Source organism: Bufo gargarizans, chromosome 11, assembly GCF_014858855.1.
Source record: "Bufo gargarizans isolate SCDJY-AF-19 chromosome 11, ASM1485885v1, whole genome shotgun sequence".
NCBI classification, from domain to species: Eukaryota; Metazoa; Chordata; class Amphibia; order Anura; family Bufonidae; genus Bufo; species Bufo gargarizans.
This window is the reverse complement of record NC_058090.1, coordinates 20,904,791-21,048,969: the sequence shown is the minus strand read 5'-3', so window position 1 is coordinate 21,048,969 and position 144,179 is coordinate 20,904,791. Positions and strand designations below refer to the sequence as shown.

Below are 144,179 nucleotides of genomic sequence, written 5' to 3'. Positions count from 1 at the left end.
TGTAATCACCAATGATTCCTGATGGATACGGCGGCGTCTTCAGCGTCTCCGGTGAACGAGGCGCTCGACACCTGAGCCCCGCACCCAGGGTCACACAGGCGCTCCCAAAACTCAAGGCCGTCTCATTGTCAAGGTCATTGATGGAATTCCCTCGGCCTCCTGCAGATTTCTCGCCAGTTAATGGATGCTAATGAAGGGCAGGGGGCACATCACAGATTGGGCATCATCTTGGCAGGGGGCGCAGGTCGGGGCTCCCCTTTCCCACATCCCATGCCGCGCCTTATCAGCAGTCTGCCTGTTGTCACACGCACTCGGTCGGCCATTTATCACCAGAGCTGTGTCTGGGGCAAATTGTCCCTCCGTGCCCTCGCGTCCCGGTCTATTGTTTGCCGTGACCCAAAGGGGGGAGCGGTCCCAGACGTGGGCACAGGACGAGGACAAAGCAGACTGTGGGAAGACACCATTAGACAAGAGAGAGTGACAGGGCAGCCTCTTCCCCCTGGCAGGAGAATGACTGATGACTGAAGCATCCCCCCCCCCCCCCCACGGCCGCAGCCACAGCTTTACTCTGTCCACGTCGCATGGAAGCCAATGAGGACCTGGGCCAGACATCCTCAAGGGGCACTACCTGGCAGCGTATATGCCTGGCACTTGTCCATCCGCGGTATAACCAGCACGGCGGCAGAAATAAGGTCATGTCCCGGGACAAATTGTGCCCAAAGTGTCATGTTTGCAGTCACACGAGGCTGTAAATACATAAGAGACGGCGGCTCTTAATACAGACAAGTGAGGATTATTTTCTAAATTAGATTGCAAGCTCCTAGGTTCAGCTGTCCGGCGCCTCACATGGTGCTCTCGATGCTACTGCTGCCCCCCCCCAATGTCTGGAAAAGTGCCTATTTATAAATTTGGGGAAAGTCAATGAGAATGGAAATATAAATTCATCTCCGAGGGCAGAGATTTTAGGGATTTCCATTCATTTTCGAGAGACCAGGCTTGGGTCAGGGTCACCTCCTCCCAGACAATTATGTCTTAAGGAAACGTCTTAAAAGGGGGATCTATAAAAATTTTTAAAAATTAAATACATTTATATGGTGAAACAGCGCCACCCTCGTGCAGTGGTTGTGCCTGGTATTGCAGCTCAGCCTCATTGACTGGAATAGGGTGGGGCAGCAGTAGACACAACCCGAGATGCTGTAGGATGGGTGCACACCTTTTTTATTTTATTTTTTTCTAATTCTATTCAATTGCTTTCATTGGGAAAAAACCTTTTAAAGGGGTTTTCTAAATGTTTTATACTGAGGATAGGTCATCAATATACGATCGTGGGGGTCTGACTCCAGGCACCCCGACAATCAGCTGTAGCCTTCTCACAGCTCACTAAGCACAGTGCCATCCACTGGATAGTGGCCGTGTTTGGTATTGCAGTCCAGGTCCATTCACTTGAACAGGACTGAGGGACGTCACTGGTCTAGGAAGCGACCACGGTGCTCACCGGAGCATATTCAAACGATGACCAGTGGGGCGGAGGTGCTGGGGTCGGAGCCCCACCGATCAGATGCTGATGACAGGTCATCCCCTATGGAAGCAAATGGCCTTCTAGTCCCCAATGCAAAATCTGTTGCAGGGCCCCATGTGCCATATATGAGACTGGTGTCTTCTTTTGGGGCAGACGGGTCTTTGGGACCCTTCAGGCACCAGGAACTGCGCCCCCTATGGCTATGCTCCTATAAATACTACCATTTCACTAAAAGCTTAGGCGGCATGCTTCAATGACACACAGCCTGGCACAGACCTGACCAACATGGGGCATCCATGGGTAGCTCTGCTGGCTTATAGCACTGGGGTCCAGGGTTCAAATCCACCCATGGGCAATGTCTGTATGGGGTACCTTGAGGTCAGGGATTTATGTTTTCAGCCCCCCCTGGGGGGCAACAAGTGGTGGAAGTGCCACATAATGAAATGGAATCATGCATCAATCTGAGAATAATTATCTTATGGAATTGGGTTTTAAGCGATTGCCAAATATTTGATGAACAGTAAATCCACAACAGAACAAGATTTACAACATTTCACAGAAAAAGAATGTTAAAAAAACCCAACTATTCCCAACCCTCTTTCATCTTCTAGCCATTTGACAGTAAATCTACTCCAGTCACCTCCAAAGCTTCTTCTGATATCCTGTTTCAAATATCAAGCCCATTGTTGGAGTTCAAACGACGGTGAGAGTCAAAGGATTTGTACGAGATGAGAAAAACATGGCTTCCCGCTAACAAAAATAACCTGGTTCTGAGCTGCAGTACCCGACACAGCCTGTGGACAAGAGTGGCGCTGTTTATAAAAAATAAAGCAGACTTTTGTTTTACTCTCATAAAATCCGTTTAAATGAGCCTTTCATGTTTCATGTCCGCCCACGAAGCGTATAGAGCAGTGGTCTGTTTTTAAGCAGATTTTTGAAAGGTGATTTGGATGTGACTAGTGTATAAGATATTATATGACTGAAGAATATAGTTCTAAAAATTTGCAGTGAAGTTTTGTAATAAGTGGAAAAAAATCCACATTGGCTGATTTCTTTACTATGCACGACTCAGGGGCAGACTGAGCGTCACTTGGGCCCCTGGGTATTAAGCCTCAGGGGCCCCTTTCGGACCACTTATAGGCATGGTATACTGGTACTGGCTTAACACAGTTGCATTTTTGCAGGGCCCGCTGCTCTCTGACCATGGGCCCCGGGCCCCTGTCATTGTGAGGCTCCTCTCGGCAGCTGGAGGGTTAACGCTGGGCCCTGACCCTGACCATATGTATTTATGTTCGTTCCTCGGAGCCCTGATAATTAGGGGTGACATTCTAAACTCTGGTAGTCACACACAGGAAACCTGTCACACGCCGCGGCCCCTTCCTTAATTTGGAAATTTGCATTTTTCAAAAAAAAATCTCAAACAGAGTTGTTTAAGGTGGAAAGAAAAAAAAACTGAAAATTGCACATGAAAATAAACCTTCCAAAAAGTGGCTGGCGAGCCGAGAAGGTGACGCTCATTTATCAAATCTAATAGAACAACAAGGCCCAGATGTTCCACGCCCCGGAATGTGAAGAATCTGAAGATTTACTCTCCAGCCAGAGGCCGGGCTGCAGGATCAAGCGGGTATCGCCCGCTCCATGGCCCTATACTGGGGGTGCTGCCTGGGGGCCTACGCTGGACCCCATCTGCAGTCATATCTCAAATCTCTGCTTCTTCCTTCACCCCCCTCCCATGAAACTGGACAGAGAGGCTGAGTAGGTCAGGAAAATGCCTTTTCGGGAGCTAAATTTTGCAGCAGCAGCAAAAAAAAAAAGCAAAAAGATTCCTGTCCTTAAACCAGGGCTTTGGGAAGGATTAATTCATGTGGCCTGGATCAGGTCACTGCAGATCCTGTCACATCTATGATGTAAAGGGGAACTCTACTTCCAAACGACATTTTAAATCGACCTAAATACGGCATCAAATACTCCATTCACTTCCAGAGCTGCCTCTAAAATGCTGTTGCTTTCCTGATACCAGAGTGCAATGCATTATGGCAGTAGCTGTCAGGTCAAGCGACTGATCACAGCAAGCTGACGTCTGAGCAGAACTTTGAAAGCAGCTCTGGGTGTGAATGGAGACACAGACATAATATAAGTGAAAGTCAAAAGAAAGCTGACATTAAATGAAAGTCACAGATATATACTAGTAAAGGTGGAGCGGCACCATACAGAATAAGGGCTCATGCACACGACCATTGGGTGTTTTGTGGCCTGCAAACTGCAGATCCGAAAAACACAGATACTGGCCGCATGCATTTCGCATTTTACACACTGAGCCATTTACGGTTTTTCTGCAACCCCATTAAAGTGAATGGTTCTGCATACGGGCCGGGAAAAAAATAAGAACGGACACGGAAAAATAATATGTTCGTGTGCTTGGGCCCCAAAGCTGTTGCGTCCAGAATGCTGTTGATTCATGGAGTCGAGGGAGAAAAACCTGCAGCATTTTACAGAGGCAGGAAAATAGATGATCTCATCCCTGCACTGTGTAAGAAATCTGTGCAGATACCGACCTGTGGGGCACACTTTAGTGTACAGGACCAGAGAGAGGAAAAGCTGCAGAGAGAAAACAACACCTGATAAAGCTGCAGCAAGAATAAAGCACCTGATAAAGCTGCTGCATGAATAGCTATAGAGAGAATACAGCACCTGATAAAGATGCAGCGAAAATGCGTCTAATAAAGCTGCAGCGAGACTCCTGATAAAGCTGCAGCGAGACTTCTGATAAAGCTGCAGCGAGACTCCTGATAAAGCTGCAGCGAGACTTCTGATAAAGCTGCAGCCAGACTCCTGATAAAGCTGCAGCGAGACTCCTGATAAAGCTGCAGTGAGACTCCTGATAAAGCTGTACTATCTGACATCAGAGAGGAGCTGAAAAGGTTTTAAAGGGGTTTTCTGGGTGTTTAATATTGATGACTTGTGTTGATCGAGCATGCTCGGCACATTGCAGTGTTCAGCCGAATACCGCGTGTGCTCGAGCGTGATGCTCGAATCTCCTCCCTGCACGTTTGCCACTCACTGTAATGCCATAGCCATCATACTGGCATTATAGTAATTGGCTGGCCGGAACGCATCATCGGGTGCTATAAAGCACCCGATGACACGTGGTTCGGCTCAGTCTTAGGCCCCATGCACACTGCCGTGTTTCACAGCCGTGTGCGGGCCGTGGAACCGCGGCCTGGATCCCTCCTGAGAGCAGGAGCGCACGGCGTCACTGGTTGCTATGACGCCGTGCGCCCCCTGCTGCCGGCACAGTACAGTAATACACTGGTATAGATCATACCAGTGTATTACTGTATTGCGGCGGCAGCAGGGAGCGCACGGCGTCATAGCAACCAGTGACGCCGTGCGCTCCTGCTCTCAGGAGGGATCCAGGCCGCGGTTCCACGGCCCGCACACGGCTGTGAAACACGGCCGTGTGCATGGGGCCTTAGTCAGGGAGAGCTGTGCTGTAGAAGGGAGAGATAGTGTAGGGAATTGAAATTTATTTTTTTGTTAGGCGGGGTTTTGTTAGGCGGGGGACCCAAAAGTCCTTTTAATGACTATTGTTGTATCTGGCAGCAATATATATTTTTTGCGCAACCTGCGCTAAATAGCGTGAAATTGTTTGGCCGCTGCAGGCAGCAACATTATCTGCGTTACATCTCCTGTGTAACGTGTGCGCAGCCTAAAAATATCTGTGACATCCAGTGTACTTTTTCCGTAGACGGTGTCCACTGCGGACAGTGACATTACCTGCGCTACATCTCCTGTATAACGTTTGCGCATCCTAAATATCAGTGACATTCAGTTTACTTATTTTGCACATACACCTACAAAACCTGCGCTACTGTACGTGTGACAGACTTGCAAGCATATATACCATTTCATATGCAGACGGCGAGCAGTAAGCGACGGGGAAGTGGCACGACGGGGAAGCACGCTGATGGTGCACGCAGAGGCCGTGGCCCTGGGCGCAGTGAAACTGTGTCTGCTGCCAGAGCACAAGAAACACGCTCATCCACGACACCTAGATTCATGTCCCAGTTTGCAGGGCGGCGCAGGACAACGCTCTCGAAGTCAGACCAGTGCGACCAGGTGGTCGGTTGGATTGCAGCAGATAATGCTTCCAGTCGGTTAAGCGCCACTGTGTCTTCCACAAAGTCCAGCCTCAGTAGCCAAGAGTCTGGTCAACAGAATCTTCACCCTGATACTCCTTCCTCCCACCATGGAGAGTCTTGCCAAACAAGTGATCCCACACTCGGATATTCAGAGGAGCTCTTTTCATTGCCATTCCCGCCTGAAGAGGGACATGAGGAGATTGTGTGCACTGATGTCCAAACTCTTGAGCATTCACAGTCACAAGAAGATGAAGGTGGGGAATGACAATTAGTGTTTCACGAGGTGGGTGATGATGATGAGACACAGTTGTCAATAAGTGAGGTTGTTGTTAGGTCAACAAGTCAGGAGGATGACCAGAGTGAGGAAGTGGAAGAGGAGGTGGTGGACGATGAAATCACTGACCCAACCTGGGAAGGTGGCAAGCCGAGCGAGGACAGCAGTACAGAGGGGGAGGGATCCGCAGCACCGCAACAGGCCGGAAGAGGCAGTGGGGTGGCAAAAGGGAGAAGGCGGGCCACACCAAACAGGCCCACAACTGTTCCCCGGAGCACCCCCTTGCGGAAATCTCCCTTGCCAAGGGGTAGGTGTTCCGCAGTCTGGCGCTTTTTTGAGGACGAAAAAGAATTGTCATTTGCAACCTGTGCCGTACCAAAATGAGCCGGGGCGTGAACACTAGCAACCTCACCACCACCAGCATGATCCGCCACATGGCATCAAAGCACCCTAATAGGTGGGCCGAACGGCTGGGTCCACAACCAGTGTCTGCGGGTCACACCACTGCCTCCTCTTCCCCTGTGTTACGTGCTGGCCAATTCCCTGTCCAAGATGCCTCCCGCCCTGCATCTGGACCATTGCAAGCCCCATTAGCTAGCACATCCACTTCTTTGTCACAGCGCAGCGTACAGATGTCTATACCCCAGGCCTTTGAACGAAAGCGCAAATACCCAGCCACCCAACCACAGGCCATAGCACTAAATGCGCATCTTTCCAAATTGCTGGAAATGTTGCCATTTAGGCTTGTGGACACTGAGGCCTTCTGCAGCCTGATGGCGGCGGCGGTCCCTCGTTACTCAGTCCCCAGCCGCCAATATTTTTACCGGTGTGTCGACCCCGCCTTACACCAGCATGTGTCCCGTAAAATCACCCGTGCCCTGAGCCAAATGGTGCAATACCAGAAGAACCTTGTGGAAAAATTGCTCCAAAAATTTCCATCTGACAACGCTGGCGTAGTTCCTTGGCCAACCAAGGAGGGGAGACGAGGGGAACACACAGCAGTTCCAGCAGAGGCAGGGCAACACTCTCCAAAGCCTGGGACAGTCTCATGACACCCCGCCAGCACCCTCACCCTGATGCGCGGCCTAGTGTCACAAGGAGGGAAAATGATGGAAGATGGTGAAGGAGTACGTAGCAGACCGTGTCAGCGTCCTCAGTGATCCCTCAGTGCCTTACAACTACTGGGTGTCCAAGCTGGACACGTGGCACTAACTGGTGCTCTACGCCTCGGAGGTGCTGGCCTGCCCTGCCGCCAGCGTTTTGTCAGAGCGGGTATTTAGTGCTGCTGGGGGCATAATAACTGATAAGCGCATCCGCCTGTCAACTGAAAATGCTGATAGTTTGACTCTTATCAAAATGAACAAGGCCTGGATTGCCCCCGACTTCTCTACTGCATCAGAGGAAAGCGGCTGAACATAAAGGCTCTTTACATGTGTTGTTTATAATGTACTTAATACACTGTATTTCCATGCACCCCTTCCACTACAAACGGGGATATGGTTCAATCTTCCTTTTCTCGTCCTCCACCTCCATCATATCAACATGCTTCTCAGGCTGCCCCCGCTCCTTATGTTTTAGAGGGTCAGCGCAGCAGCAGGCCCTCGCCCATAATTTTTTCCATGGTCAGATCAGCAGCAGGCCCTCGGCCCTAATGTTTTAGATGCTCAGCTCAGCAGCAGGCCCTAATGTTTTAGAGGGTCACCAGAATGCCATCAATCATACATTTTCAAGGCTGTGTATGATCTTCTCCTTTATGTGTAATAAAGGGTGTATTGTAGTGTCGGTTCCTTGTAATTTTTGGCAGCCCTTTCCCTTAGTGCATAGGCTTCATGAGTGTAGGAGTCGCACTTCCTGAACAATTGTACCACAATGTGAATGAGGCCCTCCTCTATGTGATATACAGGTTGTATCGGAGCCTCTTCCTTGTAATTTTTGCCAGCACTTGCACTTTACATACAAGTAAATATAAAAACTGAAACAAATTTTCCTCTAAAATTGATTTGATCTTCGGTTTTGTGTGTATTATTGTCAGTCTGTAAAAGTGGCGTACTACTCGGACAACATGGTTCCCAGCAGCGACCTGGGAGTCCAATATGCAGCCAGACGTCCTCCCCATGCTGTTCCCGAACCATTTCAGTGGTGTTTCCATCAATTTCTGACCTTTTCCTATGAACCGGACGCCCTCCCCTCTTCAGAGCAGGGGAGGCCTGGTGTAATGCTCGGGTTCTCCCATTGACTTCCATTGTGCTCGGTAGAGCCCCCGAGCATCCCAATGTGTTCAGCTCGAGCACCTGAGCAGTTCTATTCGATCACCCCAGCACTTTGGTGCTCGATGAACACTATTGATGACCTATCGTCAGGCCCCCCTGATGATCCGCTCTGCTTGGGCCTCCTTAACGGCAGCACAGCGCTGTCTATTGCATAGTGGCTGTACTCAGTACTGCAGCCCAGACCGGTTCAGCTGAATGAATGTGACATCACGGGCCGAGGAGGAGGGCGCAGAACTCCCCGGAACGACGCAGCCTCTTCAAACATCTGATCAGCAGAGTCAGACCTCCTCCAGTGTGATAATGATGACCTGTCCTGAGGATAGACCATCAATATATGAATTCTAGCACCATGTAAGATTTTTTAGCCTATTACCCACTCAATTAAATTAAGCACCCCCCACCTGAAAGCATTAGAATCAACAGTAGTCCCGGATCCGGTAGGACAGTCCTGGATTTTCGCTGAGACAGCATTACTATGTGGGAGCACTAAAGGGGCAGCACTACTGTGATGTGTGGGGGCACTAAGGGGGCAGCATTACTATGTGGGAGCACAAAAGGGGAAGCTCTACTGTGTAGGGGAACTAAGGTAGCAGCACTACTGTGTGATGGGCACTAAGGTGGCAGCACTACTGTGTGAGGAGCACTAAGGGGGCAGCATTACTGTGTGAGGGGCACTAAGGGGGCAGCACTACTGTGTGAGGGGCACTAAGAGGGCAGCACTACTATGTGGGGGCACTAAGGTAGCAGCACTTCTGTGTGAGTGAGGGCACTAAGAGGGCAGCACTACTGTGTGGGGGCACTAATAGGGCAGTACCACAGACCTAATTCAGACTCAGAACAGGCCCCCTAAACTAACTACCTACATCAGGGCCAGAATGAAGGGAGGGCACAGGGACCGCTCTGGAGTATAATACAGGATGTAACTCAGGATCAGTACAGGATAAGTAATGTATGTACACAGTGACTGCACCAGCAGAATAGTGAGTGCAGCTCTGGAGTATAATACAGGATGTAACTCAGGATCAGCACAGGATAAGTAATGTATGTACACAGTGACTGCACCAGCAGAATAGTGAGTGCAGCTCTGGAGTATAATACAGGATGTAACTCAGGATCAGCACAGGATAAGTAATGTATGTACACAGTGACTGCACCAGCAGAATAGTGAGTGCAGCTCTGGAGTATAATACAGGATGTAACTCAGGATCAGTACAGGATAAGTAATGTATGTACACAGTGACTGTACCAGCAGAATAGTGAGTGCAGCTCTGGGGTATAATACAGAATGTAACTCAGGATCAGTACAGGATAAGTAATGTATGTACACAGTGACTGCACCAGCAGAATAGTGAGTGCAGCTCTGGAGTATAATACAGGATGTAACTCAGGATCAGTACAGGATAAGTAATGTATGTACACAGTGACCGCACCAGCAGAATAGTGAGTGCAGCTCTGGAGTATAATACAGGATGTAACTCAGGATCAGTACAGGATAAGTAATGTGTGTACACAGTGACTCCACCAGCAGAATAGTGAGTGCAGCTCTGGAGTATAATACAGGATGTAACTCAGGATCAGTACAGGATAAGTAATGTATGTACACAGTGACTGCACCAGCAGAATAGTGAGTGCAGCTCTGGGGTATAATACAGGATGTAACTCAGGATCAGTACAGGATAAGTAATGTATGTACACAGTGACTGCACCAGCAGAATAGAGAGTGCAGCTCTGGAGTATAATACAGGATGTAACTCAGGATCAGTACAGGATAAGTAATGTATGTACACAGTGACTGCACCAGCAGAATAGTGAGTGCAGCTCTGGGGTATAATACAGGATGTAACTCAGGATCAGTACAGGATAAGTAATGTATGTACACAGTGACTGCACCAGCAGAATAGTGAGTGCAGCTCTGGGGTATAATACAGGATGTAACTCAGGATCAGTACAGGATAAGTAATGTATGTACACAGTGACTGCACCAGCAGAATAGTGAGTGCAGCCCTGGAGTATAATACAGTATGTAACTCTGGATCAGTACAGGATAAGTAATGTATGTACACAGTGACTGCACCAGCAGAATAGTGAGTGCAGCTCTGGAGTATAATACAGGATGTAACTCAGGATCAGTACAGGATAAGTAATGTGTGTACACAGTGACTGCACCAGCAGAATAGAGAGTGCAGCTCTGGAGTATAATACAGGATGTAACTCAGGATCAGTACAGGATAAGTAATGTATGTACACAGTGACTGCACCAGCAGAATAGTGAGTGCAGCTCTGGAGTATAATACAGGATGTAACTCAGGATCAGTACAGGATAAGTAATGTGTGTACACAGTGACTGCACCAGCAGAATAGAGAGTGCAGCTCTGGAGTATAATACAGGATGTAACTCAGGATCAGTACAGGATAAGTAATGTATGTACACAGTGACTGCACCAGCAGAATAGAGAGTGCAGCTGTGGAGTATAATACAGGATGTAACTCAGGATCAGTACAGGATAAGTAATTTATGTACACAGTGACTGCACCAGCAGAATAGTGAGCGCAGCTCTGGAGTATAATACAGAATGTAACTCAGGATCAGTACAGGATAAGTAATGCATGTACACAGAGACTGCACCAGCAGAATAGTGAGTGCAGCTCTGGAGTATAATACAGGATGTAACTAAATGATTTTCCTATTTCATGACGTAAAGTCATAGTTTTATTAAAGACACGGAGGCGAGTATTGCTTTCTCCTTCTTTACTGTCCACCAATAGCAGCAAAGAGAAAAAATTTACATACAGGAAGTAACCAATGTCCCTCCCCTCTGGCCCCTATAATAGGCCGCTCTTCCTCTGGGACTTCCTCTTTCTTTGATCCTGGTGCCCACATCACGAACACCTCAACGAAACTCCGCACTGTAACTGGAACGAATAAGCCCAACGCCAACGAAGCGTATCCAACTAGCCAACCTGGCCAAACTGTGGTAGAGACCTCAACCGAAAGCACGGCATCCTAGAATGGATAGACCTTCAACCTGAAAAAGAGAACAGACCATAGGTCCAGGTGAAACAAAACACGTGACGAGCAATCACGTCCGGAACCCCTCTACTGAAAACGACACATTAGGGATTAAAGGACTGAAAACAACATAAATCTTAAAAAATAACCATAAATAACGATAAATCACAACAATAATGACAATGATAATAATAATCTTAAACAGATCTATAATACAATAAGGCAAATAATAAATACCCCTGTAACAAAAAACCCGTGAGGAAACCCAAGGGCGGGAACAGGGCGGGCAATACTCGCCTCCGTGTCTTTAATAAAACTATGACTTTACGTCATGAAATAGGAAAATCATTTAGTTTTACAGCAAGACACGGAGGCTTCGTATTGCAAGTTCAAAGCTGATCTATAATAGAAACAAGCAAATTAGCCTGAGGACGGAAATAAAATTCTCTGAACGTGGTAACATTAGACCAATCAGCCAAACGCATCACGTCCTCCAATCTGGCTCCTGAAACCGCAAAGGAGGGCAGTGAAGACAGAAGTGTCAATACCCGCTAGCGATATGACCCACTTAAGCCAACGCGCCAACGTTGGACTAGACACCCCGGTCCAAACGGATGTCGGATAGAGAGGAACAACTGAGATGTGTCGGGAGATCGATGGGCTCTAGTCCTGGATTCGTACTCCCTTAAGGCAAGCCACAGGACACAAAATTGGAGAAGAAGTGAAACTGGGATAGGAGACAAACCGGATGCTAGTCCTGGTGCGACGCGAAATGTTAAAAGTAACCCCAACCGGGGTGAAAGAACGAGCGTCAAAATCAAGGGCCCGAACAACCGAGACCCTCATGCAAGAAATAAGACAAAACAATGCTAAAAATTTAGCAGACAATTGCCTAAGAGAAAGGGCAGAATTCCCCGGCCAAGAAGATAAAAAAGGAAAGGACCAGGGAGACGTCCCATCTAGTGGAAAAACGAGGTCGAGGAGGACGTGCCAACCGAGACCCACGCAACAGACGAGAGACCGAAGGACGTTGACCTGCAGGAACACCCTCGTAACCTAAATGGGTAGACGAAATAGCGGACCTGAAAAGGTTAATGGTCCGATACGCCTTACCCGCCTCAAACAGTGATGTGAGAAACTGCAACAGGTGAGCTACAGGTGCCGAAACGGGATCCAAGTCCCGTCCCACGCACCAGTTAGCCCAAGTTCTCCAGGCAGCCCGGTAAGACTTTCTGGTGCCGGGAGCCCATGCGCTATCCAGTAACTGTCGAGGTGCCTCCGAAACGCCATCGAAATCTCCAGGCGTCCGGAGATCCGGCACGCCAGCAGCCGTAGGGATCCGTTGAGGAGAAGTGGGTCGTGCAGACCCAGAGGGTTGCGCAGGAGATCCGGATGGGTCGGGAGAAAGAGAGCTATCTCCACAAGGATCCTCAGCAACGAAGGGAACCAGACCTGAGACCCCCAGAACGGAACCACCAACACCTGGTCCGCCAGAAGCCATGGAAAAGGGAGGAAAAGCATAAAGGCGGGATACCGACCAATCCTGGAGAAACGCATCCACCGCCACTGCTTCCGGATCTGGACGCCAGCTGAAAAACCAGGTGAGTGGCCCGTTGAGCCGAGGGGCAAAGAGATCGACAGCCATCGGTCCCCACCTGTCCGAAATTGCTGAGAACACTTCCGGGTTCAGCTGCCAATCGCTGCCGTCCGACAGGTAGAGCGAGTTCCAATCCGCACGAACGTTGCTCAGCCCCGGTAAGTATTCCGCCTGCACCATGATGTCCCTGGACAGGCACAACGACCAAAATTCCTTGGCCAACCGAGCCAAGGTAACCGAGTGAGTACCCCCCAATCGGTTGACATACCGGACCGCCGAGACATTGTCCATCCGCAGCCTGATGTACGCGTTGGCGATCCCGTTGGAGAAGCTCCTCACTGCAAACAAGCCGGCTAGGAGTTCCAAAGCATTGATGTGGAGGAGGGATTCCTCCTCCGACCAGGCTCCCCCCGTGGAAGCTCCATTGCAATGGGCGCCCCAGCCCTGGAGACTCGCATCTGACTTGATGGTCAGTTCCGGCAGAAATCCGAAGATCGCTCTGCCGTTCCAAGCCTCCAGATTGGCAATCCACCAGCCCAACTCCTCTCGGGCTTCCGAGTCCAAAAACCACCGTGTCCGCAAAGGAGGCACCGGTCCGAAGATGGGCGATCTTCAATCGCTGGAGAGCACGGTAGTGCAACGGAGCCGGAAACACTGCCTGGATCGATGAAGCTAACAGCCCGAAGATGCGAGCCAGGAGACGTAACGAGAGGTGGGGAATGGTGAGGGCATGTTTCAACCCCTTGCGAATCATACGCAAATTCTTCATCGGAAGACTGAGGGACTCTGAAAGCGAATCCACCGTGAAGCCCAAGAACTCCATCCGCTGAGATGGGATGAGGCATGACTTCTCCTTGTTGAGGAGGAAACCGAGATCTGACAGCAGGTCCGCTGTCCACTGGAGATGTTCCAACAAACCCACCCTGGACTCCTGTATCAGGAGGATGTCCTCCAGGTAAATGATGAGGCGTACGCCCCGAGTCCTCAACCATGACACGACTGGTCGTAGCAGCTTGGTGAACCACCAAGGAGCTGAAGACAGCCCGAATGGGAGACAAGTGAACCACCAGATCTCTCCTCTCCACCAGAACCGGAGCAGATCCCTGGAACAAGTGGCCACTGGGACCATCAGATAAGCATCTTTTAGATCCAGCTTTACCATCCAGTCCCCAGGAACTAACAGGTCCCGAAGGAGGTGGGTCCCCTCCATCCTAAAATGACGGTAGCGTACCACCGTATTCAGAGCGCGAAAGTTGATGACCGGTTTCATCTGACCCCCATTTTTCTGGACGAGGAAAATATTGCTGATCACACCCCACTCCGAAGGAGGGACAAATTCCATCGCCTGTTTTTGCCTGAGAGAGCATAGCTCCGCGTCCACCAGAGAGCAATCTGGACGTGATAGCGGGAGGGGCGGGGGGCAAGGAACCAGGTCTGGGGACCCCGTGAGTTCTATGTGAAAGCCCCTGACCGTGGTCAATACCCATGGATCTGAGGTGATGAGACTCCAAACATGAGAAAAAAGTTGGAGTCTGCCCCCTACACAAGGTACCATAGAATCCCCCAATTGGGGGAGACTTACCCAAGGGTCTGCGATAGCTGGGGTTGCCCTCGCGCCACGGGCCTGAAAGCTTGCACGGCCGGACAGGCGGTCTCTACTACTGCCGACCCGACGAGAGACCCGTCCGTGGAATACCCTGCGCATAGAGGCCTGCGCCTTGTCAAGCGCGGTAAGGGTACCCACGAATCGGCCCATATCCTCAATAAAGGAGTCGCCGAAAAGGAGACCCTGGGCGTCCTTACCCGCCTCTGTAAGTGCCAAATTTGCCCATTTGGGGACTATTTTAAACAAGATGGCCTTGCGCCTCTCAATTGCCAAGGAAGTATTGGCGTTACCGGCAATACAGATTGCCCTTTGGGTCCAGCCTCATAATTCTTCGGGGTCCATAGAGGAGCCCTCATTTCTAGCCGATTCGGCTAATACAAAAATCTTGGCTAGCGGGCCAAAGATATCTAGAACCTTATCTTGGCAGCTGCGTAGCGCTGAATCCAGGTCCTTTTTTGGGTTCCAGCCAGTCTTGGCCAGGAATTGTGACATTTTGGGATCTACAGGTGACGCACCCAGTGCTCTAAATAAGCCCCCACGTGGTCGGTGGGAAGCCATTCCGCCGATCGAGGGTGGTGCAAAGACTCAGGGTCGAACCTTGGTTCGCCTGCAGAATCCAGCGGAGCCTCTGATCTGTTAAGATTAGATGAGGACGCTACGTCCTCGGCAGCGGAGGCCGCAGTAGCGGATACTGAGGGGCCCTGAACTGGGGGAGCAAAATCCTTCTCTGACACGTAGTCAAAATCCGCAATAGCACCCTCGTCTGATGCTCTATCCGAGTCAGACATATCAGGTGATTGTGCTCTAGCGCACTTCCATGTTCGCGCCCGTTCTGCCTGGCGTGAACAGGCCCTTTTTCGTGAACTATGCACGATCTCTTGGGTGGCAGGATGCGCACCAGTCAAAGTCTCCTGTGGCACAGGAGGTTCATTAAAGGTAGGCTGCGGTATAGCAATAGGGTCTTGCAAGGACATTCTGGCAGGCTGGGCGGATAGTGCCCGGGTAATGCTATGCGACAATACAGTCAACATGGAGCCCGTGGCTGCCATGATGGCATCAGACACAGAGTGCTGCAGGGCAAGCGCCTGTGTGTCCACATCATTGCTGTTCTGACCCTCAGGGGAGGAGGGGAGAACATTTGTGTGAGGATTAGGCAGAGGGATAGACATGATACCCCAAATATAACCGGGCAATAGAAGGAACACAGGGGCTAGCACAAAATGCACCCGACAAATCGCAGAGTAAATAGCCTAACTACGCATTAGGAGCGCCTGAGCAGCCGACCGGAGCAGAGCGCAGGCGCCGGAATGACACACAGTGGCCGGAAGCGCAGAGGGAACCGGACGCCAAACAAAAAGCCCTCGAATCGCGGTACAAACGACACCAAAATGGCCGCCGAGATCTCGCGGCCGGCAGAGCTACTGAAGGCGCTCACAGGAATGGCGCCGCAGAAGCGAGGGGAAGAGGCCTCGCCCCCGAATGCTGGGGGAGCGCAAGGACCGAGCAGGTAAAACGGAGGTAACACCGCAATGAGCAGTCCCCCCCCCCCCCGCGAATCGGGAACAACGCAGCAGAAAGTAATATGGAACGCAGCGAAGCGCTATATAGAAATACTAAACTAAACTCAAAGGGGAATAGAACAACCTGTAAAGACAATAAGAGGGCAGAAGCCCCCAAGGGAGCACTGCTAGTAAGGGTTAGTCACCCTAGGTTGGAGCAGCGCACAGGATAAACATAAACACAAACCATATAGAACACACAAAAGAATCTATAGGTGTACTTAGCTGTTGGCAGCAGCAAAGAAAGAGGAAGTCCCAGAGGAAGAGCGGCCTATTATAGGGGCCAGAGGGGAGGGACATTGGTTACTTCCTGTATGTAAATTTTTTCTCTTTGCTGCTATTGGTGGACAGTAAAGAAGGAGAAAGCAATATGAGCCTCCGTGTCTGGCTGTAAAACTCAGGATCAGCACAGGATAAGTAATGTATGTACAGAGTGACTGCACCAGCAGAATAGTGAGTGCAGCTCTGGAGTATAATACAGGATGTAACTCAGGATCAGTACAGGATAAGTAATGTATGTACACAGTGACTGCACCAGCAGAATAGTGAGTGCAGCTCTGGAGTATAATACAGGATGTAACTCAGGATCAGTACAGGATAAGTAATGTATGTACACAGTGACTGCACCAGCAGAATAGTGAGTGCAGCTCTGGAGTATAATACAGGATGTAACTCAGGATCAGTACAGGATAAGTAATGTATGTATACAGTGACTGCACCAGCAGAATAGTCCAAAGAAAGAAGATGGAGGCAGCATGACCGGTAAAACATCCCTTTATTAGGGGAACCGCCAAGTGAACAGCGTGCAGGGGTTGTGACGTTTCGGCTGCTTCACAGCCTTTATCAAACACTGTGAAGCAGCCGAAACGTCACAACCCCTGCACGCTGTTCACTTGGCGGTTCCCCTAATAAAGGGATGTTTTACCGGTCATGCTGCCTCCATCTTCTTTCTTTGGACTGTTCATGAAGGAGCCCTGATGAATCTTGGACTCCAGGTAGGCTGCTGCATACCGGATGACCTCAAGCTCTGGTGAGTGCGATTCCAATACTAATTTTTCTGTTACTGCACCAGCAGAATAGTGAGTGCAGCTCTGGAGTATAATACAGGATGTAACTCAGGATCAGTACAGGATAAGTAATGTATGTACACAGTGACTGCACCAGCAGAATAGTGAGTGCAGCTCTGGAGTATAATACAGGATGTAACTCAGGATCAGTACAGGATAAGTAATGTATGTACACAGTGACTGCATCAGCAGAATAGTGAGTGCAGCTCTGGAGTATAATACAGGATGTAACTGAGGATCAGTACAGGATAAGTAATGTATGTACACAGTGACTGCACCAGCAGAATAGTGAGTGCAGCTCTGGAGTATAATACAGGATGTAACTCAGGATCAATACAGGATAAGTAATATATGTACACAGTGACTGCACCAGCAGAATAGTGAGTGCAGCTCTGGAGTATAATACAGGATGTAACTCAGGATCAGTACAGGATAAGTAATGTATGTACACAGTGACTGCACCAGCAGAATAGTGAGTGCAGCTCTGGAGTATAATACAGGATGTAACTCAGGATCAGTACAGGATAAGTAATGTATGTACACAGTGACTGCATCAGCAGAATAGTGAGTGCAGCTCTGGAGTATAATACAGGATGTAACTGAGGATCAGTACAGGATAAGTAATGTATGTACACAGTGACTGCACCAGCAGAATAGTGAGTGCAGCTCTGGAGTATAATACAGGATGTAACTCAGGATCGGTACAGGATAAGTTTTATGTAGATTATTCTATATGTACAGTACATGTTTTTGACCCTTTCATGTTACTTCTGCTGGCGAGCCTATAAAGTAGATACTGAATATCCGCCCGGTATCACTGGTTCTTACTATGAAAACAAATGCATTAAGCAGCAGCTGGGATCCCAGGAGCATAAACTAAACACGCCATAAATACTGCACGGTAGCTAAACACATGCAGGATCTTCTGTATTCATTATGTGAAAATGAACAGAGTCCGAGGACGGGTCTGGGGTTTACGGCTGATTTATACAAATCTGCAGGATAAGACCTAAATATTAACAGTACGCTGCAGGACGCTCTCGCTGTCATAGCCAGGCCCGGACATTTATGATGTACGCTTCACAACTTTACTGTCTGTTTTCACTAAGCAAATGTTTGACCTTTGCAGAACCAAATGTGTAGAAGACGGGGAGTCGCAGGCCCAGCCACATATACCAAATATACTTCTCTATGACCAGGTTAGTGGAGTCCTCTGGTGAGAGTCCCACCTCTGGGACCCCGACTCATCATCTGGCCAGAGGGCGTGCACCCGGTCAGGCTTTGTCTGGGGGTATTTAGACAGAGGGGTAAGGACAGTGAACTGCCCCTGTGTCCCAGCTCCGCCATATATGGAGCCGTTATACAAACGTGTTACGTCTCCGCCCAGCGCTCCTCTTCTAGTCCACATGCTCCGTGCCTGGGCTACATGTCGACATTATAACCCATCAATATATGCAGCGTTTGCAGCTTTGTGACCATATGGATCTTGCACTTAGCATTTTTGGCAGGAGAATATTGTAAGACCCCCAGGGCGACGCTCGTAGGCCGCACAATATTCCTCCCCTGGTCTTACACACAATACAAGGCATCCGTATGTGGCCCTCCGGTCCAGCGTCTACCGGCTGTATCCTCTAAAATGGATCATCCCACCCTTCTGTCCGTGCAGAGATCCTGTGCCGTGTCTCAGATCAGTCACTTTAATCTCCGCAGACAGCCTTGCACTACCCACTAAGTGTCCCTCGGACGATGCCATCCCCAGGGGCACACGAGAGCCAGGGGGCAGGAGGGCACCAGCTGCTGCGGCTATAAATAAAAATTCAAACAAGTTTCCTGTGCAGCTGAAATGAGGTGGATCTGGATCGCTTCATAGTTTTGCTTCACGCACCAGGTTTAGGAAGGGGCTCAGTATATGCACCGGCAAACAACGGTCGCTGACAATTCCTGCCATTTGCCATCATATATTAATTCCATTTTCCAATGGCGTCCGCTGAGGTGGGACTGGTGGGGATGATGCATCGTGCTCTGTAACATACCGCCACCCTGTAACCGCAAGCTTCAAGAGCACCTGTCAGCGCAATCAACTCTGTAAAATAAGCCATACTGCCTGGTAGGGTTGATCCTGCTGCTTACAATCATACCTGTCGGGATCGGCTGCGGCGTTCCTGAGAAACCAGGCTTTTTATTCCTTATGCAAATGAGGACTTCAGTGCACTGAGCAGCAAGGCCCCGCCCCTCGGTGCACTACAAGTCTCATTGACATTACCAAGTTTTTTTTTTTTCTTGGGCATGCTGCAACCAACTTTCACAAGACAGATTTTAATCAGCAGAATCAGCCCTCCCCTCCCAGGTCGATCCTGCTGATAGGTGCTCTTCAAAGTATACTTACCCTTACAGCATATCCTAAGGAATCAGCAGATTAGATGATTTAGAGCATGGTCCTAATATACTTATAAAGGCAAAAAAGACCACATAAGAATCTCCACTGCTGGTTGTCACCACTAGGGGGTGATCTGTGTACAGCTGTACAGTGCTCCTATAGAACACAGCGAAACATGTCGGACTTGCATAATGCATATCCAACGTGTAGATCCAGAGCAGAAATCTACCCGGAAGACTGACGCCGGCTGTGAGCAGGGCTACAGAAACTTCATGCATGGGATGAAGATCGGACAGATCTGCCCTCTAGTGGTGACAACAGAGCAAAGGCCTACTTTAGGGTTGTGAAGTCTCTATGTGGCGGTATTACATCACACACAAGTCATCATAAAGCCAGAGACAGGTGGTACACCTACTGGACCAGTAAGTAGCGGGTTAGGGTCCATTCACACGTTTGCAAAATGGGTCCGCATCCGTTCCGCAATTTTGTGGAACAGGTGCGGACCCATTCATTTTCAATGGGCCGGAATATGCTGTCCGCATCCGCATTTGCGGATCCGCACTTCCGTTCCACAAATAAAATAGAACATGTCCTATTCTCGTCCACAATTGCGGACACGAAAAGGCATTTTCTATGAGAGTGCCGGCGATGTGCGGTCTGCAAAATGTGGAACGCACATTGCCAGTGTCCGTGTTTTGCGGATCCGCAAAACACATACGGACGTGTGAATGGATCCTTAAAGGGAACCTGTCACGTTAAAAATGTAGTCCAGCCTGCAGTCAGGGGTTATAGAGCAGGAGGAGCTGAGCAGATTGATTTATTATTATATAAATCCCTGCTCTTTCTGAGCTTAGGAGTCCGTCGGGTGGTCCTACCAGTGATTGACAGCTGACACTTAGAAGGACCGCCCACTGGACTCCTGAGCTCACAAAGAGCATAGATTTCCAAGTTTTATTGAATCTTTTCGGACCAAACTATATATGAATCTGCTCAGCTCCTCCTGCTCTATAACATGATGCCGCGGTGCACATACTGGCTCTAAGCAGGCGTGACGTCACGTGACACAAAATGGGGTGTGGCTTAAGTAGGAAAGGAGGCAAAATCTTCGCTCACGCCAGAAAAAATGTCTCGCGCTGCCTGCTGCGTTCTCCTTCAAGCCGACTTCACAAAGTTGCCCAGATTGATCTAATGAGAACCACAGATGGGGTCAAGACAGGGGCGGATTGGCCATAGACCTTACAGAGTGGGGCGATGCCCAGAGAGCCGCCTGGGCCCTCCTCACGGCCGGCCAGTGGACGTTTTTGGGGATGCATTTTGTGCCGCTGGCAGTATTTTATGATGGACTGTGATATATGGTTCTGTTAAGGGCGGTATAATGTGCTGCAAGATGGTATTGCTGGTCCTGCCATCCATCAGTTTGGATTCAACTACAAAACGGGGCCACTTTTAGTATTTCTTCCAGGGCCACTTTAAGTTCCCAGTCCACCCCTGGGTTTAGACAAACATTGAGAGGCTGTTGGACTACAATTCTCAGCATGCCTTGCACCCTGATATGCAGGACGCAGTGGCTTTCTATGGTCAAGAAGGGAAGCAAAGGAAGATAAAGATGTTTTGATAAAGGGAGGATTTTTTGAGGACAAGCAGCGGCCAGAATCGCGTGGGGCTCGGCCAGGGGGTCAGTCACTAGTCGCGGGCCCCTATGGAGCACTTGAGCGTCATCTGTGTTTATACCAGTTAAAGTGCAGCTATTTTAGGTCAGAGTAAATAAGTCATGCGGCGTAGACCCCGAGCTTTGTACAAGTGCTTTCAGCTGGTTAATAATACATGCAGGCGTCCATTATAGGGTCTCCGGGTGCATGTGTTCGGAGGGGGAGGCAGTCATGCAGAGAACACAGTCTTTCCGATATCTACCCACTGTTCTGAAGACAGGGCACGGGCCGAATGCTGGGGGTGACCCGAACAGGGCTAAGGGGCTCCCTGTGCTGCAGGATGCATCATTTATAAGGCATTATTCTGGAGGTGAGCGCCTTACCTACCTACAGTAAATGCACTACACACATCATTTTTCAGCATGGACAGATGTAGCAGAGCTGAATTTTCTCTCCCACCCTCCATGGATCCACACTGTCCAGGTTACAAAGACATGGCTGCTTTCTTTCAAAAACAGCGCCACACGCCTATAGCAATGCCGAGGTCAATCCCTAGAATAGAGGGTCTGCAGCAGGTAACATGGCCCCAGTCACACGTGGGTCTAAGGAAAGCCAAATATTCTGTGGTTGCTTCATCCATAGGATTCTTAGGGATCCCAACAGTCGAACCCCCCACATTGATGGCATAGCCTAGCTATGAACCACGAAAGGGCATCTCCACTTTGCACAATGCCTTTTTGGGTCCCTCCACAATTGCAGGATATCCCGCCGCTGAGACCCTTAGCGATCAGCTGTAAACTGTCGGAGAATCTGAAGTGTTCATTTTCCCTGCAGCGCCACCACAGGGGAAATGAGGTGTTACACAACCCCCACTGAAACCAAAGGGCGGTCTACGTTATGCAGGGTCCTTCGGAGCAAGGGACGCCCTCTGCAGTTGTTTATTGCTTGGACTGCTGAATGGTGGCCCTTAACCCCTAAGTGACCACCAATGCGCCTTTTTACTGACGTAAACAAAGGTCTGCGCGACACATAGGGCACAACTACACTGCAACATGTGACAATTTTTATAATGATAGGCTATGGTGTCGCACTGAGACATGCGACATGCTGTGACGCGACAGTCGCAGAAAAATCCATTTCAAATAGATTTTTTGCGACTGTCGCGTCACAGCATGTCGCAGTGCGACACCGTAGACTAACATTGGTGCGTCGTGTGGACCTAGCCTAAGACAGATAGCTGGGGTTAAATAATGATTATAGGAACTCAAAATGGTGCATTAAAAACTATAACTTGTTCCGAAAAAAATAAGGCCTCATAAAGGTATATTGATGAAAAAACTAAACAGTTATAAGGCCTCTTTCACACGGGCGAGTATTCCGCGCGGATGCGATGCGTGAGGTGAACGCATTGGACCCGCACTGAATCCCGACCCATTCATTTCTATGGGGCTGTTCACATGAGCGGTGATTTTCACGCATCACTTGTGCGTTCCGTGAAACTCGCAGCATGCTCTATTTTGTGCGTTTTTCACGTAACGCAGGCCCCATAGAAATGAATGGGGTTGCGTGAAAATCGCAAGCATCCGCAAGCAAGTGCGGATGCGGTACGATTTTCACGCACGGTTGCTAGGAGACGATCGGGATGGAGACCCGATCATTATTATTTTCCCTTATAACATGGTTATAAGGGAAAATAATAGCATTCTGAATACAGGATGCATAGTACAATAGCGCTGGAGGGGTTAAAAATAAATAAATAATAATTTAACTCACCTTAATCCACTTGATCGCACAGCCGGCATCTCGTCTGTCTTCATTTTAGCTGTGGAGGAACAGGACCTGTGGTGACGTCACTACGCTTATCACATGGTCCGTCACCATGGTAAAAGATCATGTGATGACCGGAGTGACGTCACCACAGGTCCTGTCCCTCCACAGCTAAGATGAAGACAGACGAGATGCCGGCTGTGCGATCAAGTGGATTAAGGTGAGTTAATTTTTTTTATTTTTTTTAACCCCTCCAGCGCTATTGTACTCTGCATCCTGTATTCAGAATGCTATTATTTTCCCTTATAACCATGTTATAAGGGAAAATAATACAATCTACAGAACACCGATCCCAAGCCCGAACTTCTGTGAAGAAGTTCGGGTTTGGGTACCAAACATGCGCGATTTTTCTCACGCGAGTTCAAAACGCATAACAATGTTTTGCACTCGCGCTGAAAAATCGCGCGTGTTCCCGCAACGCACCCGCACATTTTCCCGCAACGCCCGTGTAAAATAGGCCTTAGGCTAAACTCTTGGAATGCAATTTTGAAAAAATGTGCGTGGTCACTAAGGGGTTAAAGGGGTCGTCAAGGATGACACTGCTGCCTTCTTCCAAGAACAGCGCCGCGCCTGTCCACAGGACGTGCACGGTATTGCAGCTCAGCTCCATTCACTCGCGACGCAGGAACGGAGGAAACGATATTCTGCACGAGATAAAGTCGCAGCGTTAATCTCTAATAATGGAGGCTGTTGAAGAGTGAGGGCTGACAATTTCGTAATCACCCTCTTCCCAAATCAGGGTAAATAACGTCTTCCTAGCGAGCAGCATACTTTACACATCGCCTCGGGGCGTAATAAATTATTGAAATGGCGTTCAGACTAGAGGTAGAAAGGCACACGCTAATGCAGGACATCCAGATCCGCGCTAATGAGCCTGGAACCGCTCCTTGGCTCGTCTCACCTGCCGGCACCATCACAGGGTGAGCCGTGACTCTGCAGGCGCCTCTCCCGACTCCTTCCGTAAGCTAATGACATTCGCCATCCGGTTAGGTGATAGGTGACGGACATAACGCCCCCTGTAGGGAGCCTATACGGAGGAAGGGAAGGCCTTTAAATCTCCATCGTCCCAATGCCAAATCTGTGCCAGATCTTGAGTAGGGATGTCTCTGCCCACTAAGATGGCGCATGAGCCCATGAACGGTCACACAGCACTCTTCTCCCAGTAGGCACCATGTTCCATGGGCCATGATGTTGGGGCAGGAACATAGCCCTTGTCCCTCTCCAGGGGTTGGCCAGGTTTAGAAAAAAAAACATGGCCACTTTCTTCTACTTCCTGCATTGCATCTTAACTCTATAGAAGTGTGAGTGACCTGCAGTACCACACGCAACCTGTGAACAAGTGTGGCGCTGTATTGGAAAGAAAGCAGCCATGTTTTTCTAACCCTGCACCGTTTTAACGTCAAGCTTATTGTGGGCCCCCCCACTCCACCCGCTGAGGGTCACTTCCTTTCAGTTGGTTACCCTCCCCAACCAGTCGAATCGAGAGGACTCCATACGAGACCTCTAGGCCCCTTTGATTGACAATGTTCTTGACAATGTTCGTGCCTACAGAGCACGATTATAAGGGTACGGCTACATGGCGTCACTGCTTGCGGCCAGGATCGCAGGGGCGTCGCAGTGTACCGGTGATTCCATAGAGATGGATGGGGTCGCAGCGCAAGTTGCAGACGTTCCCGTATCTTCCTGACGCAAGCGCCAGATGAAATCCATAGGTGAGCGGGCGTCACTGATGTGGATAATCCAGCCGCGTGGAAACGAAATTAATCTGCCGGCTAATTGAAGATTACATGCAGTAAACCATGATTCTCGCCCCTCCCCCACCCCATGGGGCATATGCAGAGAAGACGATGACATGGCTGCAGCCGGACCGGATTTTATACCACAGTACGGATAATGTCATGCGGGCCCTATGAATGGGAACACGGACACTTCCCGTCTTGTGCCTGGCCTTGTCATAGGGGACACAGCGCGGTCCAGAACCCCAGTCTGTCTGCCTATTAGTCAACGAGGATGTGGCTGGTGTGTAACTGAACAAGCAGTGATGCAGGGTAAAGTATGGGGGAGGGACAGAACAGGCTGAAGGTGGACAGAGGGTGGATCTTGGACTACTTCAGTGTAGCCCAAGACAGCATTGACTGTAGTCACTGGGGGTCACTTACAAAAGAGCAGCTTTTTACGCCGGTCTTTTACTCGCCTTTTGCACTGGTTTTGCTGGTAGAAGATGTCAGACTCCTGCAGGGCTTATGCGATCACGTAATCAAAAGGTCCTTTTGCAGGTCCTGAAAGAAGAAGCAAGAAGACGATGTCGGCTGCGCGATCAATTGGACAAGGTGAGTTATTTTTTTATTTTTTAACCCCTCAAGCCACATTTAACTTTGCATTCTGTATTAAGAATTCTATTATTTTCCTTTATAACCATGTTAGAAGGGAAAACAATACAGTAAACTGACTTGTATCAATTTACTAACATCATCTCCTAGCAACCACGCGTGAAACTCGCATTGCATCCGCACTTGCTTGCGATTTTCACGCATCCCCATTCATTTCTATGGGGCCTGAGTTGCGTTAAAAAACGCTGAATATAGAACATGCTGCGATTTTTACGCAACGCACAAGGGATGCGTGAAAATCACTGCTCATCTGAACAGCGCCCGCACGGAATGGGCCTTAAAGTAGCACACCTACAAAAAAATGTATTCTCTGACCTGTTAGAAAGGTACATGATGTAAACTGTAGTGAAGGTAATCTTCTCATCAGTGACTATATTTGTGAGTTATAACCTCCCTTCTGATCCTCAGCTGTGTCATGTGACCAGCACTCTGATCTCCAACTGACACAGGACAGGAAGTCAGTTACTTCTCTATTCATTCCTATGAGACCGACATCGAGGCTACCATAGAAATACATAGACCAGGGATCGGCAACCTTTGGCACGCCAGCTGCTGTGAAACTACAACTCCCAGCGTGCACACTTTCTTGGCTGTTCCTGTAACTCCCGTAGAAGTGAAAGGAGGATTCTAGGAGTTGTAGTTTCCAAACAGCTGGAGTCCCGGAGGCTGCTGATGCCTGACATAGAGCAACTGGCTTCCTGTCCACACATAGGACGCTGTGTTATTTGGAAAGACAGAATGTCGATCACATGACACAGCTGAGGATTAGAAGGGAGGTTATGACCCAAAAAACAACTGTCACTGGTAAGATTACCTTCATTACAGTTTATATCAGGCATCCTCAAACTGCAGCCCTCCAGCTGTTGCAAAACTACAACTCCCAGCATGCCCGAACAGCCTACAGGTATCAGCCTACAGCAGGGCATTGTGGGAATTGTAGTTTTACAACAGCTGGAGGGCCGCAGTTTGAGGATGCCTGGTTTATATCATGTACCTTTCTAACAGGTCAGAGAATAAAAGTTTTTGTGGGAGGGCTTCTTTAACCTGTTGTTTTTTTGTTTTGTTTGTTTGTTAGTTTTTTTGCATGAGCTGAACATCTGATAATCCGGAATATTTGTCACTTTCATGCCAGATTAAAGGAATTAGAATGTTGCCACATTCATAAGCAATGTATAAGAATTCACACCTTCTGCGATTAATCCAGGCGCATTAAACAGAGTTTGAAAAAAGTTAATTCCGTCCCAGTCTTGCACGGTGACGAGATCCGAAGCATTTACCGTCTAAGTACTCATTACCGCCTATTCATTTGACATTCGCCGGGATGGCAGATCCTCTCACCCGGGTGTGTACTTTACAATTTACCCTTAGTTAATGAACACCCGTATTATACCATTACCAAAATACGATTTGCATTTTTTCATTAAAAATGTCACAAGTCCAGCAGTTGAAGGCGCCGCCAGACGGTTATACTTTTCATATTAATTAAAGCGAAAGATGACAGCGACATAAAAAAAAAATGGAAGAACAATTTTGCTGCTTATAAAAATGACCTTTTCTGGAGTGTTTGTTCTTCTGTAAGAACTGGTCATTACTTGAAATTACTGCGAATTTTCAATAAGGCTTCAGCGCCGAAGTCAATTTGTGACTTTAGACAGAGAGATATGTTTTGTAATGAACAATCTACTATTATCAAAGCCCACACTTTATCACAGCCGGGAGCCCAGGATTCAGAGAGCCAGATTAAAAACAAAGGTAGCGAGAAGAAGAAAAAAAAGGGAGCGCTGCCGTTACATGGCTCTCGCCCCGCGTTTGATATTCCCATCTCTTTCATTGTAAGCGCCCGTGTAGACAGAGATCATCTTAATATTGAAATATTCCGGACGAGGCTTCAAAAAGGGGCCATGAGACGGCTTGTTAATAAGAGGGTCTGGCATGGCGGGCCGGTGGTAACCTGGGCACAGAGGGGGCTCAGCCTGACTTTGTTATGGAGATGCATTAGAGGTGAATTATTTCTAGGGGAGCAGTGGAATCGGGTACAAGCCAGAGCGCGGGCATCTGCTAGATGGGTGCATTATCCAATCCGTGCGCCTGCCTACCGTTATATCACCCCTGATTAAAGGGGTTTTCCGAGATTTTAATATTGATCACCCTTCCTCAGGATAGGTCATCAATATCAGATCGGTGGAGGTTCGGCAACCCCGCCAAGCAGCTGGTTGAAAAGAAGGCCAAGCTCTGTGCGAGCGAAGCCTTCCCTTTATTGTTTAGCTGCTCGCCGTCGACATCGATTTTTTTGCTGTTGCGCCCAGTCATTTCTAGTTACACCACTGATACTGTCTGAAACTAAGAGACAGGGAGGCAGTACTATCAATCTAAGAAAGAGACAGGGAGGCAGTACTATCAATCTAAGGCTACTTTCACACTAGTGTTCGTCGGTCCGCTCGTGAGTTCCGTTTGAAGGGGCTCACGAGCGGACCCGAACGCAGCCGTCCAGCCCTGATGTAGTCTGAATGGAGCGGATCCGCTCAGAATGCATCAGTCTGGCGGCGTTCAGCCTCCGCTCCGCTCGCCTCCGCACGGACAGGCGGACAGCTGAATGCTGCTTGCAGCGTTCGGGTGTCCGCCTGGCCGTGCGGAGGCGTGCGGATCCGTCCAGACTTACAATGTAAGTCAATGGGGACGGATCCGTATGAAGATGCCACAATATGGCTCAATCTTCAGGCGGATCCGTCCCCCATTGACTTTACATTGAAAGTCTGGACGGATCCGTACGAAGCTACTTTCACACTTAGCTGTTATATGCCAAAATAATGCAGACGGATCCGATCGAACGCTAGTGTGAAAGTAGCCTAAGAAAGAGACAGGGAGGCAGTACTATCAACTAGGGCTGGGCGATATGGCCTAAAATATATATCGCAATATATTATTTTCTTCTGTATGTATATAAATGACAAAACTTTTCAAGAAATTTATAAGATGTGTATTGTGTAACAGATCTTTTTTTTAAACAATGTAAAGATGAAGTGTTAGTAAAACACAAAATTGTTTAAAAATAAAGTGCACATTTTGCCATCATCCACGTCTCCCAGCCCCAATGCCATAGCCATCCACCTATCTCTCTCTGCGTCTGTATCTTGTTTGTGATTTCTCCTCCTTTACTAAAATGCTTTTTAAGCCGCCGGTAAAATGCGCATGTATGTAGGACCCTTCCACTCACTCACATACATAACTCATATAATACATTTCATTTATTCAGGACTAGAAGTGAAATTTTCTTCCTTCTCCATCACAATCTATTCTGACAGTAAAGTGCATGTAGCAGCAGCGCTTGCGCCACATTATTCTCTGCGCCGGGGACGGAATGGGGACGACGTGACCTTTATTAACCAACTGAACTGTCAGTGCCACCACAGGTATAAAACTAATGACCAAGTAAGTAGACCTCTGGAAGTATGACAGCAATGTACAAAGAGCTTTATTCTGTGCCAGGAATAAAGGGAAGGATCCACCTTATAATTCATCCGCCGAGATTAAACAGCCACGTTGACTTCGACTATGAAAGAAAAACCCCAACAAACAGACGTAACCCTGCCTAATGTATCTGACTACCCATATAAAAGGACTACTGAAGCATGTATAATAGCCTGACATGTCTTGTTTTTCTGCAGCTCATTTACAGCTTTATTGTATATACTTGGACATGGTCAGCAGAGTCAGGTCATAATCATTAGAAAGCATGGTTAGGAGTTGTATCAAATTCACCAGAGTCATCTTATTATAATGGGGTGGGTTAACAGTCTCATCTCATTAGAGGGCAGAGTCATCCCATTCTTAGGCCCCTTTCACACGGGCGAGTATTCCGCGCAGATGCGATGCGTGAGGTGAACGCATTGCACCCGCACTGAATCCGGACCCATTCATTTCTATGGGGCTGTGCACATGAGCGGTGATTTTCACGCATCACTTGTGCATTGCGCGAAAATCGTAGCATGCTCTATATTGTGCGTTTTTCAAGCAACGCAGGCCCCATAGAAGTGAATGGGGCTGCGTGAAAATCACAAGTGCGGATGCGGTGCGATTTTCACGCATAGTTGCTAGGAGATGATCGGGATGGGGGAAAATACAGAATGCTTAGTATAATATTTAGAAGGGTTAAAAAAAAAAATATAATTTAACTTACCTCATCCATTTGTTTGCGCAGCCCGGCTTCTCTTCTGCCGCCTTCTTTGCTGTCCAGGAGGAAAAGGACTTGTGGTGACGTCTCTGCGCTCATCACATGGTCCGTCATATGATCCATCACCATGGTGATGGATCATGTGATTGACAATGTGATTAGCTCAGTGACGTCACCACAGGTCCTTTGACAGGTCCTGAAGAAAGAACAGGAGACCGGCAGCTACGCGATCAATTGAAGGAGGTGAGTTATATATATATTTTTAACCCTCAATTGACCTTCTACTAAGCAATCTGTTTTAAAAAATGCCATTATTTTCCCTTATAACCATGTTATAATAAAATTTACAGAATACTGAACCCAAACCCGAACTTCTGTGAAGAAGTCCCGGTTCCGGTCGGGGTACCAAACATGCCGATTATTCTCATGCGCATGCAAAACGCATTAAAACGCTTTGCACTCGCGGGTAAAAATCACGCATGTTCCCGCAACGCCCGTGTGAACCCAGCCTTAGAGGAAAGGGTCAGCAGAGTCATCTCATCATTAAAGGCCAGTGTTAACAGTCTAATGTCATTAGAGGACAGTGTCAGCAGAGTCATCTCATCATTAGTATGCAGGGGACTTAATCACTGCTGTATTATACTGCTAGAGGCAGAACAGTAACACCACACACGGCTCTGTATGCAGCCTCTCTGATGCCTGGAGGGTGGGTTTGTACAGTCACATCCTGCAGCCTGTATTGGTCTATTGACGCGCTTCTGACCATTGACCCCCCATTCATTGGAGATGCCACAATGCTTACACTGAAATAACACAATACTTTGCTCTTAAATGATGACCCAACAGCAGAAATCATTCACTTTTTTTTATTGATGACTTCAGAAGGAAAGAAAAAATAATAATAAAATAGACATAGCCGTCCAAAGTCCTAGCTATGGTGAAAACCAGAGGAGCCAAGAAGCCGCCACGTTGGAGCAGCTTCCTGCCTGTAGTTCCGGAGGCGTTCCCTCTCAGCCCCTCCAACACTGAACTGGTTAAAGCTTTTGTGTGGACCCGTAATCCTCCGAACTACCAGTGACTGAGCGTGCGGTACTAGTCATGTGACTGAGGGTCTCAAAATATAGATTTCTATTTACACATATATATTAACCTCTTCTAATGGACTTTACCTTGTCTGATAGTTATCAAAGTCAAAGTACAAAACCGGAGAAACTGAAGTCTGGCGGACTACAAACATGGCTGCCTTCTTCCAGAAACAGCGCCCATCTTGTCCGGTAAGAGGGGGTGGATCTAGTATTGCAGCCCAGTCCCATTCAAGGGAATAGGGCTTAGCTGTAATACCAGACACAGCCATGCCCAGGTGTTGGCGATGTGTCTGGAAGAAAGCAGCCATGATTTTCTAACCTCTTACAAAAAAAGGGATTGTAAAAAAAATGCCCGTTCTCTTCCAAAAACAAGCGCCAGAGGCTGTGTAGTAGTGCAGCTCAGCCATATTTCATTCGGGGAGCTGAGCTGCAATACCAGAGACAGTCTATGGGTGGCGCTGTTTATGGAAGAGAACAGTCATCTAATCCTGTGCAACCTCCTCAAGGTAAAATGCTGTAAATCTTAGTCATATCGGTTCCTGGGAAAGGCTAGTGAAGACCAAAATGGCCTCCGTCACCAGTCATCACCCAGCTTTACTGGAATCCTGAATGGTAAATCCGCTTACTTGCGAGGCGGTTTTTAGGGCATTTATCATTGGCAGCCATTCAGGGCCCTGGAAATGCTGGGTTACTACCCGGCAGCCATATTGGTCGTCACCCAGATATAAATAAGACGCACCGAAGAGGACTTTATCAGCTTGAAAAGGGCAATTTTAGGACTTTCCTTATTTTTGGGATTTTGGGGGTAAACCCTCTCTAACAAGGGGCAGTTAGTGCCAACATTGGTAAACGTGGAATTAAAAAAATTTATAATGAAATAACCAAATAACCATATATTATTATTAATGATCGGAGCATCAATGTCTGCTCTGAAGACAAACCTTCAAGATTTGGCAACTACCGGCCCCGGGCACGAGAACTCATTTCCGCCATCTTGCTGTTCAGCGATCGTTGCCTACTCTTCCTCTAAAAAGTTTAAGTCAACATAAAAAAAAAAAAAAGAAAAAACTGAAGCAGCAACGCCTCCTCCTGCGGACACAAGGGGAAGACAGCGACGCAGGCGCACGGTGTCAGGAACCTCCGCTCTTCTCCTTTACAAGTCCAGACCAGTTCACAATTGCACTTTTGCCTCCTGACCGCCTTGCGCAGTGACGTTATTTGGCATGGCTGGTGGCGTCGTCCTCTGCCAGGGCGCTGTCGCTCTCAGTCTTGGTCCCGTTGTACAGAGAGTCCTTTCCATTCAGGAAGCCGTTTTCAGTGATCTCGGTGATGGTGAGGGTCTCCTGCCTTTTCAGCTCGCTGGCTTCTGCCTCTTCATCATCGAGGTTTCTCAGGACCAGGGGAAGTTTGGTGTCGGACGTGGCGTTCTCCAGGAAGGTGATGTTGCTCTCCTCGTATTTGGGTAGCGAGTCTCCGTCCTCCAGGTGCTTGGTGTATAGCTTGCGGTTATCTGAGGCGCTTTTTACGGCTTTCTCCAAAATTTCTTTCTCTACGAGGCGCAGCTTGATGCCCATGGCTGCGTGTAGCGAGAGGTCGCCGCTGTCCAGGAGCTGCTTATCGTCCTGCGATTGGGGAGAAACGTGAGAATTCAGGAACACTTGTGATGTCTGCTTAATGAATGCTTGTACGCCTACATATTAGCCAAATCTGGAGCAACTCAGTGTGCTGTTCCTTATTCCTCCTGGAAATATGTATGAATCAATAAAAAAACTGAGCGTTACCGTTCCACTTGTCAAGAAGGCATGTCCCATCAGCACTGACTGAACAGTGTAGAGACGAGCCCTACTAACAATGTGAATGACAAGGAGGAATAATAGAGGAATAGCACAAGTATTTAATAAACAGCCACGTCAAGGCATAGGACATATCGACATCATAGAGTCCACTGAATGGCCGTTATGTATTACTATATTTCCACTACAGAGGACAAAACGGATCACCCTGGCAGCCGCACTTTGAAAGGGGCAGTCTCTAATGAGGCGGTCCTTTAAAAAGCGTTTTCCCACTGATGGAATCTCACCAGAATATGCCGTCTGTATCTGTCAGCACAGATGGGGACAACCCCTGATAGAGCTGTAATGGCAGCCATAATAGCGGTCACCCAGCTTTCCTTTCCTATAGGTACATCTAAGAAGTGGCTGAAGGGAACCTCAAAAAGTTTGAGAGACAACTCGAGGACTTCAGCCCGTGAAGGATTTCTTCAAATCATCCTTAGACTACGTTCACATATGCGCTGTCTATTCGATATTTCTATCCCATCGCTTGGATAGGCCATCAAATGTCAGATAGGTGCAGATACCACCTCTGGGACCCACTCCTATCTCCAGAACAGGTGTCCCCCCCCCCAAGTAAAGTCCAGCCACCCTGCATTCACCCCTAAGTGACTGCTGGAAATAGCAGAGCGATGGATTGGCCATTTCCGGCAATCTCATAGCTGTGAATGGAGAGGCTGCTGTGCACGAGCGGTGCGCTCTCCATTCACTTCTATCTGAGGTCCCAGTATATGCGTCCGCCCAACCATTTTTGGAACTCCTAGTATTAGTGAATGGAGCGCACACCGTGTATGCGCAGTGTGCTGTCCTTCATTTTAGGGGTGTGTTCCAGAGGAGACAACCGCACCGATCTGACACTGATTGCCTGTTCTAGAGATGGGCCAAACCCTTTAACCAGGGGCAGACTGGCCATAGTATACCTTACGGGGCAACTTCCTTGTGGGCTGATGCCCAGGGGGCCACCTGAGCTATCCTCGCGGCCGTCAGCCAGGTAAGTAATGATTTCGCACTGCTCTCTTGAATTCAACTGTATCGCCATCTTGAATCAACTGCGGGCACTGGCCACCACAGAGGGGCAGTTTTTGTGGAGGTATATTCTGCTGCTAGGGCAGTACCTTGTGATGCGCTGTGGTAGTTGGCTCTGCTGGGGCGGTATAATATATAGTATAATATAGTATTGCTGGCCTCACCTATTTGTGTTGGCTCTGCCTCCTGTCAGTTTGGACACGGCTACAAAAGGGGGACATTTAGTTTTTTTCTGGGTCACGTTATGTTCCCAGTGCCTTTAAAGATGTGAACCTAGCCTAAGATGCATCACATGGCTATACAAAGGGTCTTGTATGGTCACAGATTACAGGACCTGACTACCACTCTGATCTCCAATCTGTGACTCTCCAGCTGTTGCAAAACTACAACTCTCAGCATGCCCAAAAAGTCTGCGGCAGTCAGGGAATGCTGGGAGTTGTAGTTTTTCACTAGCTTTCGAGCTACAGGTTAGAAATCTGTAAGCTACAGGAGGAGGACACTTTCATCTTGGGCCTGCTGTGGCGATGGCAGCCATGACCCCTTCTTCCCAGTGAGCTGACGGTACCTCCACTGTGGTTCTGTAGGTTTTGAGCAGGAGTGAAGCCCTCGCCTCCAGGAAGGTCCACAGCTTAATCTCATTGTCCCAGCTCACTGGAAACTCGCTATTCCCCAAGGTGAAGATCTTATCGATCGCGTGGTCTCCGATTAAGTGTTCTTTCAACTCCTCTGTAAAGACATAAAATGAAAGGTCAGCGATGAGATCACCTGCAGCAGAGCTCCTAAGGGATTACGTGGAGGACGTCTTCATGTTACGCTAGTACTACAAACCCCAGCATGGCCTTTGTCAATTAAAGAATGGTAACTAACAAACACTTGATATATAGATATAGATGGCAATGGTTCAGGCTCCCGAGGCCCTCCGCAAACAATTCACTCTGCCAGAGAGAAAAATGCCATTAACCGTAATACAATTAACGTAATAAAACAGACCGGCCGCGTCCGTCAAAGGGAAAGCTGCTGTTTCTTAGGGACCTTGTGCTCTGGCTTATGGAGAGTTGTCCCAAGTGGTGCACCCCAAAACATCCTGGCATATATATGCCCTATATGTTCTGCCCTTCACAATATGACAATTCCACATAGGTAAAGTAATTTAAAGGGGTTGATTGAGTTAAATGAAAGCTCGGTCAGCCCCTGCACATGTGCTAAAATACCAATTAGAAGGTATACTTCCCCCTTAGTCTCCCGCTTCTTCCTGCGCTGAGTTCTGTTCCTCCACCGCTGCCATTTGTTTTCCTGGCTGCGGCAGTGACGTTCCGCAAACTGCTGAGGCCAGTGGTTGGCTGCATGGTGACCTGTGTGCACGGAACGTCACCACTGCAGCTAGGAAGATTACATCAGTGCTGAACATATAGAGGGGCTGCTTGAGTTTTTATTTACTTCAGATAACCCCTTTAATGCAAGCATCCCTAGTGATCCAGTGAAGTAAAGGGGTTAATGTTAGCACAGCTGCTGGCTTAAGGCAGTAAAAAGGTTGATGTCAATATTCCTAGGGCATTGAAAGGAAAGACAGAATGCCTGGTAGTTTAAAGGTTAACATCAGTATCCTGCATGGTCTGGAGCAGCAGGGGTTAATTCCAGTAACCCTGGTGGTCTAGGGGAGCAAAAGGGTTGATTTCAATATTCCTAATGGTCTAGGGCTGGGGTGGGCAACCTGTGGCACGCCAGCTGTTGTGAAACTACAACTCCCAGCATGCATACTTGCACTGCTCTTCTCAGAACTCTCATAGAAATAAATGGAGCATACTGGGAGTGCTGTAGGTTGCCCACCCCGGGTCTAGGGCATTGAAGGGATTCATGTCAGAATCTCTGGTGGTCTAGGGGTTAAAGCCAGCATCCCTGGTGATCTACAGCAGTATAAGGGTTACTGTTCGATATTTCTAGGGGTCTAAGCAGTGAAGGGTTTAATATCAGAATGCCCGCTGGTCTAGGACAGTGAAGGCTAGGTTAATCAAAAGTATCCCTGACGGTCTAGGGAAGTCATGTTGTTATTACTAAGACTCCTAGTGGAGGGCAGTGTAAGGGTTAATGCTGCATACCTGCTGCAGCGGATTTTACTCACCTCTCCGGGCTCCTGCGTTGTGAAAGCTGCACACTGACAGTTCAGTCCCATGCTTCCTCCCTGGACTGCTCATAAAGATGGCTGCAGGGAGGTGAAAGAGATCATAGTGCAGCTGTCAATGCCCACTGGTGCACTGTTCTCTTTATGGTCAGGCAGAGTGATTCATGAGCACTCTGCCCAATCATTATGGGCAGGGCTAAGGGAAACCGTGCAGCACTACCATCTCTAATGCCCGCCTGTGTGTACATATATATATGTACTGTATATATCTTACCTTCACTCATACAGAAGACTCGGAGGAAAGCCAGAAGCTGAGCAGATATGGGAGGCTCAGTGATGTGCAACGCAAAAACACTGGACCTGTGCAGAGAGATAAAGGGGCACTCAACCCAGGACCTTACACAGCGATCTGAACACATATACAGTATATACTGTAAGTACAGGGGGGTCTACAAAATAAATGAGGCCATTAGTTACACTGGAATCGTCCCTGCTCCCAGCTCATTGCATTGCCCGCAGTATCCTCTATATGCTAATTACATCTAGGACACGCTTCCTGCACTCGATCCATATCCCAAAGGTGCAGCACCTCTTAATTGTATTCTTCAGAGGGGATTCTCCAGGCGAGAACACAACGGAAGTATAACAATCTATAGGATTATTAGAGTGTCAGCTCTGGTGAGGAAAATCACTAAACTATTTAAAAGGCCCTTTAATATACATAAAAAAATGTGAAATCCGCATCCCGTTATCTTACTTCTATCCTGAGATCTCATCACTTGAAACTAAAGGCCCAAAGCCTGAGGCTGCACTACTGACAGATTCGGATGACAACATGAGCCATTCTGGAACCAGATCAGCAAGATCAATGTCCCTACACAAATCTGCAGCCTCAAGCTGGGAAGGATGTAGATGTTGTTGGATTTGGCGATTCTGGATCCACAGGAGGTCATCATGATAACAGAGCCCCTGATAGATACAGATGTAGCAGAGCTGACTTTGTCATTTATACCTGTGTGGCTCCTTTACTGTGTGCACTGTGATAACTAGTTCATTGAATGCTCACAAGTTGCCAGACAAAAAGTGGACTGTGGGGGGTCCCACAATAGGACACTGTCATTATCCTAAACCCGTTTAAAGGGGTATTCCCCATCTTAAAAAGTGACAGCAAATTACTAGGCTTCATCACTTTATGAACTGTGAGGGTCGAACCTCTGGGACCCCCACCAATCCGTACCAGCTTAGCGCCGACACTGGCTGTGCACTTCAATGTAAAGGGAGTGGCTGGGGCGTCGCTGTGCAGAAAAAAAAAAAAATGATCGTGGGGGAGGCCCCTTCTATGGTCTCCTGGCCCACTGGCTGTGCACTTCAATGTACAGGGAGTGGCTGGGGCGTCGCTGTGCAGGAAAAAAAAAATGATTGTGGGGGAGGCCCCAAAGTTGGACCCTCCACAACCATGAAGTGAAATTATATCCTAGGAGGAGATACCCCTTTAAGATACGATCAGTCCTATGCAAATTAACTGATAACCTGACCTAATGCTTTGCAGCAAGTGATAAACCTGCATTGCTACATGAATGATAACCTATCATAATGTGTTGTGCCAAGTGATAAACTCAACTCTGCTACATCTGTAGTCACTAGGCACCATACGGGGGTTGGATGTGGCAAATGATAAACCCACCTCTGCTACACCAGACAAAACTTGGCCTTGCTCCATCAGCGGTTGCACCTTGTACTCACGTAGGTATGCCGGCTCGTGCCAGGACTTCGGCCTTCATGGCATAAAGCCTGTCGCTCTTGCTGACGCCCAGCTTGATCTTCACCCGGTCGTGAGCATTACTCTCGAAGAAGAATCCGTTGTGGATGACAAACTCGGCGTTTGAGCGGGTGCCATAAAAGATGTAAATCTGGGTTTGGACAGACAGAACAGGACACGAGTCGGGATTTAACAAGACGGTACAAAAAAGGCTAAAGCCTCGCGCTGAAATCTCTCTGCAGTGCTGACTGCGTCTAATCGAGGGCTCCCCGCGGCTCTGCTTATCCGGCTGTGATAGCAAAATAACAATTATCTGCCTCCCACCCCATAAAAGTTACTGCACGCTTCATGTGCAGCGGGCTGGAAGATTCGCTCCATAGATGGCTCCTCGTGTCGGCCCAGACACACGGACAGGGGAGCCTGCGCTGCCCAGTAATCTGCCCGCACGTTCCTGGCACCATGTCCTGTGTCTACACAGCCTCAGGGATAATGGGGGGGAGTTCACTCAAAGAAAAAAAAATATAGCAAAATATATATGGTTAACAAGATTCTGTCCAAAAAATCTGATTACTAGTAGCTAGCGACACAGAACAAGTCTGGTTCAGGCCCCGCCGAGGGTATTTGTCCCTTCTGTGCCCCAAGCAATTTGTGTCAGACCGGTTGCTCAGGGTATGCAGTATAAAAGGCAGTGTTTCCATAGCAACCAGGCTGTCCTAATGGTCATTTTTAATCAGATTTTTCTAAAAACAGAACTGGTTTAAAGGGGTTGCCCACAGCTAGACAAACATGTCTGGTTCCCTCTGGAAACGGTACCACACCTGTCTACAGGTTGTGTCTGGCATTGTGGCTCAGCGAATGGGGCCGAGCTGCAATACCACACGCAACCTGTGGACAAGAGTGACGCCGTTAGTGAAAGAAAGCAGCCATGTTTTTCTAATTCTGTCCAACCCCTTTAAATTGTTGTATTGAGGTAACCAGGTATCATGTATGGGATGAGTTTTAAGGGGTTATCCGGGACTACAAAACGAATGGCCTATAGCAGGCATGCTCAACCTGTGGCCCTCCAACTGTTGCAAAACTACAACTCCCAGCAAGCCCGAACAGCCTACAGCTAGGCATTGTGGGAGTTGTAGTTTTACAACAGCTGGAGGGCCGCAGGTTGAGCATGCCTGTCCTATAGTATTTGCTTGTGGCTGGGAATTATAGCTCTGTCCCATTCGCCAAGCTGCTGTAATACCGGGTGCAGCCACTACCAAAAGCATGGCGCTGTGGCTGGTAAACAGTGAAGGGAACATCGCACTTCCTGGAGCGCTGTGGCCCCACCAATCAGCTGGGAGTCAGACCCCCAACGACAGACCCCCAACGACCTGATAGTTGGCCCACCCATTCAGTTTACAGTCCTGGACCCCTTTAAGACTCTGACACAGGAGAATGTAACGTAGATGTATTTTAACAAGCCAATATGGCGGCCGATCTAACGAGTTTGGCTCTCAGTGGACGCCGCCAACCGGCCCTCAGCTACGGCTCTTACCTGCTCGCCTTCCTTAAAGTCCTGCAACGCCACGCACTCGCACCGGTCATCCTCCAGATTATAACCGGTAGTTATCTAAGCGAGGGGAGAAGTAATGAATAAAGATTGCGACTCATTAGACGCTATTTCACCTGGAGCGAGATTGTCTCTTTAGACGGCATAAAACATTAATGAAAATCATTCAACGTGCGAGCGCTCCACCTGACGTGACAGGTTTGCCGCTGAATATTTCATGACACCTACCAGGGATCACAAACGCTATGCATTTAGAGGCAAAACTGGATTCTCGCCCGACACCTGCTTTCCGGAGACCGATCTGAGGAGAGAACGGTTATCTGTCCGGTGAGGGGCCCGAGTGCGGCTCCGAACGTTACAGCCCTGACGTGCAGCTGGGGGGGGGGGGGGTCACATATCCATATTACAGGTGGGTCACACTGACTGAAAGAGCACCCTATGGGAACATTACAGGGTCTATTTGGAGGTTTCCAGCACATAACGCGCTGCACCTGGCAGGGTGTCCGTAGTTTTTCCTGCATGCTGTCAAATGTCATTTAGCAATGCGCCCGTCCACCTCTAACTCCTCTGTGCAGCGACAATATGGCTGTGCGGGGAGCTGAAAGGGGATGATGAGAATACAGCCTTAAAGGGGTTGTGCAAGAATGGGGAGTGAGGGGGGGTGTTGGTAATCCCCATCAATGACTTACCTGCTTCCTGGCGATGGCTCTCCGCTCCTTCTTCCCCCGGCCTGGGATGTCAACCTCCGGATGGACATCACTGCAGCCAATCACAGGCCGTGGCGGTGTCTGGATCCCCTTGTGACGATGGGGAGCCGGACACCTCTATGGCCTGTGACTGGCTGCAGCATGTCAAACTGGATGTTGACATCACTGGAGCCCAGAGGAGCATCAAAGGCCGGGAAAAGACGGAGCGAGGAGCCGGCGCCGGGAAGTAGGTAGGTCATCTTACCTTTGCAGGTCTTGCAGAATGGGGACCCCTTCCCCCCCTTTCATTCTTGCACAACCTCTTTAAAAGGGGTGTTCCAACTATACAAAAGTATATTGCAGATGGGTGAGAACATATAAGAAGAGATGCTCCACTCCACATGTTGGAAAGCCCCGCTCAGCCTGTCAGTGGCCGCAGCAGTGACCGCCTCATCCACTGATTGGCAGAGAAGGTAGTTTTTAGGCAAGTTGAAGTGGGCACCAGAATTCGAGAGCAGTGGGAAACCCCACCGGGGCTATCGGCAAGGGCAAGTATCTCTCCTATTGTTTTTAAGCTCCTCTGAGCACGCTGCACACCCCTTTAATCTTGGGGACAAACAACAAGGCCCTCAATTGCACCTCCCACAGGTGCGGTGCTGCTCAGGAGCCTAGGAAAACTGGATGACAACACCTGTGGCAGCTGTAATGGGGGTCTTTGCTGGTTGCCACCAGGCAGTCCAGGCTGCAGAGTGACACAGCCAACAAGGTATGCAGGGACATGGGAAAGCTGGGTGCCAACTTAGATGGGAACTGTAACGCTGGTCTCATTGGTTGTCAGCCATCTTTCCTAGAAATGGATATAACTAAGGGTACGTTGACATGACGTGCAGCGCCATTTTCAGAACCATCAGTCTATGGTTCTATTCACACTACCATTTATTATTATTATTTTTTTTATGAGCCATGTCCTATTTTGTCAGTTTTTACAAACTGGCGCCCCCATACAGTTCCAAGGGTCTTTAACGGACGTTTTTCAGAAATGTATCCGTGAAAAAACGTTAAAATCAGCCTGTTTTGCCATTTTAATATCCATGTTTTTTCCCCCCACTGTCATGTAAATGTAGCGTAAGAGACAAACTTATTTACTGGTGATTTTTTTTGCGCATTTTTAAAGAAATGAAGATAAAAGCGTCCGCTGTCTGACATGCGATGCCGCTCACGTGTTCAGTCACTTACCAGGCCATTGGTGTGATTGCACATGTCCCACAGTGGAATCAGGGCCAGGGTAACCCGAGATCCATCCTCGGTGGGAATCTGATTCTGTCTCGTCATGACGGATGATACAGCCCACCTGCAGGCAGAAGAGACCCCACGGGGCCGATATGAGGTCATCGGTATTTTATGACCAGGCCGGAATAACATGGGGGGGGGGGGGGAAGGGGGGCGCGGAGCGTTCTGCTATGAAACGCAGAATTTACAAATGCCTGTAGGCAGCTGATAAGTCACCGGGGGCGATGTGGAGCTTTGTAGTTATCCCTGGAAATACAGCCCATAAATAAAATACATCCCTGAATGATGGAGGAGCCGACAGGGGGGGAGAATACTGCACCCTCAGCTCTTCTGTCCCATCCCCGAAACATAACGGCCTTCCAAAATGCTTTAGTTTAATTAATTGTATTTATTTTATATATTATAATCACCGCCCCTTCTGGATGTACAGATATTCTAATTTTTTGCAACAAAACCTATCTATCTATTACCGGCTATATCCCCAGCTTCCCCCCCCCAGCTATATCCCCACCTGCCCCCCCCCCAGATATATCCCCACCTGCCACCCCCCCCCAGCTATATCCCCACCTGTACCCCCCGGCTGTACCCCCCGGCTATATCCACGGCTGTACCCCCCGGCTATATCCACGGCTGTACCCCCCGGCTATATTCCCGACTATTTCCTAGCTTTATTCCCGGCTGTATCCCTGGCTATATTCCCGACTATTTCCCAGCTGTATTTCCTCTGTGTCTTCGTATCACCCTGACTTCTTACAGTCAGGACGACTTACCAGCAGAACGCGAGTCTATTGACTTTGTCTCTCGAGCACTTTCCCTGCTTTGTGCGCTGCCTGAAAACTGTCCCCCAAGCTCGGGAACTTAGCCCCTTTGACTCCTCCATTACACACATAGCTATTTGCTCTATATGGATCTGAAGAGGCGCACGGCCGACGAAATACCACGGCACGACCGGCTCATTATACCGCAGAGCGGCTTTAGCGGTACAGGAGTAACATACATACTAAATAACCAACCTGTAGTCATCAAATGTGAACGCGTCCTTTAGGGGCAGCTTACTGGCACTGGGATGGGTCTGCGATTAAAGGGACACAAAAGAGAAGAGAAAAACTCGTCAGAAATGGCTACGCAGAATTTCATAATTTAGCTTCTTAACAAGAGTCGGATGAAACAGGAGGTGCCCGGAACGTTAGGCCAGGATCATGGTGCCATTATGTCCTCATATATCAATGTCAGCTTAATTTGTTGTGCCCAGCAGGTTCCATTAATCTGCGTCTCCGGATCCTGAGACAGAACTCGCAGGCAGCGCAGGTTTCACAATAAGGTGGACGCTGCGGACAGGAAAGCGGTCATCATTTATACACGTCAGCCGGGAAGCAGGAATTAATTAGGCATTTCACTCTCTAAACAAATGTTTCACACCGAGTTTTTTTTCTTTTCCTTCCTCAGAAAATTTTAATTTTCAGTTTCGACACCCGTTCTGCCGAGATTTACCAAGAAAAAATAAAAATAAAAGAAGGAGGGTTTGTCCACAGTGACCAATCAGATCACAGCTCTCATATCTCAGAAGCAGTTTGGAAAATGAAAGCAGTTGCCTGATTGGTTGCTATAAGCAATGTCCCAGTGTATCCTAGCAACCAACCAGGGCACTGCGTTCCTTTTTGAACCTCAGAGCTGCATTCTGATGGGTTGCTATGTGTGTATAGTAGGCCCCCCACCACTCAAAAGTGCCCAAAAAAGTCGCCACCGAACAGTAACCCCTTGAGGACTGGACAGTGATGACCAGACAGTTTTCCTCTGGTCTGTGCTGATTTGGTGCCCATTACAATTTGGGGCACTTTTCACTTAAGGCCGCATACACATGGTGGGTTTTCCAGATTCGCATTACATCACTTTTGATTTTTTTTTCTCAAGACAGTTCTGGAACCTGAAGTGGGCGAAGTTTACACCAATTCACTTTATAAGGGACCGTTATTGGTCATTTGAGGTGGGGGGCGATTGTAGGAGAGACTGTGGACATGTAATTTGCAGGCATGCGTTACGTCCATCTACCCCTTGCCCTAAATCATCTAATCAGTCATGTGATCGGAGGACGTAGCTCATGAGTAGAAAACAGCTTTGGCCTCATTTACCACACGCTGGGGCAGATTTAGGAAACTGCCCTGAAAGAAAAATGCATTGCGACCAATCACAGCGCAGCTTACATTTTTCAAAGAGCACTGCAGGACATGAAATCTGCTCTGTGATTGGTTGCCATGGGCAAGAAAGACAGTTTTAGTCAGTTTAATGAATGTGACTCATTGTTCCCTACAAGACTGTTCACAAAATGGCTGCCGTCACAAGGGAACTCTCTGATGTCATCATAAAGCGTTCTGTTAGGGCAGGGGTAGGCAACCTCTGGCACTCCAGCTGTTGTGAAACTACAACTCCCAGCATGCATACTTTCTCTGCTCTTCTCAGAACTCTCATAGAAGTGAATGGAACATGCTGGGAATTGTAGTTTCACAACAGCTGGAGTGCCAAAGGTTGCTGACCCCTGAGTTAGGTGTTACCGCACAAAATGGCTGCCATTTCCTCTCCCTCATGAGGGAGGGAACCCTTTGACATCACTATAAAGCTCACCGACAGGGGTTCTCCACACAAAATGGCTGCCGTTTCCCTTCCTTCATGAGGAAACCCTCTGACGCCACTATATCGTCCGCTGTTAGGGGTTCTCCACACAAAATGTCTGCCGTTTCCCTTCCTTCATGAGGGAATCCTCTGATGTCACCACAAAGCGCTCTGTTAGGGGTTCTCCACACAAAATGTCTGCCGTTTCCCTTCCTTCATGAGGGAATCCTCTGATGTCACCATAAAGCGCTGTGTTAGGGGTTCTCCACACAAAATGTCTGCCGTTTCCCTTCCTTCATGAGGGAATCCTCTGATGTCACCATAAAGCGCTGTGTTAGGGGTTCTCCACACAAAATGTCTGCCGTTTCCCTTCCTTCATGAGGGAATCCTCTGATGTCACCATAAAGCGCTGTGTTAGGGGTTCTCCACACAAAATGTCTGCCGTTTCCCTTCCTTCATGAGGAAATCCTCTGATGTCACCATAAAGCGCTCTGTTAGGGGTTCTCCACACAAAATGTCTGCCGTTTCCCTTTCCTTCATGAGGGAATCCTCTGAGGTCACCATAAAGCGCTCTGTTAGGGGTTCCCCGAACAAAATGGCAGAGAACAGAAATAGATTGAATACTAAACTATAAATGTTTGTCTGTGCCGCCTCTCCACGTATTACGGTCTTTGATGGCGACCGCTGCACTCTTGTTACGTCGCAGAATGTAATCAAACACTTGTGCCCGGCTGAGAGGAGACGTGATGCGCGGAAGGACGGCGGGTTTCCTTCAGATGCATTAGCATGTGGAGTGCGAGGTAATTCATCATCCCTCACTGTAATGTGCGCGCTGGCACCGCGCACCGGACAGGAGGGGACGCGGCAAAAGTGGCTCAAACTATAAATCAATTATAAAACAAAAGCCTCGGCTCAGCGAGCAATTTGAGGAAAATTATACCCTGCAAGACTGCCAACTGGGTGGGAGATGTCCATGGCTTCTTCTCCCACCCCCTCCTTGCCACCCTCCCAAAATGTTTTCATTCCTCAGCTACTAGATTATCCTCCCCGAAGACTTAACCCATTAGCTCCTGTGAAACTACGACTCCCAGCAGAGAGAGCATGCTGGAGGTCGCGGTTTCTATTCTGACAGCCCATCTACGGTCAGGCTGCTGCTGTAAGCTTGCACAGTTACGTCATGGTGAAAACTATCGGTTAATCGGCCGCAAAAAAAAAGAGATTAAATGAAGATAGCAGGACAATGGCGTCAAGCGAGGACTCCAGCCATGTACGAAAACAATTCAGTATGGGACCATGTCGGTGACTAGAAGGGGCAACCACTATGGTGAGACAGAGCCGTTTGTCTTCCCTTCGCACCCAGCTCATATAAAATGCATTAACCAGCAGGGGGCGACAATGAGCACGGGGGTAAGTTCCTCCCAGGATATGATGGGAGTAACATTTAGGCCAGATAAACAGGCAATTAGCAAAACCTACTTATTACAATGGCTTTACCGCTGCCCTACTGGTACTAGTATTACTTTATGAACTGATACCAATCAGTAGGACTGCGATGGCCGACACGCCGGGATGATGGATGCAATTAGTGGCATCTCTCTCGATAGAGGAGAAATGAGCATCGCTGCACCCAGAGGCGGTAAAGCACGCGGAGCCTGGCGGGAATAGGTCCGGGGTGTAGTGCGCCCGTAAATAATTTATACAGCACAGATAGATCTGCTCTCTGTAACGAGTTACTGGGTGAACATGAGGGCTACGGCCAACACACGCAGACCATATGTGCAAGGACGGGGGATGGGTAATGGCGCAGAACCACAGATTGAATCTATCTGTACACACATCATGTAGCAGAGCCGACTTTGTTGTTTAACTCCTTATCTTCTGACAGGTCACTGTGACAAAACTCCCAGAAAATACCAAAGGTTGAGGGAAAATGGAGCTGGAGAATGTCAGTCTCCGATCAAACTGTCATATCGTCAATCGGCGCTCGTTATGGCTCTGCATCGGGATCCCACAGTCGGTCCTAATGGGGAGCAGCTCGTGGCGATATTCTACAACAGCGATGACGTTCATGCTGCTGTGCTTTCAGGCAATTATCTTACAGATGTCATCAGATATGTTGCAATAAAACTGTTTCATCTGAGACACGTGCGCGGGACAGTTGGACATAATGGCCTCTCATCCTCAAGAAAACTGATGTTTTATAATATGCAAATTAGGTCCTAGGAGCAATAAGGGTGGCATCGTTGCACCTTGTTGCTCAGCTCACTGCCCCTCATGCCACCCCTCCCTGACTGGGCCAAGCACTGATGATGTACTCACACCTGGCCCTGCAATCTTGCGGGAGCTTGTTCAGCGCTTGCGCAGTACAGGGGGGAAGCTTCTCCATCACAGAATGAGCTCCCGTGAGACTTCAGGGCCAGGTGTGAGTACATCTTCACTGCCAGACCTGGTCAGTCAGTGGCGGGGAGGCATGGCATGAAGGGCAGTGTCCTCTAGGAGCAACAGCACTACCTTCGTTGCTCCTAGGGGCTTATTTTCATATCGTAATACATCAATTTTCTCAAGAATTGGGGGCACCTGGGAAGATGGGACCAAGACCATGATGTCAACTGTCGAGCCCACATGTCTCAGGTGTGATGGGTTTATTGTGGTGACAGAACCCCTTTAATTCATCTGGTGCTCGTTATGGCCCTGCCTTGGGCTGTGTAATAGGATCTCTTAGTCTATGGCCATATACTACATGTTTTTAGCACTCGCCCAACATAGCAGGCGATGCCCGGCGATCCCTCTATAAGGAATTGCTGGAAGTTTCCAGTGACCTGAATTAATTCCTGACTGCAGGACACGGAGCGCTGAGAAGTGTACACCGAACCTCCTGCACATGGCTTCTGTCAATATCAAATATTTTCCTTCGATAAATAGACAGGGAGCGAGGACTCGGGCGATCCTGGGAGAGTATCGACTGGTCACAGGGTGAGTGGCGGCACATAAGTCACAGCCCGGAGGCATCCTGCATATTAATGCGCTCAACCGCAAGGCGAATTAAACCGTCTCGTACTGTAAAATTACTCTGACATTCCCGGGTCCTCCGAGGCGCAAGATTCGAAAGGGGTCAGCAACCTCCAGCTGTTGTGAAACTACATCTCCCAGCAGACTCCATGCCCTTCTATGAAAGTTCTGAGCAAGTGTGCACGCTGGGAGTTGTAGTCTCACAACAGCTGTCTGACCGCTGAAACATTCACATCAGTGCTCGGCTCCCATCGCTCTGTCTTTCGCCTGATCCCAGCTTGTCTAAAGCTACAAGCACACGACCGCGAGAAACCGCTATCCCACGACCGTTTTTAGCACCAATGAAAGTCTATGGAGCTATTCACATGGTCGTTTTTATTAAACGCACCAGAAGCACCCCAATGACATCAGTGCACCCGTCTGACGGCTGTGAAAAACGGGTACACTAGGACAATATGGCCTTTTAGGGGTAAAAAAAAAAAAGAAGAAAAAATACTCACCTCATCCACTTAGCGGCAGTCGCTCCTCTCTTGATTGAAAAGGACCTGCGCTCAGCGTGATGACGTCACCACGCACTCATGGCGTCTTTGTGCTAATCCTTCGGCAGGACCTTTTCAATCAAGTGAGGAGCATTACTAATTCTTGGGGCCACTATGGGGGACAATACTAATTCTTGGGGCCACTGTGGGGGACATTACTAATTCTTGGGGCCACTGTGGGGGACAATACTAATTCTTGGGGCCACTGTGAGGGACATTACTAATTCTTGGGGCCACTATGGGAGATCTTTCTAATTCTTGAGGCCACTATGGGAGATCTTTCTAATTCTTGGGGCCACTGTGGGGGACATTACTAATTCTTGGGGCCACTGTGGGGGACAATACTAATTCTTGGGGCCACTGTGAGGGACATTACTAATTCTTGGGGCCACTATGGGAGATCTTTCTAATTCTTGAGGCCACTATGGGAGATCTTTCTAATTCTTGGGGCCACTGTGGGGGACATTACTAATTCTTGGGGCCACTATGGGGGGCATTATTACTGCTGGGGGACATTATGTGTAGCGAGGGCACTGCAGGGGTTGGGGGTCTTTATCTATAAAAAAAATAGCCAACGAAATTCATCCGTTTTTCCTAGCCATTTTTAACGGCCATAAAAAAAACTGATACAAAACTGTCATTAAAAACGGACAGAAGGACAGAAAAATGGATGCACAAGTGGTTGAAAAATGACCATGAAGACTTGACAGCGCATCTGCTTTGCACGGACGTTTTTTTCCGCAGAGCCAGAGGCATACACCCCCCAGAATTACAGTCAATGAAATGCAATATATTATCAAGGTGTGATACTGGTCAAATACTAGGTGGTCTTCAGGGAGGTCGGGTCCCCCAATTAGTCGGAGCGGGGTAACTACAAAGAGCGCCTTCCATTTTGGAGAATTAGTGCACCCTGTCAACCAGCATGGAGCTATGCTGCAAGGGAAGAGAACCCAGTCCCTGGTCCTCCTTGGGGGGGGGTGACCCCTCAATCAGCGGGGTCTCAGAGATTAAATCTATACTTGCATCGTGTATTTGCAATGTGCTGGAGGTTGGAGGCAGGAGATGCCTCATATGACTTGTAAATATCAATCCACAGCAGAGTAAATAGATGAAATCTTAATATGCAGCGGAGAAATGATAAAATATGATAAATGCTTTTATACCTGGAAACTATTGTCGAGAAGAATTTCTTCTGCGGGGGGGGGGGGGGGGGGGGGGGGGGAGCGGTGTAACCGGGATTTTACTCTGCAGGCTCAGCGGCGTCATTCTACTGCCCTCTAGTGGCACAGTGCTGCATGTCCCTGCATTATACATACACAGCGCTCAGAAAGGAATGAAACACATTGCAGGGCCTGCTGAGAGTTGTAGTACTGATGGCTGTAACACGAGGGGGTGATAAAACGCTTATCACTGAACCCTCCATACTTGTCCCGGTCCTGATTACTAGCGCCGTGACTATCTGTGTGCGGTAATCCTGGCTCGTTTTCCATTGCCGTTTTAAACAAAGTTTAAGATTTTTTTTTTTTTCTGTTTATTAGCGCACCTATAAATTATAGTTCGCCATTTCCTTACACTCCTCCAACAGAATGCTGTTTAAAGGGGTCCCTTTGTAGAAAAATCTGATTACTAACGCAGGCCGAGACGAGGAACGGCACGGAGCCGACTGCCGCCACGCTCTTTTCACTTTCTCTTACAGTTCTAATCGAATCGTTTGAGTCCAGACTAGTTGCTAGGGAAACACTGCATAGCAACCAGGCTCTTGCGTTCTAAGCCATTTCAGGTTTTACACCTGGACCCAAATTATCAAAAGTGTTGCCACAGCAACCGATCACAGCTCAGCCTTTAATTTCCTACACTGCTGCGGATTTGGTGGGCATCCGAATGGTGGGATCGCCACGATCCCAAAAACAGGGGTCTGGCGCCCCCTCCTGGCGGTCCAGCATGTTTGTCACAGCTCCATTTATCTCCAGCAGTCCTACAGTGCATGCTCGGCTGTCGCCCCCTTCATTTGGGGGAGCCCAGGACCGGTGGTCCCATGGACATGTTTAACTCTTGGCACAACCCCTCTAACCCTATAGCTGCTGGTCCTCAGCACTAAGAGTTAACAGGACTGATTCTTTCCACAGTCGCCAGGATCTGGGGGGGGGGGGGGGGGGGGGGGATGAGATAATAAATCCATTTTTATTAAAATTACACAGGAGCCATGTAGTGAACAGGGACGGTCTGCCACACGTAGGGTCCGGCTCCCCTGCCTCGCCTTAGGGAGACCACCTAGAGAAAATGCTCTACGGCCAATGCAAAACTACAACTCCCAGCATGCCCTGACAGATCAAAGCAGCCCAGAGCAGGATTAGCAAAACAAAATAAAAAATATCTCTCTTTTTGCCCACAGAAACAGCGCCACTACTGTCCATGGCTGTGTCTGGTACTGCAGCGCGGCCCCATTCACTTCAGTTCCATCAGCATATAATATTGGGTTGCCCACCATTGCAACTTCCAGAGTGTCTGATGGCCAATCACAAGGACTGGTATCAGGTGTCTCTGGTTTTGAAGGAGCGGTGGTCACACATGGGCACGGCTGCTGCATTCATAGCCGAGCACACTTCCGTCTGCATGGGAGGTAGTGCCCATGTGTGACCACCGCTCCTTAGAAACGGACCCCTGTTTTCCTTTCCATGGGACCCCCAATGTTTGCAGTGCATTGATGAATATTGGTTTGCTCTTAGAATCCCTGCCGCCAGGGGTCGCAACCCTGGGATTATGACGGAGTCCTGTGGGGGGCACTCTACGGCTGGAGAGCCACTGCCATCTTTGTCTGGACTGGTTAGCTAGATTCCACATGCACCTACCTGGGGAAACTGCTTGGGATACAACTCCCTAATATCACAGAGGATTATATAAAAAAAATGGCTGATTTTCCCACCCAGAAACAGCGCCACCTCTGACCATGGGCAGCGACTGTTACTGCAGATCAGTCCCATTCAAGTGAGTGCTGCAATACCAGACACAGCCTATGGCCAAGGGTGGCGCTTTTATTTTTTAGGTCTATTCTGGAAACTCCCTTTAAACTGGCTCCATGATGGAGGCAGCAGCCATCCTGTTCCTGAGCACAACGCCCTGCGAGGAACAGGAAGCTAAAGCCGACCCTGCTCCTCGACAGCGAGACTCTGAAACTTCTACACATGTAAGTCCCGGAGCTACAGTCGCCTTACAAGCAGCGGGACACTTGGGGCGAGAGACACTTGAGGAATATCAAGCGGCTTCCTGGGGACGCGTCCGCCCGAATTACACCTCGATGAGACGAGAGAGGAGTCTTATCGGGAAGAGCTGCAGCCTCCGCCGTATCGGGGATGATGAATGGAGGAGGCCTGGGAAATGTTGATTATGTTATTCCCTCGCTGCGCACACGTGGACGGGGATGATGCTTGGAGACATGACTAATATTTGGAGGGTGTGCGGGGCGATGGGATGATTGAGCACCGGGGCGCAGGAATACATAGTGCTGCCTCCATGGATTCTTGTCAATATGCAAAATCTTGTTCCCTGTCTGGAGCCATGTAAGAAGTTTCAGAGAGGACTAGATAACGCAAGAAAGTTTCCCAACCGAGCCTTAAAGGGGAACACACCTCCGGCTACTGCAAAATTAATAGCGCCCCCCGTCGCTGCTCCGCAAAAGACAATGAGCAATGACCCCCACTCATGGAGCTTCGATACAGACTCCAACAACATTGGTAAAACTGCACTATTTTAGGAAATTGCTTAAAGCAAACCCAGCAGCTAAATATTGCCCCCCCCCCCCAAAACCACCAGACCCATGTGCCCTGTGGCGTCCATCATTGTCCGATTTCACCAATAATGCACTTTAATCAATCTTCGTAAAGACTTATTTTCCATTAAATAATTCCTGAGCTTTCTGCCGTGCGCTATTCCTCTGTTATTCCTCCTAGAAACATCTGAATACATTGACAACTGGGTGTCACCATTCCCCTGATTAGTCGGTGTGTCCCTTACAGTCTGTGCAATCTGTGCTTCCAGTGTCAGTATGTGCAGGGGACACGCCCTAGACAAGAATGGTAACACCCAGTTGTTGCTTTATATTTCCAAGAGCAATAACAGAGGAACGGTATAAGAAAACATGCTCCGGTATTGCTATTTTAGGCAATAATTTACTAAAAACAGACATGTCGGGGGAAGCGGACAACCAGTATGGCCTCCATCACAGCTCCCACCACCACCCTGCTTTCCAAACCCCCTGAACAGCGACTCTGCAGTATTTAATGGGTCTCGTTATGCTGCATAAGTAGACAGATGTGCCACGTTACATGCCCTGTGCTGGTAACCATATTGGTCAGTCACCCAGCTTTCCTAGAAACGTTCGAGCAGAGTTTTCCGCACTTGCAGAGTCAGTTTTGATTTCTGCCTCACGCGTTTCACACCTGCTTCTTCTCATCACTTAGGGCCACGGGCCGCTCTGGAACAGCAGCTGCAAAACATAAAATGTGTGTTTTCTTCCCGTCCGTGGAGTCTGCCGGCCAAGCAGGTTTAGTCGCTCTCCCCGCGCAGAACATACAGCCATTTATGGGCAAGCGGTGAGAGAAAGCAGAGGCCGGCTGAAATGTTTATGGAAAGCAGAGCAGCCTAACCCCGCAGTGCACGGGTCCCTTCATGGGATTCATTACAACTTAACACCATGTTATCCGCTGCACTAAATGCACAACATCCAGCGGACGAGTCCTCCTATCCGCTCCTCCCTGCGTGACCCAATGTCAACTTCACCTCGGAGGCCAGCGCGCCGCAACAGCTGCAAGTCGCCCCCACTCTGCCTTTTCAAAGAGGGTCAATGAGGGGGGGAGGAAGGGATTCTATAGAAACGCCAAAAAAGACTAAAGAAATAGTGGGTGGGAGGGATCTGCTAATGCGATAAGGCCAGCTTTCAGGGGATAGCGCGTTAGAACACAGGGGGCGCTCTTCTGAACGCCTCGTGTCAGTAATAAGTCCGTTTTCTGACCTTTTTTAATGCTAATTGTACGGGAGCGACAGTGACGTACCTCTGCACATTGCTCGCATACAATTAGCATAAAAAAATAAAAAAGGTCAGAAAACTGTCTTTTTACGAACACATAGCGTTCAGAAGAGCGCCCCCTACCTTCTAAAGTGCCTAACCGCACCGCCTCCCATGTGAATTTTGCTGCCGACTGCACAGATTTCATCCCCTGGACACTGAAAGTGGCGAAATCCACAGCATTTCCGTCACAGAATTAGGGCTCATGCGCGCAAACGTGTTTTTTTCCGTGTCCCTTCCGTTTTTTGTTTTTCTTTTGCACACCGTGCATGGAACCATTGATTTCAATGGGTCCGCAAAAAAAGGAAGTTAAGCACACGGAGTAACTTCCATTTTTGTTTTTTTGCGGACCCACTGAAATCAATTGTTCCATGTACGGTGTGCAAAAAAACCAAAAACGTCCATGTACGGTGTGCAATGTCCATTCCGCAAAAAGATAGAACATGTCCTATTATTGTCTGCATTACGGACAAGGATAGGACTGTTCTTTTAGGAGCCAGCTGTTCCGTTCCGCATAATACGGAATGCACACGGACGTCATCCGTATTTTTTGCTGATTGTAAGTATTTTGCGGTCCGCAAAATAACAGGTCGTGTGCATGAGCCCGGAGCTTGCTGCAGATTTGGAAAGCATTCCACAGCGAGTGGGTCAGAGTGGTGAAAGCCCATTCATTAGTCATGTTGTAATGTGCAAAATCCGCAGCCAATCCACCCTGCGTGATCTCACCCCAAAGCAGCGTGCTGAGGAAACCCAACAAGCCCATTTAGCAAACCCTTGGAAATGTTACTGCAAATGTTATCCCCCCCACAATGCAATGGGTGAAATCCTCACTGTGCTCGTCGGCGCCATCACTCCGGTTCGCCTGCAGGACTGGACGGTGAACGCTACCGCTCCATTCTACCGCTGTTCTGATGATTGCTGGTGGTCTCAGTGCTTGGACCCTCAGCGACCAGACACTTACCCCCTATCCTGTGATCATCACTCAATGCCTCTAAAATAAAAAACTAAGCAAGATTGATAAAAAATCTCCTGTGCAGACCTATGTGTCTCCATGGCGACAGACTACAAACAGCTCATGTGTAGTCTGACCCCTGAAGTCATGTCTTACTAACCTTCCTCTTCTTCTAGATAACCTGCAGATGAGGAAGCATTGGGAAGGGAGTAGCACGTGACTGCAGAACCAGACTACACACAGGGTGGTCTGTCACCATGGAGACGCACCGCTCTGAACAGAAGCTGCATACACAAACTGGCAGAGGATTTTATAGAAGACTTACTTTACATTTTATTTACAGAGCAGAGCAATAAAATGCAGGCTGCAAAAGTCTACACATCCCTTAAGGAGAATCCCCCCGATGTTCCTGGCCATGAATACAACGACTCTTAAAGGCAATGTTGATCTAAGTGGGGCTCATACCTGAATGACCTTGTAGAAGTAAGCGTACTGCCGGGCTGTGTTCTTGTACTGGCTGAAGACATCATGGATGGCTTGTGTAGACTGGAGGTACTGCACTTCATCCTCCTGGAAATAGAGAGGGGTGTCGTACTCGCTGGGCAGCGTCTTGATGTACGGGAGCCAGAAGGAATTGGGATCTGCCCGTTCACACAGCAGGTGGAATGCCAGGGTGATATTGCCCATCGCTTGCAGAATGCGGTCTTGGGAGTACAGAGACCCTAAACACAGAGGAAGATTTAGTGCACAAGTAGCGACAGAAGTCCCAGGACGGTAACCGCATACCTAGTTAGCCATAAGTGGAGATAAGCGGTGCCGAATATGATGGAAACGTCTGATAGATGCGAGTCCCACCTCTGGGACCTGTACCTATGTAGGAGATAGAGAGGACATCCCAACCTGTGTCCGGCAAGCCACCGCATCCAGGTAGAGAGTGGCAGGAGAGGTGGCCTCGTATGTCCGCAGCTCTCTCCATCCACCTCTACGGGAGCCCCATCCTCCGCATAGGTTCTGGTCTTACTGGCAGGACCGGAGTCTATCAGACATTAACATCCTGTGGCCATGCCATAAATAGCGTGTAGCCCTAGTCTAAAGTTGTTTTTTTTTTTATTTTCTTACTGATCGTGGGGGTCTGACACTCGGGACCCCCGCCAATCAGCTGTCTGAGAAGGCTGTGAGTGCGGAGGCCTTCTCTCTGCTTTTCCTAGGCCGAGTGACGACATGCTCATCGCTCACGTGTTCTAGGTGCAGCTAAGTCCCATTCAAGATAACGAGTGCGATATCGAGCACGGCCACTACACAATGTACGGCGCTGTGCCTGGTAAGCTGCGAGAAGGCCGCGGTGCTCACAGCTGATCGGCATCACAACGATCACTTATCATTTGAGATCGTTTTCATGTCACTTTTAACCCCTTGCTGACGGAGTCATGTTCGGTTTTTGCATTTTTTGTTTTTTACTCCCCTGTATTCCTGGAGCCATAGCTTTTTTTATTTTTCTAGTCACACAGCCGTACGAGGGCTTGTTTTTTGCGGGACAAGTTGTACTTTCTATTGGCACCATTTAATATCACATAAAACAGTGGGAAGGCGAAAAAAAATTCACAAAGGGGTGGAATGGGGAAAAAAAAATATTCCATTCCTCCGCAGTTTTATTTTTTTTATTTTTATTTATACTTAATATTTGTGTTTTTTTAATTTATTTATTTTTACTTTTTATTTAATAACTATTTCCCCCCCTTAGGGGCTAGAACCTGGGATCTTTTCATCCCTTGGCCTATTCACCCTGATAGATCTCTATGATGGTGACTAGGACCTCACACTCTCTCCGCTGCCCTGTGCATAGTGCACACAGCAGCAGGGAGCTGACCATGGCATCCAGGGTTTCAGTAGCGTCCTGGCTGCCATTGTAACCGATCGGAGCCCCAGGTTTACACTGCTGGGGCTCTGATCAGAAGAGAGGAGGTGAGGGGGGGGTTGAGGGGGGAGGGGGCGCTGCGCCATCAATGATAATTAACCTTTAATACAGGAGGCGGGTACTGGCAGTAAATGAGCGGCATTTAACCCCTCAGGTGCCACACCTGAGGGGTTAACTGCCGCTGATCGCAGCTCCCTGTCAGAGGCAGGGTGCCGGCAATGTGATTCTGCTGCCGACACCTGCCTTCTGTATTAAAAGTTAAAGACGACCATTCAAAGCAATAGTCTGTTTGTGTAATGCAAAAATGTACTGAGTCCTGAGGTTATAGCTGCGTCCTGGATGAGGAACCCTCTTTCCCCGTTAACTCAGGCTAGGGTATGTTAGCAGGATCAAATCTATTAATCTAACCCTGCAATCTTGCACACGTGCAGTGGTTTGCATCAGCGCATGGGCAGTAGATATCTCCTGGGGAAGCAGAGGCAGATGTATTGCGCTTCTGCTGAGTGGAAACCACTTCACAGACACAAGATTACAGGGACGGGCGAGATTCCTGGCCCTAATAATCAAGGGGACAGGGGGAGTGGCTGTCAATGAGGGCGGAGGAGCAGTAAATTGTCTCCTGCTCCGTATGATAATTACTACTATGGGAGCAATGGCGAGGAGACATCAGCTTCTATCCTGGGCGTTGATAGAAGCTGATGTCTCCTCCCCATCGCTCCGATAGTAGTAAATGTAATTGGCATACGGAGCAGGAGACTGTAACTGGGGCACAGCGGGCGAACGGAGCGGCGCCCAGGAATAATAGTAGGAGCAGGGAGATCTACATGTCCTGCTAACTTAACTAAGCCCGAACCCATAAAAAAGGTCGTCCTATCATTGGTGGCGCAGTGCGCCCGCCCCTCCTCCGCCCCTCTCTCCCTATTGGTGGCAGCAGCACAGGGGGGAGGGAGACACTGCTCCCTTCTCCCCTGTGCTGCCGAGAGCACATGAGCGCGCAGACAGCAGCGCGCTTATGTTCTGTGATACTAGACTGCGCAGCAGTACAGCCCAGTATTGAAAAAATGGAAATCCCGGTATCGTATTGATACCGGGACAAAAGTATCGATTGGGTATCGAAATTTCGATACCTGGAACAACCCTAGTTAAAAGATATCGACAGTGTCCCCCATAACAGTGACCTTTACAGAACCCCGTCCCTTTAACAGTGAACGCCACAGTCCCCCACCCCTTAACACTGACCCCCCCCCCCACAGTGCTCTGCCACTTTAAAATGGGACCTTCACAGTAGCTCGCCCCCTTAACAGTGAGTTTTACAGCACCCCACTCCCTTGACCGTGACCTCCACAGTACCCCGCTGCCTTATCGCTGGGTTGTTATGGAAACCTGGAGTAAAACTGTGTGTATGTGGAGACTAAGAGCCTGCAAGCTTCTATTGGCTGATAAGGGAAATGTGACTGTGTGTATGGCAGTTGAGATATGAAGAGAAAGACTTGCAGGCTTGTATTAGCTAAGGCAGGTAATTTTTTGGGAATATCTCAGGAACGGTACGTCCTAGAGAGCTGAGACCCGGTCTAAAACCTTCCCGGACACCTGATGTACATGTGTGCCAAATTTGGTGAAGATCGGACCAGTCGTTTGGTCGCGCATAAAGAACAGACAGACGTGTGGACAGACAGAAACTCATTGTGCACCGACATGTTACCTCCACAGTATTCTTTCCCAGATAGTAAGTGATATGTGGACCAAGTTTAGTAGAAATGGATCGATGAGTTTTTGAGTTACAGAGCAATATGTGTGCAGCAAAAACAGCTGCAGCATACAGACTCCAGGCAGCTGCTGTGTATGGGCGGATGACCCCCACAAGATTTCTTTCGAGGTAGCAAGGGATGTGTATACCAAGTGTCGTTGAAATCGATGGTTGCGTTTTTGAGCGATCGCGGAGCATACATACACACATATATACAATATATATATATAAAACCACATAGAACATATTGAGACAACCCCGTGGGGAGGGGGTCTGTAGTTTTCTTACCCAGGACTGAGTTTTTGGCAGATTCCACGGTCATCAGTAACTTCCTTGGTACCCAAAGAAATAACTCTTCAGCCTGAGGGAGAGAAACATAAGACACTCAGACTCCATTACTTTATAGGATGACACCATTTTCATCACGATACAGGGAGCCTGAGGGATTCTTACATCCACATCCTGCCTCATCATCAGCTCAAGCTGCTGCTCCATCCCTTCCATGCTTTACACTGCAGCACGTTTTGCTCAGACTAGCTGCTGTGCACCAGCAGAGTAAGAATAGACTTATAAACTACTAGCAAAGAAGGTAATCAGACAGACGGCTGGGTATAGGCTGAGCTTGAATAAAGGGGATTCTTAGAAATTCACCGATTCCAAATTTTCACTTAGAGGCGTTGTGCCATAAAATACATTCTACGTTTTTCAAACAAGCCCCTGAATCTGAAAACTTTTGTAATTGCAAGTAACTAAAAATTTTGCATAGACACTGAGTTATTCAATAAAATGTATCTGTGTAGCGCCACCTGCTGTTTAGTCTTTCCTTATTTCATGTCCACTTCACTGGAGTGGTCGCACATGATCAGTTTAAATCTTCAACTGCCACCAGCCAGTGTTAGAAGCTGTATCAGGTTACAGGGATAGAGCTACATCAGAAAGGACACCCCCCTGAGCTGCCTGAAGAGAATCTAGCAGAACAACTGGAGCAATGATTGCGGAGATCTCTGGATCCATGCCAGGTGCAGGGCCACATCCATGCCAGGTGCAGGGCCGCATCCATGCCAGGTGCAGGGCCGCAACCATGCCAGGTGCAGGGCCGCAACCATGCCAGGTGCAGGGCCGCATCCATGCCAGGTGCAGGGCCGCATCCATGCCAGGTGCAGGGCCGCATCCATGCCAGGTGCAGGGCCGCATCCATGCCAGGTGCAGGGCCGCATCCATGCCAGGTGCAGGGCCGCATCCATGCCAGGTGCAGGGCCGCATCCATGCCAGGTGCAGGGCCGCAACCATGCCAGGTGCAGGGCCGCAACCATGCCAGGTGCAGGGCCGCATCCATGCCAGGTGCAGGGCCGCATCCATGCCAGGTGCAGGGCCGCAACCATGCCAGGTGCAGGGCCGCATCCATGTCAGGTGCATCATTTTTTACATCGTTCATTGGAGAACTCCTTTAAAATGGATCTAGTAAAATCCGTGAGACTTCCGGAGCCAGTCAACACACAGTGGACAGAACAGATGATGGTGGGGGTGACGGACCCCCAGTGATCTGATACTGATGACCTAGTGGTATAGTGGAAGCCCCCTTTAATCTGACAAATGGTAAATGAATGGAATTTTTGCTGTACTATGAGGGATAACGGACTGGAGGGCGCTCACAAAAACGCAATTTTCCAAGGACAGAATGATCAGGGTTTGAATTATTTTTTAAACGCCTGTTCCAAATTCAACCAAGTTACTAAAGGCGGGGGAGGGGGATCTATCCTGTGATTGAGTTTGCAGATAATAATACACACGCCGCAGCCTGGCGATCTATTATCCGCCCGGCCATTAATATACACAGGATACCTGCTGACTCCATTTACTGCAGACAGAACGCAATCTGGATTTTTTTTTTGCGCTGCCTACAAATCATGTGAAAGTGATCTGTGCGCACAGCGGGAAAGCGGCGAACATTGAAATCACAGCAACAACAACGCGTCCCAACAAGCCACAAACCCGCGAAGGTAGAGGGCGGAAACGTGGGTATAAGATGACGACATTATAAGGAGAGGCAGAAGGATGGAATCGTAGGGTGCGAAAACCTGTGGGTCTATCGTGTGAATAGAAAGGGAAATTATAAAGTAACAGAATAATAATAAATGTATCCCGAAAAGAAAGGCTGAATGAAACCAAATAACCATCTCCCTGCGCCAGAAAAGTCGCAAGCACGTGTTTGTGACTTTTTAAAAGTGACTTTTTAATTAAAAATAAAGTTGCAAAGGGCAAATTTTATACGCTCATCACTTTTTTTTATTTTTATAAAGGAGTAGCAATTTGCCGGAAAGGGGCTATGGCAGCCGCTGCAACAAATTTATCTTCATTTACGCTATTTTTCTGGTACAAATGAAGCCAGAAATCTACGACAGCTTTCTGTATAAGCTCGCAGTCTGCCGGAGGAGACGCCTCATCGTAAATCAGGCAGCGCAGGAGACGTCAAGCACAAAGCGCCGGTCTTGATAAATTTTCCCCTAAAAGCGTAACATGAACGGTCATCAAGTAATGCCGGGATTTATGTAGATCCAAAGTTCTGGAATTAGACGTTCTTATGTCTATGCAGGGGATTTGGAACTCTGCAGCAGAAAACCTGACCTCTGACTACTATGAGTTGTGCAGAATTTTGGACCTATGTTACATCATAAGCAAAACATGGTGCGTGGGGTAGACATGGACGCAACCTCTTAAGGCCCCTCTCACACGGGCGAGTATTCCACACGGGTGCAATGTGGGAGGTGAATGCATTGCACCCGCACTGAATCCTGACCCATTCATTTCTATGGGGCTGTGCACACGAGCGGTGATTTTCACGCATCACTTGTGCGTTGCGTGAAAATCGCAGCATGCTCCTCTTTGTGCGTTTTTCACGTAACGCAGGCCCCATAGAAATGAATGGGTTTGCGTGAAAATCGCAAGCATCCGCAAGCAAGTGCGGATGCGGTGCGATTTTCACGCACGGTTGCTAGGCGACGATCCAGATGGGGACCCGATCACTATTATTTTCCCTTAAAACATAGTTATAAGGGAAAATAATAGCATTCTGAATACAGAATGCATAGTAAAATAGCGCTGGAGGGGTTAAAAAATAAATAAATAATAATTTAACTGACCTTAATCCACTTAATCGCGCAGCCGGCATCTCCTTCTGTCTGTCTTCTTTGCTGTGTGCAGGAACAGGATCTTTGGTGACGTCACTCCGGTCATCACATGGTCCATCACCATGGTAAAAGATCATGTGATGGACCATGTGATGGCCGGAGTGACGTCACCACAGGTCCTGTTCCTGCACACAGCAAATAAAGAAGACAGAGGAGAAGCCGGGCTGCGCGATTAAGTGGATTAAGGCGAGTTAAATTATTCCAGCGCCAGCGCTATTGTACTATGCAGTCTGTATTCAGAATGCTATTATTTTCCTGTATAACCACGTTATAAGGGAAAATAATTCAATCTACAGAACACTGACCCCAAGCCCCAACTTCTGTGAAGAAGTTCGGGTTTGGGTACCAAACATGCCGATTTTTCTCACGTGCGTGCAAAACGCATTTCAATGTTTTGCACTAGCACTAAAACATCGCACATGTTCCCGCAACGCACCCGCACCTATTCCCGCAACGCCCGTGTCAAAGAGGCCTAACAGTCACATTAAAATTGGAAAAACCTTCCCAAAAAAAGTCCCTTTTCTATCGTAGAATTTTAATCTGCGTCTGCAGTAAATCTTGTTGGCGCACAACTCCGGGGACACAATTGCATTAGTGACATAATTCATTTTACCTATAAAGGGGTTATCCAACCGCGGTGGCCGTGCAGCGTCCCTAGACCCCCGGTGGCCGTGCAATGATCCGGAGCGACGCGAGTGACTGGGAGCAGGTAAGTATAATGGGAGAGGGCACTACTTTAGCTGCTCAAATCTCTGGTTTGGTAGCAGCTAGAGGTATGGTCTTTGTCAGTAGCAGAGACATGATCTGCCTACAAAAATATGCTGTGTGACTGAGCCCTTAAAGGGGTATTCCCATCTCAGACAATGGGGGCATATCATTAGGATATTCCCCCATTGCCTGATTGGTGCGGGTCCTAGAGAACAGATCCCTGAAAGTTGTGGAGGGCGCACTGTGCATGCGCAGCCGCCCTCCATTCATTTCAAAGGGGCTGCCGAAAATAGCTGAGCGCTGGGTCGGCTATTTCCGTGGGCCCCATGGAAATGAATGGGAGCGGTGGCCACACAAGCACATTGAGCTCCTGTTCACTTCTATGGGGAGAGCGGTTGACGGAGACCGGACCCAGAGGTCCTCCGGCCACCACCTCCCCCGCTCCATTCTCGGTGTAGGTGCGGGTCCCAGAGGTGAAACCCCCACCTATCAGACAATGGGGACATATCCTAATGATATGCCCCCACTTTCTGAGATGGGAATACCCTTTTAAAGTGTAACGCACAGATGCTGGTGGTCCTCCAGAGCAGAGCTGCAGACTGGGAACGGTTACTGTCAGATGACTCATCTCCACAAGATCAATGTACCCTCCTGACATCAGTCCTTACCCCCATTCATATTAGACTGGTAGCGGAATGCATTGAGATTTATCTAATAAGCATGGCCTGCAAAATAGAGGGGGTGCAGATGAGAGGACCCTCCACCACCTTTATTGCCTACCATACCGCAGGTTGGATGGAAAGAACGTCATAGACCAATCTTACCTTTATTTCTCGTGTCGCTTTCAATCCGAAACCCTCACTGGGGAATTCCGTCAGTTCAAAGCCCTCCGTTGATGCGCCATTCTCAGTTGCCCACTGGATCAGCTCAGGAAAATAATCTTCCCTTTTGCCGTCGAAGAGCACAGACAAACCTGCGGTGATAAGAGGAGCCGTTATGAGAGTTCTTACAAGGTCTTTGGTCCGAAATCAGACGCTGCGCCAGAGTAAGATGCACCAAGAGGCGCAAGGAGCTGAAGTAGATTCCAGGTATCATTCACACCCTCCCTGGTCGTCTTCTGGGCCCCGATCTGCAGTGTATCCTGGCGGCATACAGTGGATGTAGTGCACATAGTTGTGCACTATGACTACGTCAGATCACAGCGCAGCACAGGCTGGACGAAGACCAGGGAGTGGCGAGTCCTGGATCTGGAGAGTCCGCGCCGTCCGCAGCAAGCAGTGGTACGTTTTTTCTTTTTTTTAATGTCCGATCTGAGGCTCATGGAGCTTGGGGGTCTGATCTGAGGTCTGATTGAGCTTGAGGGTCTTTATTTGGGGTCTGATCTGAGGTCTGATTGAGCTTGAGGGTCTTTATTTGGGGTCTGATCTGAGGTCTGATTGAGCTTGAGGGTCTTTATTTGGGGTCTGATCTGAGGTCTGATTGAGCTTGAGGGTCTTTATTTGGGGTCTGATCTGAGGTCTGATTGAGCTTGAGGGTCTTTATTTGGGGTCTGATCTGAGGTCTGATTGAGCTTGAGGGTCTTATTTTGGGGTCTGATGAGAATATTTTTTTTTTCTTATTTTTACCCTCCAAGTCCTAGGTGCGTCCAAAAAATCTGTTAGGTTGGCTGAATACATCTGTTGTGAATGCAGAGAGGGGAGAAAGCCACTGCTGGACACATCTGGAGATGGCTTATCCCCCCCGAGAACAAAAGGATCAGGAATACTGAAATCCAGCTGCCTGACCATTATCTCCCCCGAGTCAGGAAGCCCCCCATACATAGGTGGTCGGCAGGCTCAGCCCACATTTATCTACTATCTATGGCCGCTAAAAAGAGTTCCGTCTCATATAATCTTTTGACATAAAATACAGACAAGTCAGAAAATTACATCTGAAGTCCATGAGGTCAGAACCCCACGATTAATACAATACAGGGAGACCGAGCTCATGGACTTCACCAACAGGAAAATGAATCTAAAGCCGACGTGAGGTTTAATAACTACGTGCATGCCACATGTAATAACCATTCTGGAGGTTCTATTCTTAACATTCTATGTAGTGCCAATCCTCTATTATTCCTATTAGAAGTGTATGAATGAATTGCGAGATGGAAACTGGTACACCCAGTTCATTTCATAAACATCTAGTGGGAATAATGGAGGAATGACGCGCCATACACTTATATGTAAAGGAGCCCCAGAATTGTTATTACATGGGGAATACAAGTAGTTACTAAAACAGACATCAGGAGAGGTGACCGCTCCTCTATACACAGGTAACCCATTGACTCTGTTTATCCCATATCCACATGATAGGAGATAAGTGTCAAATTAATTTAAAGGGCATCTGTCAGCAGTTTTGTACCTCTGACACTTGCTGACCCGTTACATGTGCGCTTGGCAGGTGAAGGCCTCTGTGTTGGTCCCATGTTCATATGTGGCCGCATTGCTGAGAAATATGATGTTTTAATATATGCAAATGAGCCTCTAGGAGCAACGGGGGCGTTACCATTACACCTAGCGGCTCTGCTATCTCTGCAACGGCTGCGCCCTCTGCCCTTTGAGAGGATGAAGCAGTGCAAACATCATCATGCCTGGTCCTGGCAATCAAAGTGCAGAGGGCACAGCAGTTGCAGAGAGAGCAGAGCCGCTAGGTGCAATGGTAACGCCTCCGTTGCTCCTAGAGGCTCATTTGCCTATATTAAAACATCAACTCCTTGAGCTGCTCAAGAGACTACTGATTGGCAGGACCAGACATCCCACTTAACCCTATCAATCTTGCACCTGTGCTATTGCTCCAAGTAGCGGAATAAGCACAGAGGATCTGCTGCACAGAGCAGATACTGTCTGCGCATGCGCAGCACCACTTCCGGGTGTACCTAGACGTAAGCGGCATTTGCTCAGTCGCCACTTGCACTGCTCAGATAGAAGCAGCAGATACTCTGTAGTTGCGCTGCTACTCAGTAACAGCGCAGGCGCGAGATTGACATGGCCCGGGGAGAGGGGGGGGCGTCTCTTGAGCAGTAGGGGCAGCACCTCTCTGCTCCAGGAGGCTGATCTCATCACTACTGAGCACTGTACTGGGCCGGCGCACAGAAGTTAGTGGTATGAGGATCGCAGCGCCATTCTCATTATGATCGCAGAGGGTCCTAGTGATCAGACCACAGTTCTTCATTTATTCATAAATTTCCAGGAGGAATAACACAGAAAGGCACAACTCAGATCTAGTATAAGACGTTCCTGTTATTTTATGGCAAACACAAATATAGAAACTATCCGGTCGTCAATAAGAATCCTATTATAAACATCGTATTATATAGGAGCCGCGGTAACGCACTGATACGCCAGCCAGCCATTAACACTTGCACTGCTGCTGACCTTTCTGCTTCTTGCGAATCCTTTCAACAAGTCCGCGGATCTGCACATATTCTTCCCACTCTCTCCCGGGCGCGGAGTTGGGGTTACTGCATTCTGCCGGAAGACAACGATAATTATCAGCATTAGACGCTCAGACCTAGAAGAGCCGAGTGACCCCAATAATCGCGCACAGCTCTACCAGGATGATCGATGGAGAAGGAAGAAATCACAGAAGAGGAGAGGTCACTGCTACACAACACTTCACAGTCTATACATATCATATACTACACCGAGTCTGTAATTACAGTATACTGTACCAGTCCCGAGTTACATTATACTCCAGAGCTGCACTCACTATTCTGCTGGTGCAGTCACTGTATACATACATTACTTATCCTGTACTGATCCTGAGTTACATCCTGTATTATACTCCAGAGCTGCACTCACTATTCTGCTGGTGCAGTCACTGTGTACATACATTACTTATCCTGTACTGATCCCGAGTTACATCCTGTATTATACTCCAGAGCTGCACTCACTATTCTGCTGGTGCAGTCACTGTGTACATACATTACTTATCCTGTACTGATCCTGAGTTACATCCTGTATTATACTCCAGAGCTGCACTCACTATTCTGCTGGTGCAGTCACTGTGTACATACATTACTTATCCTGTACTGATCCTGAGTTACATCCTGTATTATACTCCAGAGCTGCACTCACTGTTCTGCTGGTGGCATTACTGTGTACATACATTACTGATCCTGAGTTACATCCTGTATTATACTCCAGAGCTGCACTCTCTATTCTGCTGGTGCAGTCACTGTGTACATACATTACTTATCCTGTACTGATCCTGAGTTACATCCTGTATTATACTCCAGAGCTGCACTCACTATTCTGCTGGTGCAGTCACTGTGTACATACATTACTTATCCTGTACTGATCCTGAGTTACATCCTGTATTATACTCCAGAGCTGCACTCACTATTCTGCTGGTGCAGTCACTGTGTACATACATTACTGATCCTGCGTTACATCCTGTATTATACTCCAGAGCTGCACTCACTATTCTGCTGGTGTGCATACATTACTTACTTTGCAGCACCTCACTGATCAGGTTCATCATTTCTTTCGGGGACACGGCTGCTGTGGCCCCGCTCCCCGACTTCTGGGTTTTCACTCTGCTTTTCTTTCCCATTCTGGATTCTCTCTGCAAAGACATCAGATTCATCACACTGAGCGCGTCCCGCCTCGTCTGACCGCCCAGAGCGGAAACTCCGCGGCCTCGCATGTAGAGGCTCCACAAGGAGAGGGGGAATCATCAAGGGCTGCGGACATTTTCTGGAGCACAAAGGTCGCGGCTTTTTGCAAAAAAGTTGTGACTTTCAATTACAAAAAGTGGTTTAGAGGGAAGCGGCGTGGCCTCATACAGCCAGATAGAATTCCTATAACTTATAGCAGAACGTAGAGAAAACTATAGCGCAAATCTACAGCCGCTCATTCACAATGGCGCTCAGGTGCATTTTGCTTGAAGGGAACCTGTCAGCAGGAAATTCCCTGTTACACCAGGCACCGAGCCGTAATGATACCTTTCACTTAGCGATCTGTTAAAAGGACTTTTAATCCATATGCAAATGAGCATTTAAGTGCACCGAGGGCAGGCCCAAGCCGCTCTGTGCACCCACCTGGTTCCTCTGTCAGCTCCTCCCTCTCCTTATGATTTTCCAGGGCCAGGAGAGATGACAATGCAGGAACCTGGGCCCATCAATCAGAAAGGAGAGGAAGCATGAGGGGCAAGGGTGCACAGAGAGGCTTGGGCCCACCCATGGTGCACTTAACTGCTCATTTGCATACAGATTAATAAAGTCCTTTTTCTTCAGAATGATGCAACGGATCGCCAAGTGGAAAGTTACATTACATTCAGCTGAGCTACCACTACAAGGATTGTGTCTAGTGTAACAGGGAATCTCCTGCTGACTCCTCTTAAAACGGCATCTGTCAGCAGTTTCGTACCCATGACCCTGGCTGACCTGTTACATGAGCTCTTGGCAGCCGAAGGCATCTGTGTTGGTCCCATGTTCATATGTGCCCACATTACTGAGAAAAATTATGTTTTAATATATGCAAATGAGCCTCTAGGAGCAACGGGGGCGTTACCGTTACACCTAGAGGCTCTGCTCTCTCTGCAACTGCCTCGCACTCTGCACTTTGACTGACAGGACCAGGCAGTGAAAATGTGATCACACCTGACCCTGTCAATGTGCAGAGAGAGCAGAGCCTCTAGGTGTAATGGTAACGCCCCCGTTGCTCCTAGAGGCTCATTTGCATATATTAAAACATAATTTTTCTCAGTAATGGTGGACACCTATGAACATGGGACCAACACAGATGCCTTCAGCGGCCAAGTGCACATGGAACAGGTCAGCCGGTGTCAGAGGGACAAAACTGCTGACAGATGCCCTGTAAAAGGCACCTAACAAAAAGGTGTCAAAAGATGTTACCTGAAATTTCTTTGGGGCGCCTTCTATGAAATCAGGGGTGCCTGCAAGAGAGAAAAATGCAAGGATCACATTAGTGCAAGAAGCAGGGGGCGCAGTGCGGGGGTCCGGAGAGTCCGCGCCGCTTCTGGAAATACAGAAAAGTCATTTTCTTTGTGTAAGAAAAGATAACAAAAAATAAATAAATAAATACAAATAAAAAATAAATCGTCTCTTCTATAAGAATCCGGTCTCATTCCTCCCAGGAAAAGTGTAATTATTCTGTCACTGGCGCCATGGAAACAGAAGAAAGCGAGTATTTAAATATCACCAACGATCACAGGTGTGAAGGAGATCAGCAGTCACATGACTTTCTGCGGCGCAACGCTGGGCTGTGTGCATGGACGTGCAGAAGGGATAAGGATAAGCGGCCAACACATTCCTCAGGCGTCACTTATCTCCAGGGGAAAGGTCCAAATAAAACCCAAGGCAGTTTTCATATGCAGTGTTCTCCGGCTGATGCAGTACTACAACTCTCAGCAGGATCTACAGACTAGGGGTTGTTTTTCGGGACTGCGTGCTTTGGTGAACTGCCAATCAGCTTATCATCCGCACTGCATGGGGGGAAATCCACGGTAAATCTGTAGCAAATGGCCTTAAAGGGGTTGTCCAGGATTTTGATACTGATGGCCTATTATTACACCCCCACCAATAAGCGGTGCCAGAAGTTGGTGCCACACAGCGCCGTCCATTGTATGGTAAATGGAGATAGCAACTGCAGGACCGCTTCCATCCCCTTCAGCGGGAGCGGCGCCCCTTCCATCCCCTTCAGCGGGAGCGGCGCCCCTTCCATCCCCTTCAGCGGGAGCGGCGCCCCTTCCATCCCCTTCAGCGGGAGCAGTGCTGCTTTCATTCACATCAGTGGGAGTAGTGCTGCTTTCATTCACATGAGTGGGAGTAGTCCTGCTTTCATTCACATCAGTGGGAGTAGTGCTGCTTTCATTCACATCAGCGGGAGTAGTGCTGCTTTCATTCACATCAGCGGGAGTAGTGCTGCTTTCATTCACATCAGTGGGAGTAGTCCTGCAGTTAACAGCTCCGTCCAGCAGCGATTTTGAAGCTACACAGCTGATTGGCGGTACGTGGGGGCTTCGGACCCCTGGCGATCTGATATTGTTGGCCTGAGGATAGGTCATCAGTATCAACATCCTGGAATACCCCTTTAACTTGAGCTAACGTCCACACAGCCATATATTCCTACATTTTTTAGGAGGAGTAACAGAGGAATGACACAATGCAGAGTTTTAATCTGTGACTTTCTGTGGTGTTCGATTCCTCCAGAATTTTTTGATTATGAATTAAAACTGAGATGTCAGCTGTTTGCAGGAGTCCTGGCATTTCCTGACAACCGGGTACAAGATTGAGGGGGTTGTCAGGAGCCGGGTCATCTACAGCTGGGGTAAGCTGTGGACATGTCACTAATATAACAGCGCACGGTGCCCTCTGAATGGCTGACCGTGTGATAGTACACCCCCTCAATCACAATAGGTTACTGGCAATTAGGGGGCTAAACCTGATGCCCTGGGTACGGTAATATAAAACCGCAGGGCATTACATAAAGCCCGGAGATTATCAGTCGCGCCCTACTTACCAGTGGAGCTAACACACGATAGCAGATCCAACACCGCTGCAGGTGCCCGGCCCCACCATCAAGAACGGGGGGTACCCCGACCCAAAACCCGCCCTGCATCGCCCCCAAGTACGCTCGGCTCCGAAAATAGAAAGCTTCCTTAAAAAAAAGTGACCGCACGGTGAAGAAGTCTCATTAACCCATTCCCGCCACAGTTTTCGTTTTTTTCCTCCCATTCTGACCCGTCCCGATCCCTGGGCCTGTCTCTGCTCTAACACTGACATGTGACCGCAGCAGCCAATCCCTGGCCTCTGCGGTGAGCACAGGTGCCTTCTACAGACAGCGATTGGCTGCTGCGGTCACACGTCCGTGTCGGGTCAGCAGCTTTGGGTGGTCAGCAACTTTTTATTTTGGTTCCCCATTATAGCCAGGGAGGAGGGGGTTTCTCTTCCATACTTTACACTACAGCTCTGCTGGCTGTGCACCAGGTCAGGACACAGATTTGGACTCCGGACAGGGGGGCGCCTGGAGATTATCAGCGTTGTATTGTCCTCCATAACACCACCACTCCCGGCATGCCCTGACAGCTGCGATCTGCCCATTCCATGCTGGGAGTTGTAGTTACAGAGTCACCAGAAAGCCACAGCTCTTTCCCGTCCTTTGTCCACGGATGCCGCCATGGTCGGTGGCCGTTGCTGAGGGACCGGGTTACTATGAACCAGGAGCTCGCAATCCATCGCCACTAATCTGACCACAATTATTATTATTATTTTTTTATCTGACGCACAACAGTCACCTGCCTAGAAATGAATGGACATGACAGAAAGCCATACTTCCATTGACTTCTATGGGGAGAAGAAAGCTGCTGGACTAAAATCGCAGGGAAGAGGCATCATGTGAACTGACCCATAGGACACAAGGAGCCGGATACCCTTTAATTGGCTGATTCCTGATACAGGACTAGATGGCACCAGGATCCTTGTATTCACAGCATGGAGTGCTAGCTCTTGGGTCCATTCCGCAGTGCGCAGGACGTGCAGGGATCACACGGGGGGACTAGTGCTTGGGGCTGGTGGACAGTTAGCACTTACCTCCCGTATCCCCCCCGCGACCCTACGACACCGGCGGCCTCTCTGCCCGTCACCGGCCAGGAAGAATCAGGCACACAGCGTTTTGGAGATGGAGAGAGGGGAACTCGGCGCAACCAAACCTGCGCCGCCAGCGCCCAGCACCGCGCGGCAGTGATTGGACCGTGAAGCGCCCTCGACGCCTATGATTGGTCAGTACACGCGTCCATCACGCGCCTCTTCGGTCTTTCAGTCAAGCCCAACAGACTACTGCTGTCAGGTTTGGTTGCAGTCCGACATCGTTGGACACGCCCCTTACTTTGACGTCTCTTGCCTCTGATTGGTTAACACCGGTCCGTGTCCTTTTTAGAGAGTACAGAAGAGGTGTGTCCACCGGAGGTGACGTCACGGCGCACTTTCTCTTCCAAGATGGCTGCCGGTGTGGTGTTGCGCTCGTAGTTTGTGCTGTCCAACTACGGAAGCCGCTTAGTACGAGGAGCCGCGGTCTGCGGGTGAGTGGTCGGTGGTGTGACGCCTTGTCCTGAGCGGACAGGCTGCCATTCATTATAGTCCCGGTACCGGCGCAGCTCCGCTCCTCACTCTGCCCACACATGGTGTCCTGTCCCTTCCGTTATAATTACCCATAGGGGCAGGGCATAGCTAACAGCCTCCTGGGGAAGGACTACAAGTCTCAGCATCTTCTGACAGCTGTGAGCTGGTGCATGCTGGTACTTGTAGTTCTCAGTGTCTGCCCACCTGCCCCTCCAGTAATCCTATCATGTGACACTTCCACTGACCTCTATGGTGGGATCGTACGACCGGAATCGTGTCTTTTGGCCGCGATGGCGCGATATTCTGATGTCATGATTTGTTTCGTATGGCCCTAAATGGACGCCGCCGCGGTAACCAGGCCTTGCTGCAGGTGGGGGCTTCCAGTTGACCTGTCCGGCTGTCGGCATACTTGCTGACTGTTTCCATACGCAGCTTGCAGAATGGTGACCCGCCATCTCGAACGCTGTGACTTGGGAACACAATTTGGATGCAGAGTTGGTATAAGGCGGACGGGGGTCGTCTCATTAGGTTATGTCCGAATAGCGCCAGTGACTAGACCGTCCCCTCCAGTGGGGCCCACCCCATGGGTGATGGACGTGACTGTATGGCTTGCATCATGGTCTTCGTTAAATGTATATGTTGTGGTGTAAACAGATCCTCGACTCTGAGTAGAACTTTATCAGGCTAGTCTTTTTTTTTTTTTTTTTTTTTTTTAAAGAATGCTTCCAGTCACTGACAGCTAGCAGAGATCTTAAAAATGACAAGGTATTGACACGCAAAGTATAGTAGAAACTTGTAGCTTATTTTTTTTTTTTTATTGTACAGTAATCGGACATATATTCTGGTTTCATCAATCTGTCCTCAGCCCACAGGATGGGGATAGCGATTCGATCAATGGGGGGGTCTGTCCCCTGAAATGAATGGAGCCCCCGGCTGACCGTGCGCAGTGCCGATCATCTCTATGGAGACTGCACAGTATAAGCGCTCCCATAGAGATGAATGGACGAGCACTGTGCATTCTCCGCCTGCTAATCCATTCATGATTGGGGGGTCCTACTGCTGGGGCTCGTACCAATCTCGTAGGTATCCCCTGTCCTTGATATAACCGGAATACCCCTTTACAATTCATCTACATAAACCTGATATAAACAGATACCTTATCCGGAATCGTCAGACTCTGAATTGTCTCTATGATCTGATGTAGATTTTCTTTACTTTTCAGTAGTTTGAAAGCTTTGAAGTCTCGGCTATGAAGGAAAACAAAGAAAACTCGAGCCCCTCGGTGGCGTCGGGCACCCTGGACCACTCCAAGCCGTGTTGGTACTGGGACAAGAAGGACCTGGCGCACACTCCCTCTCAGCAGGAAGGTCTGGATCCTGCCACTGAAGCGCGATACAGACGAGAAGGAGCGCGCTTCATATTTGATGTCGGGACACGACTAGGACTGTATCCTTTTGTAAAATTGGTGGCGGATTCTGTCACACTGAGATCAGATGCCCCCCCGCTGTACTTGGTGTAACTGCCGTTCCATTTTTTATACCCTAATGGTATAGTACACCCTGCTGTATAAATGCTTTTAAATTTAATGACTTTTAGTTTTGCCTGATAACATCCAGAAATGTGTGCTACTTTCCTATTCTGCAGCCTCTTCTCACAGCGTTGTCATGTGCAGCCGTCTCCTCTGTATTGTAAACGAGTGGCGGGAGGAGGGGCAGGGCCCCGGGTGCCGGGGAGAGCGCCGGGAGTAGCTGCTTTAATGGTAGCAGCTACAAACATGCATATGTCTTGTTTGAAAGCTAACAATCCAGGCTTTCATATAAGACCACAATGACCGCTAAAGTCCTAAACCTGCTTTTATTTTCAGCTTCATTCGCAACATCCCCATTTCTATCAGTGATATCATTCCCTGTACTGAACATATTGCTGTCATTCTGGTATTGTCTGAAAGCTTTCAAATACAAAGCCCATATCTCTAGCTGGTACCAAACCAGAGATATGAGCAGCTAAAGCAGCCCCCCCCCCCCCTTCCCGGTCAGTGTGAAGGAGCAGCTGCAGAGCTGACAGGTGACTATTAAGAGGCTAAAACAAATGCTTACTGATTTCATGTAATTGCAGGGCTTGTCTCTGGTTAGCTGTATGCGAGATAATACACACTGCTCTGGGGTAGTGGGGGGAGTTATCTGCATTCTGATTGGTCCTGCTAGTTCATGTGAGGAGAGCAAGGGCTTATGGGAAGTTGAGGGAAATACAGGATGGCCTCAAGGACATGGCAAAGATCACCCCAGGAAGTGCAGCAGAGGCCATCTTAGGAAGATGCTAAAATAGAGGCACAGAGAGAAGGTTGTTAAAGGGGTTCTCCGGGAATTAAGAAAATTAAAATACTTAAATATTACTTTATTATAAATATAGGCGTGTTTTGTCTGGGGAGCAATCATTAGGGGAAACTAAATGGCCTCTGTCTCATTAGTTTACACACAACCTGTCCTGATCACACATGAGGACAAGTTACTTTACAACACTGAGGTAAAGAGCTGCCTAATCATCCTCTTCTCTACTTGTCAGGGGTTATGCTCCTGAATACAGATAAGAACTTTAGCTGAATCTCTGGGGAATTTAGTTCATGAAGAGATGTGAAGTACAGAGAGGATGAACAGGCTGTGGTAATGGAAACTGTAAACAAGTGCTGCTGCTCGTTACCTACAGCCTTAGGCCAAAGTAATGCACTACAGTAATACACTCGTATGATCTATATGAGTGTATTACTGTAGTGCAGCGGTGTCATAGCAACCAATGATGCTGTGCGCTCCTGCTGTCAGCAGGATGCCAGGCCGGGATACCACGGACCGCTCACGTCCGTGTTCCACGACCGTGTGCATTCGGCCTTACCCTCCTCTCATGTCTCCTCATCATCTCCGTTCCCACAGAGATTCACCTGTATCACCAGGATCATGATTCCTGACGAGCAGAGAGGAGGATGAGGCAGCTCTATGGCTCATTGTGGTGAAGTAACTTGTCCTCCTGTGTGATTAGGACAGGTTCTGTGTGTACTAATAAGACGGCGCCATTTTATTTCTCCTAATTGCTCTCCAGACAAAACAAGCCATTCTAAGTAATGAAAGGTATTTGTGAATATATTCTAAAGTAATTAAGTATTTAAAAAAAAATTTTTTATTCCTGGAGAACCCCTTTAAGGGCTGAATACAGACATCAGAAAAGTAAAATTAACAGAAAAATCTTCATGAATATCTTCCCTTCAGCATCACATATGTTTTGGAATTTCGTTTTTCGGTAGTGAAATGGCAGTTACACTTTAAAGGGGTGTTCCCACCTCGCTCATTGATGGCATATCACTATCCCATGTCTGGGACCCACTCCTATCTCCAGAATGGGGCCCCCGAAGTAAGTGTTCATGGCTCGTGCGTGATGCACTCTCCATTCACTGCTATGGGAGTTTGGAAAATGGCTGAGCCAGGGCTCGCCTAACGGTGAACGGCGTTTAGTAGCACCTGAGTGGCTGCTTTACATTCACTTTGGGGGTCACATTCTTGAGATATGAGCAGGTCCTAGACGTGGGACCTGCTCCTATATGGCATTGATGACATATCCTAGCAATATTCCTTCAATGTCTGATATTGGGATACCCCTTTAATAATTATAATCTGTATATAATGCAACTCCACCATGCTTTATAATTCAGAATGAACATGTACAGGCAGAATGGACTTTACAGATTGAAAAATCGACAATTCAAACAATAGGAGTGATGGCCCTGCTCTCAAAAGCTTACAATCTGAGAACCAGCCCCAGATGTTCTGCACGTGGTGCTATTATAGAAGAGGCATTTCCTGAGATGACAGATCCTCTATACTGCACCGCACGGCAGGGCTGACAGATCCTCTATACTGCACCGCACGGCAGGGCTGACAGATCCTCTATACTGCACGGCAGGGCTGACAGATCCTCTATACTGCACGGCAGGGCTGACAGATCCTCTATACTGCACGGCAGGGCTGACAGATCCTCTATACTGCACGGCAGGGCTGACAGATCCTCTATACGGCAGGGCTGACAGATCCTCTATACTGCAGGGCTGACAGATCCTCTATACTGCAGGGCTGACAGATCCTCTATACTGCAGGGCAGGGCTGACAGATCCTCTATACTGCACGGCAGGGCTGACAGATCCTCTATACTGCACGGCAGGGCTGACAGATCCTCTATACTGCACGGCAGGGCTGACAGATCCTCTATACTGCACGGCAGGGCTGACAGATCCTCTATACTGCACGGCAGGGCTGACAGATCCTCTATACTGCACGGCAGGGCTGACAGATCCTCTATACTGCACGGCAGGGCTGACAGATCCTCTATACTGCACGGCAGGGCTGACAGATCCTCTATACTGCACGGCAGGGCTGACAGATCCTCTGTGGACTTGACTTGTTTCTACTATATGTTATGTTTTCCTTCACCTTACCTCAGACACTATGACACACTTGCCACCGGCATTATATATTTTCACCGGTTCTACATGTTTCACTCATTCAAGCAGTTTGCCAGATACGTAAGTTCACTGTTTTCTGCACAGACCTCTGAATGTGCCCGGTTATCCAGAGGTGACGCCTGTGGTGTGTGTTCTTCCAGGTGACGGGCGCTTGCTGTCTTTTTCTGGCTGGCAAGGTGGAAGAAACTCCAAAGAAATGTAAAGACATCATAAAGACGGCCCGCAGCTTGCTAAATGATGTGCAGTTCGGACAGTTTGGGGATGATCCAAAGGTGACCAATTTGTGACTCGTAGTCTTAATATCTTTGCTGTTGTGGACTACAACTCCTAGCATGGTCTAAGAGCTATAAGGTTAGTTTCACACTAGCGGCAGCCTTCCCTGGCAGGTAAACAGCCTGCCGGGTCCATGCTGCCGGAAGTCGCTCCGGACCCATTGACTATAAAGGGGGGTGGGCCAGAGGTCCGGCCGCTGCATGGCAAACATGCTGATAAAACTATGACCTGTCATTATAGTAAATGGGGCGGGCAGCACGGATCAGTCAGGCTGTTCACCCACCGGAGAAGGCTGCCGCTAATGTGAAAGGAGTCTAAGGCTGGGTTCACACCTGAGCGTTTTACAGCGTGTTCCTACACGCTGTAAAACGCCCGACGCCCCAAGAAGTACATGAGCTTCTTTGGGGCGTCTTGTCGGGCGTTCGCTTGTCTCTGTATGCGCGATTGCAAACGCCGGTACAATCGTGCATACAGAGCGCTCCATCTCGAACGCTCAGGTCTGAACCCAGCGTAAGTTGGAGATCATTTACTGTGTGGGAGTTGGTTCTTTCAGCTCCTTTATCCTCCTGAGGTTGCAATACTTGCACAGAGACAGATGCAAGAAAAGTGGATTGCAAATGTCTGTCATTGGGTATTTAGTTGTCTGGAAAATTGTGACTGACGACCCCTGTTGGAGCGGTCTGGTTATCACCCAGTTATCCCAGAAACAGAGTTTGGGGGGGGGGGGGGGGGGTTTGGTGATAAGTAGCTGATCAGTTGGAAGTCCAACCACTGGGCCCCCCACCTATGATGAAACCGGGGTCCTTAGAATAATTAGAGCAGTGGTCACATGTGCCGCTGTTCCATTAATCTCTATGGGACTTGTAAAGAGAAGCAGAGCTTTTCTCTTCTGTTGCTCCTGATACTGGGACCTATTTCCTTGTGAGGACGATCTCCACTGGGGACGGCATCGCTGCACAATATGCCACATAAAACGCCGAGCAAAACTGACCTTTCCTGTTTTGATTTATTTGTCTAGGAAGAAGTTATGGTCCTGGAGCGGATTCTTCTGCAAACCATTAAATTTGACCTACAAGTGGAGCATCCCTATCAGTTTCTACTAAAATATGCCAAACAGTTGAAAGGTAACGTGCTGCGCCTCAGAGCAGCCCTGTGCTCGCGCCAGAGGAGCCTCTGACTGATCTAAGAACAAGCGTTTCATCTGACGCCTGTACTGACGTGTCGGTGTCCAGTCCACAATGTTTATCACATGATGGAGAATAGGCAAAAAGGGGGTTGTAAGGAAAGTGTGCAAGATGGACACCAGTAAGGGAAGCAATAAATGCCTGTATATTTCTGTGTTTTTGTCCAGGAGATAAGAATAAAATCCAGAAGTTGGTGCAGATGGCATGGACGTTTGTGAACGACAGGTACAAGTGGCAGAAATCTCCAACCATATACGATTCCTCGGTGACTTCTTACAGTCTTGGGCATCTGCTTTACACGGTTTCCTGTGTTTTTGTCTGCAGCCTCTGCACTACGCTGTCCTTGCAGTGGGAGCCGGAGATTATAGCAGTTGCTGTCATGTACCTCGCTGGCCGATTGTGCAAGTTTGAAATCCAGGAATGGACCTCGAAGCCCATGTACAGAAGGTGGTGGGAGCAGTTTGTCCAGGATGTGCCGGTCGATGTGCTGGAAGGTAAGTGGCATGTCGAATGGATATCCTCCTGCAGGTTTCCACAGTGCTCCTCCGTTCCCTTCAAATCTGCCATGGCTAAAATCATTCCCCGTGCGCTCTGAACACTTCTCATGAAATACTTTGTGCTGCTGAAAAGATCGTGCTCCTCTTCACACACCTGCACGGATTGGAAATGAGCGAGTTCATTCCTGATTGTTGTCTGATCGTTGGCTACATTTACGTGCAGCAGTGATCGGTGTGGTATGGGGATGAACGATCATTACTACAATTATTCATCCCCATACAGTTTCACTGGTGCCAGGTGTAACATGCAGTTAGGCTACTTTCACACTAGCGTTTTTCTTTTCCGGCATAGAGTTCCGTCACAGGGGCTCAATACTGGAAAAGAACTGATCAGTTTTATCCCCATGCATTCTGACTGGAGAGCAATCCGTTCAGGATGCATCAGGATGTCTTTCATTTTGACCAGGCCAAAGAGAAAATCGTAGCATGCTACGGTTTTATCTCCGGCGAAAAAAACTGAAGACTTGCCTGAATGCCGGATCCGAATGTATTAGTGCCCGATCTGGCATTCAAAATACCGGAATGCCGGATCCGTCTTTCCGGTCTGCGCATGCGCACACCTTTAAAAATGAGAAAATAAAAACAGATCCGTTTTGCCTGATGACACCAGAAAAACGGATCCGGTATTGCAATGCATTTTTCTGACCAGGCATTTTTCAGACTGATCAGGATCCTGATCAGTCTAAAAAATGCCTGATCAGTCAGAAAAAATGACATCCGTTTGCCTAATCAGGCAGGCAGTTCAGGCAACGGAACTGCCTGCTGGAATCAAACAACGCAAGTGTAAAAGTACCCTTACCTGACAAAGAAGAATTTGCTTGTTTGTCAGGTGACCGGCAGCACTGTTACACAGGGCACCTATGGGAATGAGCATTTGTACATGTAAACATTCTTTCCTAATAACTGCCCTAGTCCTCAGACTGTGTAAGATGGGGCTTTGGTCACCATTGACCATTTGTCCTCCATAAAACTGTTGCTCGACATCAGAAATACCCTGTGCTGCCCTAATTTGCTGTGATGTAATATTTTTTTTTTCCCTCTTATCTCCTGCTGATGTGATCTTTCCTCCTCAAAACTGCTGAGATGAGTAGATGTTTCGTATAACTAAGGCCTCTTTCACACTTGCGTTGTCTGGATCCAGCGTGTGCTCCACTTGCCGGAATTACACACCAGATCCGGAAAAACGCAAGTGAACTGAAGGCATTTGAAGACGGATCAGTCTTCAAAATGCGTTCAGTGTTACTATGGCACCCAGGACGCTATTAAAGTCCTGGTTGCCATTGTAGGAGCGGGGAGCGGTATACTTACCGCCCGTGCGGCTCCCGTGGCTCCAGAATGACGACAGAGCGCCCCATGCGCATGGATGACGTGCCATGCGATCACGTCATCCATGCGCGTGGGGCGCCCTGACGTCACTCTGGAGCCACGGGAGCCGCACGGGCGGTAAGTATACTGCTCCCCCGCTCCCCACTACACTTTACCATGGCTGCCAGGACTTTAGCGTCCTGGCAGCCATGGTAACCATTCAGAAAAAGCTAAACGTCGCATCCGGCAATGCGCCAAAACAACGTTTTAGCTTAAGGCCGGATCCGGATCAATGCCTTTCAATGAGCATTAATTCCGGATCCGGCCTTGCGGCAAGTGTTCAGGATTTTTGGCCGGAGCAAAAAGCGCAGCATGCTGCGGTATTTTCTCCGGCCAAAAAACGTTCCGGTCCGGAACTGAAGACCTCCTGATGCATCCTGAACGGATTTCTCTCCATTCAGAATGCATTAGGATAAAACTGATCAGGATTCTTCCGGCATAGAGCCCCGACGACGGAACTCTATGCCGGAAGACAAGAACGCAGGTGTGAAAGAGCCCTAAACTTCAGAAAAAGATGTATTAAAAACTGATGTGAAAATAAATTAGGAAAATTCATTTACATCTTCCCTGCGCAATAAACGGGCTTTAGCGAAGGAGACTCATGCAGGAGCAGCGATGCAGTAAGCAGAGCTCCTTGCATGTGCCTCCTCGCTCTGCTAGACCCTGCATCTATGTGATATGCAAGGCTTTTAGCTGATCGCATCACTGCTACTGACTATGCCCACCCGGCTCTGCTAGACCCTGCATATATGTGGTATGCAAGGCGTTTAGCAGAGCAGTGAAAACAGAGGAAAAAAAATTCCACTCCTAAAATAATTGAAATAAAGTTAAAATCAGTATGCACTCACTTTGCTGGGGGGTAGTCGACAGGATAAGCTCGACACCTGAAATTCTCCCTGACCAGGATTGCATGTAGAGGTGTTAAATTGATGGCAGCCCACTTCTGGAGGCTTCTGATTAATCCCTTTTATTTCAACAAATGTGGCTCAACGCATTTCGAGGGCAGTATTCCCCTCCCTCAAGAGCAAGTACATATACATAAAAAATATTTAAGACATGCTGGACATGTAGCAAGTTCTAGATGGAAAGGCGCACTAAAGCGCCGGAACCGAAAGTAACGCACTGTAAAGCCTTGCATCCGGGGTGCCATGCGTTCCACCCTGGAGCACAAGGGGACCAGAAGCACGCGGAACGCTAACGGAAGTGCCATTAGTGGGAGGAAGAAATAACAAGTGCGCTCCCAGCTGGAGTGCGTCGAACAGGAAGGAGGACAATCGGTGGCCTGTAGGGGTAGTGACCACTGGATAGATGTAGAGAAATGGTGCGGCAAGTGGTAAATAGGCGCAGAATGATTAATAACATAATACTGAGGATAAATCGATGGATATAAGGAACAAGGTATAAACCATATGGCATAAACATGGGTGACTGCTACATTATTCCATTTGAAATAGGTGAGATTGAGAATAACATGGATATATGTACATAAAATATAAGAACGATGTGTAAAAGATATGTAGAAAAAGTGTTTATAATATATTTTTATATTAACTAGTTACAGGGTCATGCGATCCAAATAAGATTATATACGTAGTTATAGGTGCATGTTAGTATATTTATATACATATGTGCATGCATATTCAAAGGTGGGATGTAGTATTTAAATGCTGCAAAAGGTGCACCACAATGATATGCAACCCCTGCCAATCCCTCAGACCAGGGGCGTAACTACCAAAGCGGCAGACCATGCGACTGCTAGGGGGCACAGTTGGGATCATCCGTTCTTCTACTAGGGGGTTAAAACTTGGTCAGGACTCTACCCTCTAAAGGAACAACTGTTAGCAAATGAGGCAGTGGAAAAAATGGCCCAAGGGTCATTGAAAGGGGTTTGGACGGAAACCTTTTCTCTCCTGTGGGGGGGCCTGGTGTGATTGCTATGGGGCCCTTACTTCTCTATGTACACCACTGCCTCAGGCTGATGTTAAAAACTGAGACTTTAGCCAATGTATTCCAGTCAGGAACCCAACGGGGCCCTTTTGCACCGACCACAAGGTATCTCTGTGTGGTATGGGTCCTACCACTAGACTTCCTATGGTGTGAACACTGTCTGAGAGGTGCTAAGATCTAACTTACAGCCAAGCTCCCACATACCTCCATGGTGAGATCACTCATGCAGTGGGAGCAGGGATAGGGCTGCGAGCCCACCTATAACAGGCCGTGTGACACAGGCGACCAGGTGCAACAGAATTTCATATGTAAAATTGGTTATATATAAAGAGGCAGGATCACTATGTTTAAAAGACGGGTCACATAAATACATAAAATCATATACCGTATATTCCGGCGTATAAGACGACCCCCAACTTTTCCAGTTGAAATATAGGGTTTGGGCTATACTCGCCGTATAAGACTACCCCTCCAACAACATTTACTTTGGCATCAAGATCTGCAGGTAATTGTTGTGCAATTTTCGTCTTTTGCCTCAGTACCATACTATGCCTTTCCAAGAATCTAGTGCACCAGGATGCAGTGGCCTTAAATCTGTTGCTGTGATCTGGGTTAGATTTGGCCACTGAAGTGCAAACAAACGTATTTTATTTTGTGTCACTACATAACCGTTTTGGCGATGCTCATTCACCACGTCTGCTACATGTTTTTCGAGTTCTGGCCAATGTGGGGTGCCTCTCCTTAATGCACACTTACCCCATGGCATACTCTTTAATGCTTTTAATTTGCTTTCCAGTCGCAAACCATCTTTTCTGTTACTCCATATTGTCTTGCAGCAGCGCAGTTATTATGTTCCATGGCAAAGTTTACAACTTTAAATTTGAAACTGGCTTCATATTTCTTTCTTCTTGCTGGTAGAGCCATGATGGGGTCTTGACTGTTAGCCATTTGTATACTGTACTGTATGTACTGGTGCTATACTGTATGAACCGATGCAGATACTGGTGCTGTACTGTATGTACAGATACTGGTGTTGTACTGTATTCACCACCACATGTATCTGCTCCCCAGATAGACTGTTTTTTTCACCACAGATAAGATGCACACCAAACTTCATTAGAGATTCGCCAACATTAGAATTGGATGAAGTGCAGATGCTCCTGCTCCCCCGCCTTCCCTCAGAATCGCCAATCCAACCCAGTATACAACAACCAGCCAATCACAGCAAGCGATGTACCGGTATTTTCTCGCCCATTTTCCTTGGGGGACACAGACCTTGGGTATAGCTCAGCTCCCTAGGAGGCGTGACACTAAGTAAAACTGTTAAGCCCCTCCTCCATCAGCTATACCCTCAGCCTGGAGATAGAGGCTACCAGTTTTAGCTTAGTGTCCAAGGAGGCAAGACACTCCCTGCTACTGCAGGGCTGTTTTCTCCTTGTTGTAATTTTATTTTATTTTTGTTTTTTCCTAGGGATACCAGAGACGCATTGGGCCTCTCTGCTCTCCCGGGGTGAGCTGCGCCAGTGCCAACTTATCTGCACTGCTGCCTCCCCCACAGAAGCAATAGGAGGATCTGGGCAGCAATGGCTCCCCTACATCCCGCCAGCTAGGGGGTCGCCCGCACGCAAAGCCCCTCTCCCAGCTTCCTGCCACTGCGGTGCCAGTAGCTGAAGGGGCGACCCTGCTGGAAGGAACTGAGGGTGAAGACAGGTGAGATGGCTTTTCCAGCCCATACCCCGTCCCTATCGGCAAGCATGTACCCCTCTGGGTAAGGGGGGCACCCGTGGTCGCTCATTCTGAGCGCTCCAGCAGACCCTCCCCAGCTCCCCTCCGTGTATCCTGCACCCCCACGCCGTTTTCCCCCATTTTCAGGCTACTCTTCAAGACGGCTGATCTCTCCCTCTCTCCCTCCCGCCGCCGCCCGCTCCGTTCCGAACGGGGGGCGGGGCTTATGCCCGACATGACCATATCGGCATCGGCGGGGCAGGGGACAATGGTGGCAGAAGGTCACCCACCTGGGAATAATCGCCGCACTCTTGGGGCCTGCGGGCCCTTTATTTCATGGCATCCTGCTTCTTCTTAGCCCTGCGAGTTTTTTCGGCAGCAGGGGGCGTGGCTTACGCGCGCGCGCGCCATTTTGGGGGCGGAGTTAGGTTCTCCTTCACAGGAGACATTTCAAGCGCTGGAGGGGGCGGAGCTTGTTCCCCGCGCTTCTGCTGAATTCTTCCCGCGTTTCCTCACTCCTAGACAGGAAGCTGGGACACGTGGGGGACTCTGAGCACCTGGTATATCGCTCGGCTTCTGTGGGCGCTATCTGCAGGCTCTCTGCTGTTTGCTGCTCCCTGCTGCTGCTGCAGCTGCTGCTGATCCTTCTCTACTCCTGACGTTCTTCTGAGGCACTGGTAGGACAGTTAACCCTCTCCTAACCCTCCTGGTCATAGCTGCTATATCCCTTGTGGTCTCTGTATTGGGGTACGACCACTTTTCAGCATGTCAGATCCCACGGGTGCCCCCAAACCCTGGTACCATGCCTGTACCGCCTGTAAGGAACTTTTTTCGTGTGGGCAATCTGAGCCGCATTGCCTTGCATGTCAGGCCCCGGTGCAGGGCCCGCTTTCCGCTGCGCCCCCCGGTGCCTCTGAACCCCCTGACTGGGCTAGGTCTCTGTCTCAGGCGGTGGAAAGCCTTACACACGTAGTGGGCCGTCTCGTGGATAGACCGCCTCTCCCGCAGGCTGCCACAATCCCTGTCGCACCCGCTGGGACTACCGTTTCTGCCGCCCCCACTGATTCCCTGCCTCCCAGCGAATCTTCCAGGGCCCGGCATATTCAGAAACGTTCAAGGGTTGAGCGCACATCTTCTCCAGATGCTTCGCTCTCTCCGCCATGCGTGCGAGCTCAGTCAAGTCTATCCTCTCAAAGGGATACGCTTTCTGAGGGAGAACTGGCGGATTCGGACGTGGACATGGACTCAGAGCTTCCGTCCAAATTGGCGTCCGCGGTGGGGCATCTTATCACTAGCATCCGTGATACCTTTCACATACACGATGACCCCCCCCAGCTCTGAACAGGCCGGCGTGTCCTTTCTTCGCCCCAGACAGGCCTCCAAGGTCTTTCCCATCCACGCAGATTTTTCTTCTGTGGTGTCCAAGGCTTGGACCCGGCCTAACGTCCGCTTTGTTACACCCAAAAAAGCTGGACATTTGTTATCCCTTTCCAGCGGATTCTGTGACCACGTGGACGTCCCCGCCTAAGGTTGATCCTCCCGTGGCTCGCCTGTCCAAAAGCACTACTATTCCTGTACAAGACGGATCTTCCCTCCAGTCTGCTGAGGACCGTCGTACGGAATCCCTCTCCAAGGCCATATTTACTGCCTCTGGTTCGGCCCTTAGACCGGTCTTTGCCTCCGCCTGGGCTGGTAAAGCGGTCTCTGAATGGGGTTTGCAACTGGAACGGGAGTTAGGGTCGGACGTCCCTCTACAGGACCTCCGTTCCTTAGCCCAACTAATTGTCCAGGCCGGAAAATTTGTCTGTGAGGCCTCTCTTGATGCGGGTGCCCTCATTGCCCGTTCCTCTGCCCTGGCAGTTTCTGTCAGGAGGGAACTCTGGCTGAAGGTTTGGGCGGCGGACGCCGTTTCCAAACGCTCTTTGGCTGGCCTACCATTCACGGGTTCCCGCTTGTTCGGAACCCGTCTGGACGAACTTATATCTGAGGCCACGGGTGGGAAGAGTACTCACCTCCCCCAGTCCAGGCCGAGGGGCGCCCCCCGTGGTCGCGCTGGTTCGTCCCGTTTTCGGTCCTTTCGCAAGCCCACCGGGTCTAGACCCGCGGCCGGTTCTTCTTCCTCTGGCCCAGCCCAGGATAGACGCAAGAAGCCGTTTTTTCGGACGCAATCTACCTGGCGCAAGCCCCAGCCCACACGGGCTCCCTCAGGCCAGCAGCCCTCTGCCTGAAGGTGCGCCCCCACCCACCCGGGTGGGGGGCCGCCTTCTACTGTTCAGGAACGTATGGCGGGCCCACGTCTCAGACGCATGGGCGCTCGAGATTGTATCTTGCGGATACAAGATCGAATTTGCGTCCATTCCGCCAGACCGTTTCTTCCGGTCCCGTCCTCCGCGGGATCCCGTACGAGCGGCCGCCTTCTTCACGGCCATTCGCTCTCTAATGGACAAGGGTGTCGTCGCCCCCGTGCCTCCGACGGAAAGGTTCAGGGGGTTCTACTCGAACCTCTTTGTGGTTCCCAAGAAGGAAGGCTCAGTGCGACCGATCTTGGACCTAAAGCGCCTGAACCGTTTTCTCCGACTGCAGAGATTCCGGATGGAGTCTCTCAGGTCCGCAGTGGCCTCCCTGGAAAGAGGGGATTTCATGGCCTCAATCGACGTTCAGGATGCATATCTCCACGTTCCGGTTGCTCCATGTCATCACCGCTTCCTGCGCTTCGCGGTGGGGGACGATCACTTCCAATTCGTCGCCCTTCCCTTTGGTCTGGCGACGGCTCCTCGAGTATTCACCAAGGTCCTGGCCCCTGTCTTGGCCCTTCTGCGTTCAAGAAGTGTTTTTCTTCTCCCTTACTTGGACGACATCTTGGTCAAGGCACCCTCCTTCTCTCAGGCATCCGGCAGTGTGGGACTCACTCTGGAGACCCTGACGCGGTTCGGTTGGATCATCAACCACCCCAAGTCTTCTCTTACCCCCTCCAGACGGCTGATCTTCCTGGGGATGCTCCTGGATACGGAGTTGGCGGAGGTCCGCCTCCCGTCGGACAAGCGTCTGGCCCTTTGCGGGTCTGTTCGCAGTCTCCTCCGTCATCACCGCCCTTCCCTCAGATCCAGCATGCGGTTGTTGGGGAAGATGGTTGCCTGTTTCGAAGCGGTGCCGTTCGCACAATTCCGATCCCGCACCTTTCAGAGGGCAATTCTGTCGGCCTGGGACAAATCACCGAGGAGTCTGGACAGGACCTTTCTTCTGCCTCCCCTGGCTCGGGCTTCCCTCAGCTGGTGGTTGCATATCCCTCTACGGGGGAGGTCCTTCCTCCCACTGAACTGGCTGGTGATTACCACCGATGCCAGCTTACGGGGGTGGGGGGGGGTTTTCCCTCCCCGGTCCGTCCAGGGCGTTTGGTCTCTATCGGAGTCCAGACTTCCAATCAATATTCTGGAACTGAGGGCGATTCTTCTGTCCCTCAGACACTGGACCCATCTACTGAGGGGCCACCCTGTTCGGATCCAATCGGACAATGCCACGGCTGTGGCATACATTAACCATCAGGGAGGCACTCGCAGCGCTGCAGCGATGCAAGAGGTGACCCTCATTCTCCTCTGGGCGGAGGCGCATGTGCCGGCCTTATCCGCGATTTACATCCCGGGGGTGGACAACTGGGCGGCGGATTTCCTGAGCCGGTCCACCATCGACCCGGGAGAATGGTCCCTGCACCCAGAGGTGTTCGAAGCCCTTTGTCTTCGCTGGGGTCGCCCCGACGTGGACCTCATGGCTTCCAAATTCAACCACAAGGTCCCCCAATACCTGGCCAGGGCACGGGACCCGAAGGCGTACGGCGCCGACGCGCTCGTCCTTCCGTGGCGCGAATTCTCCCTTCTGTACGTCTTTCCTCCTTTCCCCCTCCTGCCACGGGTTCTTCGGAGGATCGCGGCAGAGGGCGTTCCCGCGATTCTGATCGCCCCGGATTGGCCCCGCCGGTCTTGGTACGCCGACCTAATGTTGCTGTTGGCAGACGCACCGTGGCCACTGCCCTCCAGGGAAGACCTTCTCTCTCAGGGACCGATCTTCCACGAGCATTTAGGCTCGCTACGTTTGACGGCGTGGCTATTGAGACCGCCGTCTTAACGCGACGGGGTTTCTCCGCGGACGTAGTCCGCACCATGATCCGTGCTCGTAAGCCCGTGTCCTCTAGGATCTACTATCGGGTTTGGAGGTCCTATCTGGGGTTCTGAGAGTCCCGGAGCATCCCACCTCTCTGGTTTTCTCTTCCCACGATCCTGTCCTTCCTCCAGTCGGGTCTGGACCTGGGGCTGAGCCTCAGTTCTCTGAAGGGACAGATTTCGGCGCTGTCTATTCTTCTCCAGCGTCCCCTGGCCCCTCTGGGGCCAATTAAGACCTTCTTACAAGGGGTGGCTCACTCTGTTCCGCCGTACCGCCCTCCAGTTCCATCCTGGGACCTGAATGTGGTGCTCTCGGCGCTCCAATCAGCCCCCTTCGAGCCTTTACGGGAGGTCTCCCTTCGCCTTCTGTCCTGCAAGGTCATTTTTCTTGTGGCCATCACATCTCTCCGACGGGTGTCGGAGTTAGCGGCTCTTTCTTGCTCCGAACCTTTCCTGATCTTCCACCAGGATAAGGTTGTGCTTCGGCCTGTCCCGTCCTTCCTGCCAAAGGTGGTCTCCGCCTTTCACATCAATGAGGACATCGTCCTTCCGTCGCTCTGTCCCTCTCCTTCCCACCCCAGAGAACGGGAACTGCACCGTCTGGATGTGGTCAGGGCGTTGAAGATTTATCTGGAGGTCACCGGATCCTTTCGGCGCACGGACTCCCTGTTTGTGGTTCCGGAGGGTTCGCGCAAGGGTTTGGCGGTCTCCAAGGTGGCTATTGCCCGTTTCATTAAACTGGCGGTGTCTGAGGCTTATCGAGCCAAGGGTAGAGCTCCACCTTTCAGCGTCACTGCTCATTCCACCAGAGCAGTCGGAGCTTCCTGGGCGCAGAGGCATCGGGCCTCGGCTGAACAGTTGTGCAAAGCAGCCACTTGGTCCTCTCTGCACACTTTCACAAGGTTCTATAGAGTGCATACGCATGCATCAGCGGATGCTGCTTTGGGCCGCCTGGTTTTGCAGGCAGCGGTTTCCTGATGCTCCGGTGGTGGTCCGCCTTGGGTTTGTGGTCCCTCCCTTCTTGGACTGCTCTTGAACGTCCCAAGGTCTGTGTCCCCCAAGGAAAATGGGCGAGAAAAGGAGATTTTTGTATAACTTACCAGTTAAATCTCTTTCTCGCTCTTCCTTGGGGGACACAGCACCCACCCTTCTGTGTTTTGTTACAGGGTTATGGTCTGGCGCCCCGTTGGGTTGCTGGCTGGTTGTTTCCGTTATTGGTTGTTATCCTTTCACTACTTGGACACTCAACTGGTAGCCTCTATCTCCAGGCTGAGGGTATAGCTGATGGAGGAGGGGCTTAACAGTTTTACTTAGTGTCACGCCTCCTAGGGAGCTGAGCTATACCCAAGGTCTGTGTCCCCCAAGGAAGAGCGAGAAAGAGATTTAACTGGTAAGTTATACAAAAATCTCCTTTTCTGTGCACACTGCATACAAAGCCTGCTTGGATTGGGTGGGTCAGCTCTCCCTGCCTGCCCAGCCCTCCCTGTCTTCAAGACGATCTGAGCGGTAGTACGCAATGTGATACTGCCGACATGAGAAAACCACTGAGCGCAGGAAGAGGGGGCTGCTTCAGGAGCGGCTGGCCGGGATGCAGCGCACGGTGGCTCAGCTAGAGGGCGCCTGTTCCTGAAGCTGGAGAAGGACAGCTTCTCCAGTCCAGCTAGGAAGTAAGTTTCAGCACGCTGTATACCGGCATATGAGACGACACCCGGCGTATAAGACGACCCCTGACTTTTGAGATTTTCATGTGTTAAAAAGTAGTCTTATACGCAGGAATATACAGTAGCTATATACAACTATAATAAGATCATGTAGTCCCAGTATGGATGCTGTCAACTGGTCCAAAGGATAAGTGTTAAGCAGCATTTCCACCTCATCACCACGACGGCTACAAGGAGATTGACCCCTGACCTCTGTAGGGGCAGGAACAGAGAGGGTTTAAATCCCCCCCTCCCAGCACCAGTGTTTCCTGTCCCTACAGAGGACAGGGGCAGAGAGAGAGTCTCCCTGCGGGGAGATGAAGAGAATGTAACTTCCTGACACCTACCGGGTGTTCCCCCTGCCCTCCTGCGGTCCTCGTACTAACGCTGGGCAGGGGTGAAGGAGGGAGGACTCGCTCCATTATAATATGTGAGCCTGCTCCCGGGTCGCGTTCTCCCGCCGGGCCGGCTTGGCTATCGCCGGGTGCGCGCCTAAGCGCTTCAGGAAAGCGGCAGACGTCACTTCCGGTGGATGAGGGAAGTGACGTCATTCAGAGGCGTCTCCCATTCAAATTTTCGGCGCCAGCGGTGCCGAATGTCTCAGTGTACCGGCGTACATCGGAGCAGCGTGCAGTCATGTCGACCGAACCCCGCTCCCCTGGAGACCCTTCTGTGCCGCCTGCAGTCGCTAAGGAGGCCCAGAAAAAAATCAGAAAACAGTCAAAGTGTGTGTCCTGCCTTAAACGGCTTCCGGACGACTATCGCAAGAAGCTTTGCAAAGACTGCATCTCTAGCGTTATCGCTGAAGAACAGCCTTCCTTCTTTAACGAATTAAGGTCCTTGATCCATGAGGAAGTAAGAACCTCCTTATCCCAGATGCCTTCACCCAGGGATGCACCTCCACCAAAAAAACGTAGGGGTCCATCTCCCTCCTTATCAGACCCGGAGATGATAGAGGAAGATGCCTCATCATCTAGAGCCTGGGAGGACGAGGGGGCCTCCTCTGATATTGATAATTCAGAATCAGATAGAAGATTCTGCTTTTCATTGGACGAGATGCCAGACCTTCTAAAGGCGGTCCGGGCCACTATGGGGGTCGAAGAAACCCCTAGAGCCCACTCGGTCCAGGATGAGATGTTTGGGAGACTCGGGGTTAAAAAGACCCGGGTGTTTCCAATAAACGAGAACATACGAGATATGGTGCTGGACGAGTGGTCCAACCCGGAAAAGAGGTTGGGGGTGTCCAGGTCCTTTAAGAACCGGCTATTGTTTGACTCGAGCGAAGCAAAAATTTTCAGTGAAACACCAAAGGTCGACATTCAAGTCGCAAAGGTCAATAAGAAGACTGCCTTGCCCTTTGAAGACACTTCTCAGCTGCGTGATCCCATGGATAGGAAGGCAGATAGCCTCTTAAAAAAATCGTGGGAAGCCGCGATGTTCACTTTAAAAACAAACATCGCAGCTACCTCAGTGGCAAGATCCATGAGGCTGTGGCTAGAGGAACTGGAATCTCACATCAGAGATAATACTTCCAGGGATGAGATCCTAAGGTCCCTCCCCCTATTGAAATCCGCCACAGCATTTATGGCAGACACCTCAGCTGAGTCTGTCAGATTTGCGGCAAAGGATGCCGGGCTCTCTAATGCGGCCCGCCGTGCCTTGTGGATGAAGAGCTGGTCAGGTGACAACACATCAAAGATGAAACTATGCTCCATCCCGTTCTCGGGGGGAATACGTCTTTGGGCCCGTCCTAGACCGTATCCTGGAGAAAGCGGCGGACAAAAAAAAGGGGTTCCCAGAGGAGAGACCCTATAAAAGGAGATATCCCTTTCGGGCCCCCACCAGCCAGAATAGACCCTTTAAGGATAAAGGGAAGTCAGGACGCTGGAGTTACCCAAAAGGGGGCAGGGGTAGGAACAACCCCTCCTCCTCCCAGAATAAGCCCTCGGACAAGCAATGACGCCAGAGTTGGGGGGAGATTGAAGAATTTTCTGACTCCCTGGGAGTCCACTACCCTGAACCCTTGGGTTCGGGACATAATAAAATCCAGGTACCACATCGAACTTTCTTCATCTCCCCCAAACCGCTTCATTGTCACCAACCCAAGTTCCCCCAAAGTGCGCAAAAAGATTCTGCAAGGCGTCCAAAGTCTTCTGGCGACGGACGTGATAGTACAAGTCCCGTCAACACAGCAAAGACAAGGGTTCTATTCGAACCTGTTTTTGGTAGAGAAAAAAGAGGGCTCATTCCGCACAATTATAAACTTGAAAGCCCTGAACAAGTTTGTCATTTATCGGAAGTTCAGGATGGAATCCCTGAAGTCCCTGATTCCATTAATAGGGAGGAACGCCCTAATGTGCTCAGTAGACCTTCAGGACGCCTACTATCACGTCCCAATTCACCCAGAGTCACAAAAGTTCTTGAGGTTCGCCATCCAGGACCACAAGGGAGTAACTCATCACTTCCAGTTTACGGCCCTCCCCTTTGGGATATCATCTGCACCCAGAGTGTTTACGAAGCTGGTAGTCGAGATGGTGGCCTTCCTGAGACACAAAGGTCTGGTGATTATACCGTACCTGGACGATTTCCTCTTAATTGGGAATTCGGAGAACAAACTCAGAACAGACCTTCAAACCTTCCTGTCTCTCACTCAAAATCTGGGTTGGTTGGTGAACATGAAAAAATCGAACCTGGTGCCCTCCAGCACTATCCAGTTCTTGGGCGTCATCCTGGATTCCCGAACGCAGCATACCTTCCTTCCACCAGACAAGGTCAAAAACCTTCAATTACAGGTTCGACGTTTCCAGAACAGGAGGTCATGTCCCATAAGGGAAGCTATGAGCCTCCTGGGTCTTCTCTCGTCTTGTATCATGTCCGTCCCATGGAGTCAGGCCCACTTCCGATCTCTCCAAGCATGGATCCTCAGAACTTGGAACAAACAACAGTCCTCCTTGGATCACAAAGTTCTGATTCCCCTAGCGGTGAAGACCTCCCTGAATTGGTGGAAAAGCACAAGCAATCTGTCCTTGGGAGTTGCCTGGGAGAAGGTTCCCTACATTCAAGTACTTACGGACGCAAGCGGAAAAGGATGGGGAGCGAAAGTGGGAGATCATTTGTTCCAAGGTTCCTGGATTCCAACAACCCGCTCTCAGTCCTCCAATTTCAGAGAGCTGGAAGCAGTCTGGAAAGCCCTGAAGGCTGCAGAGACCCTTCTGGTGGGTCAGCACGTAAAAATCCTTTCGGACAACACGACGACGGTGGCTTATCTCTCTCACCAGGGAGGCACGAGATCAGAGAAACTGATGTCTATTGCAAGGAAGATCTTCAACTGGGCAGAATCCCATGTGAGTTCCATCTCCGCAATTCACTTAAAAGGAATACTGAACGTAGAAGCAGACTACCTCAGTCGCCAGTTAATAGATCATACCGAGTGGTCCCTGAATCAAGAAGTATTTCAGGTTCTGGCAGAAAGATGGGGCACTCCACAAGTGGATCTGTTCGCCTCCAAGAAGAACGCAAAGGTACCAACGTTCTGCTCGCTAAACCCACGGGACAATCCCTGGGCGCTGGATGCGCTCACGATTCATTGGGACTGGGATCTCAGTTATGCATTCCCACCTTTGCCTCTACTTCCCAGGATAATCCAGAAACTCTACCTAGAAGATACGACACTAATTCTAATAGCTCCCTATTGGCCGAAAAGGAGCTGGTTCTCTTCTTTAAAAAATCTATCAGTAGAGGACCCTTGGCCTCTTCCTTCCAGGAGGGACCTGCTTCACCAGGGGCCAATCCTACACCCAGATCCGAGCTTCCTCAAGCTGTCAGCCTGGATCCTGAGGTCCAGAGGTTGAAGTCCCAAGGGCTCTCAGACCAAGTGATAGCCACCCTAAAAAGCGAGTAGGAAGAAGGTTACCTTCTCAATTTACTTAAAGATTTGGAAGAGATTCTGTACCTGGATTGGCAACCCTGCCCCAAATTTAGAGCCGCCCAATTTTCTGAAAATCTTGGACTTCCTCCAGCAGGGGCTTGAATTAGGTCTTAGACCCTCTACCCTGAGGGTACAGGTCTCGGCACTTGCTTGCTTCTTTGATCGAGATCTAGCCGGTCATCGCTGGATCAAAAGATTCATGAGAGCTGCCTCCCGACTACGTCCCTCTCTCAAATCTAGGATCCCCAACTGGGACCTCAATACGGTACTCACTGGCTTGACTCTTGCTCCGTTTGAGCCCCTATCTAGTTGTTCCACCAAACATCTATCGCTTAAAACTGCATTCTTGGTGGCCATCACGTCCGCAAGAAGGCTAGGCGAGATCCAAGCACTATCAATACAGGAACCCTATCTCCGTATCACCGATGACAGAATCATTCTTAAGTTAGACCCAGGTTTTTTGCCTAAAGTGGTATCGGATTTCCACCGTAACCAGGAGATAGTCTTACCCTCCTTTTGCAGTAACCCCTCTAATATTGGGGAATCTAGCTTCCACTCTCTAGATGTAAGACGCTCTGTCTTACGGTATCTTGAGGTATCAAAGGGGTTCCGTAAATCCAGCAACCTATTTGTCTTATTCTCAGGTAAGAATAAGGGTCTAAAAGCCTCCAGGTCCTCCTTAGCACGGTGGATAAAGGATTCCATCTCCATCTCCTATGAGTCCCAAGGTCTGTCGTGCCCCCCAAATTTGAGAGCTCACTCTACCTGGGCTATGTCCTCCTCCCAGGCCGAGCGGGCCGGAGCTTCTCTTGAGGATATTTGTAAAGCTGCTACTTGGTCTAACATCCACACCTTTACTAAACACTATAGGTTAGACCTACCTTCTTCAGACTTGTCTTTTGGACGTAAGGTCCTTCAGGCGGTCGTCCCCCCCGTCCCCCCCCCCCTAAGCTATAATTTTTTATATCTCCTTGTAGCCGTCGTGGTGATGAGGTGGAAAGCCGGAATTAGACTTACCGGTAATTCAGTTTCCACGAGATCACCATGACGGCACATATATTCCCTACCCTTCCTTTAGTCTTACCTGGGAGGTTATGGAGTAATACCCTCTCGGTTCATTATTTTTTCTGTTCTCACCACTTATTTCTGTCTCTGTAATTTTGGACACTGGTGCTGGTGGTGGGAGGGGGGGATTTAAACCCTCTCTCTGTTCCTGCCCCTACAGAGGTCAGGGGTCAATCTCCTTGTAGCCGTCGTGGTGATCTCGTGGAAACTGAATTACCGGTAAGTCTAATTCCGGCTTTTTAGAATATGAAGTGTACATATACATGGTATGTGTATACATTATGTATGTGACACCTTTCATAAAAGGGGTTTATCTATAATGCGAATATATGCCCAATTCTCACATCTTAATAGATAACCTCTTTAGTTCAATAGTAATCTTCATTTATTGGTCTAGAATGGGTAAAATGATGATGCACATGAAATTGATCAATAAAAGCCTATAAAACTCTGAAATGTATGCTGTAGGGTTTTAAAATGGATCATGTAAAATATTAAAGTAGGGCAAATCTTAGGTAAGTGAAAGCTGAGTGGGGTATTTTGTGTAGGATAGGGCTTCTTTTCTGTATTCAATAGTTTGACATATTCCAATGATTCGTTCAATCATAATGGCACTAACGTGTTGAGTCTATAAATCCCCTGAGGAAACCTGAGAACCTTTTAACATTTGTTAAAGGACTCGATGACAATGATTGGAATCTAACTTTTGAACATCACTCTAAAGTAGCGGTCCTCCTATACCTGCACTTAACTATAGTTAGATCTTAGCACCTCTCAGACCGTGTTCACCGTAGGTAGTGGTAGGACCCATGCCACACTGAGATACCTTGACGGTGGTGCAAAAGGGCCCTGTTGTGTTCCTGACTGGAATACATTGGCTAAAGTCTCAGTTTTTAACATCAGCCTGAGGGATTGGCAGGGGTTGCATATCATTGTGGTGCACCTTTTTTGCAGTGATTTAAATACTACATCCCACCTTTGAATATGCATGCACATATGTATATAAATATACTAACATGCACCTATAACTACGTATATAATCTTATTTGGATCGCATGACCCTGTAAATATTTAATATAAAAATATATTATGAACACTTTTTTTTTTTTTTTGCTACATATCTTCTACACATCGTTCTTATATTTTATGTACATATATATCCAGATGTTATTTTTAATCTCACCTATTTCAAATGGACTAATGTAGCAGTCACCCATCATGTTTATACCTTGTTCCTTATATCAATTGATTTATCCTCAGTATTATGCGAATAATCATTCTGCGCCTATTTACCACTTGCCGCACCATTTCTCTACATCTATCCAGTGGTCACTACCCCTACAGGCCACCGATGGTCCTCCTCTTTGTTTGATGCACTCCAGCTGGGAGCGCACTTGTTGGTGGTTCCTCCCACTAATGGCACTTCCGTTAGCGCTCCGCGCGCTTCTGATCACCTTGCGCTCCAGGGTGGAACGCGTGGCACCCCGGTGCGTTACTTCCATCTAGAACTTAGCCACATGGCTATAAATTAGTTGCTACATGTCCAGCATGTCTTTGAAATATTTTTTATGTATGTGTATTTGCTCCTGAGGACGTGTTGAGCCACATACTTGTTGAAATAAGGCCTCATGCACACAACCGTTGTGGTTTTTGCGGACCACAAATTGTGGAACGGCCCTGACATAATATAACTGCCTATTCTTGTCCGCCAAACGGACAAGAATAGGACAGGTTATTTATTTTTATTATATTATTCAGAGCTACGGATGGGGAGAGCACATGGAGTGCTGTCTGCATCTTTTGCGGGCCCATTGAAGTGAATGGGTCCGCATCCGAGCCGCCAAAACTGCGGCTCGGATGCGGACCAAAACAACGTTCGTGTGCATGAGGCCTTATGCTGTTCTCCATTAAGTTATTCCAAATACACTTTTGACGTCTATACTAAGTACACCACATCTAATGCTAAGGGAGTGGCGCTGATCACCTCTAAACTTGTGGACATTTACCCTCGATCTGGTGGAACTTCCTCACCATATGGTGGTTTTGTTGCATTCGCTAATCGCCTATGTTCAGGCACTGCCAGTGAATGAGAACACTCTTGTTTCCATTCAGAGGCAGTAATCCCGTCTATAGTGAGTCCTGCTCTTGGATGAGAAGAGGATACCGTTATATCCAGTCTAGACCATACTCTGTGATCTAAACATCCTTGACATCAGACTGATACATTGTAGCAAACCAGCAGAGTCGTTGTCTAGGGTTGGACGATATCAAAAATATTCAGACTATAACGATAATAAAAAATTGATTGCGATAACGATATATATCTCGATAAATGCCCGTTTAAAAAAAAAAAACACAAGGAGGCGTTACACTGTATGGGGGCAGCCGCCACAAGGAGGCGTTACACTGTATGGGGGCAGCCGCCACAAGGAGGCGTTACACTGTATGGGGGCAGCCACAGGCCACCATACATGCAGTAATACTTTGCGATATACATTTCCCGCGGCTGCCTCGCTTGTGTGCTCCGATTTTCACATCAGATGCCGGTGGGCAGAGATTTGAATATGGGAGCAAGGAGGAGGGAAAGCCGGGGCGGCCGCTGCAGGAAGTAGTAAGTTTATAATTTTGTCATCAGAGCACACACTAGTGAGGCAGCCGCAGGAGAAGTCTCCAGAGACACCAGTACTCACACAGGGGATATACAATAGAGCCGGCACTGGTGGGTGACGACGGTGATGTCAGATGGTGGGTGGAGACTTGACTAAGGGAGGCGGAGCAAGAAGGAGCCAGGACAGGAGCGAGAGGAAGTAATGTTACTCAGCACTATGCAAGGTGCAGTGGCGGGCGGACGCACGTTTAGAAGCGGTCAGCGCACAATTTAGGAAACAGCGCGGTATTTAGGAAACAGCGATATCGCCATTTTTTTTTTAATACCGCGGTATATCGTGATACCGGTATATCGCCCAACCCTAGTCTAGACTGGTTGTAGAACCGTGTTCCTCCCCCATACTTACTTATTTTCTGAATGTAGATATCTGGCCTGTTGTGGAAAACTCTTTACACTATAGGACGCCTTCCAGCAACTTTGCATTGAAGTGTAAGGTTTTGTAAATGTGGTTCCTATGTTCCAAGCAAGTGTCTATAGTTAGAATGTGTTACATATGTTTGTGGAGGTGACTGGGTTAACCACTGGCGTTCCATGTAGAGATGTTCTCTTTAGAATTATTTCTACTTTTGGAGAAATTGATGCAAAGTTTTGTCACGTGAGGACGATGCGTTGTAACCTTGAGGTTTGTTTCTTTTTAGACATCTGTCATCAGATCCTGGACCTGTATTCTCAAGGGAAACAGCAAATGCCTCATCATGGGGCCCAGCAGCAATCTCCGCAGGTCCAAGCACAGATTGCTGCAGTGCAGCCTCAGCAGCCCACAGAGACTCAGACAGCGCCGCAAAAAGATCCACCGCAGCCAGGAGGGCAGCAAACTAAGAAACCATCCCCGCAGTCCAGCCCTCCGAAGCAAACCAAGAGACCGCTGGTACGTGCTATCCCCTCAAAATCACGGCATTCCTGTACAGTTGCTTCATGTAGCAGCCCCATGAACCATGGCTGAGAGATCCGACCCAAGAGTGCACAATGCTCAGAAGTTCGTATTTTGGTGCCTCGCAACCTGTAATTAACATGGGTTGTTTGAGGATTTGCATAATTTAATTTACAGAACATGCCGACAACTGTGAAGATGTGTGTTTTTATTTATTTTTTTGCTTTTTTTTGTGACGCAAACAACTAATAGGACAATAACAGAAAAGGTCAATGTGCATAACTATTCACCCCCCTGTAGTCAGTACTTTGTAGAGCCCCCTTTTGCGGCAATCGCAGCTCCAAGTCACTCTGGATAAGTCTCTAGAAGCAGTCGCCACATCTGACTGCTGGGATTTTTGCCCATTCCTCCTTGCAGAACGGCTCCGGCTCCTTCAGGTCGGATGTTTGCGCTTGTGAACAGCGATCTTTACGTCTGACCACAGATCTTCTATTGGATTGAGATCTGGGCTGTGACTCGGCCATTCCAACACATTTACAGGTTTCCCCTTAAACCAAGGGTTCCTTTAGCCGTGTGTTTGGGGTCATTGTCCTGCTGGAAGGTGAACCTCCGTCCTCGCCTCAGATCACGCACAGAGTGGGGCAGGTTCTGCTCTAGAATATCCCTGTATTTAGCACCATCCATCTTTCCCTCAGCTCTGACCAGTTTCCCAGTCCCATCCCCCCCAGTATGATGCTGCCACCACCAGGTCTCACTGTGGGGATGGTGCTCTTTGGGTGATGTGATGTGTTGGGTTTGTTCCAGACATAGCGTTTTCTTTGGCCGAAAAGTCCAATGTTAGTCTCTTCAGACCAGAGCCCCGTCCTCCATACATTTTGGGAGTCTCCCACATGCCTTTTCCGAAACTCACAACGCGCCTTTTTGTTTTTAGTGGAAAGTAATGGCTTTCTTCTGCCCGCTCTGCCATAAAGCCCAACTCTATGGAGCGTACGGCTTATTGTCGTCCTATGTACAGATCCTCCAGTCTCTGCTGTGGAACTCTGCAACTCCTCCAGGGTTACCTTAGGTCTCTCTGATGCCCTCCTTGCCCGGTCCGTCAGTTTTGGTGGGCGGCCATCTCTTGGCAGGTTTGCTGTTGTGCCATGTTCTTTCCATTTGGTTATGAGAGATTTGATGGTGCTCCTGGGGATCATCAAAGATTTGGATTTTTTATTTATTTTTTTAGAACCTAACCCTGAGTTTTACTTCTCAACAACATTGTCCCTTACTTGTTTGGAGAGTTCCTTGGTCTTCATGGCAGTGTTTGGTTAGTCATGCCTCTTGCTTAGGCCTCATGCACACGGCTGTGCAGTTTCTTGCTGTCCGCAAACCACGGATCTACAAGAACCTGAACGGGCGGCCCATTGTAGAAATGCCTATTGTCTGCAAAACGGACAAGAATAGGACATGCTATATTTTATTTTCATATTTTTTTGCGGGACCATGGAATGGCGCAAAGGATGCGGACAGCACACGGAGTGCGAAAAACTGCGGCTCGGATGCGGTCCCGAACGGTTGTGTGCGTGAGTCCTTAGGTGTTGCAGCCTCTGGGGCCTTTCAAAAAAGGAGTGTATATGTAATGACAGATGATGTGACACTTAGATTGCACACAGGTGACATCATTTCACTAATTGTGTGACTTCTGAAGGTAATTGGTTGCACCAGAGCTTTCTATGGGCTTCCTAACAAAGGGGGTGAATACAAACGCACAGGACAATTTTCTGTTTCTGTACAATAGTTTTATATATTTTTCTCATTTCACTTAAACTTAGACTATTGTGTTCTGAACCATCACATAAAATTCTGATTAAGGCTGTAATGTAACAAAACACGAAAAAAGTCAAGGGGGGTGAATACTTTTGCAAGTCACTGTATAATGTCTTATCTGTGCACTTTTGCAATGAAAAATGCAGCAAATCTTTGTGGAGACTCGTCCTATTTCAGAAGCCAGACTCCTCAGAGTGCATCTGCATTGACTCTTTAGAATGCTGCTGAATGCTTCATCTTTTTTTCTTTTTCAGCCAACCTCACCCAAAGACGATGGGAAGGCACAAGGTAGGCTCCCGCTTTATCCCAGGTTAGCGGCTGTCCATTTATGAGTGTCAGAGATTCAGGCCATATGAGGTGGAATCCGTGCCAAAAATCTCAACGCAGTATCGTGCAAGGGAATGGAGTTTTTGAAAAATTCTCCACTGGTTTTACAATGTGCTGTAGATTTTCACATTTTTAGCATGGTCTATGTCATGGGTCAGCAGTCTCCGGCACTCCAGCTCCTGCAGAACTACAACTTCCAGCATTCACACTTGCTCGGCTGTTCTTGTAACTCACATAGAAGTGAAAGGAGGGTTTTGGGAGTTGTAATTTCAGAACAGCAGGAAGTTGCTGATTTCTGCCTTGTCATGGAACTTTTTCGCCCTTCATAATGTGAACATATGCCGACTTGCTGTGTGTGATTGCAGACATTTACAGTACAGTGTGTGATCGGGGTGTTCAGGTGTGGAATCCAATGTAAACCCACATTAGGCCTCTTTCACACTTGCGTTGTCCGGATCCGTCGTGTACTCAATTTGCCGGAATTACACGCCAGATCCGGAAAAACGCAAGTGAACTGAAAGCATTTGAAGATGTATCCGTCTTCAAAATGCTTTCAGTGTTACTATGGCAGCCAGGACGCTATTAAAGTCCTGGTTGCCATAGTAGTAGTGGGGAGCAGTATACTTACAGTCCGTGCGGCTCCCAGGGCGCTCCAGAATGACGTCAGAGCGCCCCATGCGCATGGATGACGTGCCATGCGATCACGTGATCCATGCGTTTGGGGCGCCCTGACGTCACTTTGGAGCGCCCCGGGAGCCGCACGGACGGTAAGTATACTGCTCCCCACTACACTTTACCATGGCTGCCAGGACTTTAGCGTCCTGGCAGCCATGGTAACCATTCAGAAAAAGCTAAACGTCGGATCCGGCAATGCACCGCAACGACGTTTAGCTTAAGGCCGCATCCGGATTAATGCCTTTCAATGAGCATTAATTCCGGATCCGGCCTTGCGGCAAGTCTTCAGGATTTTTGGCCGGAGCAAAAAGCGCAGCATGCTGCGGTATTTTCTCCGGCCAAAAAACTTTCCGGTCCTGAACTGAAGACGTCCTGATGCATCCTGAACGGATTACTCTCCATTCAGAATGAATTAGGATAAAACTGATCAGGATTCTTCCGGCATAGAGCCCCGACGACGGAACTCTATGCCGGAAGACAAGAACGCAAGTGTGAAAGAGCCCTAACAAGGGTGGCAAAATCTGCAAGTAATGTCAAATTTGCCTCGCGTTAAATTAATTGGGGGGGGGGGGGGGGGGGGACTGGTGAAGTCGTCATAACCGCTGCTGCCTTGAACTCCGGGTCTCTGATACTGGATAAGGGCTCATGGACACTATCTTATTTTTTTGGGCCGCACTTCAATAGGGCCGTAAAGATGCAGACAACACACGATGTGCTGTCCGCATCCATATTTCCATTCCGCCGCCCCGCAAAATAAATACAACATGTCCTATACTTGTCCATTTTGCGGACAGGGATCTGATAGATGGCAGGATTTTCCATTCCACAAAATGCAGAACGCACACGGCTGGTGTCCGTGTCTTGCGGATCCAACGGTCGTGTGCATGACCCCTAACTGACCAGATTCATTCTGCTCTTCTGTAGCAGCCTCTGTCAGGTTTGATGAGAGAAATGGCAAAACTGAAGCGCTGCTCTTGCTGTCAAAATGGTAGCAAGTCATTTAAATAAAATAAAAATCAGTCAATCAAAATCCGTTGGGCGCAGTTGGTGTCTGTCACACGACTGATCGGCACAGCGCTGTGGCTTCACACGGGGTTTTTCATCTGTATTTTTTCGTCAAAAGACCAGGAATGGAAAGTGCTTCCAGAGGGAATTTTTTATTTTAAAAGTCCTATAAAAAAAAAAGTCTGACCTGCAGAAGACGTGCATCCATACATAGAGCATGCTGAGATCAACAAAGTCACTCCACTACCATGTAGATAAGTGGATGCCACGAGACGTGGATAGAGCCGTGCTGTTTGCTCCTCACACAGTTACTTGTATCTTTACAGATCAGCCATTGACCAAAATGGCTAAAGTTGAGGCTCCGCACCCGCCGCTCCCTCCTGTCATCACCCCAGCAGGTAAGACCCGTCTACTACTGTCTGTTCTCTGTAAGCACTGGACTCACCAATGCGCTCATCTTCCTGTCGTGCTTTATGCCCTTCTATTTCTCTCCTTAATGGTTTCTGTGCACTGGGCCTTTTACTTGGTTTTCTACATCCGCAGCTTTTGCTAATTTTGTCTTTACTTTTGATTTCCGGCTAACAGAGCGAAAACCTGTGGCTCCAGCTCTTGTTCCAGGGGAAGGAGATCCTGTCAGTATCCCCGAGGCTGCAGACCTGACCAAGCTTCAAATTCCTCCACCAACGCATCCTTCTACGGTTCATCAGCCGCCACCCCTGCCACATCGGCCGCCGCCACCTCCTTCTAGTTACATAACTGGGATGTCGACAACCAACTCTTACATGTCTGGGGAGGGGTTCCAAAGTCTCCAGTCCATGATGAAGACAGAAGCGCCTGCTTATGGGAACATGCCACCTGCTTATGGCCCTCCGTCACATATGCCATACCATCCCCATGTGTATCCACCTAATCCTCCTCCATCTGTGCCACCCCCACCACCACCTTCGTCATTCCCCCCTCCGAACATTCCTCCTCCTACTCCCGTGTATCCCCCTCCTAATTATAATCCAAATTTTCCCCCACCTAGACTGCCCCCTTCCCATACCGTACCAACTCACCCACCTCCAGGAATCGGTATGCCACCAGCTACCTATCCCCCTCCTGCAGTGCCACCTGGAGGGCAGCCACCCGGTCCTCCCCCTATTCCACCACCTGGCATGCCGCCTGTTGCAGGACTTGGCCGTTCCGCCTGGATGAGATAGCGCCCCAGCAACTTGTTTGCACTTCAGGGGAAGGGATTGTTTGATGTGCCACAATTGCCTGTGCTGGGCACAATGGAAGCATAAAGTATCTCCCTTATTGCCAAGTCTGGGCATCTGAGGTGGCGTTGACTGTTTTTGAACGGTTACCATGTGCCTGGTGGATATAATGCAGTATATACTGACCTGCTGATCGGCAGCTCCCCACTTCATGACGAGTAGACACTGAAATTCGTCTTTATATTGTGACGGCCATATTGGCCAAGCTAGGGCAGCAGAAAAAGTGTTTAACGAATGGTCAGACGAGCCCGTTTGCTTTGCATTTTGATGTCTTGACTTTTTTTTTCTTTATTTTTTTTTAGACCAAGATTTAGAAGTTTTTGAAAATGTCTGTAAATATTTTATAATGTAAAAAGTTTAAATGTAAGCGCTTGTCAAAATAGTCCCCCCCCGATCGTAGTGAATAAAAGCATAATGGAAATCTCCGGCATCTGCGTCTTTTCTGTGAGAACATAAGCTGACACTTCTGTCTGCATTTGCACGCTCTTGACCTGGTTTCTTCTGAAAACAGCGCCTCATCTGGCTGTGTGTGGTATTGCAGCTCGGCCTTATTGCTGCTCCATTGAAGTGGATACCAGACACAACCCGTGGACAGATGTGGCGCTGTTTCTGGAATCTAATCCTGGATAACCCCTTTCAAATGAGGATTTATTTTTTTTTTTGCTTTTGGCTGCACCTAGACTTCTGCCTGAGACCTAAAGAGAATGGGCAATGGATTAAAGTGCCCCATTCACTGTGTCTAGGGCTACACAGCGACGTGCGAGTTTCAGATAAGTGGCGCAACCGCGAACATTTGTGTGACTTGGACTTCCTGTCGCACAGCTAATTTCGATTTACCGTTTTTGGTTCTGAAGAAACGGGCAAGTGACAAGCGGGCGGCAGGAGAGGTGTAGTCATCTGCCCGGGCAAAATCTCGTGTGACTGTAGACCAGCAGCCAAAAATCCAACAGTTTTGTACTTTTTGTGACTGTTTTGTCATTAGCAATGGCAACTTCGGGATCCTCATTTCACTCAACACATTGCCGTGTAACTGTGGTGTTAGCGTGAGTTCACATGTGACAGACGTGCTGTGAATAGTTTTGCCATCCATCTGAATAAGGGCTCATGCACACGGCCATTGCCTGGCTCTGCCTGTATTGCGGGTCCACAGTCTGGAAGGTGCAGAACAGAGGCACGGAAGCTTTACGGATGGTGTTTCTGTCCGTGCCTCCGCACAGCGAAAGAACTAGTGCATGCAAGTGAATGGGTCCTGTGAACACTTACTGCATTCCTACAGTCTGTGCCCATGCTTTCCAGACAGCAATTTGCGGTCCGCAGCACGGGCCCGGCCGGCACACGTTTGCGTGCATGAGCCTTTAACCCTGAAATTCTTGTTTTTCTTTTGTGTGTTTGATCTGTTAAATGTTTGTGGAAATCAATATACAAATCTGTCACAAGTGATCATCGCCATGGGGTCTGTTCAGATGATGCAGTATAAACTATGCGCATATGTTGCAGATTCAGCAGGTGCAAAACAAACATGCTTCACCTGTAAAAGTAAAAACTACAGCGATTTTGTGTGTGGGGGGGGGGGGGTATTTGCGCCTTTGAGGCTACATTCACATGACGGTAAAAAAAAAAGCATGGACAGGCTTTAGCGCTGCCCTTGCCATTTTACAGGCTAGGATAGCACTAAAGCTCGCCCATTAGTGCCGGTGATGTCACAGGAAGCACTGCTAGGTGAAAGCCTCCGCCTAGTAGAGACCCGATACGTCACCGAATCTGCAGAAAAAGCCCTTATCCTGGGCAAGGGAGAGCATCTGGGCATGAAATGCTCATATCAGAGGGGCTGGAGGGGTCGAAATTGGGATATTTTCAGCTCTGAACCCAGACAGCCCCTTTAAAATAATTATTTTGGATAAAACATCTGAAGTCTATTCGCATAATACTTCGTTTGAATACATAGTATGGTGCCCCCTGGGGTTCATTTACTTACATAGTATGGATCCATCTGGTCTACATTTACTTACACAGTATGGCGCCACATGGTGTTCATATACTTACATAGTATGGGTCCACCTGGTGTTCATTTACTTACACAGTATGGTGCCCCCTGGGGTTCAGTTACTTGCATAGTATGGTGCCCCCTGGGGTTCAGTTACTTGCACAGTATGGTGCCCCCTGGGGTTCAGTTACTTGCACAGTATGGTGCCCCCTGGGGTTCAGTTACTTACATAGTATGGGGCCACCTGGTGTTCATATACTTACATAGTATGGTGCCCCCTGGGGTTCAGTTACTTACATAGTATGGCGCCACCTGGTGTACATTTACTTACATAGTATGGCGCCACCTGGTGTTCATTTACTTACATAGTGTGGTGCCCCCAGGTGTTCACTATGGCTCTACCTGGTGGACATTTATTTACATAATATGGAGTCACCTGTCATCACCTGGTGGTACTTTATATGATGTGGTGTCACCTTGTGTTCATTACATAGTATGGCACCGCCAGGTGTTTATGAGCACAAGGTGGCGCCATGCTACGTTAAAGCTGTGTGTTTGATAAGTCGTCTGTTTTCCTGATCTGTGCGGTGACTGTCCGTGTTATGGTGGAGGGCGACCCCTTTGTCGTGTGTGGAGCCTGTACGAACTGAATAGACGGCAAAGCTTCGAGCTGATGGAACGTGCCACAAGTTTTTATTTTTCACTACCCTGGAGCCTGAGAAGAAAAACTATTAAATGAGACAGACGTGGATGTAGTGTGTGTGGACCCATAGATTCCTGCAGGTACCTACCTACAGCCGCGTGATCAGCCCTAAAGTAGTCGTAAAAATACATCAGCCTCGGGCGTAACTACCATAGCAGCAGACCATGCGACTAATACGGGGCCAAGTCTTAGAGATTATACACAAGAACAGGTACGGCAGCACAACCTCTCCTATACAAACCATAAAACTGGGAAATGGGGATCATTCTAAAATTAAAGTGGTGGTATACCTACTATAAATGAGAAACTAGAAGCTCTGTGCACATTTTTTTTTTATCAAACTTGTCGGCCCATCGACCAGGCATCAAGGTGGCTTCTGCAGACGGGGACCCTAACACTAATACACTCTCCTGGACTTACCTAAGCCTCCGATATTCAGGACGGTGGAGGAACCAGCTACATATGTACTCTTAGATTGAGCACTCCGCACCCCTCTGCCTGGGGCTTCTGAGCAGAGTACATATGTAGCTGGTTCCTCCACCGCCCTGACTATCGGAGGCTTAAGTAAGTCCAGGAGAGGCGGTGTATTAGTGTTAGGTCCCCGTCTGCAGAAGCCGCCTTGACGCCTGGTAGCGTGTCCAGATGCGTCCCGGTGTATTGTGGCAAACCCGCACGATTAGGTACGCAATTGCAGTCAGTTTTGACTGCGATTGTGTTCCGATGTTCAGTTTTTTTATCGCGCGGGTGCAATGTGTTTTGCACGCGTGTGATTAAAAAAAAAAAAGCTACTGTGGTACCCAGAACCAAACTTCTTCACAGAAGTTCAGGTTTGGGTTCGGTGTTGTGTAGATATTTTCCCTTATAACATGGTTATACGGGAAAATAATAGCATTCTGAATACAGAATGCTTAGTAGGTGGTCAATTGAGGGTTAAAAAATAAAATAAAAATTAACTCTCCTTCTCCTCTTGATCGCGTAGTTCCCGGTCTCTTCTTTACTACTTTAATGATGAACTACCGGCTAAAGGACCTGTGGTGACGTCAGATCACATGGTACATCATCGTGGTGATGGACTATGTGATTGGACCATGTGATCTGACGTCACCACAGGTCCTTTAGCCGGTAGTTCATCATTAAAGTAGTAAAGAAGAGACCGGGAACTACGCGATCAAGAGGAGGAGGCGAGTTAATTTTTATTTTATTTTTTAACCCTCAATTGACCACCTACTAAGCATTCTGTATTCAGAATTCTATTATTTTCCCTTATAACCATGTTATAAGGGAAAATAATGCAGTGAATAGACTGTCACCTCGCAACCATGCGTGAAAATCGCACCGCATCCGCACTTGCGCTTTTCACTCAGCCCCATTCACTTCTATGGGGCCTGCGTTGCATGATAAACGCACAATATAGAGCATGCTGCGATTTTCACGCAACGCACAAGTGATGCGTGAAAATTACAGCTTATATACACAGCCCCACCATAGAAATTAATGGGTCCAGATTCAGTGCGGGTGCAATGCGTTCACCTCCCGCATTGCACCAGTGCGGAAATCTTGCCCGTGTGAACTCGGCCTTATAGTAGGTATAACACTTTAATTTAGAATGATCCCCATTTCCTAGATTTATTCTTTGTATGTGAGATGTTGTACCCTTTGTTTGTTTGCTTTCTGCACGCCAGCTTTATGGAGGTGCTTGTCTAAATTTTATTTGAGATCATCTCCTCTTCTACTGAAGGAGAAAACTTGGTCAGGACTCTACCCTCCAAAGGAACAACTTTCAGCAAACAAAGCAGTGTTAAAATGGCCCCCGGAAAAGGGTTTAGGCAGGAACCCTTCTGTCCTGTGGGGGGCCCGGTTTGATCCTTGCTGCTATGGGGCCCTTACTTCTCTAGGTACACCACTGATCAGCCTGGTGAGGGTTAACTCGGGTGGAACAAATGAAGAAAACTAAGCAGTGACGAGTCTCCCCACAAGAGTCCATGGAGGAGGTCACCAAAGAATCCAGATGAAGCTCTCAGGGGCTGGACGCCTCACCCATCGCAGATCAGGTCAGTCTTCATGATTTCAGACTGCGTAACAAGGTTTTCTATTCAGAGCTTGTGTAGAAAAATAAATAAATCCTTCAAATATTTCGATCTTAATAAAGGATCTAGAGAGGGGTTGTCCAAGGCAGATGGGATCTCTGCAGTATTACGTTCTGCCACATGATGGCAGCGTTGTCCTAGACTGCAAAGCGCCACTGTTTTTCAGCTGCAGCTCAAGGACCCCCTCTGCAATCTGAATCCAGCCTTAGTGCATATTCACACTCATTAGGTTTGCTGCAGAAACCTTTGCCGCTGTCCCATTTATCTGCATGGGTCTTGTAGAAATCCAGGCACATGTATAGGACGAACTAAAAATTATGCTATGCTGTGTGTGAACACATCTGACAAGACTGATTAGAGCCAAGAACTTGCGTTATTCTCATCTTATCCACAGAATATGCCATAAATGCCTAAAAGACGCACCCGCACCTTCCTCTAGAACCCGTGTCCTGTCCCATTGGCCGCCCAGCTCCAGGCGGCAGAAGGTGCCCAGGATTATGGAGCCGGGCTCATCGTGCTTTGTAACTTAGATTCACTTGTGGAGCACAGAGTGGTTACAAAGAGCGTCTCTCGCTCTGGAGGACCCGACACGTCCATGTGTTCCCCAGCCGGCCCGGGTGGCAGTTTTAGATACTTGGACTTATAAATGAGTTGGATGTAAACCTTAAAGGGGTTGTCCTGCCAGATATTGGTAGGGGTCCGACTACTCCTGCTGATCAGCTATTTGAAGAGAAGGCAGCACTTAATGTGAGCATATCCCTGTATATGGCCGGACGGTGTAGTCAGGAGCTAGAGCCTCCATGAATAATTGACCATTCGATTCTATTTTGCATCAGTAATTCAATTCAGATGAAAAATGCTCGGCATCACTTAGGGTCCTGCGACACTACTCCGGGCCAGGATCGCAGAGTAGCCGTGATCCCATAGAACACTGCTGGATTTTTTTTGCTCGTGCTGCGATCCCATTCATTTCCACGGGATCACCACTGCACTGCGATCCTGGTTGCTTCTCACTTCCCGAGCTTCCATTCAGCTCTTTTCTGATCATTACTTGGTAGGCAGGTGTCCATTATCCTAAATGCTCATGGGCGAAGACTGCATTTTTCTATGTATGCCCGTATGGTATTTCGGGGCATTGGGCAGCAGTGCAGGCAGTTAGATGGGGCGGCAGAATAGGGTAGAGAGTTTGTGGTTCTCTAGAGACTGTGTTTGGGCTGCAGAATTGAGGGGTCAAATATGTTCTCGGGAGAAGTCGTCATGGTGGTCTTAGCCAGATGGAGAAGAAAAGGGAATCAGTGGAGATACCATTTGTGAGTCATAAGATATCATAGTTGTGACTGCAGTGTGATCAGTGTGGTTGTCACTTGATCCATTGTAGAACTGGTATCTGACCGCCATATGGTCACTGTATTGGACATAGTGGTAGCGTACATTCGTCTCCTGATGCTGCACTTTTACTCTCCTTCATTGTGTGTTTTTTATAGTTAATGGTGGGGTAAAACCAAACACCTTGGCCACAACTCAAGACAATCCCTATAAGAACATTTGGAAGTTGTGAAGTATTCTCGATGACCTCCTCTTGAGTAGACGGGCCGCCCTTGGGCCGAATATCAGAAGAGGGAACTGAATGCTTCTCCTGCCGAGACCGCCATTCATTACTGATGTAGATCGGTCTCATCTGTATATGTAACTATGTGTTTGCTGATATTGTAACATCTTATAATTAGACGTTTTAATATTTATTATGATGTAGGTAACGCATCCCTCAGAAGAGCAGGATTTGTAAGGCCGGCAGACATCGTACTATAGTCCTCCAGAAGAAGCTCCCAGCGTACATCCCGGATGGCAGGCGCCGACATATCCCGGGTATACATGGTAGGTGTTTTTATTTTTCGTGCTGTGCCCAGTACTACACTATTCCGTGAACAAGGTCTAGCGTCTGCCCCCTCCATCTCCCAGGATGGTGGCATGGACCAGTGGGCTCCTCACAGCTTGTAGACTGTCGTTGCTCTGAATTCTGCTAGGTCGTGTGTCAGCCACATATCCAAGTCGTGCGGTGAGCCCTAAAGCTGTTGTAAAATATATCAGCCTGGTAAGGGTTAACTCGCCATTTCTAAGGTTGTATGACTCCGGTGGAGCAAATGAAGGAAACTGAGCAGCGAGGGGTCTTCCCACAAGAGTCCTTCAAGGAGGTCACCAAAGATCTCAGGGGTTTGACGTCTCTCTCCTCGCAGATCAGGTCCGTGTTCATGATTGCAGACCGGGTAATGAGGTTTTCTATTGAGAAATTGTAAAAAAAAAAAAAATCCCTCTAATATATAGATATTAAAGGGAACCTGTCACCGGGATTTTAGGTATAATGCTGAGGACATGGGCTGCTAGATGGCCGTTAGCACATCCTGCAATATCCAGTCCCCATAGCTCTGTGTGCTTTTATTGTGTATAAAATACATGTATTTAATACATAGTGCAAATTAACCCTGAGATGAGTCAGAGCTTGAAAATATGACTCTTCTCTGGTCACACAAGTAAGATATGACTCTATGTTAATTTGCATATGTATCAAATTGTTTTTTTTACACAATAAAAGCACACAGAGCTATGGGGACTGGGTATTGCGGATGTGCTAGCGGCCATCTAGCAACCCATGTCCTCAGCTCTATACACAAAATCCCGGTGACAGGTTCCCTTTAATAAAAGATATTGAGAGGGCTTGTCCAAGGCTGCAGTGTTACGTTCTGCCACTTGGTGGCAGCATTGTCCTTTAATATTATACATTGTAAGCACAATTTTTCCCCCTAGTTTGTGTTTTGGTGGCTGCACTTATTGCCCATAGTCCGGCTGCAGCGCCAGGACTGATATACTCCTTAATGAAGGGATGGGGTTATGAGGTAGAGCAGTCAGGCCCCCGGCCCCCCCATTCCCCATCTGCGCTGCCATAAATAATGGGCCATCTGATTCTATTTCCATCAGTAATGCAAATTAATTCATACCAGTTATGCCCAGCATGGCTACCCATGTCTGGAGCTGCCATACAGCTGTTTTTCAATTATTACTTTGTTGCCCGGTGTTACATTATCCTAAATGCTCATGGATTTTTCTACTTCTGCCCTTGGCAGTATGGGGCATTGGGCAGCAGTGGAGGCCCCCGAGGTGGCAGCAGGCACAGAATTGGTGGTAGCAGTAGCGGTGGTGTTAGATGGGGCAGCAGAACAGGAGAGGGAGGTTGTGGTACTATAGAGACTGTGCATGGGCTGCAGAAGAGAGGGGTCAAAGGTGTCATCATGGTGGTCTGGCCAAATAGAGAAGAAAAGGGAATGACTACAATTAGAGGAGATGTCATCTATGAGTAACAGGATGTAACCGTTGTGTATTCAGACTGTGACTGCGTTTGATCAGTGTGGTTGTCACTTGTGCCAGTATAGAACTGGTATCTGACCACTGACTATGGCGGTAGTATTTTTATTTATGCAGTTTTCCTTTCCTTCTTGTCTTCATTTTGTGGCTCATGTAGTTACGGGAGTAATAATGGGCACAACCAAACACCTTGGCACAACTCGCATTGCTTGCCACTTTTTTCCAATTCTTATTAGATTGGCAGCTGTTCAACCGTCTTAGTGCATCCCCCTGAGCTTTATATAACTGGGAAGAACCTAAAGGAACCCCCCCCCCCCATGTCCTTAAGCAGCAGTATACAAGACAATCCCTTAAAAAAAGTGAAGTTGTGAAGTATTCTCGATGACATCCTCTTGAGTAGACTGGCCGCTCTTGGGCCGAATATCAGAAGAGGGAACTGAATGCTTTTCCTGCCGAGACCGCCATTTATTACTGATGTAGATCGGTCTCGTCTGTATATGTAACTATGTGTTTGCTGATATTGTAACATCTTATAATTAGACGTTTTAATATTTATTATGATGTAGGTAACGCATCCCTCTCAGAAGAGCAGGATTTGTAAGGCCGGCAGACATCGTACTATAGTCCTCCAGAAGAAGCTCCCAGCGTACATCCCGGATGGCAGGCTCCGACATATCCCGGGTATACATGGTAGGTGTATTCCCGTGCTGTGCCGTTTAGTCTACTACACTATTCCATGAACAAGGTCTAACGTCTGCCCCCTGCATCTCACAGAATGGTGGCATGACCCTTGGACCAGTGGGCTCCTCACAGCTTGTGGACTCAGATCCCTATTCAGGTGGGGCATTCGGGATTAGAAAAGGTCTGTTTTTCCAGAAACGGCGCCACTCCTGTCCATAGGCTGTGACTGATACTGCAGCCGGGGAGGAGATGCAATACACACAACCTAAGGATGAAACATTTTTCTAACCCTGGTCAACTGCTTGCATGGGGCGACTGTGACCTGGTCCCTCTCTGTGGACCTGATGGCAGTCACATAGGCTGTCTCTATGGCACATAAACCTATTTCTATATAACCACTTTCCACTATCTCTTAAAATAAACCAAGTGATTGTAACTGGTTTAAATAGACCATAAAGGTCCTGGTCCATCGACCTTCATGGACGGCCCCTACTACCATCATAGGGCACCTGTCACCTGGACTGGATTCCCTATATGTAATGTATAAAATGCTATAGATGCTGTTTTATAGGCCTTGACCATTCACTAGGGGCCGGCACCTGTTTTCTGGCCCTTGAATATTGCCCTGGTGGACCTGGTATAAGGTTCGGGTTCTATAAGGCGTCCAACAAATGTCTTGCACTTAGGCCCTCTTGACTTGTATGGAAGCTGTCGGGCCATCACAATGGGACATGGCATATTTTTTAACGACAAGTATTCATGGTCCATAAAAAACACACGTGAATACACCTATAGACTGTCGTTGCTCTGAGAACTGCTGTGTCGTGTGTCGGTTGCATATCCAAGATCGACTGCAGCTCCCCTGACCCGAACTGCCTGCAGCATAGGGATTTATGAGCTCCTATCTGATGGCAGCTCTATTGTACTGTGCTTGTATCATCATCATGTACATCCAGTACAAGAACACTGCACTCAGATAGGAACGGACTATCATAAATTACTATGATGCAATCCGTTCAGATCAGGGGAGCCGCTGTCATTCCAGGAGATGTAACGATCATACGAAACGGCCCTTGTGGTACAGTCACATGTAGCCAAACTGCTGCAGAAAGTTTCCTAACAATTGCACGAGAATCTTCACCAATTTGTGTGGATTTTGGTGCAGATCTGCCTTTCGACTTCACCTACGGAAAATAGGTGAGTTGCGAAAATTTAAAAAAATGTGGTGTTTCTGTGACTCCCTTTCCTGGTCCCATGCCAGTATGTGTACAGTCCAGCCTCCTGCAATCACATTTCATCCCATGTGATTGTTGCAGCAGTCACATAGAACGAGACCTTTTTACCTTCCTTCTTCCCATCCTTCCTGATTTCCTTACCTTTCTCCCTCCTTCATTAATTCCTTCTTTCTTTCCTCCTTCTATTCCTTATTTCCCTCTTTGCTTCCTTATTCCTCCCTCCTTTCTTATTTCCTTTCTCTCTTATGTTCTTTCTTTCCTCCCTCCTTTATTCCTTATGGTCCTGCCGTCCCTCCTTGTTTCTTTCCTCTATTCTGTCCTTCCCCGTTTCTTTCCTTGTTCACCCTACTTCCATTATCTCCACCTTCCTTTTCTTCTCCTTTTTACCTTCTCTGCTTATTTCTCTCCCTGCTTTCTTATTCCTTCCTTTCTTCCATCCTTTCTTATTTACCTCCTTTCCTCTTTTCTTGTTTTACTTTCCTCCCTCCTTGCTTCCTTCCTTTCCTCTCTCCTTTCTTTATTTCCTTCCACCTTTCCTCACTTTTCTATTACTTAATGTCCTTTCTTCCCACCCTCCTTTCTCTCGTATGCCCCACCTTTCCTCCCTTCTTTCTTCCTAATGTCCTTCCCTCCCTCCTTTCTTCCTTTGTCCTGCATTTTCTTTTTTATTTCAGCCTTTCCTCTCTCCTTTCTTCCTTATGTCCTGCTCTCCTTCCTTTTTTTCCCCTTATGTCCTGATTTTCCCCCCTCCTTTCTTCCTTATGTCCTGCCTTTCCTCTATCCTTTCTTCTTTTTGTCTCCTTTCATCCTTATGTCCTGCTTGCTTCCCTCCTTTCTTACTTTTGCCTTGCCTCACTCCTTTCTTCGGCCCCCTGCACACGAACGTGTGCACTCCGTGGTCGTGCTGCGGCCCGCAAAACACGAACACAGTCCGTGGGGCAGCCGCAGCGTATCGCGGACCCATTCACTTTATTGGGTCCGCGATCCGGCCGTTCCGCAAAAATATAGGACATGTTCTATCTTTTTGCGGAACGGAAGTACGGGACGAAACCCCACAGAAGCACTCCATAGTGCTTCCATAGGGTTCCGTTCTGTGCTTCCGTTCCGCATCTCCGGATTTGCGGACCTATTCAAGTGAATGGGTCAGCATCCATGATGCGGAATGCCCACGGAACGGCACCCGTGTATTGCGGATCTGGAAATGCGGTCCGCAATATGGCAACGGGAAGCGCACGTTCGTGTTGAGGGGGCACTCCTTATATGTCGCCTTTCCTTCCCGCCTTTCTTCCTTATGTCCTGCCTCCCCCCTTCTTCTTACAGTAAGTCCTGCTTGCTTCCCTCCTTTCTTACTTTTGTCTTGCCTGCTTCCTTCTTTTTTTCCTTATTTTCATCTTTGCCATCATTATTTTCCATCTTTGCCTCCACTATATCCACCTTCCTTTTCTCCTTCTGCCTACTCTCCTTTATTTCCTCCCTGGCTTCCTTATTTCTTTCCTGCCTCCTTTCTTCCTTATTTCCATCCTTTCCTCCCTTCTTTTTTCATTATGTCCTTACTTTCATCTCACCCTTCCTTTATGCCCTTCTTTTTCTTATGTCCTTTTTCCTTGTTTCCTGTCTTTCCTCATTTTCTTTCTCTATTCTCTCCATTCTCCGTCCCCCTTTCTTTCCTTATTTCCATCTTCACCCTTCCATTATTTCCACCTTTCTTTTCGCTTTCTTGCTACCTTCTTTTATTTCCTTCCTTTCCTTCACTCTTATTGCCTTCCTTTTTACCTTGTTTCTTTCCTTTCCTCCCTCCCTCCTTTCTCGTCCATTCTTCCATATGTTCTGGTTTTGCCTCCCCTTTTCTTCCTTATTGTCTACCTTTATTCCCTTCGTTACTCCTTATTTTCTTCTTTTTCTATCTTTATTTTCTTCTTTTCCTCTTTACTTTTTTCCTTATGTTCTCATGCCCTCCTTCCATAATTTCCTCCTCGTTACCTTTTCTCCTTATTTTCTTCCTTGTGTCCTTCTTTTCCTTTATGTCCTCTTTCGTGCCTTTCCTCCTTGTTTCCTTTCTCTATTCTCTCCATCCTTTGCCCTCTTTCTTTATTTCCATCTTCACCCTTTAATTGTTTCCACATTCCTTTTCTCTTTCCATCTTCTCTTCTTATTTCCCTCCTTGCTTCCTTATTTATTCCTTTCCTCCACCCTTTTTCATTTCCTTACTTTTTTTCTCTCATTTATTCCTTATTTCTTTCCTTCCTCCCTCCTTTCTACCTTATGTCCTGCCTTCTCTCCTTTTTTTTTCTTTATTCTCGCCATTCTCCTTCACCCTTACTTATCATCTTCACCTCCTTCCTTCCATTCTTAATTTCCACCTTCCTTTCATCTCTACCATCCTTATTTCCTTCCTTATTATCTTTTCCATCCAGTATTCCTAATTTTCTTTCCTACTTCTTTTTTTCCCCCTTTTCATTCATTTCTTCCTCCCACTTCCTTTCTTTATCTTGTTCCTATTTTTGTTTTCTCCATTCTTCCTTATGTCCTCATTTTTCCCTCCTTATTTTTTCTTTTGTCCTTTCTTTATTTATCGCTCCTTCCTTATTCCCCCCTCCTTGCTTCCCCTTCTTCCTTATTACCTTTCTTTCTTTCACTCCCTCCTCTTTTGACCTTCTGTCCTCATTTTATCCTTTTCTTCCCTACTCCCCTCTCCTCATTTTCATCCTTTCTTCCTCCTGTCCTTCCATTCTTTATTTTGATCTTTATTTCTTCAATACTCTATTCCCCCCCCTTTTTCTTTTTTAGTATTTCTGTCTTCCGTACCTCCTTTTTTTCCCATCCCTTCTTATCTTTTTCTTTCCTTCCATGCTTCTTTATTTCCTTCCTTTCATCTGTACCTCTGCCCCTTCCTTATTTCCTCCCTTTCTTTTCCTCCTCCTTCCTTCTATACTTTTTCTCCCTACTTCCCTTACTCCTCCCATATTTTTTTCCTTTCTTTCATTCCTTTTTACAGCCTGCCTTTCCTTATTAGTCCGTTCCTTTATTTCCATGTTCAGCCTTCTTCCATTCTTTCTCCTTTCCTTTCTACCTTCTCTCCTTCCCTTTCCTTGTCCTTTATTTTCTTTCTCCTATTTTTCTTCCTTCTTTCCCTGCTCCCTTCCTCTCCTCTTTTTCCTCCTTCCTTATTTTGTCTTCTGTATCTCCCGTCTTATAGTCCTCCAGTCTTGCTTTTTGCCTCTTATGTTTCCTTGTTTAATTTATTCCCTCCATAACCTTCCTTTCACCCCCCCCCCTTCTCTCCTATGTCCTTTTTTCTTCTTCTTTCATTCCTGTCTTTTTTTCCCCTCCTTCCTTCTCTTCCTCCCAACCCTCATTTTCTTTTTTTCTTCCTCCTTTATTTCCTTCTCTTCATTTCTGCCCTCCCTTAATTTCTTCACTCCCTCCCCTCTTTCCATTTCTTCCTGCTTTCCTATTTCGTTCTTCCCACTTTATTTTTCTGTCCTTGCTTCATTCCTTATTTCATTTTTACATCCCTTTTTTCAATATGTTTTTCCTTTAAGTTCTCAGCTCATTTTTCTTTTCTTTTTCTACTTATTTCCCTCCTCTCCACCTTATTTCATTCCTGTATTACTCCATACTATTCCTTCTTCCTATTACCTCCCCTTGTATTTCCCTCCATCCTTTACTAGTTCTTTCCTTCCATCATTCCTTATTTCCTATGTGCATCCTTCACTCGTTTCCTTTCACCCTCTTTATTTCCTTCTGTCCTGCCCTCCTTCCTTGTTTCATTCTTCCTTTCCTTTTTTTCCCTCCCATCTTCCTTTTTGTTTCTCTCCATTTCTGTGCCACTCGTTTCACTTAACCTGATCAAGTGGCAGAAATTCCTGAGAAGAAATGATCTGGTGGCCGAGTACAAAGAAACCTTTCTTCTTAGCAAACCTGGAATTCTGCGTTTAGGGCTTTCATTTGTAATTCGCTGCCAGTGAAACCTGACAGGGGCTCCTGAGGCCTCACAAACTTCTTATGCCTGTTTTTTTGTTCTTTCTGCAAAAAGCCAAAGGAAGCGGATCAGCGAGGCATGAGGCACATTGTACCTTATGTCTCTGGCCTGATGAATGCATGCAGTGTATTTTCACGACTGTCATTTAACTGCAGAACAAAGCTGCTAGATCACAGATCCATCGTGTATTATTAGGGAAACAGATACGTGAGGCGCGAGACACAGGTTACCTCATGTCCTAACAATGTCACTACTTTATAATCAGTGTATATTGTATGTTCATAGCTGCATTAGGTGTAAGTATGCAGATAGGAATATTGGCCCATCACATACATACCAGTGAGGTTCAGTGTGCCTCACGCCTCACTGATGCTAATTATTCTCTAATAGTTATTATATACAGTGAATTCTCATGCGGTTGTCTTTGCAGATGCTGCTGGAATTGGACAAGTCACACAGACTGACAAGGTAGGAGGCACAGCGTACCTCATTTTATAAATGGCAATCAGTCCTTATATATTGACTGCATTATGTGTAGCCGTGGTGGTACAGGTATTGGACTTTAACCGTATACCCCTGTGAAATCGCTGCGGCACAGTGTGCCTTATGCCTCAATCCTAGGGCAATTAGTAATGCAAATAATAAATCATATTTGCAATATGTGCATTAATGTAGATGTGAATGTTCACAATTAGCCCTGCTGCCACCAGTGAGGCACCATGCATTATGCCTCCAGTATCTAGGCATTCACACAGCCGTAGTGCCGCGGCGTCTGTGTTGTGGACCGCAAACCGCAGGTCCGCAAAACACAAGCACTGGCTGTGCAGCCCCATTGCCTTTAATGAATCCACGATCCACAAGATATGACCAAAGACAGGACATGTCCCATCTCTCGTGGAGTGGAGGTATGGATCGGGAACCAAACAGGAGTCCTTCCATGGGCTTCCAGGTCCATGCCTCTACCCTGCAAACGATAAAACATGTCTTGTCTTTTGTCATATCTTGCGGATCGTGGACCCATTGAAGGCAATGGGGCTGCACAGCCGTTGCTTGTGTTTTGCGCTCCGCAGCACTACGGCCATGTGAAATGGGGTCTATAGCTGTGCTCATTTCCTCATGAGTCACATTGTACCTTATGCCTCCCTCATGGGTTGGGTGTATGTGCGGAGAAATTAAAAGACAACAATTCACATATACACAAGTTTTTATATGCCGACATAAAATGATATATTCTACAGAATCTAGAACAGTAACAAAATAGAGATCCGTCACGTTATATACAGCGGGCGGAGGAAAAACCGACGCGGATTCTGCTCTTTACAGGGATAAAAATCTACAAGTTCCTGAATAATTTTCATTTTTTTTAATACAAATATTGATCAGAATAGAAATCAATGAAGCAGCTACAACGATGGGTTCGTAAGAAAGTCAATAAAACGCGGGGGGCGGGGCTTAGCCTCGGCGTCTATACAAAAATATCCTGATTTGTTGTTGTCCCATTAAATAAGAATCCTCGTTACAAAATTATCATCCAGTGTGTAATACTAAGGGGTCTAGTTAGCGGTGCCCAACCTACGGCCACTGCTGGGGGTTGTAGTCTGACAACCAAACAGCCATAGGATGAGGAGTCCCGGTCTGACCCTCACCGGGATAGTGGTCTATTGCAGGGCGTGCATGGGTCTACATAGGAGACAGTCAGTGTGGGGGGAGGGGAGACCCCCCTGCTATGTGTCTACGCTGCCGGACATCTATATACAGTGTGTATTGAGTCTCCAGCTTGTGGAGTGACCTCCAGTTGCCATATTTACAGCCGTTCTTTATCTCAAGTGCCTCCGATGCCTCTAGCGCCTCATTTTACAAGGGTCCTTTAAACTGGTTTCCAGAAAGATGCTGCCTGATCGAAGGCTTGGAGTTGGCGGCGTCGCCCAACTTCCTCCACACGACCTGGAAGACAATTATATTTGCATTATATTCATTTTATTGACATTTTTATGTTTTTTTTAAAATCTAGTCTTCCAAATAAAATAAATAAATCCTTTAATCCAAAATGTTTGTTAATCTGGAGCAGAACTAATCAGGATTGTGATTGAGCTTTGTCGTTGCAGGTGACCGTCCTGTAACTCAGAAGAGCTGACAATCCAGCAGGGCCTCGTCATGTAGGGTCACCCCGATCTCATCCATGGCCGTCTTGGACTGTACCGAGTATTTTCAGTGTCAGCCATTAGTTTTCACCACTAGGTGGCGCTATTGCTTTGTGCAGTAATCCTGCATATAACCCTTAAGGGCTCATGCACACGCACGTATTTTGTTTCCGTGCCCGTTATGTTTTTTTTTTGCGGCTCCTATGCGGAACCATTCACTTCAATGGGTCCACAAAAAACAGAAATGACTCAATGTGCATTCCATTTCCGTATGTCTGCATGAACGTTCCGTAAAAAAAAAAAAAAATAGAACTTGTCCTATTCCTCTCTGTTATTACAATGGATTGGCAAAAAAAAAAAAGATGCGGAACGCAAAATACATGTGCATGAGCCTTTAACATGTTGCGGCCCTGGTGCAGTTTTTATCTAGGATTTTAAAAAAATTCAGCTTTTCTTCCAGCCACAGCACCACTCCTGGTTACAGACTAAGTCTGGTATTGCAGTTCAGTTTTATTCACTTTAATGGGACTGAGCTGCAACGCCGAGCACAACCTGCGGACCGGACTGGCGACCATAGCAGCCATGTTTGTCTGTTCTGGTGCATCCCCTCTAAGGTGCAGGGCTAATGTTCACCTCTCAATGGGAATAACGGGACAGAAGAGACGGGAGCAGCAGCTGTTTATTACCCGGAGGGGTGGGTAGAATCTTGTGAATTGGAAGGGGAATGTAATTATCCTGCATGGTGGACGTGTGGTTAAAGTTGCCTGAGGGTGGAAACCCGTTACCAAGCAGGACCATTCGTAACGTTTGTGATGTCATTTCACAGATCTTCCTTTATATGATAGTCAATTTTTTCCAGCCCCTGAAAAACAGCTTCATAAATTTATGCAAAAAAACTCAAGGGGCTGTACTTACCCGCCAGCCACGCCCATATGAACAGAGCCACGCCCATATGAACAGAGCCCCGCTCACCCCCTGCCTCGCTGATGTCATCATGAGGCTGCTGGAAATCTCGGCAGGCGCACATCTCTTTCCTGTGTGTGTGCCTGCACTATCTGTTACCTGCTGCTGGCAGCCGCTACAGTGACTAAACTGCGCATGCGCCTGCCTGGGATTTCCAGCGGCCTCGTGATGATGTCACCTAGGCAGAGAGGTGGTGGGAGGAGAGGGGCTGCATTTGGATAAGTTCAGCCCTTTGGGCTCTTTTCAACTCATTTGCATAATTTATAAAAATTGTGATGAGCACAGAGGCAGATCTGTAGGTGACATTAGGACGTCACACATGGTCCTGGTTGGTGACAAACTCCCTAAAGTTATAGACAGGTGACAACCAAATTCAGTAACATAAGCGCCTGTGGTCGTCTCAGAATCCAGGAATTTAATGTAAATGTGGGAAAAATGGCATCTGCTATGTTAGGACCTGCCAGGACACATCGATGGGGCGAGGTTGATCTGAGACCCCTGCTCTTCTGGTCACCATGCTGTAGAGCCACGGACTGGTGGGGGCCACGTTGGTGGATTTGGAAGTCACCTTTAGGGCTTTAACATTTCCGCCTTCAGGCAGCTTTGATCAGCACAGTCCTTGGATAATCGCAGAACATTGTAATGTATAATTAATTCATCCTCAAAAGGCAGAAACATCAAACCGACTCCAGAAGTTTCCTGAAGATCTGCGTCAGCAGCGCCGTCTTCCCAGCAGGACTATTTATTTATCTAATGGCTGCCGATTTCAGAACGGGGACTGCGTCCGGGAGCCACAGGAGTCCCAAACAGGGGAGTAAAAGAATGTAAAGCACGGACCATCCCGCTCTGTAGGATAGCATTAACCCTTTCCACTACTCTGCATTCTTATGCAGAGTAGTGGAACGGGTTAATGCTATCTACAGAGCCGGATGGTCCGTGCTTTTACATGCTGCGACCAGTAAATGTGGCCCCCACCCAGCGTTGTGACAGACGAGACCCTTCTGTGAGCCCTTTCTTACATTGCACATTTCTCGTACAATCGCCTTCTCCTTCTCACTCAGGTCTTCCTCGTAGTTGTCAGGAACTTGCCGGTCCAGGTTTTCATGCACTTCCAGAACCTGTGCAAAAGAAAACACGTTTACGGTGAACTGAAGGCAGAACCAGCTGACCGGTACCAGAACCCTGCAAACAGGGGCCGAGGCAAAAAAAAACTCTGCACTTTGTGGATTATTTTTATTTCCATGCAGAGCAGAGGCAGATCTGCAATGTGTGAACTTTGGGTGGGGGGAGACCTAGAAACATGGCACCAGAACAGCAATTTATAGATAAATGCCTGACTTTATTAGATAAATACACTTAAAACAAAGGTACTACATGATATTATAGCACATGTGGTACCGTTCCGGCTATTCAGACAGCCATAAATACCAAAAATAAGGTCTCTGGACGAATCCTGGGGCCAAGCAACAAATAGGTAACATCATAAAAGGCAACATACCGACCAAAGTGGACACCCCGACGTACGTTGTGCACTCAAAGCTGCTGCTTCTTACCCCCAGAAGAAGCCATGTACGTCAGGGTGTCCACTTTGGTCGGTATGTTGCCTTTTATGATGTTACCTATTTGTTGCTTGGCCCCAGGATTCGTCCAGAGACCTTATTTTTGGTATTTATGGCTGTCTGAATAGCCGGAACGGTACCACATGTGCTATAAATATCATGTAGTACCTTTGTTTTAAGTGTATTTATCTAATAAAGTCAGGCATTTATCACGTGCTGGTCTACTGCATTATTTGTCGGTTTTCTGTAATAATCACCAGGGGGCTCAATTATTTTCTCCGCTTGCGCCACTTTTCCGACAGGTCGAGAAAAAGGGGTGTGGTGTGGGTGGGCACGTCTCAGACTTCTGTACTGTGTGAACATGGGCTGGGGTGGGTTAAAAAAAAAAAAAAGGGGGGATAAAAGCAGCCATGTTTTTCTATACCTGTGCATTTTCATTGCAGGACATGGGGGGTCCTTTTGCACTCCATAAATTGGGGGAGGCAAAAGATGTACAAGAATAGAAAACATGGCTGCTTTCCTCCCCCAAAATATATATAGTCTATGTAGTGCGGAGGTTTGCCAGTTTTTTCTTTTATTAAGCATTCATGTTTTTCTAGTTTTGTGCATCTTTTTGCCTCCCTTTGCCTGCAGTGCAGATAATCCCCCTCCGGGTCCCCTGTGCACTGCAAGGACACGGAGTGGAGGGAAAACCTCCGCCCTGTGTGGATGCACAAAAATAATAGAAAATGCTTTCTTCTGGAAAAGAAAAGGGTGCAGGTAATGTAAAGGTTTGCTTCCTCCATCCACTAGGGGGCAGACCTCTGCACTGTGTGGACCGCACGGGCCAATCTCTCCAATCAGGGGGGTAGTTGGCTCAAGCCCCTGGATTTTTTTTTTCTCCCCGTATCCACACAGGGCAGAGGTTTGGCGGTAGATCTCTCCACTGCATAAAATGGGAGGGAAAAAAATACTGCACGTTGTAGAATTCCTAAAGTTACCTTCATAGCATGCACCACCGCCTCTGGCTTCTGCACTACTGGGACATATCCAGCAGGGGGCGCGGAGGAGAGATCGGCTGTGATCCGCACGGTGCCCTGATGAAAAGAAGATGCATATTATTACTAAACATGGCGGCCGCTGATAAAAGGATCTATGTGAACCCGGGGGAAGAGGGAATCCCACTCCTCCAGGGTCTCCCCAAACCATATGGTGGGGGTAGAGGATGAGGCTCTGGGTGACGGCAGATCCAGGTCGTATACAATGAAGTGCACAGAGGAACCAGACACTGGCCTGGGGAGGATTTATGAAAAATGCGCTCTGTCACCCATAGCAGCCAATCAGTGCGCAGCTTTCATTTTTTTTAAGAGCAGAATATGAGAATTCTCCAATTCACCCCAATAGGTGCCTCCCTTATCACTGTCTAAATGAACCAATAGGAGAATTATTCCGATTCCCCAGATAAGTGCCTGCAATAAATGCCCCCCATGTGTGTCTGCCTCTGATCCCCCATAAGAACGATCCATTAGGCCATGTGGGAAGGATAAAAACAAGAAAACTAAAATAGTGAGACAAGGCGTTCTATATCAGTATCAGACCTGGCCACTAGGGGCGGTGTTTTATATATGGCAGGGGTCTCATCCCAATAAAGCCATTTACCCCCGAGCTCTCTGGAGATGCAGATATGTACATGGCTCTCCGGAGCCCCCGCTAGATCGTCTCAGCACCATGGAGCTTTTATTACAACTCATTACACGGTACCTAAAATACTACTGGTTATATTACATCCTGTAAAAGCACTTTCCAGGGGCCGTTCTGTTATATCTCACAGCTCACAACCGCCTAGAGCTGCTGTAAAGAGCATTATAATCTTGGATTGGTGCTTTTATAGAATAAAGCGATTACAGTATTAAAACTTCCGAGATAAAAGTGTCCACATTTCATTATTCCAATGCACATTGGAAATCTAAGAGGCTGCCATAGACAACAAGGACACGTTTCCTCTAGGAGAGCTTTAATACATAAGACTCATAGCATCAGAGATCCAAAAGAACCATTTGCTGTAGCAGAACCTTGGAATTTCAGAATTTTTTAATCAAGACCCCAACTAGTTCATACCAATACCTCCATCTTAAAAGGCATTTCCTTTAAACCCTATATGCAGGAAAATAACTACTATAATACCGCTCCTATGTACAGGAATATAACTACTATAATACTGCTCCTATGTACAGGAATATAACTACTATAATACCGCTCCTATGTACAGGAATATAACTACTATAATACCGCTCCTATGTACAGGAATATAACTACTATAATACTGCTGCTCCTATGTACAAGAATATAACTACTATAATACTGCTCCTATGTACAAGAATATAACTACTATAATACTGCTCCTATGTACAAGAATATAACTACTATAATACTGCTCCTATGTACAAGAATATAACTACCATAATACTGCCTCCTATGTACAGGAATATACCTACTATAATACTGCCTCCTATGTACAAGAATATAACTGCTATAATACTGCTCCTATGTACAAGAATATAACTACTATAATACTGCTCCTATGTACAAGAATATAACTACTATAATACTGCCTCCTATGTACAAGAATATAACTACTATAATACTGCCTCCTATGTACAAGAATATAACTACTATAATACTGCCTCCTATGTACAAGAATATAACTACTATAATACTGCTCCTATGTACAAGAATATAACTACCATAATACTGCCTCCTATGTACAGGAATATAACTACTATAATACTGCCTCCTATGTACAGGAATATAACTACTATAATACTGCTGCTCCTATGTACAAGAATATAACTACTATAATACTGCTCCTATGTACAAGAATATAACTGCTATAATACTGCTCCTATGTACAAGAATATAACTACTATAATACTGCCTCCTATGTATAAGAGTATAACTCCTATAATATTCTTCAGGACTGAGTAGCGCCATGAAATGACCATCATTTTGGCAGCCACATTACATGGGAACAGTGTATAAACCTGCACAATACAGCAGATATCATATACGTTCTCAAGCTGCCCATTGGGGATGAAGGGTTATAAATATTCATGCTCTTCCTCTATTTAGGGGCATAAATCCCGTCTATTGTCTGCGCTTATAAATATTCATCCTGATACGGGGGAGAATGGAGCCCCGTCTTTCCCTGCAGCACACTCACATCTAGGTCCTGTCAGCAGAGAGCGGGCAGAGGGCGTTACTCACGTTCTGCAGGGGCTCCGGGTACTGAGACAGCGAGGACAGCTGCGATTCAGAGTGGTAAGGAGATAAGCCTTTCCGCAACGTCCTTAAGTCGTTGTGGCTGGAATGCTGAAAAGCAGAAGACAGAGAATAAGTGAGCAGAGGAGCGGACGTCCGCACAGGTCAATAAACGTCATAATATCATCTAATATCTGTGCCGGTACACAAGACTATAACTACTATAATACTGCTCCTATGTACAATAATATAACTCCTATAATACTGCTCCTATGTACAATAATATAACTACTATAATACCGCTCCTATGTACAAGAATATAACTACTATAATACCGCTCCTATGTACAAGAATATAACTACTATAATACCGCTCCTATGTACAAGAATATAACTACTATAATACTGCCTCCTATGTACAAGAATATAACTACTATAATACTGCCTCCTATGTACAAGAATATAACTACTATAATACTGCCTCCTATGTACAAGAATATAACTACTATAATACTGCTCCTATGTACAAGAATATAACTACTATAATACTGCCTCCTATGTACAAGAATATAACTGCTATAATACTGCTCCTATGTACAAGAATATAACTACTATAATACTGCTCCTATGTACAAGAATATAACTACTATAATACTGCCCCTATGTACAAGAATATAACTACTATAATACTGCTCCTATGTACAAGAATATAACTACTATAATACCGCTCCTATGTACAAGAATATAACTACTATAATACCGCTCCTATGTACAAGAATATAACTACTATAATACTGCTCCTATGTACAAGAATATAACTACTATAATACTGCTCCTATGTACAGGAATATAACTACTATAATACTGCTCCTATGTACAGGAATATAACTACTATAATACTGCCCCTATGTACAAGATTATAACTACTATAATACTGCCCCATATGTAAAGAATATACTACTATAATACTGCTCCATATGTACAAGAATATACACTACTATAATTACTGCCCCTACGTACAAGAATATAACTACTATAATACTGCTCCTATGTACAAGAATTAACTACTATAATACTGCTCCTAGTACAAGAATATAACTACTATAATACCGCTCCTATGTACAAGAATATAACTACTATAATACTGCTCCTATGTACAAGAATATAACTACTATAATACTGCTCCTATGTACAGGAATATAACTACTATAATACTGCTCCTATGTACAAGAATATACTACTATAATACTGCTCCTATGTACAAGAATATAACTACTATAATACTGCCCCATATGTACAAGAATATAACTACTATAATACTGCTCCTACGTACAGAATATAACTACTATAATACTGCCCCATATGTACAAGAATATAACTACTATAATACTGCTCCTACGTACAAGAATATAACTACTATAATACTGCCTCCTATGTACAAGAATATAACTACTATAATACTGCTCCTATGTACAGGAATATAACTACTATAATACTGCTCCTATGTACAAGAATATAACTACTATAATACTGCTCCTATGTACAAGAATATAACTACTATAATACTGCTCCTATGTACAGGAATATAACTACTATAATACTGCTCCTATGTACAAGAATATAACTACTATAATACTGCCTCCTATGTACAGGAATATAACTACTATAATACTGCTCCTATGTACAAGAATATAACTGCTATAATACTGCCCCCTATATACAAGAATATAACTACTATAATACTGCTCCTATGTACAAGAATATAACTACTATAATACTGCTCCTATGTACAGGAATATAACTACTATAATACTGCCCCATATGTACAAGAATATAACTACTATAATACTGCTCCTACGTACAAGAATATAACTACTATAATACTGCCTCCTATGTACAAGAATATAACTACTATAATACTGCTCCTATGTACAAGAATATAACTACTATAATACTGCTCCTATGTACAAGAATATAACTACTATAATACTGCTCCTATGTACAAGAATATAACTACTATAATACTGCTCCTATGTACAGGAATATAACTACTATAATACTGCTCCTATGTACAAGAATATAACTACTATAATACTGCTCCTATGTACAAGAATATAACTACTATAATACTGCTCCTATGTACAAGAATATATCTACTATAATACTGCCTCCTGTGTACCAGAATATAACTACTATAATACTGCTCCTACGTACAAGAATATAACTACTATAATACTGCCTCCTATGTACAAGAATATAACTACTATAATACTGCTCCTATGTACAAGAATATAACTACTATAATACTGCTCCTATGTACAAGAATATAACTACTATAATACTGCTCCTATGTACAAGAATATAACTACTATAATACTGCTCCTATGTACAGGAATATAACTACTATAATACTGCTCCTATGTACAAGAATATAACTATGGGCCAAGAGAAGGGTCCAGCGTATTGGATATCAACATGCCCAATCCTTGCCCTCCGGAGGCGTCTCCCACAGGCCAAGTTGAAGGATCTTCTACCACTACAGTGATCTTCATCTGCTCCAGATCCATTATCCAGCACCTGTCAGGTGCCATTGACAGTGGATGAAAGGAGCATGTGTACATACAGGGACCTCGTATGAGACGGGTGTAGCTCCCCCTCATTACTCCAGACATTGTCCTCATATACAGCTCAATCTATGAACTATATTGTGAGGGACGTGTCCTTTGTGCGCCTTTAATCCTGTGTGTTCGGGAGGCTGAGTTCAGATCATCGTCAGTGTGTACAGAGGAGGCACATTCTAGTTATGACATCTGTCACAGGATTAGGGAAGATCACAGGCCAGGGTGGATTGTCTGCAACTTTATAAGCCCCTCAGCTCTTTTGAAAACCAGTCTAAGAACCGGAAGGAGCAGCTGTCCGGACAGCATGTGAGCCCCACCTAACCAGGTCTGACCCAAGCCCAACGAGTCACTTCCCAGGTGTCAGATCCTGTCAATTACATCATAAACCCAGAAAAACAACATCCCAATATAATCCTCGTATAATAGATATGTTCCGGGTGTCGGAAGCCGACACATACCGGTCACACAACGTACAGAGGAGAGGCCCAGTGGTACCCGACGCTCTATACTCCGCCGTGGCCACACTTCCCTACTGATAACAGGCCGTGCCACCATACAACTATCCTAAGACATAGTATGATCTGTTATCAGTATGGAAATGGAATCCAGCCCAGACCCAGACGTGGGCCACATTCTCTTCTGCATACATGTCCATGCCACCATAGACCAATCCAAGGACATGGCCACTTCCCTCCAGAAACAGGTTCAAGATATTACTCCTCCATATCAGGACATGGAGCTCACTTTCATCTGGATACAGGCTCATGCCACCATACACCCATCCCATGACCTAGAGCCCACTCTCCCCCTTTCCTATGAAAGTGGCGCTTGTTTGCCCTCATCCCTCAAACCCCTCCAGGGTTCAAGTCCTTCGGCCTCATACCTTGGGATGGTGGCAAAACCAGCAGAAGAAGCTGAAGCCCAGCTCTCTCCTCTGTGGAGATGAGCCTGTACTTGATGACGGCCCAGTACGTAGGACATAGGACTGTCTGGCATCTCCTTGGGTGAATGGTGGTCTTCTAGGACTATAAAGATGGGAGTCCTACACAGGTTCGCCGCTCCGATAGTTAAGGTAGACAGGAGCCACTTCTGAGGACCCCATTATGTGAGCCCCACATGAGCCATAGGCCGCCTGTATAGTACACATATCCTTGCATGCATGGCTGATGCAGCAGAAGACACGGAGAAGGCCTCTTGTATGGATGTGATTATTTCTTTATATCATATAATAGGACACTGCTGATTTTTTATTATATTTAGCCTAATATTCACATTTTCCTCCTGCTTGTGGGAAATTAAGTTATTAGCGCTAATTAGTAGAGGTGAGAAAATGTTCAGGAGATGATGAGAACACGGATTCTGTGTAATAACCGGGTGATGTAAGGCCTGGCGCATGAGGCAGGATTCTGGATCCTCAGGTCGAAATGTGTGTCATTTTATTACTCTACTGACATTGGGCTTTTTACCTCACATAGTACCACCGGACGGCCCACGCGGCAGAGATGGAGCATGTATACGGCGCCTACGCGGCAGACCTGGAGCATGTATACGGCGCCTACGCGGCAGACCTGGAGCATGTATACGGCGCCTACGCGGCAGACCTGGAGCATGTATACGGCGCCTACGCGGCAGACCTGGAGCATGTATACGGCGCCTACGCGGCAGACCTGGAGCATGTATACGGCGCTCACGCGGCAGACCTGGAGCATGTATACGGCACATAAACTATAAAGAGCTTAGTAGTACAGCACTAACACAGCATCAGTTATATGGAGGAAGATATTCTACACTCTGCACCCCACAGCAGGTCAATGGGAATAAATAATACTAACATATAGTGCCCACACAATAGTGCCATACAATGCCTCAATCATGCAGGCGTTAACAGTACAGCCCCAGTTGTCCAGGGCAGCGACGGTTTACCCGCTCCAATGTTATATTACTCATGAGGGGTGCAGCCCTTGGCGGGTTGAAGGAAATGGGGGTCCTGGGCAAAACTGGCCCCGATTTCCATACCAATTTGGACGCCTGTCCTCTGTATATAAATCCTAACGAGAATTTATGGAAAACCAGGCGTTCTTATGCAGAGTTTATTTAGCTTTGAGACCGAGAAAACAGATTGCTTGCTCCTGTGCGTTTGCTAATCCCCCCATAAGGGCAGCTAAACAGAAGACATGTCATCTGCAGCACCTCGGGTCACAATCCCCAACCGCACAGCAAGCCACTGTCTGTCACCTGGATGCTGGGCAGATGGGAGCTGCAGGGCTTAGACATGTTCTCCTGACCTGGAGGAGCCGGCAAGAGCCTGACCGCTGCCATCACAAACCAGCTGATTGGGGTTCCTGAAAATTATAGCAATGGAAGAGCCAAAGGGGCCACATTGTCCACTGGGGTGAAGAATGGGTCCCAGCCCCTCTGATCATAATTCTACAGGCAAGGAATCGTAACTGAAGGATGGAGCCAGGGAAATTGGGATTCTCTGTTCAGGGGGCGCGCAGCATCCATTAGATGGATAGGAAGAGACAATCCGGGGCAGGAGTCTGCAGGATGAATGTGCTCGATTCTCCGTCATCGGAGGCTGACCCAATAACAGGGGCTGAAGCAGAAGTAATGTGCTGCTATGGAAATGGCGCTCTCTCCGACTGCCAAACTTCACGTGCAATCAAATCACTTCTCTCTCTCCTTGCCAGACAAAGCGGAAGAAGATTCCTAAATCCGCTCATTCCGACTGAAAGGCCTCTTGCACACAAACGTGTTTTTTTTCCATTTATGTTCTGTTTTTTTGCATTCCATATACGGACCGTATACAGAACCATTCATTTCAATGGATCCGCAAAAAAAAACGGAAGGTACTCCGTATGCCTTCAGTTTCCGTATATTCATTTTTCCGTTCAAAGATAGAACATGTCCTATTATTGTCTGCATAACGGCCAGCTGTTCCGTTCCACAAAAAAACGGAATGCACACGGACGTCATCCATATTTTTTGCGGATCAGTTAATTGTGGACCGCAAAATACTTAAAAAGCAATACGGTCGCGTGCAAGAGGCCTAAGGAAGAGGCTGAAGCAAGAGAGGAACGGGACTCTGTGCCCCACATTCTATAAGAACCTGTATACCATAGTGATAACTTCTGAGAACCTATAGGACGCTGTATACCATAGGGATGACCTGCAGCCTCTGAGAACGTATAGGACACTGTATACCATAGGGATCACCCATAGAGATAACTCATAGCTTCTGGGAACCTATAGGACACTATATTCCATAGGGATGGCCCATATCCACTGAGCACCAATACGACCCTGTATACCATAGGGATGAACCATAACCATTGGAGACCTATAGGACATTGTATACCATAGAGGAAAACTCATTGTCATAGGGATGACCCATGTCCTATAGGTCCTCAGAAGCTATGGGTCAGCAGCACTATCCTATACAGTGTCCTATAGGTCCTCAGAGGCCACTGTATACCATAGAGATAACTCCATTCCTGAGGTTCTATAGGACGCTGTATACTATAGGGCTGACCTGCAGCCTCTGAGGACCAATACGACACTGTATACCATAGGGCTGACCTGCAGCCTCTGAGGACCAATTCGACACTGTATACCATAGGGCTGACCTACAGCCTCTGAGGACCTATAGAATACTGTATACCATAGGGCTGACCTACAGCCTCTGAGGACCTATAGAATACTGTATACCATAGGGCTGACCTACAGCCTCTGAGGACCTATAGAATACTGTATACCATAGGGCTGACCTACAGCCTCTGAGGACCTATAGAATACTGTATACCATAGGGCTGACCTACAGCCTCTTTAGGACCTATAGGACACTGTATACCATAGGCCTTACTCATAGTTTCAGCGGATCTATAAGGCACTGGGTGACTGTCTATGACCCATGGTTTCACTCGACCTATAGTACACAGTATGACATAGGGCTGACTACGCTTCAGTGACCTATAGGACCCTGTATACCATAGGGATGACCCATGTCCTATAGGTCCTCTGAAGCTATGGGTCATCCCTATGGTATACAGTGTCCTATAGGGCATTGTGAGACATATTGGTGACCCATATGATTCAGTGGCAGTGGGCTATAGGCACTTCTAGTATACCTGGCGCTCCTCCAGGCACCGCGCCTTCACGCCACATTACCCGTCCCATCTGTGGTGTATCCGGTATGTGGCTCATTGTCCCTATTTTTTCTCGCTGGGACTCGATGGAGAATAATCAGCCAGACACGAGGCAGAGACATTTCCCGGGGTGTAATGGAGGTCGCCCCAGGCTGCTCCAATGTGGAGACTATACTGTAACCGGAGGCTCAATGGGCTCTTTAAACGCGGCGACAATGCGAGACCTGGAGGCACCGTAACCTGAATTATCGCCATGTAATGGACGAGGGCAGAGATGATGGATCGCTTTATTAGGTGGGCGCCATGAGACGTGACACCAGCTAGTAAATGAGAAACATTAGGAACCGCTCTGCGGGCCATTTATGACTTAATTACCCCATTTCTGAAGAAGAAGGACACCAACCTTTCCCAGTCATATATAATCCCTACTGGAAGTGGGCGGGCCCTGCTGGTTAACTGTTTGTGTGCCTGGATGACCCACCCACAGCCTATAAAGAATCTGAGAGATCGCTGCGGGATAAATCCCATGGTATACAGCAGGAACCCCGCCACAATCCTAATGAACTGCAGCGCGATCCGGATCATTACTGAGCGCCGTCATTTATCTAATTACTGTGTCAATAATGCCGCAGGCTACAACGCAGATCGGGGGAGGGAAAAACCAACCCTTTCATGGCCGCTGCATTACACTCCTTCCAGAGCAGGCAGGGGTTGTGCAAAACGTGGCTGCTTTCTTCCATGTCAGCTCCACAGAGGTGAATGGGACTGAGCTGCAATACTGCACACAACCTGAGGACTGGGGTGGCGCTGGTTAAGAAAGCGGCAGCCATGTTTTTCTACACCGCTGACTTTTCTATCCTGCGGGCCGCCAGCTACAATAAGAGGAGAAGCCCTCACTGCTGAACTAGATGTCCCAGCATTCCTTGTGTTTCCACGACCATTTACTGGTGACCATACATGGCTTAAAGGGGTATTCCGGTATCCTCATGACAGGGAAGAACTAATAGATCAGTGGGGTTTGGGGCCCCCGTTCTCGTGATGGGTGGGAGTCCCAGAATTAGGACTCCCATCGTACTAATAGTTATAACTTGAGATAACCGGAATACCCCTTTAAGTCCAACTAATCCTGATGGAGCAATTAAAGGGAGTCTTTCAGCAGGAAGTGGCGGTCTGACAGTTACCATTGCCTGCCATGTCAGCTGTCATTAGACCCCTTAGCTCTTCCCGGCAGTCCTTCCCACCGTCATTAGTCACTTATGTGGAACATTGTATGGTCACAGAGAGAGAAGGATAGGGGGTAATGAAATGAGCAGCACGACCCCCGGTCCATTCAAACAGGGGAACACGGGACCCCCATTCCCATGATCGGTGGGGTCTCAGCAGTCAGACAGCTGCTGATCAGACACGTACCCCCTCCGCTGTGTATAGGGGATAAGCATTGTTTGCGGGGAGACTCCTTTAATCAATGTGTTATGACGGGTTCTGCAACTTTCTAATATACTTTCTACTTCCAGATCTCTTCTTGCTGTCAGTGAATGAGAACAGAGGCGTAATGTAAAGCTCTTGGGCCCTAGTGCAATTATGTAACAAGCCCCCACATACAATGTGTTGTTCCCATGTGGTAGAGGGGCGTTCAGGCTGAAAACCTGTTGTCACCTTCTCACAGCTGACAGTCTGCTACAATGTATCCAGTCCAGGCAATCCTGTGAGCTAGTCCGGACTAAACGCTGACAGATCTGACATTCAATGACACATTGTAGCAGACCCTCAGGACAGGAGAGAGATTTGTGCTATTCCCTGCCATTTAAAAGGGTATTCCAGTTGTCACATCTTCTCCCCTAACTATTCGGCTACTTTCACACTGGCGTTTTTACTGGATCCGGCAGGGAAAAGCTTCCGTTACTGATGGTACAACCGTCTGCATCAGTTATGAACGGATCCGGTTGTATTATCTTTAACATGGCCAAGACGGATCCGTCATCAACTCCATTGAAAGTCAATGGGGGACGGATCCATTTTCTATTGTGTCAGAGAAAACTGATCCGTCCCCATTGACTTGCATTGGAGGTGATGCCGGATCCGTCTTCCTCTGCATCCCAGGACGGAAAGCAAAATACAACATGTTGCGGTTTTCTCTCCGGTCTGGGAACGCAACTAAACGGAACGGAATACATTTTGGAGCGCTCCGTTCTGTTCAGTTCAGTTTTGTCCCCGTTGACAATGAATGGGGACAAAACTGAAGCGTTTTTTTTTCCGGTATCGAGCCCCTATGACTGATCCCAATACCGGAAAACTAAAACGCTAGAGTGAAAGTAGCCTTAGATTGGTAAGAGTCCTACACCAAACATGAGAATGAGGGTCCTGTACCCCCCTCAGGGCCCCCCAAACTGAATGGAGCGGCAGGTCGGGCATGTGAACTGCATCTCTATGGCCTCTTTCAGACGGGCGTTGCGGTGCAAAACATTGTAATGCGTTTTGCACTCGCGTGAGAAAAATCGGCATGTTTGGTACCAAAACCCGAACTTCTTCACAGAAATTCAGGCTTGGGATCGGTGTTCTGTAGATTGTATTATTTTCCCTTATACCATGGTTATAAGGGAAAATAACAGCATTCTGAATACAGAATGCATAGTACAATAGCGCTTGAGGGGTTAAAAAAAAAAAAAAAAAAAAAAAAAAATTTAACTCACCTTAATCCACTTGATCGCGCAGCCGGCATCTCCTTCTGTCTTCTTCTTAGCTGTGTGGAGGAACAGGACCTGTGGTGACGTCACTCCGGTCATCACATGGTCCGTCACCATGGTAAAAGATCATGTGATGACCGGAGTGACGTCACCACAGGTCCTGTTCCTCCACACGGCTAAGAAAAAAGAAAGAAGAGATGCCGGCTGCGCGAACAAGTGGATTAAGGCGAGTTACATTTTTTATCTATTTATTATTTTAACCCCTCCAGCGCTATTGTACTATGCATCCTGTATTCAGAATGCTGTTATTTTCCCTTATAACCATGTTATAAGGGAAAATAATAATGATCGGGTCTCCATCCCGATCGTCTCCTAGCAACCGTGCGTGAAAATTGCACCGCATCCGCACTTGCTTGCGGATGCTTGCGATTTTCATGCAACCCTATTCATTTCTATGGGGCCTGCGTTACGTGAAAAACGCTGAATATAGAGCATGCTGCGATTTTCACGCAACGCACAAGTGATGCGTGAAAATCACCGCTCATGTGAACAGCCCCATAGAAATGAATGGGTCGGTATTCAGTGCGGGTGCAATGCGTTCACCTCACGCATCGCATCCGCGCGGAATACTCGCCCGTGTGAAAGGGGCCTATGGGAGTTCTGGAATTATCCGAGCGCTGTACACGGCTGTCCCGTAGCAATGAGTGCGTATTCTTGACCTGCCGCTCCGTTTGTTTTGAGGGTCTATGACAGTACAGAACCCTCATTCTCATGTTTGGGGAGGGTGGGGGGGGGGGTCAGCCCACTGATCTCATAGTTATTTCATATCCCTAACTTGTAACAATCGGGGATACTCTTTAATTTCCTACATTGATACATTGCACCAAACCCTCAGATCTGTGAGCAGAACCTGTGGTTTTTTCAGCTTTGTAATGTAAACAGGAAAGTTTCCCCTGCAAGCAGAGATGTTGAAAACATAGAAGCAAAGTGTGCTACAAAGTTACAATTTCCATTATAGAATTACTAGGAGTCTAAACCTTTACCCGAAGAAAGGGCGAAAAAGTTCTGCTCAGCGGATACGCGAGTACAACGCCTGCACGACACAGAAGGATATCCAGCTACAAACTGTAACATATTTTTAAGCCCTTTTCGACATCCCTAAGAAAATCTTCGGCACAAATCGCCATTTAAACGCAATTATTCACAGGACTACAAGGGCTCTAATCAGGAAATTATCTTCTCCGAGGAAAGAAATGAGACACAGAGAAAAATCTATTTCCCAGTTTAATTAAAAGTAATCCCTATAACGTCTCATAAGTGATTACGTGTGGATTAATGCGGCGGCCGCGGCGCTACTAATTCATAACCAGCGTGAACGCGGCGCGCCATCAATAACCGTTAGGGATCGCTTTTCTTACCTGTGACAGAATTTTGTTGTCGTCTTCCAGGAGCTTCACTTTGGTCTCGAGTTGTCGGATGTAATTGGAAGACGTATCTGGAAAGAAAAAAGGAGATCAGGGGTTAACACATTCCGGCCGTTTCCACGTGGCATGTCCACTAGAGATGGAAGGAGTTGTAGTTGCATCGAGGTTTCTAGAAGGGCTATGAAAGCAGCACAGAGGCAGACCAGGCAGCCGCTATGGGGCCCTTGGAAAGAGGGGGCCCAGCCCTGGTGTGTCCTTTCCCCTCCTCTCCAGGACACTATAGTCAGCAGACAGGTGGTAGGAAAATGGCCAAAAAAGGTGAAACGCCAGACCCTTAGGACCGTCACCATAAAGATCTCCAGGGTGCTCAGGTCCGGGGCCCGACTCCTGGCCCTTTAACACAATAATTCTTGGACTGGACTCCCGATCCCTGCCTGGTTAGCCGCTACTGAGCAATGCACATGTGTGACACAAAGGGTTAACTCTTAAAACCGGGGATGTCCTCTTGTTTGGACCAGGATGAGAACCTCTCAGTTTCGATGCTCACTTATATATTTCCACCATTAAGTCTATGGTTTCTGGCTGGCTTGTTCGTTGTGATCGGAGTTCCCCTTTAATAAAACCGCTTTGCTTTTTGGGGACACTGCGCGACTACTGAGGCTCTAGGAAGGACTAATGTTCCCCAGGTAAGTATCTACCAGGACTATGGGACTAGCGTTAGGTCAGAGGTGTCTAATAATAGGGCGTCTGCCAAACAGTCATGAGGCCGCCACAGTGCTCAGGGGCGCCGCTGATGGCCATGTCCGGTACTGCAGCACAACATCCGGACTGCCGGGAGGTACAACCACAACCACATGTGTCGGGCTGTGCCTGGTGACGGTGAAGGGGCCATGGCGCTAAAATCAGCGTCCGTACAGGGCGTTACAAAAGCTGTGCGGTCTCCGGTGTCACCGCGGTATAACGAACAGAAAGGCGACACGGATCGGTCCCGTCAAGTGTCACTGAAGGCTCCTTATGAAGCAAGACCAAGATTAGGGCTGCGCTCCACATTCCAGTCCGGTGGGAAAGGTAATGGAGACCTGGGCCGCTCCTAAACACTTAAAGGGCGATTCCACCCATATGGATGTAATCGGCACTAAGGGAGAATGCCTAACCTTAACCCTCTGAATGCCAGGTTTTTTTCTCCACATAGACGAGGAAAGCTCAGTCTCCTCTCTGATTAAGCGGATCCGCAAAAAAAACGGATGACGTTCCTTTTTCTTTTGCAGATCCATTGTAATAATGCCTATCCTTATCGGGAAACTAGAAAAAATTAGGATATGCACTATTTTTTTTGCGGGGCAACGGAACGGACATACTGATGCGGACAGGACACTGTGTGCTGTCCTCGTTTTTTGCGGACCCATTGAAATGAATGGGTCCGCATCCTATCCGCAATAAAAACGTAACGGACGCGGAAACAAACAACGTTGGTGTGCATGTAGCCTGACACTTGTGGGAATATTCCAGCTGATGATCTCCCGCTCCCTCCCTTCTCAGGAGGAGGAGAAGGGTCAATATTTGCTCTAAAGCCGCTGCGTAGAAAAGGGAGGAATGGAATCCAAGGAATATGGAGAGAGAACACAACGTGCAGGCGGCAATGCTGCACCCACAGGGCGAGCAGGAGGTGGGGAGCCAAATCTGTGCCCAGATGTGCACGGCATCACTGTGTATGCAGGTGCACGGTATGTAGAGGGGCGGCACGTGGCTCAGTGGTATGGAATGTGTACATTCCTCCCGCATTAGCGCGTCAGCGCGCCATTGCATCTTCAATAGCTATGTTCCCATACACATGCATGCTCGGCTTGGCTCAAGCGGAAGAGGAGTGGATTTAGGCCACCATCTACATCCCACCGTGGTCATACATGTGTGGACACTGGTGCAGATGGTGATCGGACTCCACACAAGATCTCAATGTCAAAACTACACCCAAGAGAACCCTAAGGGCCATGCGGTCACCAGGGTGCCTCAGTAGTGCAGCCTCAGGCTTTGGGCCTGTAAGTTCTTTTTTTCTAAATGGGTTTTAAATCCCTTTATTTCAGGTAGGTCTCTTGCATAGAATAATCCCCCTTTACGCGTCATGACCTCGGCCTCTCGGGACTGTTCGGCTTCTTAGATCAATGTACGTCTTGTGGCGGTATTACTGCGAGGACAGCTCGGCTGATGGACGCCTGCTCTGTGCCGTACATCATGCTCCCAGAAAGGACAGTAAATCTCTTCAACGAGAAAGCAGCCGCTCAGCCTGACAGGACAATAGCGAGGCTGGATGTCCCCCGGGAAACACCGAGCGCTGTTCTTCATGTTCTATATCCGTCATACCGCCATCTTGGTGCCTGAAAGGCTTATAATGTGTAACAGTCATGTTCTAAAGGCCCAATAGCCATCTTAAAGGACATTTATTAAAAGGGCCGTGTCCTTAAATGACATGTCAGCAGGATCTACCCTATTAAACCAGGCACACTGCCAGGTAGGGTTGATCCCAGTTATTAAAATGATAACGACTTTAATTCTTTATGCAGAAAAAGTCTTCAGTGCACCGAGTGGCGGGGCCAGCACTGGACAGCTGAGGTGCACAGAGGGGCGGGGCCAGCACTGGACAGCTGAGGTGCACAGAGGGGCGGGGCCAGCACTGGACAGCTGAGGTGCACAGAGGGGCGGGGCCAGCACTGGACAGCTGAGGTGCACAGAGGGGCGGGGCCAGCACTGGACAGCTGAGGTGCACAGAGGGGCGGGGCCAGCACTGGACAGCTGAGGTGCACAGAGGGGCGGGGCCAGCACTGGACAGCTGAGGTGCACAGAGGGGCGGGGCCAGCACTGGACAGCTGAGGTGCACAGAGGGGCGGGGCCAGCACTGGACAGCTGAGGTGCACAGAGGGGCGGGGCCAGCACTGGACAGCTGAGGTGCACAGAGGGGCGGGGCCAGCACTGGACAGCTGAGGTGCACAGAGGGGCGGGGCCAGCACTGGACAGCTGAGGTGCACAGAGGGGCTGGCCCCGCCCCGTGTGCACTGAAGTCCTCATTTGCACAAAGAATAAATTTTTTCCCCCTCAGGAACATCACAACCAATTTTCCCAATACAGGTATCCCTTTAATCAGAGGTATCCACCCTAACAGGGAGGTTAATAGGGTTGTTCCTGCTGAAGGTGCCCATTAAAGACAGGTTGGATGATAAAACTGGTCCCTCAACAGGAACACAGTCTGTCAATCTATGAAGAGCATTGGAGGGGGATAATGGCCTTTGCTTTAAAGGGGTATTCCGGTTATATGAACGTACAGCTATTAGATCAGTGGGCGTACTACCACTGGGACCCCCACCAATCCGTTTATTCCTAGGGGAATTTTAGAGCACTCCGTATCTCCGGAATTGCCATAGAATTCAACGGAGCCACCAAATGCATGTCCGACCAGCCGCTCTGTACAATTCGGGACGGGCTTCATGGGGTACGGTGCCCCAGTTCTCATGATCATGGGGGTTCCAGTGGTAGGACCCCCACCAATCGGATAGCTATCCCCATGATGGGGGAACCTCCAGCACTACAGCTGTGGTAAAACTACAACTCCCAAGAGTCACACTGCTTGGCTGTTCTCAGAACTTCATAGTAAAAAAGAATGGAGCATGCTGAGAGTTGTAGTTTCCCCACAACTGGATTCCCGGAAGTTAGCCATCACTGCGTGGGTAGGGAATAACTTCATATAACTGGAATACCCCTTTAGGACCCTTCCCTAGATTCAGCCCTCGGTTTTATGTCGTCACAAGCAGATATTTTGAAGTCTTAACAGAAACTCTATAGCAAGACCCCCACCGTCCACCTGCCATGTAATAGTGGGGTCTTCTTATGGATCCCCATCAGGGCTCAGGTGTGGCCCCTTCCTCTGCAGAACATAAACAATATCCTCAATGATTAGACCATCGGTGGTCAGCACCCCCCCCCCCCCTCTATTATTAGGGGGGGGGGGGGGGGTTAATAAGACCAATCAGCCCATGTTACGGTAACAGCCTCATATGTACGAAATCAATACCTGTCCCTCAGCCAGTAATGAGCACCGGCCCCCATCCATCCTGCGCTGACACTTTAATGTCACGAGTCAGTGGCCCAGGAGACGTGGCCTTCACCGGCTCCGCCATCACTGGATGCATGAAGAATAAACAGGATTTGCAGCCAACATGGTGGAGACAGGAGGACGATCCCCTGAACGTGACCCTAACGTTATCTACGATGCCTTGTCTCCTCATCATGGGGGACGCCCATTTAATACTGGAAAGCGAGAAGCAGAACCAGTTTAGATGATTTACGGTCCCTCCAGTCCAGCGTTTGTAATGGGGATAATGGAACGTGGGCTTCACCTTTGACTCTCTTGGTGAATTATGGCGACTGGCTCAGTAATGGGATCAATAGCAGGAGAAGCACCCCCATCATCCTGAGGTCGGAGGAATCACAGCATTGCTCCCATACATAGGTGCTGCCGCCATTACACCGCAGCCTGGGGGATGTCTAGTTCTGCGCTGATATATCAGTTCTGTCAGGGACCTATATCCAGTTGGTTCTGCTCTAGGCACTGTATGTGACGCACTATGAATGAGCGTATGAAGATCCCGGGCTGCCAAGGTAAAATCTGTACAAGCGTCGCCCACTGCGGGCGCCATTTACAGTCCTGCCGTCTTCTGGGCACCTCCGACTCTCTCTGCATCCCCTACAGATACACCACTGACCTCAGCTCGGACAGGAAGCCTGTATGTAAAGGGTTAATGTGCAGAGTATGTATATATATATATGGATGGTGCATAAACTGCTGATTCTGCAGATCAAAGAATACGTCCATAATTAGGCCCCATTCACACACGTTACATTTCTCTCTCTCTGGTCAGATAAATCGCTGCCTTTCTCCCGTCAGCGCTCCGACCCCCCCACTGTACAGGAGCCGCAACGTTCCCTAAACGATTCAGAAATAAAAAAGGTCAAGAGACCAAGAGATGAAGGACGGTAGCAACGTACGAGGATATACTGGTGGGATGGCAGGGGCCGGATATCTGCCCAAAGGCTGCCCCTGCAATGCTCCCTGGGATGAACAGAGGGACAGCTAGAGGGACGGAAGGACAGCTGGAGGGACGGAAGGACAGCTAGAGGGACAGCTAGAGGGGCGGAGGGACAGAGGGACAGCTAGGAGGGACGGAGGGACAGAGGGACAGCTAGGAGGGACGGAGGGACAGAGGGACAGCTAGGAGGGACGGAGGGACAGAAGGACAGCTAGGAGGGACAGAAGGACAGCTAGGAGGGACAGAAGGACAGCTAGGAGGGACGGAGGGACAGAAGGACAGCTAGGAGGGACGGAGGGACAGAAGGACAGCTAGGAGGGACGGAGGGACAGAAGGACAGCTAGGAGGGACGGAGGGACAGAAGGACAGCTAGGAGGGACGGAGGGACAGAAGGACAGCTAGGAGGGACAGAGGGACAGAAGGACAGCTAGGAGGGACGGAGGGACAGAAGGACAGCTAGGAGGGACGGAGGGACAGAAGGACAGCTAGGAGGGACGGAGGGACAGAAGGACAGCTAGGAGGGACGGAGGGACAGAAGGACAGCTAGGAGGGGCGGAGGGGCGGAGGGACAGCTAGAGGGGCGGAGGGACAGCTAGAGGGGCGGAGGGACAGCTAGAGGGGCGGAGGGACAGCTAGGAGGGACGGAGGGACAGCTAGGAGGGACGGAGGGACAGCTAGGAGGGACGGAGGGACAGCTAGGAGGGACAGAGGGACAGCTAGGAGGGACAGAAGGACAGCTAGGAGGGACGGAGGGACAGAAGGACAGCTAGGAGGGACGGAGGGACAGAAGGACAGCTAGAGGGGCGGAGGGACAGCTAGAGGGGCGGAGGGGCGGAGGGACAGCTAGAGGGGCGGAGGGACAGCTAGAGGGGCGGAGGGACAGCTAGAGGGGCGGAGGGACAGCTAGAGGGGCGGAGGGACAGCTAGAGGGGCGGAGGGGCGGAGGGACAGCTAGGAGGGACAGAAGGACAGCTAGGAGGGACAGAAGGACAGCTAGGAGGGACAGAAGGACAGCTAGGAGGGACAGAAGGACAGCTAGGAGGGACAGAGGGACAGAAGGACAGCTAGAGGGGCGGAGGGACAGCTAGAGGGGCGGAGGGACAGCTAGAGGGGCGGAGGGACAGCTAGAGGGGCGGAGGGACAGCTAGAGGGGCGGAGGGACAGCTAGAGGGGCGGAGGGACAGCTAGAGGGGCGGAGGGGCGGAGGGACAGCTAGAGGGGCGGAGGGACAGCTAGAGGGGCGGAGGGACAGCTAGAGGGGCGGAGGGACAGCTAGAGGGGCGGAGGGACAGCTAGAGGGGCGGAGGGACAGCTAGAGGGGCGGAGGGACAGCTAGGAGGGACGGAGGGACAGAAGGACAGCTAGGAGGGACAGAAGGACAGCTAGGAGGGACAGAAGGACAGCTAGAGGGACGGCTAGAGGGGCGGAGGGGCAGCTAGAGGGGCGGAGGGACAGCTAGAGGGGCGGAGGGACAGCTAGAGGGGCGGAGGGACAGCTAGAGGGGCGGAGGGACAGCTAGAGGGGCGGAGGGACAGCTAGAGGGGCGGAGGGACAGCTAGAGGGGCGAGGACAGCTAGAGGGACGGAGGGACAGCTAGAGGGGCGGAGGGACAGCTAGAGGGACGGAGGGACAGCTAGAGGGGCGGAGGGACAGCTAGAGGGGCGGAGGGACAGCTAGAGGGACGGAGGGGATACAGTTTTACTATACACGTCCATTTCTGCCATACAATAACGTATTATATCTTAGTGATGGTAGTCATGACAACACGTTACTATATAAGGGCCCATTCAGACGGATACCGGCATTCCGCAATTTGCAGGCCGCAACCATAACAGAAAATGCCCATTTTTGTCCAAGAATAGGACATGTTCTATCTTTTCCATGGAACGGAACCATGGGTGTGGACAGCACGCGGTAGGCTGTCCGCATCTTTTGCGGCCCCATTGATATGAGCCCTCACTGACATTCTACAAGTTATTTGGTGTCTTCCAGTAACTGTACACAACAGCGGCACAATCATCCACCGATAGAACGTACCGGAGATCGCTCATCACACTGCACTCGTCAGACATTTCACAGATTTACGGTAATTACGGCAAAAAATAAAATAAATACTTGTCTTCTCATTTTGTGAATTGTTGCTGGAAGCGACGTCAGTTTGTACACAACAGGTGCTCTCTAAGCAGCCAATCAGGCGGCCTTAAAATAACTCATCACTGATGCTCCGCCCTTCAGCAAGACCTCTCAGCCAATCAGCAGAGCTGAGAGCAAGTCACGTGACACCCTCTCTACAGACCGGACTCCTGTCTCCAGGGGGCAGGGTTCAATCGCTCTGCCCACCTGATTAGCACTTCGGGGTCCTATTTTGGGGGCACAGTTACGCCTCACTACTTTACCATTTTACCAATGTCCTTATTTAATAGGATTTAAGCCCCGGGCAGAGTCCCCCTTTAAGGCTACTTTCACATTAGAGTTAATATTTTCTGTATGGAGATCCGTCATAGGGTCTCAATACTGGAAAAAAAAAAATATCTGTTTTGTCCCCATTCATTGTCAATGGGGACAAAACGTAACTGAACAGAACGGAGTGCTCCAGAATGCATTCCGCTCCGTTCTCATACCGGAGAGCAGCGTGCTGCGGTTTGCTTTCCGTCCTGGGATGCGGAGCAAAACGTCTTGGCAATGTTACAGATAATACAACCGGATCTGTTCATAATGGATGCAGACGGTTGTATTATCCGTAACGGAAGCGTTTTTGCTGAACCGAGTCCAGTAAGAACATCTCCAGAACGGCCAGTCTTGTGTTCCTGGTAAGTAGTGGTTGGTGTTCCTGGTAAGCAGTCGTACTAGTTTTAATGTTATGGCTGATCGGTGTAACTGTGAGATAACAGGAATGAGAACCCGAGGGCGACGCAATCCCTCCCCAGAAGGCATGGAGTCACCGGTGGGAATCAGGAGACACCTGGATAAAGATGAGAGACGCAGGAAATGTCACAAAACAGGAAAAACGTGAAGCCCGCAGCTTGGGCAACCATCAACGTACGGAGCAGATTGTGTGTCTAGGCAAGAAGCGCGTCACAGAGCGCTCACGGGAAGACAAACACGACAACACAGGCGCCGCCATCTGCACAGAACACGCAGGCGGCTGCCGAGGAGCAGAGCGCCAGGGCGAGACGTCTTCTGTGCAACTCCAAGACACTGCAAAAAGAGGCCTGCAGTCCGGGCGTAAAAGCACAAAAAGGAGGAAAAGGCAATAAAGTGAATTAAATGAAAGCAGTAACGACAGAAATACCCAATCAGTAGACGGCTAATAGATGAAAGCGAAGATCTGATTGGTTAATACGGAAGACGCCGCGGTCCCTCCTTTCACGAGATCTGCAGGGACATGGAGCAGGAGACCTGTACCGGAGAAACGGCCGCCATGACTGACCTGGCGGGAACCAGGTTACATGGAAAGCGGATAAATGCATCGTGTGAACACGACCGGTGCACGGCGGATAGCGAAAGGCAACGAAACGTCGCCGTATAGAAGGCGCCATCTTTATTTCACTGAAGCTGGAGCGCTGCCTCCTGTGAACAAGACCTCGTGCACACCACCAGATCCAGAGCGCGAGAGACCCCTGTAGAGAGAGAGGGAAAGAGACAGCTGAGAGAGAGAGAGAGAGACACCCTCTGAGAGACAGAGAGATACAGACAGCGGTAGAAAGAGAGACCCCCCCCTGTAGAGAGGGAGACAGCTAGAGACACCCATAGAGAGAGCACTAGACACCTGTAGAAAGCAAGATAACTAAAGACACCCGTAGTGAGAGAGAGAGAGAGCGCGCAAGAGTGCTAGAGACACCCCTAGAGAGAGAGTGAAGGAGCTAGAGACACCTGTAAAAAGAGATAGAGACACCTTAGAGAGGGAGAGATGGGGACATCCGTAGAGAGAGAGCAAGAGACACCTATAGGTGGGAGAATCTGTCCACAGGACAACCATTGGTCGCGGACCCCACACTTTCCAGATTCTTATTTAGTAAAAATCCCAATAAAATACATTTAAATGTGGAAAAGCTCTAGGGGTGTGAATACTTTCTCAAGGCACTGCAGATAGAGTTAATGTGTGACGAGCCATCGGCGGTGACTGCGGATTAGGCTGCACGCACACCACTGTATTTTGCGCATGCCGCACCTTCTTTGTACAAATGCCTATTCGTGTCCGCAAAACCGAGACTAGGACATGATCTATAATTTGCGGAGCAGCCGTGCGGATGCGGACGGTACGTGGATGATATCCGTGTGCGGTCCACATATTTCTGCCTCCATTTAAATTAATGGGTCCCTATGCGATCTGGACCCTGGATCGGACACAGCCCAGAAATACGGTCATGTGCACGAGGCCTTATGGGTTCACCAGCAGCGTGGATGGAGATGTCCTCACTTATCCCTTGGGCTGTTCCCTGGGCACGCAGTAGATGGCTCTTTGAGGCGTGAGGCGCTCGGTACCTCCTCTCATGCCGTTACTATATGACTCATCTGGAAAATCTTCTCTCTCATAAAATCTCTTTTTTGTACTTTTTCCCTCCGCTTTGAAGAGCGATCACAGGAGATGCGGAGAACGTTCTTAAATAAATCGCTGTCATTGTATTAAGAATGTGGGAAAACGAGAATGTGACATTCTTAAAGATTACCTCTAAGGATTCTGGGTAATCCACCTTCCTCCATAATTAATGTCCCGTATTGTAATCACATTTATAATCTTCATCCCATCCATTATAGAAGGAATTAACCATTTGTATTGTATCAATAGATGTAGCAGAGCCAGAATTGACGAGGACCCTTCTATCCAGACATGAGTCAGGGGCCGTGCTAACATCAGCTGCATCTGTAGATTCACTTGCAGTCCTATGTAAAAACCGCCTACAGGCCCATGATAAGATCAGACCCATCCCTGTTGCATTGACAAAGTCAGCTCTGCTACACCTGTCTTTAGAGACAGGTCCTTACAGCTGCGCCATTGTTCTGATATGACCATAAGTTTCATCACAGGACAAACTCAGCTCTGCTACATCTGCTAATATGGATGGGCCCCTGCGTAACAAATCAAGCCGCAGGTTGCAAAGGCGCGGCAGAATCCTGACGGCAAACAAAGGGTTATCAGAATGACCGAGGGGTCACACAACCATTAAGCCTCTTTGTGTCCCTCGTGCTATGTTAATCCGGTCAGCATTTGGCGACACCGAGTCACATGACCCTTCGGCTCAGCCAAGCCGATTACTGGCTCCTGGTAGTCAAGTCTAGGGTGCTGTAGTCTAGAAAATGGCGCGGTCTCGTCTGTCAGTGTGCCCGTCTGTACCTGCTTAACACTGGTGGGGGGGGGGGGGGGGAGCGCTCGACTCATCAGACGCGCCCCGCTAGCACTGCTACATGGCTCCTCGGGCAGAAAATAACTGCGCAACTGTAATAGTGCAAGCACAATGTGATTCTGAGCAGGGAAGTGAGCCTGCGTGTGCGCCGCCTGATGTTACCTAATCTGCTGCCGTTCAAGTGTGCCGCCATGTTGTCCCTTAAAGGGGATGTCTCCGCTCGCTGACAGGTCTCTTTCAGTAACTAATTGCATTCTGCCACATTTTTTTTTATCTCTGTGCCGCTCCTCCT

At 48.3% G+C, this 144,179-nt stretch overlaps 3 protein-coding genes across 4 annotated transcripts; 1 reads left to right on the top strand and 2 right to left on the bottom strand.

Annotated features, from left to right (window-relative positions):
• Positions 1 to 30,309: 30,309 nt before the first annotated feature.
• SETD3 (SET domain containing 3, actin histidine methyltransferase) lies at positions 30,310 to 69,269 on the bottom strand. Its single transcript, XM_044271576.1, has 14 exons — positions 69,125 to 69,269; positions 66,428 to 66,468; positions 65,022 to 65,136; positions 63,945 to 64,037; positions 61,353 to 61,501; positions 56,921 to 56,993; positions 53,436 to 53,692; positions 41,815 to 41,873; positions 40,748 to 40,862; positions 38,811 to 38,885; positions 37,264 to 37,430; positions 35,795 to 35,880; positions 33,967 to 34,127; positions 30,310 to 32,165 (listed from the first exon to the last, which is right to left on the bottom strand). The coding sequence occupies exons 3-14, from the start codon at positions 65,122 to 65,124 to the stop codon at positions 31,758 to 31,760; spliced, it is 1,746 nt and encodes a 581-aa protein (XP_044127511.1). The 5' UTR covers positions 65,125 to 65,136; positions 66,428 to 66,468; positions 69,125 to 69,269; the 3' UTR covers positions 30,310 to 31,757.
• Positions 69,270 to 69,493: 224 nt separating this feature from the next.
• On the top strand, positions 69,494 to 101,086 carry CCNK (cyclin K). 2 transcript variants are annotated; one of them, XM_044272442.1, is made up of 11 exons: positions 69,494 to 69,612; positions 70,875 to 71,098; positions 74,135 to 74,216; positions 74,297 to 74,428; positions 75,448 to 75,553; positions 75,781 to 75,838; positions 75,938 to 76,107; positions 95,361 to 95,590; positions 97,654 to 97,687; positions 99,733 to 99,804; positions 99,992 to 101,086. In XM_044272442.1, the coding sequence occupies exons 2-11, from the start codon at positions 70,902 to 70,904 to the stop codon at positions 100,606 to 100,608; spliced, it is 1,698 nt and encodes a 565-aa protein (XP_044128377.1). In that variant the 5' UTR covers positions 69,494 to 69,612; positions 70,875 to 70,901; the 3' UTR covers positions 100,609 to 101,086. The 2 variants fall into 2 exon arrangements, with proteins under 2 accessions (XP_044128377.1, XP_044128378.1); XM_044272443.1 differs by having other exon boundaries at positions 69,506 to 69,612; positions 70,878 to 71,098.
• Positions 101,087 to 115,880: 14,794 nt separating this feature from the next.
• On the bottom strand, positions 115,881 to 134,268 carry CCDC85C (coiled-coil domain containing 85C). The gene is made up of 6 exons (XM_044271240.1): positions 134,241 to 134,268; positions 133,462 to 133,538; positions 122,601 to 122,705; positions 120,338 to 120,433; positions 118,818 to 118,916; positions 115,881 to 116,638 (listed from the first exon to the last, which is right to left on the bottom strand). The coding sequence occupies exons 1-6, from the start codon at positions 134,266 to 134,268 to the stop codon at positions 116,549 to 116,551; spliced, it is 495 nt and encodes a 164-aa protein (XP_044127175.1). The 3' UTR covers positions 115,881 to 116,548.
• Positions 134,269 to 144,179: the final 9,911 nt, after the last annotated feature.

What these genes read in the sequence shown, in the direction of transcription:
- SETD3 (XM_044271576.1), bottom strand. Translation starts at nt 65,124, where the DNA reads ATGGGAAAGAAAAGCAGAGTGAAAACCCAGAAGTCGGGGAGCGGGGCC. An exon ending in TTCACATTTGATGACTACAG is followed by an intron (nt 40,863 to 41,814) that starts GTTGGTTATTTA and finishes TTCTGCCTGCAG; the next exon opens with GTGGGCTGTATCATCCGTCA. An exon ending in ACTTTAAGGAAGGCGAGCAG is followed by an intron (nt 37,431 to 38,810) that starts GTAAGAGCCGTA and finishes GTCCAAACCCAG; the next exon opens with ATTTACATCTTTTATGGCAC.
- CCNK (XM_044272442.1), top strand. Translation starts at nt 70,902, where the DNA reads ATGAAGGAAAACAAAGAAAACTCGAGCCCCTCGGTGGCGTCGGGCACC. An exon ending in GCCGGTCGATGTGCTGGAAG is followed by an intron (nt 76,108 to 95,360) that starts GTAAGTGGCATG and finishes GTTTCTTTTTAG; the next exon opens with ACATCTGTCATCAGATCCTG. An exon ending in AGCAAACCAAGAGACCGCTG is followed by an intron (nt 95,591 to 97,653) that starts GTACGTGCTATC and finishes TTTCTTTTTCAG; the next exon opens with CCAACCTCACCCAAAGACGA.
- CCDC85C (XM_044271240.1), bottom strand. Translation starts at nt 134,268, where the DNA reads ATGGCCATCAGCGGCGCCCCTGAGCACT. An exon ending in ACAACAAAATTCTGTCACAG is followed by an intron (nt 122,706 to 133,461) that starts GTAAGAAAAGCG and finishes TCTGCTTTTCAG; the next exon opens with CATTCCAGCCACAACGACTT. An exon ending in CGGTGGTGCATGCTATGAAG is followed by an intron (nt 118,917 to 120,337) that starts GTAACTTTAGGA and finishes TCTTTTGCACAG; the next exon opens with GTTCTGGAAGTGCATGAAAA.